The 110,029-nt window shown below is 43.5% G+C and overlaps 2 protein-coding genes and 1 long non-coding RNA gene across 6 annotated transcripts; 2 read left to right on the top strand and 1 right to left on the bottom strand.

Annotated features, from left to right (window-relative positions):
• The first annotated feature begins 4,616 nt into the window (after window positions 1–4,616).
• Window positions 4,617–69,309, top strand: LOC129814346 (guanine nucleotide-binding protein G(I)/G(S)/G(O) subunit gamma-12-like). Of its 3 annotated transcripts, none has more exons than XM_055867424.1 (4): window positions 4,617–4,966; window positions 67,616–67,663; window positions 67,774–67,882; window positions 68,120–69,253. In XM_055867424.1, exons 3-4 carry the CDS (start codon window positions 67,790–67,792, stop codon window positions 68,243–68,245), a joined length of 219 nt encoding a protein of 72 aa, XP_055723399.1. In that variant the 5' UTR covers window positions 4,617–4,966; window positions 67,616–67,663; window positions 67,774–67,789; the 3' UTR covers window positions 68,246–69,253. The 3 variants fall into 3 exon arrangements, with proteins under 3 accessions (XP_055723399.1, XP_055723401.1, XP_055723400.1); XM_055867426.1 differs by lacking the exon at window positions 4,617–4,966 and adding an exon at window positions 66,562–66,844 and having other exon boundaries at window positions 68,120–69,309; XM_055867425.1 differs by lacking the exon at window positions 4,617–4,966 and adding an exon at window positions 66,562–66,850 and having other exon boundaries at window positions 68,120–69,309.
• Window positions 69,310–77,049: 7,740 nt separating this feature from the next.
• On the bottom strand, window positions 77,050–80,371 carry LOC129814344 (growth arrest and DNA damage-inducible protein GADD45 alpha-like). Of its 2 annotated transcripts, none has more exons than XM_055867422.1 (4): window positions 80,273–80,371; window positions 78,656–78,757; window positions 78,300–78,513; window positions 77,050–77,939 (listed from the first exon to the last, which is right to left on the bottom strand). In XM_055867422.1, exons 1-4 carry the CDS (start codon window positions 80,302–80,304, stop codon window positions 77,826–77,828), a joined length of 462 nt encoding a protein of 153 aa, XP_055723397.1. In that variant the 5' UTR covers window positions 80,305–80,371; the 3' UTR covers window positions 77,050–77,825. The 2 variants fall into 2 exon arrangements, with proteins under 2 accessions (XP_055723397.1, XP_055723396.1); XM_055867421.1 differs by lacking the exon at window positions 80,273–80,371 and adding an exon at window positions 79,489–79,716.
• Window positions 79,920–95,546, top strand: LOC129814345 (uncharacterized). The gene is made up of 3 exons (XR_008753248.1): window positions 79,920–80,420; window positions 94,333–94,498; window positions 94,566–95,546. It is a non-coding gene; the product is annotated as an uncharacterized LOC129814345 (long non-coding RNA).
• Window positions 95,547–110,029: the final 14,483 nt, after the last annotated feature.

Here is a 110,029-nt window from a genome sequence, read left to right as displayed (position 1 = left end):
GACCCCAAAGTCAAAGCAGAAGTGGCCCCAGATGATCCAGAACGTTACTTTTGTGTACAACTGTACTGCTCATGAGAGCACTGGCTTCGTACCCTTTTACTTGATGTTTGGTCGAGTACCCAGGTTACCTGTTGACTTGATGTTCAAGAAAGTCTTCCAGGACGAGACTGTCTGTGGCTACGGTGTCTATGTGAAGTCCCTGGTGAGCGACCACCAGTCTGCCATATACCAAGGTCAGAAGAGCTCTGCAGTGTAACAGAAACACCAGTCTGAACCGTACTACAAGAAAGTTGAGGGCCAGCCTTTCTCCATTGGCGACCAAGTTCTCGTGGCTAACAAGGGATGCAGAGGAAAATGCAAGCTTGCCGACATGTGGGAACCAGACATCTACACTGCCATGGCTTCAAAGCCTGTACTCCACATCTACAAGATCCAGGATGATTCTGGAAATGAGAGGGTGGTGCACAGAAACCTTTTGCTCCAAGTCAACTTCCTCCACTTGGATGAGACATAGGATGCATCTGACCCCAGCTTCCAGAGCAACAATGTTATGGCAAGTGACACCTAAGTGACATGTTCCTGAGACTGAAGCTTCTGGATTGGAGTTCAACAGTGCAGCAGCTGAACCTTCCATGGAGGATGCTCTCTCCTGGCAAGATGGATGTGCTGAGAATCGCACTACTTCCTGGGTCCAAGAACAGTCTTCGTCTAAAGACGCTGATGAAGACACTGGCAGCCTCAACCCAAGTAACCCACAGATGAACATTGACTCAGATGAGTTTCCTGTGGCTGGTGCCCCTTCATCTCCCTCCCTTACCTTGCCCCTAAATGCCATCCTGCCCCAGAAAAATCTAGGTAGAGCCCCCATGAAGGCAATCACCCCACTTCTAGGTTTGAAAATGTGTAGACTGGAAGTGTATTAAAGACTGATAGACTCTATGGTACAACAAATTGTAAACACCAAAGGACATTGATTGGACAGAGTCCCCTGTTATTGATAAGGGAATCAACCTAGATGTTGAGAAGTTTTAGTTATTTTCATACTATCCACACTTCCTTCTGCATTCCCCCTCATAAACATCCCTTGCCCCCTTACCTCTTCCCTGTCTACTGTATCCATGTGGAAGAGCTAGGTTACAAACAAATTGTCCCATGAAAATCATATTCAATCCTATATGTTAATACACAGATATTGAGTTTATATTGTCACTGACATTGTAATATAATGGTCTTCTACCAGTATATTGTGATATTTATGCATTTCATGAATTTGTTAACTTTTCATCTGTTGATTTGTGAACGCTGTACATGCTGGCTAGCTATTGTACTTTCTACTGTATGCTACATGTTGTCATTGGGCTAGCATGGCTATTCATGTCCCCTGTTGTTCATTTGTACTTTACAAAGGAGTTGATGCACAAGGGCAGCACAACATTTCATTTATGGATGTTTGTTTCTTTATCAGGGTTGTCATGTGTTTTTGTTTATGATATTTTGACAATATTTTACTGTTAGTTTGCAAGTGCACGTCATGTACTAATTGTACGTAATGCCTGGCTGTCATTTATGAAAGTTGGCTAGCCAAGGCCCATAGGTTATACTGTACATTGCACTATATTGTATCATTATCTAACTAGACGATTGTTATTCTTATTTGCGGACCTGTCTACTGTATCTATGTGGAAGAGAGGAGTTGGTGCATAAGGGCAGCACAATATTTCATTTATGGGTGTTTAAAAAAAAACACACCATCTTTTGGTCATACAGTGCATTCAGAAAGTATTCAGACCCCTTGACTTTTTCAACGTTTTGTTACGTTAGTCTTATTCTAAAATGGATTTATATAGTTTAGTATTTCCCTCACCAATCTACACACAATACCCCATAATGCCAAAGCAAAAACAGTGTCGTGGAAATTCTTACACGGGGACACTGAAAGTCAATCTTAAATGAATCATTGTTTATTATCAGCGCGCTGGAGAGGTTCCAACCAACTCAATGCACCATAGTACACATGTCAATCAGGAGCTCTGCTGGGGCAGTCCCAGCAGTTGTCTTATATATGGCTATACACAGACAAGTTATATTTGCATGATTTAGCATAATTAATAAATAATTACAGTCTTGTTTCATTCATGTAACCGACTTATACTGGTTCATAACACCTCATGAGGCTTCTTTCTCTCTAAGCTGAGACCTTGAAACTGAGATATTGTTCATTCTCAAAACAAGGTCTGGGCGTACTGCCAAATTGCAGATACTGATAGTGAGGATTTGTACATTCAGCCACTTGCATGAACACAGAAATTGGTTTATATAACAGCACATGAATAGGACACAGACATTAGTTATAAGAAAAGCACAAACATTGAAATTCCATTACAAGAGGTTTTTAAAAATGGTGCTAATTTATAAAAAATGGAAATACACCTTTAGCAGCGATTACAGCCTTCAGTCTTCTTGGGTATGAGGCTACAAGCTCGGCACACCTGGATTTTCTCCCATTCTTCTCTGCAGATCCTCTCAAGCTCTGTCAGTTTGGATGGGGTGCGTTGCTGCACAGCTATTTTCAGGTCTTTCCAGAGATGTTTGATCGGGTTCAAATCCGGGCTCTCGCTGGGTCACCCAAGGACATTCAGAGACTTGTCCCGAAGCCACTCCTGCATTGTCTTGGCTGTGTGCTTAGGGTTGTTGTCCTGTTGGAAGGTGAACCTTCGCCCCAGTCTGAGGACCTGAGCGCTCTGGAACAGGTTTTCATCAAGGAACTCTCTGGACTTTGCTCCATTCATCTTTCCCTCGATCCTGACTAGTTTCCCAGTCCCTGCCGCTGAAAAACATCCCCACAGCATAATGCTGCCAAACCATGCTTCACCATAGGGATGATGCCAGGTTTCCTCCAGATGTGAAGCTTGGTATTCAGGCCAAAGAGTTCGATCTTGGTTTCATCAGACCAGAGAATCTTGTTTCTCATGGTCTGAGAGTCTTTTAGGTGCCTTTTGGCAAACTCTAAGCGGGCTGTCATGTGACTTTTACTGAGCAGTTGCTTCAGTCTGGCCACTCTACCTTAAAGGCCTGATTGGTGGAGTGCTGTAGAGATGTTTGTTCTTCTGGAAGGTTCTCCCATCTCCACAGAGGAACTCTGGAGCTCTGTCAGAGTGACCATCGGGTTCTTGGTCACCTCCCTGACCAAGACTTTTCTCCCAGGCGGACAGCTCTAGGAAGAGTCTAGGTGGTTCCAAACGTCTTCCATTTAAGAATGATGGAAGCCACTGTGTTCTTGGGGACCTTCAAGGCTGCAGATATTTTTTGGTACGCTTCCCCAGATTGGTGCCTCGACACAATCCTGTCTTGGATTTCTACGGACAATTCTTCATGGCTTGGTTTTTGCTCTGATATGCACTGTCATCTGTGGGACCTTAAATAGACAGGTGTGTGCCTTTCCAAATCATGTCCAATCAATTAAGTTGACCACAGGTGGACTCCAATCAAGTTGTACAAACATCTCAAGGATGATCAATGGAAAAAGGATGCACCTGAGCTCAATTTCGAGTCTCATAGCAAAGGGTCTGAATACTTATGTAAATAAGGTATTTCTGTTTTGTATTTGTAATATATTTGCAAAGATTTTGAAAAACTGTTCTCACTTTGTCATTACGGGGTATTGTGTGTAGATTGATGAGGAAAAACATTTATTTAATCAATTTTAGAATTGTTATGTGACTTTTCCCACATAACAAAATGTGGAAAAAGTCAAGGGGTCTGAATACGTTCGCAGAGGGAATCTACACCGGTCACACCAACATCCCCGTGGAAAGTTCCCGACACCTTGTAGAATGCCCCGAATAGTCCAGGCTGTTCTGGAGGCAAAGGCGGTTCTGACCTGATGCTAAATGGGTGTACCTAATAAACTGTCCGTTGAGTAGTTGAAATGTATTTATGTTGAATTTCATATTTGATTAGACATGTTATTTGACCTTGTTTCAATGTTAAGAGTAAAATGGTATGTTTGAATAAATGTCATGCGATCAACCTGAATAGAGGTATATTGAAATAAAATGTGGAGCCACAGTTCAATGATTCCTGCCTGAACAGTGACTCCTTCTGGTATATGAGGGGTAATGCACTTCTGTGAGAACAAGTTGACCATCCAGTAGTCTAACTCTTATGTACCCTGCTTAGCCTTGGAAACAAATTGTTTGATTCAGCTGAGCTATCATGTCAAACACATTTAGACATTGATCAGCTTCCATACTCATTTTCGTACACTACCTAAATAGCATTTAATATTTTAAAGTAACTCAACTTTTCTTACACAAGCTGTATGTGAAAGTAAATTAGCCAGGAGTAAGATTGGGTTTATGTAGGCTACATTGACATCTGATTTGCCCAAAGGACATAATTTTAACGTGAAGCTAGGTGTACTATCATTTGTCTATGGTTGATTGGATATTTGGACATGTAGATGTAGTTGCCATTAGCCCTATAAATAAGATTCCAACCAGCCATTGTGCTTAAAAAAGACGCTATTGCTCTCTAAAGCCTTAGTAAATACTGTTTGTGTAAGAAACGCTATTGCACAGACAGAGGGCGCCTAGGAGGCGGCAATAAATAAAGGAGCAGAGACCGCAAAACATAACATTCTCAGACATCCGCTATGTTCCTTCCCACTATTCTGTGAATCTCCATTTCTCCACCCGTCTCGGTTCGTTTGTTTTCCTCGCGACGCGGAGGAGAGCGTAGTCCTACGCGCAAGTAGGTGGAGAAAATGAAAAGTTAACGATATTGACTATAAGCGACAGCCAACACAGTGTGAAAGTGAAAGTGGCACCAGTTGGCATTCCCAAAGACCGTCGTTTGATCTGCTTTTCATAGCTGTCCCAATAGAGGGCTGTTACTGAGGGAGGTCTCCTCTTAGTTGGTGACGGTTACAGTAGGCGACACGGAGCCTGTACATTGTCCTGGCCAGGTAAGTGTGTCGTGTCAGTCTACCTTGGAAGTCATACGGGTTTATTAATAGGCCTATAACATTCACAGTTTTACGCGCTACAAAACGTTCAGAAAGATAACTGTTGCCATTCAAATGTTAGTCTTCATTTGTACTCCTGCGTCACCCATATTGACAACATAAAATATTGACATTGTTGCCAATTATGCGTGCATTCAGACATATTGTGTCACATTTGTAGCGTGCGTAATATGCGCATAACAGTTATTGCCGTGAGAATGGCATGCTATGATTTTGGGTGTCGACAGTAATCGCACTTCTGACCAAGAACGAATTGCAATAGTCTAATTGTGTAATAGGAACCGCACAATGTACAGTGTATCTTTCCAATTCGTCTATCCGACAGACCATGCGGGTCGACTTGTTAGCGAAACATTGTTAATCATATGCATACAGTAGATCATCAGATCTCTTGTGAAAAGGCAATGCATAGCCTACTGTAGTAAACCAGTTAGCCGAGCAACCATTACATGGCATTAGTCGACTAAATTCAACTCCAAGAGTTACGATGGAATTGAGCAGCGGCTAGTCTGGGCGGACTGGAGCTCCGACATCACATACACTTTTTTTTATCGATTACTATGGATTTCAGCACCCAAAGAATAGCATGCAATATTGTCCAATTACAGTCCGCACACACTAGTTGCAGCTCAACAACATCATTAATCGTGGAGTTGAGTTTAGTCGGCTAACATGGCACATGACAGCTCTATGACGAATTCCACATTTTTAACCCATTAAAAAAGTGCACGATTGCATGTTCTTGGCTTCCTATGGTAAGTTTGACAGACCTGTGAGCTCAGTTCTGTCCAATGTGTATTTTCTCATCATCAACAACAGCACTGACTTTGCAGCCTGGTCTCATAGACTAGACGTAACATAGTATAGGTAATTGCGTGCAATAGTATGATATGTAAAAATTAGTATGATATGTTACATTTGGTATGGTTACATAAGACAGATGATTATTTATGGCAAAAAGGAAATAGGACGGCTGGTCGGGGTGGATGAGTGGGCGTATAACACAAACATGCAAGTTCAAATCTCATATGGACAACTTTAGCATTTTAGGTAATTAACAACTTTTCAGCTACTTTCTAATTTTTAGCTACTTTGCAACTACTTTCATTGTTAGCTCACCCTTCCCCGAACTTTAACCCTTTTAGATAACCCTAACCGGTTAACCTAACTCCTGAACTCAACTTTAAGCCTAAACCCTAGCCTAGCTAATGTTAGCCAATGTTAGGCAACGTTAGCCACCTAGCTAGAATTCTTAGCATACTGTATTTCAAATTCATAAAATATTATACGTTTGCAAATTCTTAACATATAATACGAATTGTAATTCGTAAGCTATCATACGAAATGGGTGATAGACATCCACAAATTAATACATACCATATCATACTAAATGGAGTGTCTCAGATTTACGTACAGAATAATACGAAATGCTCTGAGACCAGGTTGGACTCTGAGATAGATGATGCAGCTGAATTATGGCCAGCACTGGAGCTCATCTGCCAAGGCGTTTATACACAGACAATAACCCAGTATGTGTTCTCTCGCCCATCAAAGAGTGAACACAGGCACGGCATTGATCAGTGTTTAAGTTGAGGTTGTATAGCTATACACTATATCCTGTCACTCTGTGCCAGAAGACCAATGAGACCAACACATCAGTGTCATCTGTAATCACACCCGACAGATTCTCTCTCGAGGAGGACATGTGTAGAACAATGTGAAGAGTTTCATTCCAAAATGCTATTTATCCATTTTCAGAAATGTTAGTAAATTAGATTTTTTTCTTTAAAGAACTTATGAAAGAGGCTGGTTTGTTTTTTTCTCATCTACTCATGGCATGTGGTTGTTCAATGACAGACATGTACATTTGAAGTCAGAAGTTTACATACACCTTAGCCAAATACATTTAAACTCAGTTTTTCACAATTCTTGACATTTAATCTGAGTAAAAAGTCCCTGTCTTCGGTCAGTTAGGATCACCACTTTATTTTAAGAATATGAAATGTCAGAATAATAGTAGAGAAAATGATTTATTTCTGATTTTATTTCTTTCATCACATTCCCAGTTGGTCAGAAGTTTACATACACTCAATTAGTATTTGGTAGCATTGCCTTTCAATTGTTTAACTTGGGTCAAACGTTTCGGGTAGCCTTCCACAAGCTTCCCACAATATGTTGGGGGAATTTTGGTCCATTCCTCCTGACTGCTGGTGTAACTGAGTCAGGTTTGTCGGCCTCCTTGCTCGCACATGCTTTTTCAGTTCTGCCCACACATTTTCTATAGGATTGAGGTCAGGGCTCTGTGATGGCCACTCCAATACCTTGACTTTGTTGTCCGTAAGCCATTTTCCCAAATCTTTGGAAGTATGCTTGGGGTCATTGTCCATTTGGAAGACCCATTTGTGACTAAGCTTTAACTTCCTGACTGATGTCTTGAGATGTTGCTTCAATATATCCACATCATTTTAATTCCTCATGATGCCATCTATTTTGTGAAGTCCACCAGTCCCTAGTGCAGCAAAGCACCCCCACAACATGATGCTGCCACCCCTGTGCTTCACGGTTGGGATGGTGTTCTTCGGCTTGCAAGCCTCCCCCTTTTTCCTCCAAACATAACAATGGTCATTATGGCCAAACAGTTCTATTTTTGTTTCATCAGACCAGAGTACATTTCTCCAAAAAGTATGATCTTTGTCCCCATGTGCAGTTGCAAACCGTAGTCTGTCTTTTTTATGGGGGTTTTGGAGCAGTGGCTTCTTCCTTGCTGAGCGGCTTTTCAGGTTACGTCGATATAGGACTCGTTTTACTGTGGATATAGATACTTTTGTACCTGTTTCCTCCAGCATCTTCACAAGGTCCTTTGCTGTTGTTCTGGGATTGATTTGCACTTTTCGCACCAAAGTACGTTCATCTCTAGGAGACAGAACGCGTCTCCTTCCTGAGCGAGATGACGGCTGCGTGGTCCCATGGTGTTTATACTTGCGTACTATTGTTTGTACAGACGAACGTGGTACCTTCAGGCGTTTGGAAATTTCTCCCAAGGATGAACCAGACTTTTGGAGGTCTACAATTTCTTTTTTTTCTGAGGTCTTGGCTGATTTCTTTAGATTTTCCCATGATGTCAAGCAAAGAGGCACTGAGTTTGAAGGTAGGCCTTGAAATACATCCATAGGTACACCTCCAATTGACTCAAATGATGTCAATTAGCCTGTCAGAAGCTTCTAAAGCCATGACATCATTTTCTGGAATTTTCCAAGCTGTTTAAAGGCACAGTCAACTTAGTGTATGTCAACTTCTGACCCACTGGAATTGTGATACAGTGAATTATAAGTGAAATAATCTGTCTGTAAAAATTGTTTGTGGAGTGTGGAGTGGTTGAAAAACTAGTTTTAATGACTCCAACATAAGTGTTTGTAAACTTCCGACTTCAACTGTATATATTTTTTATTTAACCTTTATTTAACTAGACAAGTCAGTTAAGAACAAATTCTTATTTACAATGACGGCCTACACCGGCCAAACCTGGACGGCATTTGGCCAATTGTGGGACTCCCAATCACAGCCGGTTGTGATACAGCCTGGATTCAAACCAGGGTGTCTGTAGTGACACTTCAAGCACTGAGATGCAGTGCCTTAGACCGCTGCGCCACTCTGGAGCCTTGAGTAAGCCTTGAGGTGGGACCACCCAGCACATCTAGAAGGTAGTGTATTTCATACCGAACCCCACCCGTGAGATGACATAGAGGCACCTGATTTGAACCGCTAGGGGGAAATAGACAGATTTACTAAAAAAGACCAAAATATATAACTTTTGCAACGAACTCTCAAAATGAAGACCAGAATTTACGTTTCACTATAACATCTGGTTTTCGATGAAAATCCTGTATTTTTAAATATACAGGATAAGAACATTCCATTCCAGGTAAACAATGGATATATAGCATTTTGCATCAAAACACATTCATATTTTACACACACATAAAGTAACCATAAATATTAATTTCTGGAAAATTGGTGCATATAGTGTTTTTGAAATAAACTCTTATGTGCTCATCTGTGGCCAGAAAAAGACCCACAAGATTAGATGATCTTATCTTGACCCTCAATCAGGAACTGTAGCTGTTGGCATTGCTGCTGGCATAATTGTTTTTCTATGAATGAGGGCGCTCTTCAGGGAAGGCTGTCTAGTCAAACCATGTCTGGTCTGGTCATAAGGCTCCCCAGCCTGTTCTTGGAATATCGGTCCAGTTACTGCTAAAACAATTATTCTAAGAATGGTTCATTGTCATTCTAAGAATTTCCTGTAACTTCCAATTTTAGGTATTTATGACTACATACACATACATGAGCTTTCATTGTAGCTTTCATTTTAAAACTAGTAGTAATTTCATTTTAAAACTAGTAGTAGTAATTTCATTTTGAAACAGGTAGTAGTAATTTCATTTTGAAACAAGTAGTAGTAATTTCATTTTGAAACTAGTAGTAGTAATTTCATTTTTGAAACTAGTAGTAGTAATTTCATTTTGAAACTAGTAGTAGTAATTTCATTTTGAAACTAGTAGTAGTAATTTCATTTAGAAACTATTCTGTCTTCCTTCCTTCCCGTTTTGGGCTGAAACTCTCAGGTTTGTGTATGAGGAAGGCCGAGCTTAGAGAATGAAACATTGTTTAGGGTTAGGCTATGTTTCTTTATACTGCAATGGATGCCATGCGATCTTTGCTCGGTTGTTTGTGTGAGTTCTGCTTGCGAGGCCTCAAGTTCTTGTTGATACAGTTTAAGACTAACAGTCTTGCAAGTGATGCAAACGTGTGTGAACACACTCTCTCTAACTCACTTCCTCTCTTCCAGTTAGTCGACGCTTATGTGGGAGATTGATTAACCTTCTTAGTATTTAAATCTATCACGTATCTAGTATTAGTCAGAGGATGTGACTGCTTACTCCACAGCCTAATGCAATCCGTCAACTGTTGTCCCCAAGACAATATCATAATGCACTAATACAAATAAAACTTATTTGTGGACGTAATGTGGAACTAAGCCCTTTGTCATCACACACAAATCACATTGACAAAACAGTGAAACATCAATAGCACCTTTTCAGTTGAGTTTAAAGATTAAGTTTAAAAATGATCATTTCAATTCAATAAATCCAACAATAGATTATTCGCCTTTATTAGTGCTTGCGAATCCAGAGTCACATTTCGTCTCACCCAAAACGATAGATTTGCCTAAGGAAATCAGTCAATTCCAATACATTGAGTAGGGCCTTATCTATTGATTTCACATGACTGGGAATACAGATATGCATCTGTCGGTCACAGATACAGTATCAATGCCTAAGGAATCAATGCACCAACAGGGTAATATTTTACAGACAAAATTGTGTTATAACAACCTTTGTGCTCTGAGAGTTGTTTCTTTTTAGCCTCCCCCCTCCCTCGATTTTATAAAGAAGTACATATTACTTCACAGGAAATGACATGTAATAGATTAACACATCTTCCTCTCTGCAGGATGCAGGAAGTGTGTCTGAACTGATATTTTAATCTGATTTGAATGAGGACCAAACGTGTGCTGCACTAACTGAGGGGTTGTCGTAGCAACTATCTGAGATGGGTAGAAGCCATCATCTCCGGCGTTTTGCAACATGTTGTGTTTCGTCCTTATAAGCCCTGTGTGACACTGTCTAGTGTAATGTATTCTTCCTCCCTTCCTTTCTAACAATTTCTCTCGCTATTTCCATCAGCTACATGGGAAATACTCCGTTTTGGTCATGCAGTTTTGGTCATGCATTCTACACTGAACAAAAATATAAAAGCAACATGTAAAGTGTTGGTCCCATGTTTCATGAGCTGCAATAAAATGGCCCAGAAATGTTCCATATGCACAAAAAGCTTATTTCTCTCAAAGTTTGTGCACAAATTTGTGTACGTCCCTGTTTGTGAGTATTGCTAATTTGCCAAGATAATTCACCCACCTGACAGGTGTGGCTTATCAAGAAGCTGATTAAACAGCATGATCATTACACAGGTGCAACTTATGCTGGGGACAATAAAAGGCCACTCTAAAATGTGCAGTTGTGTCACACAACACAGTCTTGAAGAAGCGTCCACCAGAGCTGTTGCCAGAGAATTTAATGTCTCTACCATAAGCCGCCCAACGTCGTTTTAGAGAATTTGGCAGTACGTCCAACCGGCCTCACGATCGCAGACCACATGTAACCACGCCAGCCCAGGACCTCCACATCAGTCTGAGGGAGTGACGAGGAATATTTTTGTCTGTAATAAAGACCTTTTGTGGATAAAAACAAATTCTGATTGGCTGGTTCTGGTTCTGGTTCTGGCTGAGTTACAGTTCATATAAGAAAATCTGTTAAGCTTTTTGTGCGTATGTAAAATTCTGTGATCTTTTATTTCAGCTCAGGAAACATGGGACCAACACTTTACATGTTGCGTTTCTATTTTTGTTCAGTGTAAAATACCCTTCAAAAGTAATTCTAAGATGTCCGTTAGTAGGGGGGTGAGAGGATGGATGAGAAGACAACAAAGAACAGAGGGATATGAAAAGGGGTTATTTTTTGGATGCAGGCAGCATTGTGCCACGTGCCGTCGCCGTGACCACGTGAGTGGTTGCCATGTAGAAGCTGTCCTATGCAGAGACCTTTTCAGTGGACGAGCTTTGTCTTCCACCTGGTGCTCTCTCTCCCTCTCTTTCACGTACTGTACTTATGGTGAAGGAATGGTTCTCATTGAATTTACACATGCACTGACGCCACACACACACACAGCTGATATGAAACAATAGCATTTTCATTTAATTTAAGGCAGTCTATGGGAAGCTCAGATCAATCCCTGGGCACTCATAGCCTGGCCTTTTGAATGCATCCGAGTGAGGTGAGCAGCTGTGGATACTGAGGGTAGCGCCAATGATAACTGATTGCTTGTCCAAACCCAGGGAGGATGTCTTATTGATCATTATTAACTGGGTGGTTTGAGCCATGAATGCTTATTGGCTGAAAGCCGTGGTATATGGTCTGAAATACCATGGCTTTCAGCCAATCAGCATTCAGGGTATGACAAAACATTTATTTTTACTCTTAAGTACAGTTGAAGTCGGAAGTTTACATACAGTTATGTTGGAGTCATTAAAACTTGTTTTTCAACCACTCCACAAATTTCTTGTTAACAAACTATAGTTTTGACAAGTCGGTTAGGACATCTACTTTGTGCATGACAAGTAATTTTTGCAACAATTGTTAACAGACAGATTATTTCACTAATAATTCACTGTATCACAATCCCAGGGGGTCAGAAGTTTACATAGACAAAGTTGACTGTTTAAACAGCTTGGAAAATTCCAGAAAATTATGTCATGGCTTTAGAAGCCTCATAATTTGAGTCCATTGGAGATGTACCTGAGGATGCATTTCAAGGCCTACCTTCAAACTCAGTTCCTCTTTGCGTGACATCATGGGGAAATCAAAAGAAATCAGCCAAGACCTCAGAATATTGTAGTCTGGTTCATCCTTGGGAGCAATTTCCAAACGCCTGAAGGAACCACGTTCATCTGTACAAACAATAGTACGCAAGTATAAACACCATGGGACCACGCAGCCATCATACCCCTCAGGAAGGAGACACGTTCTGTCTCCTAGAGATGAACGTACTTTGGTGCGAAAAGTGCAAATCAATCCCAGAACAACAGCACAGGACCTTGTGAAGATGCTGCTGGAAACAGGTACAAAAGCATCTATATCCACAGTAAAATGAGTCCTATATCGACATAACCTGAAAGGCCGCTCAGCAAGGAAGAAGCCACTGCTCCTAAACCGCCAAAAAAAGCCAAACTACAGTTTGCAACTGCACATGGGGACAAAGATCATACTTTTTGGAGAAATGTCTTCTGGTCTAAGAAACAAAAATAGAACTGTTTGGCCATAATGACCATTGTTATATTTGGAGGAAAAAGGGGTAGGCTTGCAAGCCGAAGAACACCATCCCAACCGTGAAGCACAGGGGTGGCAGCATCATGTTGTGGGGGTGCTTTGCTGCACTAGGGACTGGTGGAATTCACAAAATAGATGGCGTCATGAGAAGGAAAATGATGTGGATATATTGAAGCAACGTCTCAAGACATCAGTCAGAAAGTTAAAGCTTGGTCGCAAATGGGTCTTCCAAATGGACAATGACCCCAAGCATACTTCCAAAGTTGTGGCAAAATGGCTTAAGGACAACAAAGTCAAGGTATTGGAGTGGCCATCAAAAATTCCTGACCTCAATCCTATAGAAAATTTGTGGACAGAACTGAAAAGCGTGTGCGAGCAAGGAGAACTAAAAATCTGACTCAATTACACCAGCTCTGTCAGGAGGAATGAGCCAAAATTCACCCAACTTATTGTGGGAAGCTTGTGGAAGGCTACCCGAAACGTTTGACCCAAGTTAAACAATTGAAAGGTAGTGCTACCAAATACTAATTAAGTGTATGTAAACTTCTGACCCACTGGGAATGTGATGAAAGAAATAAAAGCTGAAATAAATCATTCTCTCTACTATTATTCTGACATTTCATATTCTTAAAATAAAGTGGTGATCCTAACTGACCTAATACAGGGAATTTTTACTCAGATTAAATGACAGGAATTGTGAAAAAGTTTAAATGTATTTGGCAAAGGTGTATGTAATCTTCCGACTTCAACTGTACGTTGGTAACCAACTTAAATTAGCAATAAGGCACCTCTGGGGTTTGTGGTATATTGCCAATATACCACATGTTGCGTCGTGCTGAAGAACAGCCCTTAGTCATGGTATATTGGCCATCTACCATACCCCCTCGGGCCTTTTTGCTTAAATATAATATCATACTATTGATCACATAGTTAGCCCATAGGTTGCTGTTATTCAATTCAAAGATACAGGTACAGTAAGCAGTGAAAACTCAGCCAAGATGGTCTATCCACTTCGACAATATGGTTTATAAGGACTTATAAATTGGGTGGTTTGAGCCCTAGCTATTTCAGTGGATGTTACACACAGTTCTACCAGCAAATGTGTTAAATTATAGCCATGGTATGAAAGGGATAATTAACAAGGGGCTATGCATTCTATGCAAAATTTTCCATAGGATGCATAGCCCCTCCATAGAACGCATAGCCCCTCGTTGATTATCCCTTCTCTGACACCATTTTGTGGGATTGTGAGAAGACTAGTACTAGCTGAGAGAGTGAAGGGTGGCTGTTTGACATAGCCTGCAGTCCATTTCCTTAATGTGCTATCTGGCAGTGTTTGTATAGTGATTTAGAACCACTGAGGTTGATACAGTGGATCCAATCCAAACCAAGGATCTCAGGAAGTGTGATGTTCATTCCCTAAAGGCAGACATGTTGAACCAGTCTGAGGGGGATACAATATTGCTTCTTAATTTGTGGCTCCTGTCATAACAGTTGAGTCTCTCGTCCGGTGAGCGGCTCAGGCTAATGTCAAGCTAACGTCAACATACTTCTGTGGTTGATATGGAGCTCTGGGCTCAGACCACGACAAGGGTTTTCGTCACTGTTCTAATGCTTCTTCTTCATCATGTTGGAAGACTAGGGCTAGGATTCAATATAAGGCACGTTATAGAGCAACGCATTGCTCTTGACTTTGAAAGGTAATTTACGCTTGAGCTGAAATAAATGCGCAGCGTTTACCATGAATGCGATTTCTGAACCTCCTTGCTGTGAATCCTAGAAGTAGTGTTAACGCCACAAGTTGCCAGGATAGGGCAGAGCCAATGTAGACTTGAACTGGGTACAAAGTTAAATAAGTATAGCACAGCTGTCACGTTCCTGACCTATTTATGTTAGTTTTTGTGTGTTAGTTGGTCAGGACGTGAGGTTGGGTGGGCATTCTATGTTATCTGTTTCTATGTTGGTTTTGGTTTGCCTGGTATGGCTCTTGATTAGAGGCAGGTGGTTTGCGTTTGCCTCTAATTAAGAGTCATATTTAGGTAGGGCATTCTCACTGTTTGTTTGTGGGTGATTGTCTCCTGTGTCCGTATGTTATGTTCGTACCACATAGGACTGTAGCGTTTGTTTGTTTCGTTTTCGTTTCGATGTCGTCTGTTACCTGTACGTAAGTTTATGTTTAGTTATGTAAGTTTATGTTCAGGTCTCGTCAACGTCGTTTTGTTATTTTGTAGTTTTGCAAGTGTTTGTTTCGTTTCGTGTTTCCATCTTTATCGTTGTTTAATAAAGATGGCTTATTTCCCTGAAGCTGCGTTTTGGTCTGAGGATCCTTCTCTCCTCACCTCGTCCGAGGATGAGGAGAGCGTCACCCGTTACAGAATCACCCACCAACACGCTAAGACCAAGCGGCAAGGGAAAACGAAACGGAGTAAGGGACAGGAGAGAAAGGAGCAATGGACATGGGACGAGGTTTTGGATGGAAAGGGTTGCTACACTTGGGAGGAGATCCTAGCTGGTAGAGATCGCCTCCCATGGGAACAGCTGGAGGCACTGAGGAGAGCGGAGGCTACCGGAGAGAGGAACCGGAGCTATGAGGGAACGCGTCTGGCACGGAAGCCAAAAAAGCCCGTGAGTAATTCCCAAAAATTTCTTGGGGGGGGGCTAGGAGATAGTGGGCCAAGGGCAGGTAGGAGACCTGCGCCCACTTCCCAGGCTTACCGTGGAGAGCGGGAGTACGGGCAGGCGCCGTGTTACGCAGTAGAGCGCACGGTGTCTCCTGTACGAGTGCATAGCCCAGTGCGGGTTATTCCACCTCCCCGCACTGGGAGGGCTAGATTGGGTATTGAGCCAGGTGTCATGAGGCCGGCTCAACGCGTCTGGTCTCCAGTGCGTCTCCTCGGGCCGGCATACATGGCACCTGCCTTACGCATGGTTTCCCCGGTTCGCCTACATAGGCCGGTGCGGGTTATTCCACCTCCCCGCACTGGTCGGGCAACCGGGAGCATTCAACCAGGTAAGGTTGGGCAGGTTCAATGCTCAAGAGTGCCAGTACGCCTCCACGGTCCGGTATTTCCGGCACCACCTCCCCGCCCCAGCCTAGTACTTACAGTGTATACACTACGCACTAGGCTACCAGTGCGTATCCTGAGCCCTGTTCCTCCTCCACGCACTCTCCCTGTAGTGCGTGTATCTAGCCCGGTGCCTCCAGTTCCGGCCCCACGCACTAAGCTACCAGTGCGTCTCCAGAGCCCTGTACACACTGTATATTCTCCCCCTACTAATCCTGATGTGCTTGTCCTCAGCCCGGCGTCACCAGTGCCGGTACCACGCATCAGGGGTAGAGTAGGCTTTGAGGATACAGTGTGCCCTGTCCCTGCTCCCCGCACTAGTAGGAAGGTGCTTATCATTAGCACGGTGCCTCCAGTTCCGGCACCACGCACCAGGTCTACAGTGCGCCGTATCCGGCCTGAGCCATCCGTCTCCCCAGCGCCATCTGAGCCATCCGTCTCCCCAGCGCCATCTGAGCCATCCGTCTCCCCAGCGCCATCTGAGCCATCCGTCTCCCCAGCGCCGTCTGAGCCATCCGTCTGCCAGGAGCCTGCAAAGCCGCCCGTCTGCCATGAGCCTGCAAAGCCGCCCGTCTGCCATGAGCCTACAGAGCCGTCAGCCAGACAGGAGCCGCTAGAGCCATCAGCCAGACAGGAGCCGCTAGAGCCGTCAGCCAGACAGGATCTGCCAGAGCCGCCAACCAGACAGGATCTGCCAGAGCCGCCAACCAGACAGGATCTGCCAGAGCCGCCAACCAGACAGGATCTGCCAGAGCCGCCAACCAGACAGGATCTGCCAGAGCCGCCAACCAGACAGGATCTGCCAGAGCCGCCAACCAGACAGGATCTGCCAGAGCCGCCAGCGAGCCATGAGCAGCCAGAGCCGTCAGAGCGCCATGAGCAGCCAGAGCCGTCAGAGCGCCATGAGCAGCCAGAGCCGTCAGAGCGCCATGAGCAGCCAGAGCCGTCAGAGCGCCATGAGCAGCCAGAGCCGTCAGAGCGCCATGAGCAGCCAGAGCCGTCAGAGCGCCATGAGCAGCCAGAGCCGTCAGCCTGCCATGAGCGTCGAGAGCCGTCAGCCTGCCATGAGCGTCGAGAGCCGTCAGCCTGCCATGAGCGTCGAGAGCCGTCAGCCTGCCATGAGCGTCGAGAGCCGTCAGCCTGCCATGAGCGTCGAGAGCCGTCAGCCTGCCATGAGCGTTGAGAGCCGTCAGCCAGCCATGAGCATCGAGATTCGTCAGTCAGCCATGAGCTGTCTTTCAGCCTGAAAAGGCTGGATACCCAGAACTGCCCATCAGTCCAGAGCTGTCTCTCTGTCCGGAGCTGCCTTTCAGTCCGGAGTTGCCCCTCTATCCTAATCTCCCTCTCTATCTTCATCTATCTCTATATTCTTATCTATCCCTCTTTCTTGATTTATCTCTCTGTCCCGGTGTTGTCCCTATTAGATATGTTGTTAAGGGAATTTTGTGGGGGTCAAAAGAGGGTGGACATTCTTGGAGGGAGGAAGTTAGGATGGATTATGGTGGGGTGGGAACCGCGCCCCGAGCCTGAACCACCACCGTGGTTAGATGCCCACCCAGACCCTCCCCTAGACTTTGTGCTGGTGCGTCCGGAGTTCGCACCTTGTGGGGGGGGTATTGTCACGTTCCTGACCTATTTATGTTAGTTTTTGTGTGTTAGTTGGTCAGGACGTGAGGTTGGGTGGGCATTCTATGTTATCTGTTTCTATGTTGGTTTTGGTTTGCCTGGTATGGCTCTTGATTAGAGGCAGGTGGTTTGCGTTTGCCTCTAATTAAGAGTCATATTTAGGTAGGGCATTCTCACTGTTTGTTTGTGGGTGATTGTCTCCTGTGTCCGTATGTTATGTTCGTACCACATAGGACTGTAGCGTTTGTTTGTTTCGTTTTCGTTTCGATGTCGTCTGTTACCTGTACGTAAGTTTATGTTTAATTATGTAAGTTTATGTTCAGGTCTCGTCAACGTCGTTTTGTTATTTTGTAGTTTTGCAAGTGTTTGTTTCGTTTCGTGTTTCCATCTTTATCGTTGTTTAATAAAGATGGCTTATTTCCCTGAAGCTGCGTTTTGGTCTGAGGATCCTTCTCTCCTCACCTCGTCCGAGGATGAGGAGAGCGTCACCCGTTACAACAGCACATGGTAGATTTCTTGTGAATACACAGCATTCCGGTTAGGTTCAGTGGATACACAGCAAACTAGCACAGCAAACATGAGGATGCCACACAAAAGTTAAAGTTAATCACCATTTATTAAAAATTTTTTTTTAACTAGGCAAGTCAGTTAAGAATAAATTCTTACAATGACGGTCTACACCGGCCAAATCCGGACGACGCTGGGCTAATTGTGCACCGCCCTATGGGTCTTCCAATCACAGCCAGTTGGGATACAGCCTGGATTCAAACCAGGTTGTCTGTAGTATCGCCTCTAGCACTGAGATGCAGTGCCCTAAACCGCTGCACCACTCAGGAGCCATAAGTACAACTGCAGTCGTGGCCAGAAGTTTTGAGAATGACACAACTATTAATTTCCACAAAGTTTGCTGCTTCAGTGTCTAGATATTTTTGTCAGATGTTGCTATGGAATACTGAAGTATAATTACAAGCATTTCATAAGTGTCAAAGGCTTTTATTGACAATTACATGAAGTTGATGCAAACAGTCAATATTTGCAGTGTTGACCCTTCTTTTTCAAGACCTCAGCAATCCGCCCTGGCATGCTGTCAATTAAATTCTGGGCCACATCCTGACTGATGGCAGCCCATTCTTGCATAATCAATGCTTGGAGTTTGTCAGAATATGTGGGTTTTTGTTTCTCCACCCGCCTCTTGAGGATTGACCACAAGTTCTCAATGGGATTAAGGTCTGGGGAGTTTCCTGGCCATGGACCCAAAATATCTATGTTTTGTTCCCCGAGCCACTTAGTTATCACTTTTGCCTTATGGCAAGGTGCTCCATCATGCTGGAAAAGGCATTGTTCGTCACCAAACTGTTCCTGGATGGTTGGGAGAAGTTTCTCTCGGAGGATGTGTTGGTACCATTCTTTATTCATGGCTGTGATCGTAGGCAGAATTGTGAGTGAGCCCACTCCTTTGGCTGAGAAGCAACCCCACACATGAATGGTCTCAGAATGCTTTACTGTTGGCATGACACAGGACTGATGGTAGCGCTCAACTTGTCTTCTCCGGACAAGCTTTTTTTCCGGATGCCCAAAACAATCGGAAAGGGGATTCATCAGAGAAAATTACTTTACCCCAGTCCTCAGCAGTCCAATCCCTGTACCTTTTGCAGAATATCAGTCTGTCTCTGATGTTTTTCCTGGAGAGAAGTGGCTTCTTTGCTGCCCTTCTTGACACCAGGCCATCCTCCAAAAGTCTTTGACTCACTGTGCGTGCAGATGCACTCACACCTGCCTGCTGCCATTCCTATTTGTGTCATTCTCAAAACGTTTGGCCATGACTGTACTAAATATTAAGGCTCTAAATGTAGAATATTCACAGCATGAAATGTAATAAAAACTGTGCGCTTTACCTCAATTTAACAATGAAGCTCAATAAGTACACTAAAAATCGCCCTTGCTTGAGAGCGGCATGGCAGCTTGGATCCCAACCGCTGGCTTCGTCTCCCTATCTTGGCTTCTGAGCCCCCGGAGCATACCATGTGTTCCTCTTTTAAAGGGAGCTCAATTACGGTGCATTCGTAAAGTATTCAGACCCCTTGACTTTTTCCATATTTTGTTACTTTATAACCTTGTTCTAAAATTGATTAAATAATACATTTTCCTCATACATCTACACACAAACCCCATAATGACAAAGCGGAAACAGGTATTTAGAAATGTTTGCAAATGTATTACTAATAAAAAAACAGAAATTCCTTATTTACATAAGAAAAAAAATAAATGGATTTCACCTTTATTTAACCAGGTAGGCCAGTTGAGAACAAGTTCTCATTTACAACTGCGACCTGGCCAAGATAAAGCAAAGCAGTGCGACACAAACAACAACACAGAGTTACACATGGAATAAACAAACGCACAGTCAATAACGCAATACAAAAAAGTCTATATACAGTGTGTGCAAAAGAGGTAAGATTAGGGAGGTAAGGCAATAAATAGGCCGTAGTGGCGAAGTAATTACAATTTAGCATTAACACTGGAGTGATAGATGTGCAGAAGATGAATGTGCAAGGAGAGATACTGGGGTGCAAAGGAGCAAAAATATCTAAATAACAATATGGGGATGAGGTAGTTGGATGGGCTATTTACAGATGCGTACATGTGCAATGATCTGTAAGCTGCTCTGACAGCTGATGCTTAAAGTTAGTGAGGGAAATATGAGTCTCCAGCTTCAGTGATTTTTGCAATTCGTTCCAGTCATTGGCAGCAGAGAACTGGAAGGAAAGGCGGCCAAAGAGGAATTGGCTTCGGGGGTGACCAGTGAAATATACCTGCTGAAGCGCGTGCTACGGGTGGGTGCTGCTATGTTGACCAGTGATGGTGGTGACAGTGTTTCCTAGCCTCAGTGCAGTGGGCAGCTGGGAGGAGGTGCTCTTATTCTCCATGGACTTTACAGTGTCCCATAACTTTTTGGAGTTTGTGCTAGAAGGATGCAAATTTCTGTTTGAAAAAGCTAGTCTTTGCTTTCCTATGCCTGAGTATATTGGTTCCTAACTTCCCTGAAAAGTTGCATATCACGGGGGCTATTCGATGCTAATGCAGTACGCCACAGGATGTTTTTGTGCTGATCAAGGGCAGTCAGGTCTGGAGTGAACCAAGGGCTATATCTGTTCCTGGTTCTCCATTTTTTGAATGGGACGTGCTTATTTAAGATGGTGAGGAAAGCACTTTTAAAGAACAACCAGACATCCTGTACTGACGGAATGAGGTCAATATCCTTCCAGGATACCCGGGCCAGGTCAATTAGAAAGGCCTGCTCTCTGAAGTGTTTTAGGAAGTGTTTGACAGTGATGAGAGTTGTTAATTTGACCCCAGACCCATTACGGACGCAGGCGATGAGGCAGTGATCGCTGACATCCTGGTTGAAGACAGCAGAGGTGTATTTAGAGGGCAGATTAGTCAGGATGATATCTATGAAGGTGTCCATGTTTACGGATTTGGTGTTGTACCTGGTAGGTTCATTGATAATTTGTGTGAGATTGAGGGCATCTAGCTTAGATTGTAGGACGGCCGGGGTGTTAAGCATGTCCCAGTTTATGTCACCTAACAGTACGAGCTCTGAAAATAGATGGGGGGCAATCAATTCACATATGGTGTCCAGGGCACAGCTGGGGGCTGAAGGTTGTCTATAACAAGTGGCAACGGTGAGAGACTTTTTCTGGAAAGGTGCATTTTTTAAATTAGAAGCTCGAATTGTTTGGGCACAGACCTGGATAGTATGACAGAACTCTGCAGGCTCTCTCTGCAGTAGATTGCAACTCCGCCTCCTTTGGCAGTTATATCTTGTCGGGAAATGTTATAGTTAGGGATGGAAATTTCAGGATTTTTGGTGGCCTTCCTAAGACAGAATTCAGACACGGCTAGGACATCCGGGTTGGCAGAGTGTGCTAAAGCAGTGATTAAAGCAAACTTAGGGAGGAGGCTTCTAATGTTAACATGCATGAAACCAAGGCTTTTACGGTTACAGAAGTCAACAAATGAGAGAGCCTGGGGAATGGGAGTGGCGCTAGATGCTGCAGGGCCTGGATTGACCTCTACAGGGTATGGCTAAAGGCTATAAGAACTGGTCATTTAGTGCATTCGGAACAGAGAGTAAAATTAGCAGGTTTCTGGGTGTGGAAGAATAGATTCAAGGCATAATGTACAGACAATGGTATGGTAGCATGTGAATACAGTGGAGGTAAACCTAGACATTGAGTGACAATGAGAGAGGTTTTGTCTCTAGAGACACCATTTAAACCAGGTGAGGTCACCACATGTGTGGGAGTTGGAACAAAAGGGCTAGCTAAGGCATATTAGGCAGGGCTGGAGGCTCTGCAGTGAAATAAGACAATAATCACTGACCAAAACAGCCACGGACAAGGCATATTGACATTAGGGAGAGGCATGCGTAGCCGAGTGATCATAGGGTCCAGAGAGTAGCTAGGCGAGCTGGAGACACGGTGATTCAGACCGCTAGCAGGCCGGGGCTAGTATTCAGACCTTTTGCTATGAGACTACAAATTTAGCTCAGGTGCATCCGGTTTCCATTGACCATCCTTGAGATGTTTCTACAACTTGGAGTCTACCTGTGGTAAATTAAATTATTTGGACATTATTTGGAAAGGGCAACTGTCTATATAAGATCCCACAATTGAATGTGCATGTCAGAGCAGAAACCAAGCCATGAGGTTGAAGGAATTCCAAGACAGGATTGTGTCGAGGCACAGATCTGGGGAAGGGTACCAAAACATTTCTGCAGCATTGAAGGTCCCCAAGAACACAGTGGCCTCCATCATTCTTAAATGGAAGAAGTTTTGGAACCACCAAGACTCTTCCTAGAGCTTGACGCCCGGCCAAACTGAGCAATCGGGGCAGAAGGGCCTTGGTCAGGGAGGTGAACAAGAACTCGATGGTCACTCTGACAGAGCTATAGAGTTTCTCTGTGGAGATGGGAGAACCTTCCAGAAGGACAACCATCTCTGCAGCACTCCACCAATCAGACCTTTATGGTAGAGTGGCCAGACGGAAGCCGCTCCTCAGTAAAAGGCACTCAGGACGATGATGGCGCTGACAGAGGGCTACCTCTCTTCTAGTTCTTAGGAAACTTTGCAGTATTTCATTTTTTTATGTATTATTTCTTAGATTGTTAGCCCAGAAAATCTTAAGTGTTATTACATACAGCTGGGAAGAACTATTGGATATCCAAGCGACGTCAACTTACCAGCACTACGACCAGGAATATGACTTTCCCGAAGCGGATCCTTTGTCTGCAGTACCCAGGCCGACCCAAAACTACGCCGCAAGATAAGAGGAAGACATATTATCTCCCAAGAGAATTCTCTTCTGTTATCATATCCCCCCTCAAGCCGATACCACGATGGCCCTCAAGGAACTTCACTGGACTTTATGCAAACTGGAAACCATATATCCTGAGGCTGCATTTATTGTAGCTGGGGACTTTAACAAAGCTAATTTGAGAACAAGGCAACCTAAATTCTATCAGCATATTGATTGTAGCACTCGTGAAGGCAATACACTGGATCACTGCTGCTCTAACTTCCGCGATGCATACAAGGCCCTCCCCCGCCCTCCTTTCTGCAAATCTGACCACAACTCCATTTTGCTCCTCCTTTCCTATAGGCAGAAACTCAAACAGGAAGTACCCATGCTAAGGACTATTCAATGCTGGTCTGACCAATCGGAATCCACGCTTCAAGATTGTTTTGATCACGTGTACTGGGATATGTTCTGGGTAGCCTCAGAGAATAATGTAGACGTATACGCTGATTCGGTGAGTGAGTTTATAAGGAAGTGTATAGGAGATGTTGTACTATTAAAACCTACCCTAACCAGAAACCGTGGATAGATGGCGGCATGCAGGCGAAAATTGAAAGCGTGAACCACCACATTTAACCATGGAAAGGCAACTGGGAATATGGCCAAATACAAACAGTGTAGTTATTTCCTCCACAAGGCAATCAAACAAGCAAAATGTGAGAATAGAGAGACAAAGTGGAGTCGCAATTCAATGGCTCAGACAAGAGACGTATGTGGCAGGGTCTACAGATTCTCACGGCCTACAAAAGGAAAACTAGCCACGTCACAGACACCGGTGTCTTGCTTCCAGAGAAATTAACACCTTCTTTGCCCGCTTTGAGGATAACACAGTGCAATCGACGCAGCCCGCTACCAAGGACTGTGAGCTCTCCTTCTCCCTGGCCGACGTGAGTAAGACATTTTATACGTGTTAACCCTCGCAAGGATGCTGGGCCAGACGGCATTCCTAGCCGCGTCCTCAGAGTATGTGCAGACCAGCTGGCTGGTGTGTTTACGGACATATATTCAACTCTCACTATCCCAGTCTGTTGTCCCCACATGCTTCAAGATTGTCACCATTGTTCCTGTACCCAAGAATGCAAAGGTAACTGAACTAAATGACTATCGCCCCGTAGCGCTCACTTCTGTCATCATGAAGTGCTTTGAGAGGCTAGTTAAGGATCATATCACCTCCGCCTTATCTGTCACCTTAGACCCACTTCAATTTGCTTACCGCCCCAATAGGTCCATAGACGATGCAGTCACAATCATACTCCACACTGCCCTATCCTATCTGGACAAGAGGAATACGTTTGTAAGAATGCAGTTCATTGACTACAGCTCAGCATTCAACACCATTGTACCCTCCAAGCTCATCATTAAGCTTGAGGCCCTGGGTCTCAACCCCGCCCTATGCAATTGGGTCCTGGACTTCCTGACGGGCCGCCCCCCAGGTCGTGAAGGTAGGAAACAACATCTCCACTTCGCTGATCCTCAACACTGGGGCCCCATAAGGGTGCATGCTCAGCCCCCTCCTGTACTCCCTGTTCGCTCATGACTGTGTGGCCATGCACGCCTCCAACTCAATCGTCAAGTTTACAGACGACACAACATTAGTGGGCTTGATCACCAACAACGAGACAGCCTACAGGGAGGAGGGGAAGGTTCTCGAAGTGTGGTGTCAGGAAAACAACCTCTCACTCAACGCCAACAAAACAAAGGAGATGATCGTGGACTTCAGGAAACAGCAGAGGGAGCACCCCCCTATCCACATCGACGGGACAGCAGTGAAGGTGGAAAGTTTTAAGTTCCTCTGCGTACACATCACGGACAAACTGAAATGGTCCACCCACACAGACAGTGTGGTGAAGAAGGCTGGGGCGAAGGTTCACCTTCCAACAGGACACCCACTCTAAGAACACAGCCAAGACAACTCAGGATTTGCTTCGGGAGAAGTCTCTGAGTGTCCTTGAGTGGCCCAGCCAGAGCCCAGACTTGAACCCGATCGAACATCTCTAGAGAGACCTGACAGAGCTTGAGAGGATCTGCAGAGAAGAATTGGAGAAACTCCCCAAATACAGGTGTGCCAAGAAGACTTGAGGTTGTAATCGCTGCCAAAGGTGGGTCTGAAATACTTATGTAAACATAATATTTGCACACAGAAAAAACTAGACTGTTGTTGCTTCGTCATTATGGGGTATTTTGTGTAGATTGATGGGGGAGAAAAACAATTTAATCCATTTGAGAATAAAGGTGTAACATAACAAAATGTGTAAAAAGTCAAGGGGTCTGAATACTTTCCCAATGCACTGTACCTGTAAAATCTGTAAGCAGGAAGACCAACATAGTCAATCACAGAGCACATTCAAAACAAATGCTAAACTGTATGTGTATTTAGCTAAGTATGCAAAAATGTGTTAGTCATTGTATTAAATGATGTAATTAATATGCTGTGGTGCTGTCTAGAAATAATTCCTTGCCCTGGTCAAAGGCACTTGTGTAGATCTGAAAAGATGGGATAGGTATAATTAATATGGCAGAAGTTCTATTGGTCTATTGGAGGGGAAAATGTAGCTTTTACCATTATTGCTTCAAACCCATCAACACGATTGTCGGGGTTAGCTAGGGGTGGCTTCTGACTCTGTGCTCCTCATGGAAAAAAGTGATCATTTTACTGTGGAACTTTGTTGCTGAAACTTGTTTTATATTATAGCGTCTCAGATTATGAAAGGATGTTTGGTTGCCATTGTTTTGTCAGTGACATTTCATCCCTGTATACAGCTCTCGAAAGGGCCACTTTCTCAAAGGTATCATTTCTTTAAAACATTGTCCTAACATTACATTTACTTGACAGAAACATAGGTAATAATGAAATGAACACTTTATTTTCTTGAAGGTCCATTGCAGCCATTTATATCTCGATATCAAATCATTTCTGGGTAAAAATTAAGTACCTTACTGGGATTGTTTTAAATTAAAAAGGTTAAAAAAAAGACACAGAAATAGCATCTTAGCAAAGAGTAATTCTCAAGCAAGAATTTAGCTTCGACTGTCTGGGAGTGGGGAGGGGAACATTTGTGATGTCACCGGGCAGGCCAAAACTCCATCCCACCAAAACAGGCAGAGATTTCAGACAGTGTTTTCAAACAGCTCTTACACTAAAATGGCATTATCACCATTTTCACAATTCCACTGTATTATTCCAACCTCAGTGTGGAAATATATATAAAACATACAAATATCATGTTTTTGACTGCACTGGGCCTTTACAATCAGCCGGAATTTGCATGTTTTAGGTTAGGGTTGGCATGGCTCATATGTGGCAATTCCTCTTTATGGCCACTTAGTGGCGCAGTAGACCACATCAGACAGTATGAAACTTTCCTGCTGCAGTGCATTGTACCTTGCTTATAGTGAGATATCCAAATATTATAATACATACATCACTCTGATATTGTGCGTATGTGAGGATTTGCTGCCTTAAAAGATAAGTGTCTCGTGTGCGTAAATGTGGATTAAAGAATGTAAATACACTAAACTCACAACCATAGACTGAATAAATACCAGAGATGGGACCAAGACCCGAATATTCGACAAGATCACAATATTCGACAAGACCACAAGGTCCGACAATCAAATCGAGTCCCAATTAGAATTGGGTCGAGTCTCAAGTCAAGGCCAAGTCGAACTCGACCAAAACAATGGAATTGCCATGGAAATGCATGGAGGAAAGGGCTGTCCAAAGTCTCCTCATTGCCCTTAGCAAAATTAGCATACATTTAGGCTATTGTTTATATGTGAATTTCACACTATGTTGAGGTAAAAATCTGAGTATAACGCTTGTAAGGAGGTCGACCCCAATACATGTTCAAGTCATCATCACCAATCAACTGCATTATTGTTAATAACAACTTTAACGTCCACCACCGATTTATGTATGCTAGCTATGCTAACCAGTTTATATGAACGTGAGTTAGCATTTAGCAGTCACTTCTAGACCTGAAAAGAGACAACTTCTTCATGTTATGCAGCAAAAACAGCCAAATAAACTCAGCAAAAAAATAAACGTCCCTTTTTCAGGACCCTGTCTTTCAAAGATAATTCGTAAAAATCGAATTAACTTCACAGATCTTCATTGTAAAGGGTTTAAACACTGTGTCCCATGCTTGCTCAATGAACCATAAACAATTAATGAACATGCACCTGTGGAACGGTCGTCAAGACACTAACAATTTAGAGACGGTAGGCAATTAAGGTCACAGTTATGAAAACTTAGGACACTAAAGAGGTCTTTCTACTGACTCTGAAAATCACCAAAAGAAAGATGCCCAGGGTCCCTGCTCGTCTGTGTGAACATGCCTTAGGTATGCTGCAAGGAGGCATGAGGACTGCAGATGTGGCCAGGGCAATAAATTGCAATGTCCGCCTAAGACAGCGCTACAGGGAGACAGGACGGACAGCTGATCGTCCTCGCAGTGGCAGACCACGTGTAACAACACCTCCACAGGATCGGTACATCAGAACATCACACCTGCGGGACAGGTACAGAATGGCAACAACTGCCCGAGTTACACCAGGAACGCACAATCCCTGCATCAGTGCTCAGACTGTCCGCAATAGGCTGAGAGAGGCTGGACTGAGGGCTTGCAGGCCTGTTGCAAGGCAGGTCCTCACAAGACATCACCGGCAACAACATCGCCTATGGGCACAAACACACCGTCGCTGGACCAGACAGGACTGGCAAAAAGTTCTCTTCACTGACGAGTCGCAGATTTGTCTCACCAGGGGTTATGGTCGGTTTTTGCGTTTATCGTCGAAGGCATGAGCATTACACCGAGGCCTGTACTCTGGACCGGGATTGATTTGGAGGTGGAGGGTCCGTCATGGTCTGGCGTGGTGTGTCACAGCATCATCGGACTGAACGTGTTGTCATTGCAGGCAATCTCAACGCTGTGTGTTACAGGGAAGACATCCTCCTCCCTCATGTGGTACCCTTCCTGCAGTCTCATCCTGACATGACCCTCCAGCATGACAATGCCACCAGCCATACTGCTCGTTCTGTGCGTGATTTCCTGCCAGACAGGAATGTCAGTGTTCTGGCAAGGCCAGCGAAAAGGCCGGATCTCAATCCCATTGAGCACGTCTGGGACCTGTTGGATCGGAGGGTGAGGGCTAAGGCCATTCCCCACAGAAATGTCAGGGAACTTGCAGGTGCCTTGGTGGAAGAGTGGGGTAACATCTCACAGCAAGAACTGGCAAATCTGGTGCAGTCCATGAGGAGGAGATGCACTGCAGTACTTAATGCAGCTGGTGGCCACACCAGATACTGACTGTTACTTCTGATTTTGACCCCCCCTATTCCATTTCTGTTAGTCACATGTCTGTGGAACTTGTTCAGTTTATGTTTCAGTTTTTGAATCTTGTTATGTTCATACAAATATTTACACATGTTAAGTTTGCTGAAAATAAACTCAGTTGACAGTGAGAGGACGTTTCTTAATTTTGCTGAATTTATATCCAAATCGGACTTAGTAACCACATTCATGACGGATTTGACAAATATTCACTTTGATAGATCAGATTTGTTGAATGTGAGCCAATATGGTCAATGGAATGTCTGCTTTCTATTTACTCCTTTACCACATCTATAGGACACATGCCGCGTTCAAAACTCGGTAATCTCTGATTCAGTGCATTCAAGACAACTGGGAACACGTGAAAACATGAGCTTTGACTGGGAAAATTGCGCCACTCTGGAGCAATATGAACAAAAGTTCTACCTCGAGTCTTGAGAATATTCATGTGAACAATAATCATCGCGCCCACTGAGGGTAAGAAATTGTAAATGAAATTGTATCATAGAAAACATGAAACAGAAATGTCTAAGTGTTGCGATCAATGGTACGGGAATGATGAAATGCTAGCAATTATTGTAAGATTAGATGGAATATAGATTTACCACATATGCATTTAAACGTGTGAAAGCAACAGCAAGCATTTCAACAAGAGAACAGCGTGGTCTCCACAGGGGAGAGTTTCGAGAGCATAAATGGAGACGCGTTTACGGCAAGCTTCATAAGTAAATGATCAATTGCAGTAGGCCTAAGGTAGTAATTATTGGTTGATGCCCCAATGCTAGTGAGCTTGTAAAGTAAACAGTTAATATTCTGGATCACCAACATTCTTTGGAGCTGCATATTTATTTATGGCAATCCTCTCTCCCTACACTTTGACATTTGCGCTGCACCCAATCCGTTAGCTGTACAGCACATCAGTAATCTGTTTGCTAACTCACCCGACCTGTGTGGCTTGACTGGTCCAATCAGAGGGCCGAGTGTGCTTTTCACTAGCCAATCTGTTGCACGTCTTTTTTGCAAGGGCGATGCTGCAGCTACTGTCTTGGCTGCGTGGAGAATAATCCAGAGAGAATTTGTGCCACAAAATGAGTAACAAAACGTTACAAAACCTTGCCAGATAATTTGAAGTCGTCAAATACGAGTCCTGAAGCTTCAAGTCTCTCAAGTTATTTTATTTTCTGTCAAGTCTGTGACTCAAATCTATGTCATGTAATTCGAGTCCACAATTTTGCAAAATTTCTTGAAACGAGGCTGCTTTGTTTGGTAGAGGACAACGTTATGTTAATGTAAGTTAAGTTCAGTGCACTTAGTCAGTGGGGTAATAGGGTCCTCATTTGCAGGTGCATAGTTCCCTGTTAGTTAATGATGCAGTCAGGATGGGAAGGATGGGTTATGCATTGTGGATTTCTTTAACCCCACGTCACGTGTTACTATGGAAACAGGGACGAGGGGCTTTACTACAAGGTCCAGGTGTCCTGACAATCCTCCTCTCCCTCCCTCCTCCTTCTGCCAACTTGGCATTGCCAGGTGGGCTAACTTCAACCTTTACTGAGTATACTCATCCACTGCCCTTTCATATTGTTTTCTCTCCTATCCTCTCTCAAACGCACACACGGTAGAGTAGTGTGTGTCTGTGTGTTATACAAACGACAGTTGGGTCACTCAGGTAAAGTTTACGCTGTCTGGATATCCGGGCGACCTGGCGCCATTGAAGCAGCCTCTAGCAGCCCTGTGAAGTGTGTATTTTTATCCCCCACGCTCCTAGAGATATCTGTCTCTCGTTTATTGATCCCACTATGCTGTCACCAGCTCTGATAACACAGTGGGTTGCTGGTGGATCAAACGGTGTTTCGTTTACTCTAAGAAAACATGTGTACACTGTATAGCAGGCCTATTGCTTCGTGGTTTGCTTGAGAAAACACTGGCAGGTGTTATTTTCTATTCTGGAACTCAGACTGCCAATGATAACTTTCTCATGAAATGGGTTAGGCTACTGTCATTTTCCATTTTCTGTTGGTGATTTGAGATGTTTTGCGGGTGTTAAATTTAGCAGACCCAATTGCATTTACCTGCGATTACCACTAGCACATTTCCTGTCAGTTTGCAATTTGCCCTTTTTTGGATCCATATATTTTGATGGTTCATAGGTCTCCTTTGTGTAGGCTGTGTCAGAGTTGCATAAAAGGCTTCCTGTGAGTGTATCTTTGGGCCAAGAGTTATGTAGACTCCTGTCAGGGCGACACAGGAAGACACACCTTTCATAAAGACACCAACTCTCTCTAACATGCACAAATATTAGTACTGACACTGGCCTGTACACTACAGTATTTCTTAACCCGGTTGTCCTTATATGGGCATTTCCCCTAAGAGGCGGAGCCTTTAGTAGCCACATCAACTTCCTGCCAGAAAGGTAAATGTCATAGAGTAGATATGTCTTCATCTGGGATGGGCCGATAAGGAGGAAGTGGTATAAATAATGATTCTTTTTATTGATGACATTCAAATACAGGAAGTTCAAGGGTACATAGGGTGGCAGGTAGCCTAGCAGTTAAGAGTGTTTGGCCAGTAACCAAAAGGTTGCTGTTTTGAATTCCTGATCCCACTAGGTGAAAAATCTGTTTTTGTGCCCTTGAGATAGGCATTTAACCCTAATTGCTCTGGATAAGAGGGTCTGCTGAAGTGACTCAAATGCACATGACTGGCAGTCAAGTTGATAAAAGCATGGGCAATGAAAGTGATACAATAATGTGCTGAAATTGAAGTGTTTCTTGTGTTGCCAATCAGCAGCGTCATCTTCTGTAAACTATTCTCTTTGTGGAGCTCAAGCTTCAGATTGCTCAGAATTGATATCAGTTTGATGAATTATTTAATTTCTTCAGAGTCTTCAAGGAAGTTGACTGGCAACCCAAACAAATGGAAGGATTGTGGGTAATTTGTGGGTCCTTCTTCAGGCCTATTCAGTGGCCTTGTGGTTATGGCACCTGCCCCGAGTTTGGAAGGTTGTGAGTTCAATCCCTGGCAGAGTCATACTAAAGACTGTAAAAAATGGGCCAAAAAATCGGTCTTTGCTCGACATTGAGCAATAAGGAGATGGATTGGGGCTAAGGCCCTGTGCTGTACTAGCATACTGTCCAGAGAGTGTACTTGTACACCAACTTACTGCAGACAGGCTCCTGCCCTTATGAGCTGTTTCTGCTTGTGCAAGGCTACTTATGTTTAGGCCTGGGATGGTTTTCAGCGTTCTGTGTTTAAGGTAAGAACTGAAATGGACTCCTGTGGAGGTTTGTGTGAGAGAAATGATGCTAACCTTTATGCTCATTGTGCCCCAAAGTTGTCTCTTGTTCTGTGTTTGAGGCACACAGGTGTCAGAGATGCAGACACTGATGTCCATCTCATCCTACACAAGTCAGGCTCTGCATTGACATTCAGCCGCATTCAAAGTGTACAAAACTTTATTTGCAACTCATTAACAGCCTAATAGAGTCCACTCTGCTGCATTGAGTTTGCTTGTACACTAGCACCTAAATTGGCCCAGTGTTAGTAAGTAGACACTCACTTTCTGTGAAGGTCACCATCTTCAAACAAAACTAGCTACATCTTTATGGTAGTGTGAAAGGTGCAGCCTTTACCACAGCCTCATGTAGTGGTGCAGAGAAAAGAAAAGAGCAAAGGGTTAGGGGATGTAAAGGGCATTATTGTGACAGATATCAGGGTGGTCTCTCCAGGAAGTGACCTCAGTTTGACCCCATGTTGTCCACCCCCACTCCCTTGGATCCCTGACATCACCGCAGGAGGAGAGAGGGGGGGGGGGGGGGTTAGGAGTTGGGTTTGTAAGGCCTTTAGGTTGGATAGGAAGGATGTGGTGGTCTGGAAGGGCGATACAGAAGGGAAACATTAGGTACACATAAACAAAACGATGCATGAAATCCTAGTAGTGCCAGGTGTATATGGGCTTAACATTAACTATAAACTGAGGACTACCAACATAATTAGAACAAAGGAGCCATCGCATTTAGCGTTAATAGCAAACTGAGGGCATGGCTATAATGTAGGGCAACAAGTACACTGAACAAAAATATAAACGCAACAATTTCAAAGATTTTACTGTGTTCATATGAGGAAATTAGTCAATGGAAATAAATTAAATTAGGCCCATTTCACATGACTGGGAATACAGATATGCATCTGAGCACAATATTTCTGTGCATTCAAATAGCCATTGCTAAAATGCAATGGTGTTCGTTGCCCGTAGCTTATGCCTGCCCATGCCATAACCCCACCACAGGGCAGTTTTCACAACGCTGACATCAAACCGCTCATACACGTGGTCTACGGTTGTGAGGCAAGTTGGACGTACTGCCAAACTCCCTAAAATGACATTGTAGGTGGCTTATGGTAGACATGAACATTAAATTCTCTGGCAACAGCTCTGGTAGACAGTCCTGCAGTCAGCATGCCAAATGCACACTCCCTCAAAACGAGACATGGCATTGTGTTGCATGACTAAACTGCACATTTTACAGTGGCCTTTCAGTGTCCCCAGCACAAGGGGCACCTGTGTTAAATCAGCCTCTTGATTTGCCATACCTGTCATGTGGATGGATTATCTTTGCAGAGGAGAAATGCGCACTAACAGGAATGTAAACAAATGTGTGCACAATTTTAGAGAAAAGCTTTTTGTGCGTATGGAACATTTCTGGGACATTTTATTTAATCTCATGAAACTAACACTTTACATGTTGCATTCATATTTTTGTCCAGTGTATATATTATTTAGGACTTCTCCAAACAGTATAATAACAAAGAGCACTTACTTCATCTCTCTCTCCACACACACACACACACACACACACACACACACACACACACACACACACACACACACACACACACACACACACACACACACACACACACACACACACACACACACACACACACACACACACACGCTGTCCATATGATCAAATATGCTATTAGAAGTGTGCATTATCACCTGTAGCTCAACTGAAACATGGGGTTGCCTATCTGCATTTATCCTATTGGGCTAATCACTAGCTAGACCCAAATGTGATCTTTTAAATAGTTAGCATCCTATTGATGAATTTTATGTCGCATAAATTATTGCATAAACACAGTGAATATACAGTATTACCTGTTAGGCCAGGGTTTCCCAAACTCGGTCCTTGGGACCCCAAGTGGAGCACGTTTTGTTTTTTGCCCTAGCACTACACAGCTGATTCAAATAATCTTCAAATAATCAACAAATCATCAAGCTTTGATCATTTGAATTAGCTGTGTAGTGTTAGGGCACAAACCAAAACGTGCACCCCTTGGAGACCCCAGGGCAGTTTGGGAAACACTGTGTCAGTGTAATTTGGAGTAACCCGACACTGGAGTAACTCACCCCCTGCCTGTACCTTTCACAGAAACCCCTTCATGTCACCATTTTTTCCCCCAACACTTTGCCTGATTACCACTACTCTTGCTCAACTAAAAATGTAATCTGTCTCATCATAATATTTTAAGTATTTCCCCTAAAAAGATAGAGGTATGTTTTACCCAAAGTTACCCATGTTTAATTTAGCCCCAATCTCCCCTATGCACTCACAACTAATTGCAGAGGGGTAACATGCTTAACCATGGCGTTGCTAAAAACTCTGGGTTTAAAAATATGCAGTTTGTGCATATGTAGGAGTTGATAAATAAATAAAGTAGGAATGGAAAGCTGGCATCCCCCTCTTTTTAACAAAGGCCATCAAAACAGCTCTTTTCCCTGCAATTGCAAGATGGCACTCAACTCGAATGTGCCTGGAGAGGAATTTTTCATCTTGCATAGAACACATAACAGATTTTTCGATTCATTACTCGTTTTGTTTGCAGAGGAAAAGTAAATGTTGACTGTTCTAGCATCTTCAAAGTGCGCCTTGGTAGAAATATTTTTTTCATGTTCCATATTTTTGGGGCATGGCAGCAGTGATTTTGCCATGGTGCAATGCCACATATACATTTCTGTCTCTGTCTTGCTTGCGGGCTGGCTTGCTGCTAACCTGGCTGTGTGTCCGTGTCTGGTTGTCTTTCTGTTTGTGTTTGGTTGGAAGTTGACTGGCTGTGGCTGGCTGTACACTGATGGATCTACAGCTGAACCAGGGGTCAAAAGGCTCAAGGATTTCCCGCTGATGCAAGATAGAGAAAGCATGGTGTATTCTCCCCCTGTCCCCCTGTCCCTCTTTCATTATCTTGCTCTTGCTTTTTGTCTCTCTCTTTCTCTCCCCCTCGCTCATGTCTGAAAAGCAAATCCAAAAGGGTTGTTGTAGCCTTCAACTTCCTTCCTCTGTGTCTCTTGTCCTCCATCTCAATGTCTGAAAAGCAAAAGCAAACGCTTGTTTTCTATAATTCTCTAATATCTGTGTGATTTTTGAGCAGGTGATACATTGTTGGAAACTTCATGTGAAATCCACTTGAAAATGTCTTGAAGTCTTGGCACATTGGTTGGCATTCCTAGGTCTACATTCTTGTTCTGGTACATTCTTCTCCTTTCACTCTCTGTTTTCCCTTAGTCAGATGTTATTGGGTTGAACTCTCATGACCTGACCCTGCCCATTCCCGCTCTTAGATGCAAACAGTCCCTGACCTTTCCTTGAACATGTCATAAAATCATAAAATCTGGAACATGCCTTTAGCGTAGCAGCTGTGTAGTATCATATGAATACAAATGCAATGACAACATGATATTGCAGCAAATGCAATAGGGCTGCTCTTAAATTACATTTCTACCTTTTCCTCAGTGTGTTGACTTTGTCAGTGTTTCGCCTAGACATTTGCATAGAGGCAAAGGCCCCTGAAGCAACTTTCATGGCTGCCATGCCAATACCCCAAACTTTCAGTTGAAGCCAATTGTATTTTTTAATAGGTATTTTTTTAATTACTGCAACTGTAATGGTAGGGGAAACACTTCTCAGTGACACTTTTTTTCCCCCTGTTACACTAATTACTGGGGATTTACATGGATAGGTCACATCAATACATGTACACGCATGTCCTACAGTAACTCTTGAGTTATGACTGACTCTTTCCTTTCATGGGATCCTCCTTGAACATTCCCCATGCTAGTTAGAGCATGGCGCTGCAATGTATAGCTGCTGTGTTACGGGCTCCTGGCCTGTTTTTTTGCGCTGATCTTCATGATGCACTATGCAGAAATCGCGCCGCCATTTCCTGGTTGCAACAATTCTAATAATTTGCCTAATTTCAGTTTGTGTGACAACTAGCAAGTCTAGTGTAGAGAATCATTGTATCATTTTAACCGTTGTGAAATATCTTTTCCATAACCAAAAATATTGTATTTTCAACTGTTTGAAGCTGGTGTACAAAACCGAATGTAAAAGACGCACAAAATAAAACTTAAGAACAGGAAGCATAGAAATAGAGCACATAGAACAGATCTGCCGCTTCTTAGACTTAAGTCACATTTCTATGTGAATTTGGTCGGGTCGCCCAATAAGTTACAGCTAGCTAACTTTTTTTGTACATAATGTTTCCGCCATCGTTTCCTATGACTAAAAGAACAGCGATCACTTACCTTGATTTGGATGAAGATTTCTACTTCATTGAGTTGGAGGCTCAGGACATACTGCTCACCCTGGATAAGGCCCTAATCCCAAAGACTCGAAAAAGGCGGCGCAATAGAGGCCGACGTGAGGGCACCCTGACGAAACTACGTTGGCGATTACATAAACCGCCTCTACCCTCCGCTCTATTGGAAAAAGTACAATCACTGAAGAACATACTGGACGAGCTCCGTTCGAGCCTATCCTATCGACGGGACCCGAAGAAGTGTAATATCCTATGTTTCTCGGAGTCATCGCTGACCCAGGACATGGATAATATACAGTACATCTAGCTGGTTTTTCTATGCACCAGCAGGACAGATTGATAGTCTCGGGTAAGCTCAAGGGAGGAGGTTTGTGTCTCTTTGTTAACAACAGCTGCTGCATGATCTTGAATATTAAGGAAAGCTCGAGGTTTTGCTCGCTTGAGTTAGAATACCTCATTATAAACTGAAGACCATACTATTTACCAAGAGAGTTTAAATCTATATTTTTCGTAGCTGTCTATTTACCACCACAAACCGATGCTGGCACAAAGACCACACTCAACGAGCTGTATAGGGCCATAAACAAACAAGAAAAATATCCAGAAGCGGCATTCCTAGTGGCCGGTGATTTTAATACAGGAAAAACAAAATCCATTTGACCTCATTTCTACCAGCATGTCATCTGTGCAACTAGAGGCAAGCGGTACCGATGCACGAAGTCTGTAACCAACCGAACCCTGAAAAGCTTCTACCCCCAAGCCATAAGACTGCTAAATAATTCAATAGCTACTCAGACTGTCTGCATTGAACCTTTTTGCACCAACGTTTTTGACTCATCACATACACTGTTACTACTTTTTAATCATCTGTCACTTTATTCCTAGTTATATGTATACTGAACAAAATATAAACGCTACATGTAAATTGTTGGTCTCATGTTTCATAAGCTGAAATAACAGGTCCCCAACATTTTTCCATGTGCACAAAAAGCTTATTTCTCTCAAATCTTTTGCACAAATGTGTTTACATCCCTGTTAGTGAGCATTTCTCCTTTGCCAAGATAATCCATCCACCGAAGAGGTATGGCATATCATGAAGCTGATTGAACAGCATGATTATTACACAGGTGCACCTTGTACTGGGGACAATAAAAGGCCAAAATAAAAAAAAATCTAAAATTTACAGCTTTGTCACAACATAATGCCGCAGATGTCTCAAGTTTTGAGGGAGCATGAAATTAGCATGCTGACTGCAGGAATGTCCACCGGAGCTGTTGCTAGAGAATTGAATGTTAGTTTCTCAACCATAAACTGCTGCCAACGTCATTTCAGAATTTGGCAGTATATCCAACCGGCGTCACAACTGCAGATCACGTGTAACCACGCCAGACCATGACCTCCACATCTGGCTTCTTCACCTGCGGAATCGTCTGAGACAAGCCCCCTGGACAGATGCACAACCCAAGAATTTCTGCACAAACTGTCAGAAACCATCTCAGGGAAGCTCATCCGCGGGCTCGTCGCCCTCATTAGGGTCTTGATCTGACTGCAGTTCGGTGTCGTAACCGACTTCAGTAGGCAAATGCTCACCTTTGATGGCCACTGGTACGCTGGAGAAGTGGGGTCTTTACGGGTGAATCCCAGTTTCAACTATACCGAGCAGATGGCGTCATGTTGGCGATCGGTTTGCTGACTTCAACATTGTGAACAGGTGGTGGTGTGTATCTGTGACCAAAGTATTCCCAGTCATGTGAAATCCATAGATTAGGGCCTAATACATTTATTTGAGTTGACTGATTTCCTTATATGAACTGTAACTCAATAAAATCTTTAAAGTTGTTGCATGTTCCATTTATATTTTTATATACAAAAGTATACAAAGGTATGTGGACACCCCTTCAAATTTGTGGAATTGGCTGTTTCAACCGCACACGTTTCTGACAGGTGTATATAATCGAGCACACAGGCATGCAATCTCCATAGACAAACATTGGCAGTAGAATGGCCTTACTGAAGAGCTCAGTGACTTTCAACACTGGTCATAGGAGTTTGTCAAATTTCTGCCCTGCTAGAGCTGCCCTGGTCAACTGTTAGTGCTGTTATTGTGAAGTGAATACATCTAGGAGCAACAATGACTAAGCCACGAAGTGGTAGGCCACACAATCTCACAGAACGGGACCGCCGAGTGCTGGAGCACGTAGCGCGTAAATATCGTCTGTGCTCAGTTGTAACACTCACTACCGAGTTCCAAACTGTTTCTGGAAGCAACGTCAGCACAAGAACTGTTCGTCGGGAGCTTCATGAAACGGGTTTCCATGGACGAGCAGCCGCACACAAACCTAAGAGCACAATGCGCAATGTCAAGCGTCAGCTGGAGTGGTGTAAATCTTGCCGACATTGGACTCTGGAGCAATGGAAACGCGTTCTCTGGAGTGATAAATCACACGTCACCATCTGGAAATCCGATGGCCGAATCTGGGTATAGCGAATGCCATGAGACCGCTACCTGTCCGAATGCATAGTGCTAACTGTAAAGTTTGGTGGAGGAATAATAATGGTATGGGGCTGTTTTTTATGGTTCAGGCTAGGCTCCTTAGTTCCAGTGAAGGGAAATCTTAACGCTACAGCATACAATGACATTCTAGACGATTCTGCGCTTCCAACTTCCTCCTGGCGCCAGAGGGCGGCAGAGACGGCCCAAGAGACTATTATTACACTCAGGTGTTTTCTATTTCCTTATTATGATTTTCACTAGCCTATCCAAGAATCAGAAGGCAGACACCCTGTCCCGCCAACACGATGTATCTAACAAGGAGAGGGACCCCGAGCCCATCATCCCCAGCTCACGCATTGTGGCCCTTGTGATATGGAGTATTGAGACCACGGTCCGATAAGCCCAGACCTGAGAACCTGACCCCGGTGGGGGACCCACTAACAGACTTTACGTTCCGGAAACAGCCCGTTCCCGAGTACTACAATGGGGACACTCCTCTAAATTAACTGGTCATCCAAGGGTTAATCGGACACTGGAGTTCCTGAGGCGGAAATTCTGGTGGCCCAACATGTTTGAGGATGTGAGGTTCTTTGTTGCGGCCTGTTCCACCTGTGCTCAAAGAAAATCCTCACAACCGTGACGGGCTGGGTTGCTTTGACCTCTGCCCATCCCCAGCTGGCCCTGGTCCCACCTGTCCATAGACTTCATCACAGGGTTACCTCCATCCCAAGGGCTTACCACTATCCTGGTGGTCGTTGATCGGTTCTCCAAGGCAGCCCATTTCATTGCCTTACCCAAGTTGCCCTCAGCAAAGGAGACTGCTGATCTCATGATTACCAATGTCTTTTGACTACACGGACTTCCCCAGGACATTGTCTCGGATCGTGGTCCTCAGTTCGTTGCACGGTATTGGAAAGCCTTCTGCTCCCTGTTGGGGGCGTCGGTGAGTCTCTACTCGGGGTTCCACCCACAGTCGAATGGGCAAACTGAGCGAGCCAACCAGAAGCTGGAGAAGTTCCTCCGTTGTTTCATCTCCACCTAGGCCAGTAACTGGAGCAAGTTCCTCGTTTTGGGCGGAGTATGCTCATAACACACTGCCGAACTCGTCCACTGGATTGTCGCCGTTCGAGTGTCAGTTCGGGTTCACCCCCCGTTTCCCGAACAAGAGGCCGAAGCGGGGGTGCCATCAGCCGATGCGTTCATTAGGCGATGACGCCACACCTGGATCAGAGCACGATCCTCCTTGCTCCGCTCCTCTGCCCGACACCAACACCAGGCAAACTGACACTGAAGGCCTCTTTGACTCCTCCGAACGGGTCAACACGTGTGGCTGTCCACCCGTGATCTTCCCCTAAAGGTGGACTCGCGGAAGCTCGCTCCGCGCTACATAGGACCATTCAAGATCCGGAGTTGCCTCAACCCGGTCACCTATCGTCTCCAGCTTCCCAGATCTATGAGGGTCTGTCCATCCTTCCATGTCTCCCGTCTCAAGCTGGTAAGGACCAGTCCATTCTCTCCCCCCACACCTGCTCCTCCACCCCCTCAACTTGTGGATGGCTGCCCAGCCTTCACGGTCTGGTGCCTGTTGGAGGCTCATCGGGTCCGAGGGACCCTGCTGTACCTGGTGGACTGGGAGGGCTACGGTCCAGAGGAGTGGGCGTGGGTGCATGCACGGGACATCCTGGATCCGGGTCTGGTTCGAGACTTTGAACAACAACATGGGGGTCGTCTTGGCTCCTTGGGGGGGTCATGATTCCTCCTGGCAGAGACGCCCCTAGAGACTATTATTACACTCAGCTGTTTTCTATTTCCTCATTGTGATTTCCTCCTTTAAAAGAGGTGTGTTTTCTGTTCTCTTTGCAGAAGCTTGATTTCGGTTGCCCTGTGTGGTCATCCCCTGAGTGTCTAGTCCTAGTGTTTGTTGTTTTCGCTTGTGTTACTGTGATCCTTATGTTATCTTTTCTCAGTAAAGTAAATCCTTAATCATTGATTCCTTGCCTGGTCCATTCCCTGTACATTCTCTGTACCGGGGTTCAACTTCACCATGTCACAAAGCAAGGTTCATACAGAAGGGGTTTGTTGAGATTGTGTGGATGAACTTGACTGGCCCTAACTTCAACTCCATCGAAACACCTTTGGGATGAATTGGTACGCCGACTGCGAGCCAGGCCTAATCGCCCAACATCAGTGCCCGACCTCACGAGCCAGTCCCTGCAGCAATGTTCCAACATCTAGTAGAAAGCCTTCCTAGAAGAGTTAAGGCTGTTATAGCAGCAAAGGGGGGGGATCAACTCCATATTAATGCCCATGATTTTGGAATGAGATGTTTGACTTGCAGGTGTCCACATACTTTTTGTCATGTAGCGCATCTGCCTCAATTACCTTGTACCTCTGCACATCGACTCGGTACTGGTACCCTGTGTATATAGTCAAATTATCATTACTCATTGTGTATTTAATATGACTTTTATTACGTTTTACTTTTCTATTATTTCTCTGTTTTCTTTCTCTCTGCATTGTTGGGAAGGGCCTGTAAGCATTTCACTGTTAGTCCACACCTGTTGTTTACAAAGCATGTGACGAATCACATTTGATTTAAAAGATTTGATGTGTGGAGGAAGGCTAGCTGACTCATTCAGAAACCTCCTCGCCTCCCATCACTTGTGTAACTCTTTCCAGCGTACGCATGGCTGTTGTTTTTGTTCAGGCCCGCTTGGATATGTCGAAGCTGACAGATAATGGCGGATGATTCAGTCCTTTTCGATCTTCAGTGCTTGAGTACGCACAGAGAGCCAAACCCTGTCTGACTATTGTCAACACACATTGAAATTGTCGCCTTTCTTCTTGCCTTTTTTGTTGTTGTCATTCCTTGAGTTTGTTGTAAAAGTGTATGAGATACTTTCCTTGTTTTTAAGAAGCGTTGAAAGCATCCCCTTTACTCCACACCTTTAAAGATAGAACTAGGAGGAAGATTTACCCACAGAACCCAACAGTCTAACTTTCTACCAGTGTTCTAGTGGTGTCTGTTCGTTGAGTGTCTCTTCTCCTTTGATCCTTGCCACTTCCAGCGGTTTCAGAACATGACAGGTGGCAGAAAACAGATATCCAGTCTAGTCTGTCGAAAGAGTTCAACTCTGAGCTGCAGGGCCAAAGGTCAACATACTATTGACACTTGACCGAGTTGATACAGATGTAGTATGTGCATGTTCTCAAACGTTCCTTCATTCAACTATGCCATTAACTCATGGTGGCAGTGCTGTAGTTTGAGGCATAACACACGTGCACTCTCGCACACATGCATACTGCTCACATGCACACACGTTACTCGTATGAACATACACATGCTCATATGCACGCACGCACATACATACACAGCACACACACGTTCTGCTCATTTGTAAATAGGTTCATTTGCTTCTTGCAGAGGAAATGGTGCCAACATGGAAATGTGTGCTTTTTTTGTTTTTGACCACCATTTGCCCTTTCATAGAGTGATGTTTGTTACTTTATCACTTTTCATTGTGAGTTTAGTGGCCCAGTGGTGTGCTTAGTGCATGTCTATTGATCTTTTAATGATTGTTCTTGGCAGAGGCTGCAGCTGATGTTGTCTCATAAAAGGTGATGTGGACAGGCTACACTCTCTCTCTTTCTTTCGTGTCCATCTGTAATGAATGGTTAAGATGTTCCTTTATAAACATGTGCTAAAATGATCATTCGCAAGAGGCTGTGGTATATCATGAATTTGGCTGGGGTTATGTTGTCAGGCAGAATGTTGTCACTAATTGAATGTTCTTGGCCAATCAGCAAGCAGGAGCGAAATATCAAAGACCCATATGGTGTGCTGATGTGCATTAAAGTCCTTTGTTGGCTAGCTCCTACTGTATTCCTGTCTGTCTTCTCCTCCCCTCTCAAACCTGTTCCAACTTTCTATTGAGCCAACTTCCTGTCAACATGGAAAATAAACCCGATTTTATGACGCTCCCTTTGTTGTCCTCTGCTTGGTATGACGTGCATATGCCATTATTCCTGTCCCTGCTCCCTCGCTCTCTCACCCCTAAACCTGCCCCGGATGGAGGGAGGAGGAGGGAGAGGGCGGAATGCAGGGTGCACCGTGGACCTTTAGCCTTATAAATGCCACCTACTTTCTTTGGAAACAGTAATGTAGTATTGCACATGAAGCTGCACTAGCTCTGGGAGTGGACAGAAAGAATACTTTGTTTATTGTTCCATACAGTCAGGGCTCTCTTGGGGCGAGAGATGGAGATTGGTGTTGAATTGTAAAGTATCACTCCGCCTGCATCATGAATAGCAGTATTCAGTAGAGGAGAGGCGAGAGCAAGAGGACACAATAGCTTTAAGTTTTATGGTGCTACTGTTGCTGGAGCAGATTTTGGCACGGAGCCTTTGGCATCACACATACAGCTGCAGTGCTTGCTTTCCCCATCTGAACTCTATCTCTCTTTCTGCTCACTCTGTTTCGAACTCTCCCTCGCTCTTTCTCTGCTTCTCTCTTTGTCTTCACACTTGTTCTAATTTTCACAGTCTCTCTACTTTGTTCTCTTCCACCTCACACTTTCCTTTCCCTCCCCTCTTTCTATCACTCCATCTCCTCTTCTCTCAAATTCCTCAGTCGTTATTTCTCCAGTCCTCACAACTTTCCCTGTTTTCACAACAAAAAGAAGACATACACTATATTATGATCATTTCCAGCTCAACTATTTGCTATGTGGCCCTGGTTTATATGCCCAGTTCTGTATATGCCTAGTTTTCGAAACAATGCCATTTGTTTTCCGAAGGGCTGTCAGGCATTGCCTTTGCCACTTGGCCACCGTGGCTCCTGCATGTCACCCTCTTGCGTCTGCGGTGACGTCTTAGGGACATTATCTCCCATAAGCCTCTGTTTGTTTTGGCTGCCTGGGACCTGATAATGGCCCCATTACTGGAGAATTAGGGCTCCTGTGCACTTCGCTGGAAGAACCACTGTCTGCATTCTGGATCCTACCCAGCTGGCAACTCCTCCTGTTCCCTGCTTACTCCACGGTCGCTAGCCAGTGGCTACTGGCCAGGCTATTTTTAGGACTGCTGCATGAGGCTATTGGTGCTTATGTTGTCATCGCATTGGCTGGGTTCCCTTTCAGTCAGTCAACTTCGGTACAACATACTATGGGGAGTCACACTGTCGCAACTTCGGTTGAAGGATCTACAATCACGCTTGACAAGACCAATGAAAACCGCGCCTCGTTGGTAGCCCCGCCTTTCACAGGTGATAAGTGTGAGGCTCGGATTCATTCGTTCAGTTATTTCACCTCAGTGTGAATAGGAATGATTCACGCTACTAAAACAAACAATTGGAGAACTAGACGGTCTTATGTTGCGCCAATTAACTATTCCATAGTGGTAGAGCGTGCTCACCCCCTGGATGTTGTGTGATGAAGTTTGTATTTGTTTCCTTATTAAGAACAATTCGTTATTCTTCAATTTGCTGGAAGAATGACTAAGAAAACAACCGAGATGGCGATGGCTAAGCCGGGTTAGGTGTCGAGATCATGCCCCCAGTTATGCTGTTATACTAGTTATCTGAAAGATATTCACGATTTGTGTATAGTTTCTCTTACCTTGGAACACGCTTAGGCGGCCCTCACTCTAACCAGTCCGTGGACGCATTGCCATGTACTGCGTGCAAACTCCCTGAAATGACTAGCATTGTTGACGAAGCTTGGAGTTACCAATAGTGACTTTCCTTTTTCCGGATGTCTGTGCCTTGGCTGGGACCGAGGTGCAGGAAGCGGTGAGGGACTTGGGGCAATGGTCAGAACAGGTGGAAATAGCATCCCAGCAGAACACGGCTAGTTAAATACAGGGCCCAGGTTCGGAAGACGACTTGGTGTCTCTGGACAGCTCTGGGGGTTTCTCGGGTGATGAAGAGCTTAGTTCCGGGGCAGCCTCCTCTTCACGCTACAGGATATTGAGGGGGCAGGGCTGGTGCACACGCCTCCGGTGTATGGCAAGCTATCTTGTTACCTAGCCCTGTACCTAGCCCGTGGCTAATGCCTATCCTATGCTCCCTAACAAGCACTGTCACTTTTTGGCTCCTCAGCTGGATAAGGTGTATCGTGCAGAGGGGGTGGCTGCCCGATTACTGTCATCTGTCACTGTGCTGCAGGTTTACCAGACAGAATTGCTTGAGGAGCTGGGCACGGCTTTGGCCACATGTAAGCCCCACACAGAGCTCCTGGATGAGATCCATGTTGCGGCCGACTTCATTCTGCGCATGTCCTGGTGCACTGCTCTGGCGCTCGGGAAGAGCATGGGCGCTACTGAGGTGGCACAGCATCATTATTGGCTGACACTTTCGGAGGTGCCATCGAGGGACAGACAGATGTAGCACGATTAGCCGATTGCTCCCATTGGGTTGTTCGGCCCTGGAGGCTATGCAAGCCAAAAATAAGCAGTTAGAGGCGCTGCACGCTTTTCTCCCTCGGCGGTCCTTTGGATGCCGGGGAGGGGCACCTTCCAGAAGGCCGACAGGCGGAGCTCCGCCGGCTCTGCGGACTACACCAGGGTCTGGGCCCAGCACCAGGTCGACCGGCCTGATTCCCAGTCGCAACACCAGTCTGCCTAGCACAAGCGCCACCCCCCTTCCAGGGGCAAGGTGAGAGATGGTCCTGCCGCGGCACAGGAAAATAAACATTTTAGGCCCACCTAGCTCGGGGATGGCACGGGATCGGGCCCTCACTTGCCAGCTGCACCAAACACCAGTTATGATAACAGAATCCCCAAGTGACACGGCCAATCGGGATACGTCACGGATGTTCGAAGCCCCTGAACCCAGAGTGGATGAGGCTTCAGGCGAACGTTTACACCTAAATACATTGTTTCAACCCAATTGTTTTCGGCTTCAACATGTGAGTTAAATAAAACATTTCCCCAGACACAAGGTTATAGAGAATGGTGCCGATTTTTAAATACAAATACATTTAAATGATTTCTCACAGTCCACGAGAGGGCGTCATGCCCCCTCAGATGTCACTTTATGGGAGACTCACTGCCTGCTCCGACCAATGGCGCGCATGTGCAGTGTCGCCCTGGGTAATGCAAACAATTACGTCAGGTTGCAGTCTACAATTCAGGATGGCTGGTACAGTCTGTATTGCGTGCCCCGAACAAGCATCTCAGAGTTTGTAAGTTTAAAATGCTCACAAACCGGGGGCTGTTACGGTCCATGTGTTCCGGCGATTGGTTCACCACCTTCGACCTAAAGGATGCGTACGTTCCTGTGCCCATGTACCCCAATCACATAAAGTTCCTGAGGTTCCATTACAAAGTGATAGCATGTCCCTATCGCCTCGTGTCTTTTCAAAGGTGGTGGAGGCAGCTCTGGCACCCATGAAGGGCCAGGGGCTGAGTGTGTCTGGACAATTTGCTGAAAGCAGGCTGGTGTTCCATGTTCAGTCTCTAGGTATTATTGTAAACCAGAAAAAGAGCTGTCTAACCCCATTGCAGCGCATTCCATTCCTGGGTCTCAAGTTAGACAGTGTGTCCGGTTTCCAGCTCTGCTTGGCCCAATTTTGGTTGGGGCGCACAGTAAGTTTTTGCCAGTTCCTGCTTCTACTGGGGATGATGGCTTCTATGATAGTGGTCATTCCCCTGTGACTGTTATTGATGTGGCTGTTCCAGTGTTGGGGTGTTAACAACATGCTTGGATGCATCTCACCACCTAAACCGGTTGATTTCAGGTGTCCCCGACATGCCTTCGGTAATGGCCTAGTGGAGGGATCCCTGGCTACTGTCTCAAGGGGTTCTCATTGGCCAGGTGTTGTCCTGCAAGGTGGTCATGACAGATGTGTCCCCCTAAGGCTGGGGCATGCTGTGCGAGGGTTACACAATTCGGGGAGTATAGACGTACCATCAACAGGCAGGAGGGGACTCGGTCCCTCCCCCTTCTCACCTTGGCTCACTTCCCATTGCTGTTGCTGTGGAGCAGTGTGCATTTCCTCTCAATTCGAGCAATGCATGTTCCTGGTTGCCTCTACTTAGGTATGGATCTGCTATCTGGGGGGGGGGGGTTGGTAACTTTCTCAGCAGTGGAGACTGCACCCCTGAGTAGATGCCCAGATATGGAGAAGGTTCGGCAGGGCCGACATAGATCTTTACGCATAGCGAGAAGACATGCAGTGTCGTCTATTTTCCTCAATGAAGGACCCAAGTGCTCGGTTGGGAAAGTACACTCTGGCGCACCAGTGGCCTCAGACCCTCTACTCATTTCTGCCAGTGTTTCTTATTCAGCCCACGTTGTAAAGGGTGCACCGGGAGGGCTTGTCATTGATTCTTGCAGCTTCCTGTTCACAGAGATCATTTGCATTTTAGATGGGGACCCGTGGCAACTTCAATTGCGCAGGGACCTTTTGCCCCAGGCGCACTGGCAGGTTTGGCACGCAAGGCCAGAGATTTGGTTCCTATGGGCCCTGAGAGGGCCAATCTGATGGCTAGAAGTTTACCTCACAATGTTACTGCTACCATTCAGTCTGCAAAGACACCCTCCAGAAGAGGGGTGTCTCCAAATAAGTGGCAAGCGTTTGAACTCACGTGACAAGATAAAGGATTTGAACCTTGAGTTCAGTGCTCTGTGAGGGGCATCCTATGTTCCTATAGGAGCTTTTTGAGCAGTAGCGGGAATTCTCCACACTAAAAGTGTACATGGCCTCTATCTCAGCCTTTCAAGTGGGAGTTGACAGAGCCTCACCGGGGGCTCACACCCTGGTTGTGTGATTCCCGAAAGGTGTACAACGTTTCAGACCGGTCTTTAAACCTATTGCGCCCACATGTGACTTGACACTGGTTTTGGAGGCACTGTGTGCAGGTCCCTTTGAGCCTCTGGAGTTGGTTGGATCTGACGATCGATCCTCCCCTACAAAACCTCCATGCTCATGGCTTTGGCCTCGGCTAAATGTGTTGCGGACATCCACGCGTTTTCCGTACACCCTTCCTGTACTCATTTCGCCCCGGGCCACTCTAAGGTGATGTTGCGTCCAAATGTGGCCTTCGCACCAAAAGTCATGGCTTTGTCCTACAGGTCCTTCGTTTTTGAGCTATTTCCCTTTTCACCTCCTCCTTTTGCTTCGGAAGAGCAACAAAGGTTACATGCCTTGTGTCCGGTGTGAGCCTTACGCACGTACATTGAACAGACACAGGATATCCGGTTATGTGACCAGCCTTTTGTCTGTTTTGCTAATCCAGCTTGCGGAGGCTGCTCTCTAAGCAGCATCTCCCCCACTGGATTGTGGCCGCTTGCTGCTATCTCCCTGGCATATAGCAGCAAGCGGCAAGTGTTACCTAGTGGTGTACCTACCCACTCCACCAGGGGTCTGGGACACTCATTTTTTCACTTTAAAATGTATGCCAAGCAAAAACCATTGAATGCAAAATTTAACAAATCATACACCTATATCAAATCAAATTGTATTTGTCACATACACATGGTTAGCAGATGTTAATGCGAGTGTAGCGAAATGCTTGTGCTTCTAGTTCCGACAATGCAGTAATAACCAACAAGTAATCTAACCTAACAATTCCACAACTACTACCTTATACACACAAGTGTAAAGGGATAAAGAATATGTACATAAAGATATATGAATGAGTGATGGTACAGAACGGCATAGGCAAGATGCAGTAGATTGTATAGTGTACAGTCTATACATATGAGATGAGTAATGTAGGGTATGTAAACATAAAGTGGCATAGTTTAAAGTGGCTAGTGATACATGTATTACATAAAGATGGCAAGATGCAGTAGATGATATAGAGTACAGTATATACATATACATATGAGATGAGTAATGTAGGGTATGTAAACATTATATTAAGTGGCATTGTTTAAAGTGGCTAGTGATACATTTTTAGATAATTTCCATCAATTCCCATTATTAAAGTGGTTGGAGTTGAGTCAGTATGTTGGCAGCGGCCACTAAATGTTAGTGGTGGCTGTTTAACAGTCTGATGGCCTTGAGATAGAAGCTGTTTTTCAGTCTCTCGGTTCCTGCTTTGATGCACCTGTACTGACCTCGCCTTCTGGATGATAGCGGGGTGAACAGGCAGTGGCTCGGGTGGTTGTTGTCCTTGATGACCTTTATGGCCTTCCTGTGACATCGGGTGGTGTAGGTGTCCTGGAGGGCAGGTAGTTTGCCCCTGGTGATGCGTTGTGCAGACCTCACTACCCTCTGGAGAGCCTTACGGTTGTGGGCGGAGCAGTTGCCGTACCAGGCGGTGATACAGCCCGACAGGATGCTCTCAATTGTGCATCTGTAAAGGTTTGAGTGCTTTTGGTGACAAGCCGAATTTCTTCAGCCTCCTGAGGTTGAAGAGGCGCTGCTGCGCCTTCTTCACAACGCTGTCTGTGTGGGTGGACCAATTCAGTTTGTCCGTGATGTGTACACCGAGGAACTTAAAACTTTCCACCTTCTCCACTACTGTTCCGTCGATGTGGATAGGGGGGTGCTCCCTCTGCTGTTTCCTAAAGTCCACAATCATCTCCTTTGTTTTGTTGACGTTGAGTGTGAGGTTATTTTCCTGACACCACACTCCGAGGGCCCTCACCTCCTCCCTGTAGGCCGTCTCGTCGTTGTTGGTAATCAAGCCTACCACTGTAGTGTCGTCCGCAAACTTGATGATTGAGTTGGAGGCGTGCATGGCCACGCAGTCGTGGGTGAACAGGGAGTACAGGAGAGGGCTCAGAACGCACCCTTGTGGGGCCCCAGTGTTGAGGATCAGCGGGGTGGAGATGTTGTTACCTACCCTCACCACCTGGGGGCGGCCCGTCAGGAAGTCCAGGACCCAGTTGCACAGGGCGGGGTCAAGACCCAGGGTCTCGAGCTTGATGACGAGTTTGGAGGGTACTATGGTGTTAAATGCTGAGCTGTAGTCGATGAACAGCATTCTCACATAGGAGGAGGTGTTGTGGCCGCTTGCTGAGGTATTCCTCTTGTCCAGATGGGTTAGGGCAGTGTGCAGTGTGGTTGCGGTTGCGTCGTCTGTGGACCTATTGGGTCGGTAAGCAAATTGGAGTGGGTCTAGAGTGTCAGGTAGGGTGGAGGTGATATTGTCCTTGACTAGTCTCTCAAAGCACTTCATGATGACAGAAGTGAGTGCTACGGGGCGGTAGTCGTTTAGCTCAGTTACCTTAGCTTTCTTGGGAACAGGAACAATAGTGGCCCTCTTGAAGCATGAGGGAACAGCAGACTGGGATAAGGATTGATTGAATATGTCCTTAAACACACCAGCCAGCTGGTCTGCGCATGCTCTGAGGACGCAGCTGGGAATGCCGTCTGGGCCTGCAGCCTTGCGAGGGTTAACACGTTTAAATGTTTTACTCACCTCGGCTGCAGTGAAGGAGAGCCCGCAGGTTTTGGTAGCGGGCCGTGTCAGTGGCACTGTATTGTCCTCAAAGCGAGCAAAAAAATTATTTAGTCTGTCTGGGAGCAAGACATCCTGGTCCGCGACGGGGCTGGTTTTCTTTTTGTAATCCGTGATTGACTGTAAACCCTGCCACATACCTCTTGTGTCTGAGCTGTTGAATTGCGACTCTACTTTGTCTCTATACTGGGACTTAGCTTGTTTGATTGCCTTGCGGAGGGAATAGCTACACTGTTTGTATTCGGTCATGTTTCCGGTCACCTCGCCCTGGTTAAAAGCAGTGGTTCGCGCTTTCAGTTTCACGCGAATGCTGCCATCAATCCACGGTTTCTGGTTTGGGAATGTTTTAATTGTTGCTGTGGGTACGACTTCATCAATGCACTTTCTAATGAACTCGCTCACCGAATCCGCGTATTCGTCAATGTTGTTGTTGGACGCAATGCGGAACATATCCCAATCCACGTGATCGAAGCAGTCTTGAAGCGTGGAATCAGATTGGTCGGACCAGCGTTGAACAGACCTGAGCGCGGGAGCTTGCTGTTTTAGTTTCTGTTTGTTGGCTGGAAGCAACAAAATGGAGTCGTGGTCAGCTTTTCCGAAAGGAGTGCGGGGGAGGGCCTTATATGCGTCGCGGAAGTTAGTATAACAATGATCCAAGGTTTTACCAGCCCTGGTAGCACAATCGATATGCTGATAGAATTTAGGGAGTTTTGTTTTCAGATTAGCCTTGTTAAAATCCCCAGCTACGATGAATGCAGCCTCAGGGTGTGTGGTTTCCAGTTTACAAAGAGTCAGATAAAGTTCGTTCAGGGCCATCGATGTGTCTGCTTGGGGGGGAATATATACGGCTGTGATTATAATCGAAGAGAATTCCTTTGGTAGATAATGCGGTCGACATTTGATTGTGAGGAATTCTAAATCAGGTGAACAGAATGACTTGAGTTCCTGTATGTTGTTATGATCACACCACGTCTCGTTAATCATAAGGCATACACCCCCGCCCCTCTTCTTACCAGAAAGATGTTTGTTTCTGTCGGCGCGATGCGTGAAGAAACCAGCTGGCTGCACCGACTCCGTTAGCGTCTCTCGAGTGAGCCATGTTTCCGTGAAGCAAAGAACGTTACAATCTCTGATGTCTCTCTGGAATGTTACCCTTGCTCGGATTTCATCAACCTTATTGTCAAGAGACTGGACATTGGCGAGTAGTATGCTAGGGAGTGGAGCGCGATGTGCCCGTCTCCGAAGCCTGACCAGGAGACCGCTTCGCTTGCCCCTTTTACGGCGTCGTTGTTTGGGGTCGCCGGCTGGGATCAGATCCATTGTATTGGGTGGAAGGCAAAAAACAGGATCCGCTTCGGGAGAGTCGTATTCCTGCTTGTAACGATGGTGAGTTGACGTTGAACTCTTATAATCATTAGTTCCTCCCGACTGTATGTAATGTAACCTAAGATTACCTGGCGTACCAATGTAAGGAATAACACATAAAAAAACAAAATACTGCATATTTTCCTAGGAACGCGAAGCGAGGCGGCCATCTCGGTCGGCGCCGGAAGTAGCCTATATGTAGACTTCTATATGCAGAAGTCTACTTTCAACAATTGCAGTTAAGTACAGTGAAATGCCTTCCTTGCAAGCTCTAAACCAAACACTGCAGTAATAATAACAATATAATATTAAAAATACCATAAGGTAGAACAAAAACACAGAAAAAATAGAAATAAGAAGAACACAAGAAAGTATGTAAGCATACCACAGTGCATTCGAAAGTATTCAGACCCCTTCACTTTTTCCAAATGTTACTTATTCTAAAATGTATTAAATTGTTTTTATTCCTCATCAATCTACACACAATACCTCATAATGACAAAGCAAAAACAGGTTGTTAGAAAGGTTTGCAAAAACTCAAATGGAAATATGACATTTACATAAGTATTCAGACCCTTTACTTAGTACTTTGTTGAAGCACCTTTAGCAGCGATTACAGCCTGGAGTCTTCTTGGGTATGACGCTACAAGCTTGGCATACCTGTATTCGTGGAGTTTCTCTCATTGTTCTCTGCAGATTCTCTCAAGCTTTGTCAGGTTGGATGGGGAGCGTCGCTGCACAGCTATTTTCAGGTCTCTCCAGAGATGTTCGATCAGGTTCATGTCCGGGCTCTGCCTGGGCCACTCAAGGACATTCAGAGACTTGTCCTGAAGCTACTCCTGCATTGTCTTGGCTGTGGGCTTAGGGTCGTTGTCCTGTTGGAGGTGAACCTTTGCTCCAGTCTGAGGTCCTGATCACTCTGGAGCAGTTTTCATCAAGGATCTCTCTGGACTTTGCTCCGTTCATCTTATCGATCCTGACTAGTCTGCCAGTCCCTGCAGCTGAAAAAATCACCACAGCATGATGCTACCACCACCATGCTTCACCGTAGGGATGGTATTGGCCAGGTGTCAGGTTTCCTCCAGATGTGACGTTTGGCATTCAGGCCAAAGAGTTCAATCTTGGTTTCATCAGACCAGATTATCTTGTTTCTCGTGGTCTGAGAGTCCTTTAGGTGCCGTTTGGCAAACTCCAAGCAGGCTGTCATGTGCCTTTTACCAAGGAATGGCTTCCATCTGGCCACTCTACTATAAAGGCCTTATTGGTGTATTGCTACAGAGATGGTTGTCCTTCTGGAAGGTTCTCCCATCTCAACAGAGGAACACGGGAGCTCTGTAAGAGTGACCATCGGGTTCTTGTCACCTCCCTGACCAAGGCCCTTCTCCCCTGATTGCTCAGTTTGGTCTGGTGGCCACTTCTAGGAAGAGTCTTGGTGGTTCCAAACTTCTTCCATTTAAGAATGATGGCGGCCACTGTGTTCTTGGGGACCTTCAATGCTGCAGAAATGTTTTGGTACCGTTCCCCAGATCTGTGCCTCAACACAATCCTGTCCCGGAGCTCTATGGACAATTCCTTCGACCTCGTGGCTTGGTTTTTGCTCTGACATGCACTGTCAACTGTGGGACCTTATATAGATAGGTATGTGCCTTGTCAAATCATTTCTAACCAATTGAATTTACCACAGGTGGACTCCAATCAAGTTGTAGAAACAGCTCTTGGATGATTACTGGAAACACAGACAAGGGTCTGTATACTTATGTGCATAAGGTATTTTTTTAATTTAAATTTGCAAACATTTCTAACAACCTGTTTTCGCTTCATCATTATGTGGTATTGTGTGTAGATTGATGATTTTTTTTTTTTTTTTAAATACATTTGAGAATAAGGCTGTAATGTAACAAAATGTGGGAAAGTGAAGGGGTCTGAATACTTTCCGAATGCAGGGTCAGTCAGTTCCAGTACCATATTTACAATGTGCAGGGATACTGGAGTGATGGAGGTATAGGGGTAAGGTGAATAGGCATCAGGATATATAATAAACATTCTGTCCTTTCCTTGTGATTATGGTCTTGTGATGTGGGGCAGGTGCCTGCATTCCCCTTCACTGAGGTCATGGAGAAGAAACTGTCAGTTGACACAAGCTATTTATAACTCAATTCCGTGCATGGTTCAATGGGGAAATTCCATTATGTTTACCCCCAACACTGAAGCAGAATTCTAGTGCAATGATTCACTGGCCGTAAAGACCACTTCTCCACACTCTGGGGAAAAATGATTCTGCACATTAAATGTAGTTCTTGTGGAAAACCATGACAACACTGTGTGTAAGGTCTCTAGTGCCCTGTTAAAATATTAAACAATGCACTTCCTTTCTTGAAGAAATCACTGGCTGGAATGATGAAAGGTCGGAACAGTTTGCATTTATAAGATGCTTAGGCCTACATCAAGTAAAGGGTGAACAAGGATAAATTTTTTACAAGTGGGTAGTGCTGAGCAATTCACCGGTATGTGAGTTATTTTTTGTTTTTTAGACAACAAATTGAATTCCATTTCGTTCCGTTTTTTTCTGTGAGCTCAATGCGCACATGCTGCAGTTTATCCTGAGATAAATCAGATCATGCCCGTACTGTGCGATGTAGTAGGGAGATGTAGTTTCCAACAGTGTTCTACATAGTTTAGCTTTGTTAATGTTCTACATAGTGTTCCATTGCGCGGTTACTTGCCCGTCTGTGTTTCTTTTACGCCCGCTACATAAGAGACAGAAGATTGCTTGATCAAGATGGGATTCATCGAGAGCAGTTGCTTCGCGGTGTATTGGTATTAAACAGCCATAAAAGTACGATAAGTTGGCGATTCCACGATTCCAATATTTTTGGTATCTCAGATTGTTCTGGCAATTCTCACATAGGAACTTCATTGGGTGGAAGGACATTTAAAATGCTGAAATTGCTGAAATTGGAAAATGTAGCCCCCTTTTAGAACTACAGTTGAAGTCGGAAGTTTACATACACCTTAGCCAAATACATTTAAAATCAGTTTTTCACAATTCCTGACATTTAACCCTAGTAAAAATTCCCTGTCTTAGGTCAGTTTGGATCACCACTTTATTTTAAGAATGTGAAATGTCAGAATAATAGTAGAGAGAATGATTTATTTCAGCTTTTATTTATTTCATCACATTCCCAGTGGGTCAGAAGTTTACATACACTCAATTAGTATTTGGTAGCATTGCCTTTAAATTGTTTAACTTGGGTCAAACGTTTCGGTTAGCCTTCCACAAGCGTCCCACAATAAGTTGGGTGAATTTTGGCCCATTCCTCCTGACAGAGCTGGTGTAATTGAGTCAGAATTGTAGTTCTCCTTGCTCGCACACGCTTTTTCAGTTCTGTCCACAAATTTTCTATAGGATTGAGGTCAGGAATTTGTGATGGCCACTCCAATACCTTGACTTTGTTGTCCTTAAGCCATTTTGCCACAACTTTGGAAGTATGCTTTGGGTCATTGTCCATTTGGAAGACCCATTTGCGACCAAGCTTTAACTTTCTGACTGATGTCTTGAGATGTTGCTTCAAAATATCCACATAATTTTCCTTCCTCTTGATGCCATCTATTTTGTGAAGTGCACCAGTCCCTCCTGCAGCAAAGCACATCCACAACATGATGCTGCCACCCCTGTGCTTGACGGTTGGGATGGTGTTCTTCGGCTTGCAAGCCTCCCCCTTTTTCTCCAAACATAACGATGGTCATTATGGCCAAACAGTTCTATTTTTGTTTCATCAGACCAGTGGACATTTCTCCAAAAAGTACGATCTTTGTCCCCATGTGCAGTTGCAAACCGTAGTCTGGCTTTTTTATGGGGGTTTTGGAGTAGTGTCTTCTTCCTTGCTGAGTGGCCTTTCAGGTTATGGAGATATAGGACTCGTTTTACTGTGGATATAGATACTTTTGTACCTGTTTCCTCCAGCATCTTCACAAGGTCCTTTGCTGTTGTTCTGGGATTGATTTGCACTTTTTGCACCAAAGTACATTCATCTCTAGGAGACAGAACACGTCTCCTTCCTGAGCGAGATGACGGCTGCGTGATCCGATGGTGTTTATACTTGCATACTATTGTTTGTACAGACAAACGTGGTACTTTCAGGCGTTTGGAAATTGCACCCAAGGATGAACCAGACTTGTGGAGGTCTACAATTTTTTTTCTGAGGTCTTGGCTGATTTCTTTTGATTTTCCCATGATGTCAAGCAAAGAAGCATTGAGTTTGAAGGTAGGCCTGGAAATACATCCACAGGTATACCTCCAATTGACTCAAATTATGTCAATTAGCCTGTCAGAAGCTTCTAAAGCCATGACATCATTTTCTGTAATTTTCCAAGCTGTTTAAAGGCACAGTCAACTTAGTGTATGTGAACTTCTGACCCACTGGAATTGTGATATAGTGAATTATAAGTGAAATAATCTGTTTGTAATTGTTGGGAAAATTACTTGTGTCATGCACAAAGTAGATATCCTAAAAGACTTGCTAAAACTATAGTTTGTTCACAAGACATTTGTGGAGTGGTTGAAAAACAAGTTTTAATGACTCCAACCTAAGTGTATGTAAACTTCCGACTTCAACTGTATACTGTACACGTCTCCTGTAAGACCATGTGATCTGTGAACCGTACATGATGCAGATAACATCTTGGTTATAATCGTTATAGTTTTCTCTCAAGTATGAAGTATGATTCTAGATTCTGAAGAGAAAAAAAACACGTTCATTTATTCAACATACAAAATATAAATATCTCAAAAGTACCCTTTTTGATTATGCTCATTTTAGACATATTATTTGTAGAATATACTCTTCAAACACCTCAAATGTCCAGAGTGGGCTCTCAATCATGGGTTGTTGGTATCATTGCATATGAGAACATTATAGTTTCTCAAATGCGTATATTTTTTGGAACAATGTTGTAGATTTTCTAAACAGAGTTCACAAGACACAAAACTCTGTGGCCGTTTGCAAACAGTAAATGTGTTTTTTAATTGTAGTTGCCTTCCCAAAACATTAATACATTCATCACAATTATATTTTACAGTCAAAATTGCAAATAGATTTGTCAAAAGAACACGACTGCCTGCCAAAAGATTAATGCAACCATACTTTTCTCTTGAGTCTAAGCAGACAAAACAAAAAGTAAGTCTGGCTTTTAATAATCCCAGTAGATGAATACATTTTCTTTGCAGTCAGTAGATCATGCTGATCAAACTTGAAATTACAAACAATTTCATACACATCAAATGAAATATTTTTTTTAAAGGACATTGTGTGCAGGATTATTTCCCTCAGTATCATAACAATCCAATGACATGCATTCAATACAAAGGCTGGTTTGCTCGTTGTTTTGAAGACTTTCAAATGGTGCACAGAAACACAATCCACAATAGAAATAAGGGAAGGTGAATACAATGGAGAAAAACAACTGATATGAATGTATAGGCCTCAATCTACACCAAAACAAAGCTCTATAATGGCTAGGTTTCCATCCAATTGGTGACATATTTTCCTGCAAATATTCTTAAATCTGCGTAAAGAAAATAAATGATGCACATTTTCTCACCAGTGGTGTGTTTCCACCAAACGGACTTGTTGCAAATAAAAATCAGTGCCTGATGACGTAGTGCACACAAAATGTTGTTTTTCGTGTTAGTTTTAATGTACCGAATAAAAATCTAAAGTCTCAATCATGGGTTGTTGGTATCATTGCATATGAGAACATTATAGTTTCTCAAACATGTACATTTTTGGGGAACAATGTTTTAGATTTTCTAAACAGAGTTCACAAGATCCCGCCATGTAGAGTTTCCATCACATTTTCAACTCTACTGTTTTGTCACAAAAGCTGTTGTGTTATTAGTAAATGTGCCCACTCTGGTCTTGACACCTGCGCTCTAGCCAACAGCTCACAGATACAGTACAGAAAGGCTGTGTGGGTAGGCTAGTCTACATGATGAGATTATTATAGATAATATGTTTATTTATCAAACGACAGTCAAGCATCGATCATTATGTCACCCGAATCAGACTCTCAATATTTATTGGAAAGGAGCATCAAGATCACCGTTCACTTTTTGAAGTTCATCGTCAGTTATTTAATTGTAGCCTAATAAACTGCATGATTTCCTGAGTCGTAGTGGGAGGACCACACACCATATCATCGCGTGAGATATCAATATTTGCGCTGCTTCTTAACACACTGCTCGCTTAACCTGAAAGCTAGCCCGCACCAATGTGTCGGAGGAAACAAAGTTCGACTAACGACCGAAGTCAGCTTGTCGGCATTTGTAAAATTGTACAGAAGCTTCCTGTTTCCGTCATAGCTATTATTGTTTTGTCGGTATGACTTAACTGGCATAAAACTGTGGATGAAAACGTGGTTAGTATCGAGGATGATGTCTTATGAGTTACCTAAAGTTACTTAAAAGTACTGATTGTCGGAAACAGTGAACACAATTGCACACATTTCTCTTCTGAGGGAAACAACGTATTCAATTCTGTGAACAAAACACTTAGCAGTGAATTTTGTATTCACTGATGACATTTGTATTTAAAGTTTTGCAAAAGTTGTTTTAAGATATGCAAGTTCTGTAAATGTATTTAAGCATTTGATCATCGCGGTCCTGTTTTAACACAGATAGAAAAATTGCTTGTACTACACGTTTTGTATTCAGCACATGTGAAAAAGAAAATTTGATTTGATTTATTCGCCTACGAGACATTTTGATGCCAAACATTCTACGACAATGATGTTGAATGCAGAAATAGTCCAGCTAACAGGATAACATTTCTTCCCAAAGGCGTGCATTCTATCTCTAGAGGACACTTTTATGGCTGCTCTGTCAGTAAAGACTCAACATGGGTTGAAGAGTGCATGGGGCAGAAATGAGCCTAAAGTAATTACATGGGAATTTGGGATTTGTGGATTCTTCTGAAATGAGTTCAGTCTAGAGTCAGCTGTCTAGACAGAGCTGTGTTGTGCTGCTGGACCAGAGCTTACTGAGCATTGGGTGAAACCTCTAAAAGCAACAGGACCGTTTTCAATAAAGAGCGCCTGTGTGCATGTATGTCTGGAGGTATGTGTGGACAAGGAAATTACTGTATGAGTACAGTACTGGACAAGTGTCTTTTATGTGTGAAACAGAAATATATCAAGTTATCTTCCATAGTCGGTGGAGGTAGTTCACTGGCATTAGCTATGCATGACGAGCAACCTGGTCTGAGACCTGAATACTTGTGGTGTTACTGTAGCTTCCAGAGATAATATCAAGACTTAAGGTCAGCAGGCTAACACGGTCTTGGGGTGGTTATACCAATAACACAGGCCCCTTACTTAATGATTACTTTCGACTCTCATTTGCCACCAATGCTAATACCAGACTGGGTGGGGTCACCCAAGCTAAGTTATCTCTGGAACCATGCCCTCTTCTTTGGGTGGTGCACTTTTTCCTCATCTTTTACCCCAGAACTGACGTCCCCTATGTCTCACCCCTGCAGCTTTTTTTCTGTGAACCTACTAATGGTACAGCTCAAATAACCACTAGGTTTATAAAGTGACTGAACTCTCACTGCACTACATTCTTCCAAACACTGAAACCTTGTGAGTTGTCTGCATGATCTAATCTTTCTATTTTTAACATCCACAGACTACTGTTCGAGTTTTCCAAGCTATTCGATTGGCCTAGGTTACAAAAGGTATCCAACAGAAAGACTGGACCAGTGCAGTCCCAACCAGTGTGCATGACAACAGTTGCTTGGCAAGCTAAAGGCCGAACAACTCTGAGCAGTTTTTCTGGTGGGAATGGAATGATGTCATCTTCTCTAGCTCCTCAGTGCCTCAATGTTTCTCACACTTCAACAAACACAAGCCCCTACCATCAGCAGCTTTTCTGTTTCTCTCTCATCGACTCGTCAAACTATCCTACTTTACTCAGCAAAACCAATGGTCTTTTATGGCGTTCGATAAACTGGGTAACGAAGTGAACACAACGAAGTGTTTACTGTAAACGAGTGATTGCCAGCGTGGCTGATCTTCTATTAGCCACAATGATGGTGTTGTAGGAGAAAACGATTTTATTTTATTCACAGACTCAGCTGGAAAATGCTCATACTGGCGAAAGAGCACGGCTCGAATGGTGTGAACAGCTACTTTTAGCTTTTCGCCTGCAGACAAGGGAACTCCTGCAGCAAACATACAGCTGTAGGATCTTAATTTGAGACAAACTTGCTACAGCAGGAAAAAAATACTGCAGCAACAGGAAATGTGAATTATTATGTGGATTAGCATTAATTACAATTTTTGTAGGGGTTGATACATTTTTAGTAAGGGAAAATCAAGTTTGAAATTTCAAATAGGAAATTATAAACTTCAGAAGCCTTTTTAAATCTCAAGTACAGTACCTGTTTTAAATGTCCTGCATTGCAGGAAAGTTCTCCTGCAACAGGGGGATCAAATTCAGATCTTACATCTGTAGAGTGAAACTGAAGGTGTTTCTCACCCTTTTCCTTGATGACAGCTTTGCACACTCTTGGCATTCTCTCAAGTGTGCTTTGTTAAAAGTACATTTTTGGATTTTTTTCTTAATGCGTTTGAGCCAATCATTTGTGTTGTGACAAGGTAGGGGTGGTATACAGAAGATAGTCCTATTTGGTAAAAGACCAAGTCCATATTATGGCAAGAACAGCTCAAATAAGCAAAGAGAAACAACAGTCCATTATTACTTTAAGACATGATGGTCAGTCAATACGGACAATGTCAAGAACTTTGAAAGTGCTATCGCAAAAACCATCAAGAGCTATGATGAAACTTGCTCTCATGAGGACCGCCACAGGAAAGGAAGACCCAGAGTTACCTCTACTGTAGAGGATAAGTTCATTAGTTACCAGCCTCAGAAATCAGTAATTAACTGCACCTCAGATTGCTCCTCGCAGAGTTCAAGTAACAGACATCTCAAAATCAACTGTTCAGAAGAGACTGTGTGAATCAGGCCTTCATGGTTGAATTGCTGGAAAGAAAACACTACTAATGGACACCAATAAGAAGAGGAAACTTGCTTGGGCCAAGAAACACGATCAATGGACATTAGACCGGTGGAAATCTGTCCTTAAGTCTGATGAGTCCAAATTTGAGATGTTTGGTTCTTTTGTCTTTGTGAGACGCAGAGTAGGTGAACGGATGATCTCTGCATGTGTGGTTCCCACCATGAAGCTTGGAGGAGGTGGTGTGATGGTGTGCGGGTGCTTTGCTGGTGACACTGTCTGTGATTTATTTAGAATTCAAGGCACACTTAACCAACATGGCTACCACAGCATTCTGCAGCGATAAGCCATCCCATCTGGTTTACGCTTAGTGGGTCTATTGTTTGTTTTTCAAGAGGACAATGACCCAAAACACACCTCCAAGCTGTGTAAGGGCTATTTGACAAAGAAGGAGAGTGATGGAGTGCTGCATCAGATGACCTGGCCTCCACAATCACCTGACCTCAACCCAATTGACATGGTTTGGGATGAGTTGGACCAAAGAGTGAAGGAAAAGCAGCCAGCAAGTGCTCAGCATATGTAGGAACTCTTTCAAGACAGCATTCCTCATGAAGCTGGTTGAGAGAATGCCAAGAGTGTGCAAAGCTGTCATCAAGGCAAATGCTTGCTACTTCGAAGAATCTAAAAACACTTTTTTGGTTACTACATGATTCCATACGTGATATTTCATAGTTTTGATGTCTTCACTATTATTCTACAGTGTAGGAAATAGTAAAAAAATAAAGAAAAACCCTTGAATTTGTGTGTCCAAACTTTGACTGGTACTGTATATAATTTCTTATATGCAAAGAAGATTAAATCAAGAATAGTCTGATGGGTGACAATATTAGCTTATCACTTGTGAATGATATATTATCACTTGTGAATGATGCCCAGTTTAAGGCAAGAAAGAGTACATGCCTTTTTTCTGCGATAAAAAAATAAATCATAGTCGCACACCTCATGTAGCCTAGCCCATAGGTTTGTATTACAACTAAAATGGCCAAATAACTTCGCAAAATTAAGCACATTAATCCGCAACAGTGAGTTTCAAGTTTGGGGAAGATAATTTTCATAAAAATAAAAAATAAACATTAAAATGCACCTTCATAATAAAAGCATTACATGCATAATCGCATTTGAGGTCACTTTTGAGAATGGTGTTTTCTTGCTAATGGAACATTTGCGCTTATACCCACAACTGTCCCAGACTATGCTTGGAATATTTATTTCTTGCACAGAATAGAGTAGGTCAACTTTTGTACAATGGGGGATAGTAGATTGACATAGGCTAGTGCTTTTGCTGTTTGTTAGGCCCACTCATCTTGTTGGCTGACGAAAAGTAAATGTGGACAGTTCTTCCAATATCTTCATGCGCCTTGGAATTGGATAAGGAAGCTTGCAGTTGCATCCTCGATGTGTCTCTTCACTTGCAGCCTGTGAGAAAGACCTGATCACATGATGGATAGTCATGTGAGTGAGAGGTGCTTCGTAGCACGCAGCTTGAGAAGGGAATTCTAATTATTATATTCAGCCCAAGGGCACAACGGCCGCTGGCCGCAAAAGGCATGGATTTATTTAGGGGGCGTTACGGCCACACAAAGGGGATGCTGCTGGGAAATTCGATGCATTATCAAGTGCTTGTCAAATTGTGAATGAGAGACTGATGAATTGTGTACAGCCTGCACCAAAAAAACAAAGCAGAGATCATGCCGTTCATGCAACTTTTTTCAAATCATCATTAGAGTCGCATCATGCAGCCTTAGAATGTATAACAAATATAAACATATAGCCCAATGTTTGTATCACAACTAAAGTTACATAAATATCTCTAAATTCAGCATATAGGAGTACATGTTTCTTTGTTAACCCCTCAACACAGAGTAGCTGCACGCAGCACTCCCTCAAATAATTTGGAGAAAATATAATTCATATTTTACTCAGCTATGTTCATTTTACTCAGCTATGTTCAATTGAATTCTGCATACTATAAAATAATATGAAATAATGCCAAATCTTGTCTGCTAAATGAACTAGTGTAGCCCACAGCCATATGGCATAGCTTGATCAGGGCCTAACATAAGGACAACTCAGAGTATGCTATTCTGTTCTTCTGAAATAGACTACATATCATGTACCTTTAGACCTGTCTAAAATAAATAATGGATGTATTGTGATGGTGTAGGCTATATTACATGGACTTTTTAAAATGCAGTTATTCCAGGTTTGCATCACTGGCTTGTAGGCTATGCGTGGAGATGCTAAATGTGTTTATGTTAATTAATGGTCAATTACCGTCAATTAACAGTTATTTGCTTGACAATCACAGAGATTTCATGACCGCCACAGCCCTATCTACTGCCAATATTTGTCTATGTCGATTGCATGGCTGTGTGCTCAATGTTTATACACCTGTCAGCAACGGGTGTAGCTGAAATAGCCGAATCCACTAATTTGAAGGGGTGTCCACATACTTTTGCCATGTGTAGATAGTCCTCTAAGAAAATGAATGGTCCATACCTCATGTCTCTATCATAATCTGTTCAAAAGTGATTGGAGTTTTACCCTTGTATGATGGCCAAAATTTGTGTGACTAAATCAATGGAGGCCAGAGAAAAAAAGTGGCAAAAAATAAGAAAAAATTGCACAGCATCGCATCAGCTAGGCTGGATGCTGTGCGAGAATTAACTACCTAACAGGCTCATATTCCCGTTGAACTCGTCATCCTTCTTCTCAAAGACTTCTCACAAAAACAAGCTTGTCTCTGTGAAATGTCAACGGAGCATTGACATTCTTTTTTATCTTCAAAGCTTTTTAGATTTAATTCAGCTCATCATGCAAATGTTGCTTTTTGCGACCTGCGGGAATAACTTTGAAGACGACCCCCCTGACTTTGCTGATACCTACTTTATTGAGGAAATTTGTACTTACTATGACTGTGATATGTGGTTGTCCCACTTAGCTATCTTAAGATGAATGCACTAGGTCGCTCTGGATAAGAGCGTCTGCTAAATTACAAAAATGTAAATGTATTTGTTTCCAAAATCCGACTTTTTGGAGTATATGTTAATGTTAGAGAAAGACCCCACTGAACTATTCAGATCATGAATAATCATATTTGTCTTGGTAAAATGTATTTTATAATGTAAGTAAGTGATATTTCATCACCAACGACAACCTACTATATGTGAATCGTAATAATCTAGCTAGCCAACAGCAAAAAAATCACCTTAAAATAATGTTATCAAGGTAGGTGACTAACTGTCAATTCTTCATGGCTTGCTTGCTAGCCAGTTAGCCCTACTGACTTACTATGAGCTTGTGATCTATGCACAAGCCCATAGTAAGGGAATTGTAGGGAGGTAAACATGCCAAAATTAACACAGTATATATTTATTAACGTATCAAATGTTGTAGTAAGGCAACATATGAGCTGTGAGTTTATTTTATTGAGCTTGAGCAAAAATAATGGGTTTTGACTAGATGGGATACAGCTTTTGTCAGATTTGACTTTTCGTAGCAGTTTAGGAGAATTTACGTAGCAGGTTAGGTGCTCCGTTTCGCATAGTTTGATTTGGACTCATACTCCGACCCTCCTGTGCTCCAATGTGCGTGTTCGGAGCACGGTAATATGCATATTGAAAAACTCCCTGTGTGTGTGAGGGAGAGACCGATTTTGGCTCGCAGCCCAGGGCTTTGAACTCACAAAAGTTCAAAGAGACAGACTTCTGTCTAGACTCCAAATATCGCGCCTTTACACTGTTTCCATGCAAAAGAGGAAACTTTGGCGTCACCACTTTTTTGGCAGACGCCCATAGCCTCACACGATGTCTATAGACAACTTAAATTAACACATTTCAATAAGCCATAGCCTTCTATAGATATAATCATGATGACGTTAAATGATTAAAAAAACTCCTGCAAAAATGTTTGTTTATAAGTCCTGGCTTCAGGCAAAGCTGTACAGCTGCACACATATTGTCAGAGGTGTCAAGTAATATACTGAATATAATATAAGTAATTTAGCAGATGCTTTTATCCAAAGTGACTTAGTCATGCATGCTACATAAGGTTGTTCCCGGGAATCAAACCCACTATTGTGGGGTTGCAAGCGCCATGCTCTATCAACTGAGCTACAGATCCTATTCAGAGCCAACTCTATTCTTTCTAGTGACTCACAAGGACTCCCAAGCATTGTGCTTGGAATGTAATGTTAATTAATAGCATGTGTGTGGGTGAGTATGTGTAAGGTACAGTAGAGTAGTGGCCCTGCTCTATTCCGTGCTGTTGGTGGTCCTGTTGAGGTTTACATATGAGGGCTAGAGGGTGGTGTTGAGGGGACGATGGGGTGGGCTATGTTATGGGGTGGTCCTCTCTCTGATCCTAGGTGATAGAACTACTGTATGATGAAGCCTGTGTGGCCCCATGCCTTGGAGTTACTGCAGGGGGATGGGGGTGCCCTCCCAAAGTCAATTAGGATGGTGGTGGTGTTGGTTGGCGTCAGATTAGAGGCTTGCCAACCTGACTCACTTGGGCAGGTCTGAAAACTCCCTTTCACTACAGGCTGGTTGAACTGGTCTTTCGAAGCCACAGAAGAGTTTCTATGGTTCGGGGGCGACAGTTAATTCAGGTACCATCGCAGTATCCAAGACCAGCTTACCTCTGCTACACACAGTCATTTGGTAAGCTGGTCCTGTATACCATATTATGTTCTTTGTAAGCATGCACTGTGAACTTCTACGAGTTTCAGGTTGAATTTAAATATTGCCAAGTGACAGCCAACATCAACTGACTGCAGCTCTATCAGAATCAGCAGAACCCTGTTCGACCTAGGTAATGCAAGCACTGTCTTCCTTTAGGAACAGCAGAACACAATTAGCTAAACTGCTCTGGCCTACATTTCCTTCTTTCAAAGAACAGGAAATAAATATCTGGTCGCTGTTTACTGCTTCCAGGAGGGGTCTTTACTTTCGCCAGTGATACCCTAACGGTGTTCTTTAACTTGTTGACTGTGAACAAGTTGCTCTTTTCATTGTGGCAGTATTTGCCCTGCTCTGAATATTACACAATGAATCTCTCATCATGGTTTCTAAGGGGACCAAGGATGCTGGAGTCATTGATTTTTACAAGGAAGAGCTAGTCATTTATTACCAGAATATGTAAAAATATGTTATCACACTTTTGTCCAAGGAGGATGTAACATACTTTTTTCCTCAGGTCATTGAGTGTTCAGCTCTGTTAGCTTGTGTCGTTATGTCAGTTAAACACCAGGAAATGACCCACCAAAAACATTAGGTGGGAAAAGGGAGTTTTTACCCTTCACAACTTTCGGGCAGAAGAGTCTCCGGAAGAGTTAATAAGAAACAAAACGGCATTGTTTTTTTGTTGTTTGAGATTGATTTAGCTTCACTGGCATGCAGGGTTGGCAGAGATTGAACTTGTGGCACTGACTTTTACATTAGTTGTATTGTACACGGAAAGCTAAATCAAGAAAGTAATTGAAAGTATCTGACATATTAATTGCAGCAACAAAGCTTTGAAGCTCTATCATTATTGTCTCCCGCTTTTTCCAATGAGCTATTTTTCCTCTGGAGCGTCATGCTTTAATCAGTCAGGCCAGGAAACAAGAGACCTCCCTCCTTCCTGGACACTAAGAGAGATACAGTGGACTCCTGTTGTAGCATCAAAGCCTTCAGAAGGGACCACATCCTGTTGGGCACAGGGGTCAAACAGAACTACCCAATCACTCTAACCAATGGAGGAACAGGAGAGCTTGACTCCCAGCTCTGGCCCTGTGCACACTTTTGTATTTTGATTGTTAAGTTGTGTGTATTTGCATTCAAATCCTTTACTTATTCTAAGCATTTCTTTACAAACTCTCCTATGACATTCTGAAGACTGCACTGATTGCAGACATTAGTTCTTACATTTCAGTCTGCAGTAATTCCTCGACTGTGTTTGGAATATGAACATACTGTAGGACTGTTAACATTGGATGCGGATTGGCTTGGTTGAGGATTTGAGTAACACCAATGGTCTCAGCTTATAGGGCATTTGGAATGAGGCAGACCTTTTTTTTAATGGAAGTAGCGGTCCATTTATGCGGGCTTCTTTATTGCACATGTGATGTTTCGGTTTATTACACAATATATTCTGACGAAAGGTTTCCTGTCTCTGGCAGTAAAAGATAAAGTGTGGTGTGTGTGTGGGAGGGAGGGAGGGAGGGAGGGAGGGAGGGAGGGAGGGAGGGAGGGAGTGAAAAAGACACCGAAACCAGAGATCCCAGGAAACCGAGTAGAGGATGTGTCCAGGCATGTTCCCATCGTCCCTGTAAATGATTATCAGGAAGTGGAATTATAGCTCAGAGAGAATGTCTCCTCCAACCAACTGTGAACTTCACCCCACTGTTCACGACCACTCAGGACTATACTCTCTACTTTAGACCCGCTGCTCTACTTTGGTTCACTTAAACTACCTTCTCTTATGTAAAGGGTTATCTTTTTGCTCAGTTTGGCAGTTTCCACCACCTTACTTTGGGGCAGCTGCTCAAGGCTCGGATGTGTGCGTGTATGTTTGTCTTAACTGTTTGTACTACCGACTCTGGCGTCGTGTGTCTCTGTGCACTATGAGGAAGCCCTTGTGATGTTATTTATGGGGAAAAGCCTAAGACGAGAAAGTGTGTGAGCAGAAGCCATTAACCCTCATGTTTAGCCTTGTTGCATACAGCTGCAGTGCCTCTTTAATGTCTCTCCTACCACTAAAAACATGGTTATATCATGCAAAGACATAATGGAGAACTGATTGACATCACGCTTTGTTGACACAACAGTAACCGTCCTCTACAAAAGCCACCATCTCACTGTGCTCTTTCGTTCTATTATTTGTTTACTGTTATGGTCCCTTCTTTGACATATGATTGCTTTGTTATGACATGCTCTACCGTACGGTGATTTTTCAAGCGGTTGACAAAGTGTCATAACTGCTTCTCATGTGTCAAAGATGTGTTGGGTCTTTACCGTCAGATAGTAGGATGCATGTCTGGGGCAAGATGTAGGGGGGGAATATTCTGTCCCAATGCTTGCTTTAAAGAGAGTGGTCATGCTTTTAATGAAATGATTGCAGGTTGATTTAGGGCCCTATTCAATCCATATTGCAGAGGTCCAGCACTAAAGCCCAATTGAAATTTAAAGGCAATGTTCCCGTGTTCAGGGTAAACGCTGCATACGTCGATTCAAGCGGAAATTACCTTTACATTCCTATCGTGCAATCTGTCATGCTTCAGCCATACAGATTGAAAAGAGCCCTTAATCTGTTTGTTTGTTTTTTTTGCAGGTTTTTCTCCCAAGATTCAATAAGGTTCGATTTCAAGTCTTTGACTAGGTAAGTGTCGTCCAATTTGTCTATATATTTGCTGTACTTTTGCCATATTTGTGTTCTTTCATTAAACAATCTATTCCATGAGGCACTTTTGTTATACTTAATGCATATAGTGGTGTGGAGGCCAAGATGTCATCGACGATGCCAAGCTCTAACAACATAGCCCAAGCCAGAAGGACAGTACAACAGCTGATGATAGAGGCCAGTATTGAGAGGATAAAGGTATGGTATGCTGAAAGTTAGACTGAGTAGAAAGCAGTGTTGAGTAACAATTAAGTACGTTTTCTGGTCCTTACCTAAATGTCTCCCTAAATGGACACCAACTTGCAGCTAAGGATGATCTGTTGTCAGTGAGTGTCTGCGCGTGCTTCTGGGATGGGTGTGCATGTGTGTATGAGTGAGACTCCTGTGTCAGCAGAAACCCTCCCATTCACACTCTCATGTCTCTCTGTCCTGTAGGTATCCAAGGCCTCGGCGGACCTCATGCACTACTGTGGCGAACACGCCAAGTACGACCCTCTGCTCATGGGCATCCCTGCCTCAGAGAACCCCTTCAAGGACAAAAAGCCCTGCGCTATATTGTAGTGAAGGCCTTTTTATTTATCTGTTTGCTTCTTAATGTTGCCTGTATTTTATTATCCGGGGAGAATTGTGATCTAAAACCACTACTCATCCATCGACCTTGCCTTAAAGCCTGTAACGTTACCCTTTAATGAAAATGCTGTATTTTATCACTCAATTTGAACTTGCCATAGTTACCTACATAACATACAGTAAACGGTTAGAATATACACTACCATTCAAAAATTTGGGGTCACTTAGAAATAGTCCATTAAAATAACATCAAATTGATCTGAAATACAGTGGAGACATTGTTAATGTTGTAAATGACCATTGTAGCTGGAAACGGCAGATTTTTTATGGAATATCTACATAGGCGTACAGAGGCCCATTATCAGCAACCATCACTCCTGTGTTCCAATGGCACGTTGTGTTAGCTAATCCAAGTGTATCATTTTAAAAGGCTAATTGATCATTAGAAAACCCTTTTGCAATTATGTTAGCACAGCTGAAAACTCTTGTTTTGATTAAAGAAGCAAATAATCTGGACTTCTTTAGACTAGTTGAGTATCTGGAGCATCAGCATTTGTGGGTTTGATTATAGGCTCAAAATGGCCAGAAACAAAGAACGTTCATCTGAAACTCGTCAGTCTATTCTTGTTCTGAGAAATGAAGGCTATTACATGCGAGAAATTGCCAAGAAACTGAAGATCTTGTACAACGCTGTGTACTACTCCCTTCACAGAACAGAGCAAACTGGCTCTAACCAGAATAGAAAGAGGAGTGGGAGGCCCCGGTGCACAGCATGGTGTTTATACTTGCGTACTATTGTTTGTACAGATGAACGTGGTACCTTCAGGCGATTTGGAAATTGCTCCCAAGGATGAACCTGACTTGTGGAGGTCTACAATTTTTTGTGGAGGTCTTGGCTGATTTCTTTAAATTTTCCCATGATGCCAAGCAAAGAGGCACTGATTTTGAAGGTAGGCCTTGAAATACACTGTCACGCCCTGGCCTTATTATTCTTTGTTTTCTTTATTATTTTAGTTAGGTCAGGGTGTGACATGGGGAATGTTTATGTTTTGTTGGTTTTGGGTGTTTATTTGGTAAAGGGGTTATGGGGTGTAGTATATGGTTTTGTGTTGAGTGTAGATGTCTAGCGTTGTCTATGTTGGTTAGTTATCTAGGAGAGTCTATGGTTACCTGAATGAGTTCCCAATTAGAGACAGCTGATTTCGGTTGTCTCTGATTGGGAGCCTTATTTAGGGTAGCCATAGGCTCTCATTGGTTGTGGGTAATTGTCTATGTAAGAACGTTTGTAGCCTGTTTGTATGTGCACAACGTTTGTAGCTTCACGGTCGTTTTGTTATTTTGTTAGTTTGTAAAGTGTTTTTGTGTCGTGTTCATCTTCGTGTTAAAATAAAAGAAGATGGCATATTTTCCAACTGCTGCATTTTGGTCCGTTAATCCGCCACACGATCGTGACAGAATTACCCACCATAGGACCAAGCGGCATGGAAGGCGGCAACAGGACATACCTACACAGGATCTCTGGAGTTGGGAGGAGGAATTGGAAGAAGATCCATGGGCACAACCTGGAGAATATCGCCTCCCTCGTGAAGAGATGGAGGCAGCGAAAGCCGAGAGGAGGCGATATGAGGAGGCAGCACGGAGACAAGGCTGGAGACCCGTGAGTACACCCCAAAAATTTCTTGGGGGGGGCCTTAAAGGGAGGGTGGCGAAGTCAGGTAGGAAACCTGCGCCTACTCCCTGTACTTACCGTGGAGAGCGAGAGTACGGGCAGACACCGTGTTACGCAGTAGAGCGCACGGTGTCTCCTGTACGCGTGCATAGCCCGGTTCGGTACATTGCAGCTCCACGTATCGGCCGGGCTAGACTGAGCGTTGAGCCATATGTCATGAAGCCGGCCCAACGCATCTGGTCACCAGTGCGTCTCCTCGGGCCGGCGTACATGGCACCAGCCTTACGCATGGTGTCCCCGGTTCGCCTACATAGGCCGGTGCGGGTTATTCCACCTCCCCGCACTGGTCAGGCGACGGGGAGCAGAGAACCAGGTAAGGTTGGGCAGGCTCGGCGTTCAAGGGAGCCAGTACGCCTGCACGGTCCGGTATTTCCGGCGCCACCTCCCCGCCCCAACCCAGTACCACCAGTGCCTCCTCCACGCACTAGCTATATGGTGCGTGTCTCCAGCCCTTTACCACCAGTGTCTAAACCACGCACCAAGCCTCCTGTGTGTCCCCAGAGTCCTGTGCGTCCTGTTGCTGCTCCCCGCACTAGCCCTGAGATGCGTGTCCCCAGCCCGGTGCCACCAGTCCCGGCACCACGCACCAGGCCTACAGTGCGCCTCAGCCGGCAGAAGTCTGCCGTCTGCACAGCATTGACTGAACTGCTCGTCTCCCCAGCGCCATCTGAGCCATCCGTCTCCCCAGCGCCATCTGAGCCATCCGTCTCCCCAGCGCCATCTGAGCCATCCGTCTCCCCAGCGCCATCTGAGCCATCCGTCTGCAATGAGCCTGCAAAGCCGCCCGTCTGCCATGAGCCTGCAAAGCCGCCCGTCTGCCATGAGCCTGCAAAGCCGCCCGTCTGCCATGAGCCCACTGAGCCGTCCGCCAGACAGGAGCCGCTAGAGTCGCCAGCCAGACAGGAGCCACTAGAGCCGTCCGTCAGACAGGATCTGCCAGAGCCGCCAACCAGACAGGATCTGCCAGAGCCGCCAACCAGACAGGATCTGCCAGAGCCGCCAACCAGACAGGATCTGCCAGAGCCGCCAACCAGACAGGATCTGCCAGAGCCGCCAGCCAGCCATGAGCAGCCAGATCCGTCAGCCAGCCATGAGCAGCCAGATCCGTCAGCCAGCCATGAGCAGCCAGATCCGTCAGCTAGCCATGAGCAGCCAGATCCGTCAGCTAGCCATGAGCAGCCAGATCCGTCAGCTAGTCATGAGCAGCCAGATCCGTCAGCTAGCCATGAGCAGCCAGATCCGTCAGCTAGCCATGAGCAGCCAGATCCGTCAGCTAGCCATGAGCAGCCAGATCCGTCAGCTAGCCATGAGCAGCCAGATCCGTCAGCTAGCCATGAGCAGCCAGATCCGTCAGCTAGCCATGAGCAGCCAGATCCGTCAGCTAGCCATGAGCAGCCAGATCCGTCAGCCAGCCATGAGCAGCCAGATCCGTCAGCCAGCCATGAGCAGCCAGATCCGTCAGCCAGCCATGAGCAGCCAGATCAGTTAGCCAGCCATGAGCAGCCAGATCCGTTAGCCAGCCATGAGCAGCCAGATCTGTCAGCCAGCCATGGGCCGTCCCTCAGTCCGGAGCTGCAGTCCCTCAGTCCGGAGCTGCAGTCCCTCAGTCCGGAGCTGCCCCTTACCCTGGAGCTGCCCCTTACCCTGGTGCTGCCCCTTACCCTGGTACTGCCCCTTATCCTGGTACTGCCCCTGACCCTGGTACTGCCACTTACCCTGGTACTGGTCCTTAGTCCGGAGCTGTCCCTTAGTCCGGAACTCCCCCTTAATGCAATGGGGTTAATGTGGAGGGGGGTCGTTTGGAGGAAGCCTAGGAGGTGGTTAGGTACTGTGGTGACGTGGGGACTACGACCAGAGCCGGAGCCGCCACCGTGGAGGGGAGCCCACCCAGACCCTCCCCTAGACTGTGTATGGTGCGCCCGGAGTTCGCGCCTCAAGGGGGGGGGTTATGTCACGCCCTGGCCTTATTATTCTTTGTTTTCTTTATTATTTTAGTTAGGTCAGGGTGTGACATGGGGAATGTTTATGTTTTGTTGGTTTTGGGTGTTTATTTGGTAAAGGGGTTATGGGGTGTAGTATATGGTTTTGTGTTGAGTGTAGATGTCTAGCGTTGTCTATGTTGGTTAGTTATCTAGGAGAGTCTATGGTTACCTGAATGAGTTCCCAATTAGAGACAGCTGATTTCGGTTGTCTCTGATTGGGAGCCTTATTTAGGGTAGCCATAGGCTCTCATTGGTTGTGGGTAATTGTCTATGTAAGAACGTTTGTAGCCTGTTTGTATGTGCACAACGTTTGTAGCTTCACGGTCGTTTTGTTATTTTGTTAGTTTGTAAAGTGTTTTTGTGTCGTGTTCATCTTCGTGTTAAAATAAAAGAAGATGGCATATTTTCCAACTGCTGCATTTTGGTCCGTTAATCCGCCACACGATCGTGACATACACCCATAGGTACACCTCCAATTGACTCAAATTATGTCAATTTGCCTGTCAGAAGCTTCTAAAGCCATGACATAATTTTATGGATTTTTCCAAGCTGTTTAAAGGCACAGTCAACTTAGTGTATGTAAACTTCTGACCCACTGGAATTGTGATACAGTGAATTATAAGTGAAATAATCTGTTGGTAAACAATTGTTGGAAAAAATGTCTTGTGTCATGCACAAAGTAGATGTCCTAACCAACTTGCCAAAACTATAGTTTGTTAACAAGAAATTTGTGGAGTGGTTGAAAAACGAGTTTTAATGACTCCAACCTAAGTGTATGTAAACTTACGACTTCAACTGTAGATATTCCATTAAAAATCAGCCGTTTCCAGCCACAATAGTCATTTATAACATTAACAATGTCTACACTGTATTTCTGATCAATTTGATGTTATTGTAATGGACAAAAAAACTTTTGAATGGTAGTGTACGTTGGGACATTGACTGTTAGTGTCTGTCTGATTTAGCTCAGTGGATTTAGCCGTGGTTTCCATCCATCCCTTTAACAAGTCTGTAATTTGTCTTCAATCGTATCTGCTGTCATGTGTGTTACAATGACCGTATATAATGTATTTCAGGCTTTGGAGTCATGGTTGGGACATTTGACTTTATTATCTTCTCCCCATTGACTCATGCTGTTTATTAATAACTTCCTGGTTTAGCAGGGAGTCACCTGGGTTGTCAGTGACCAATGGAGGAAGTAGACATAATCAGAGCCTTCTATTAATGTAAAGAGCAGAAGTGTTTGGTTAGTGCAGAGCATATGTCAACTCAATGCCAATTGTCCGATAGGAAACTGCAATGTAATTCTGAGGCAGGTCATTCACCTAGACAACCTTAGTATACAGCACTCCTCCCAGCCATTTAAACCAGGTGTTACATAACCTAACACTGTGAGCCAAGTCGCCTTACGTATTATTTATGATAGAGATCATATAATTAATGTATAGTTTGGTATTTTAAAGAGGAGTTTCAGGTACAAGTATTCCGTTGGGAGAGACCATAGAAGATGCATCAGCTGGGCATGTGGGTTGTAATTAACAAGGTAACAAATGATTTTCACTCCAACCACGTGCACTATATCATGCATTCAAGGCTGACCCCAAAGTCCAGAGATAAGTGTCCTGTTGAACAGTAAAGAATAGAATGTGCTGTATGTCCTGTCGTTCAGCTGTTGGGAACATGTCCCCCGTGACAAATCTAGATGAAACGAACCAGCTGTATCTGTGTGGTTAGCACCTATGGGCTGGAAAGTACAATTATTTTTGGGAACGATGAATCTTTCTGTGCTGAATTGCAGTCATTTCTAACTGAATCGTGCCATCGTTATGTCTACACCTTGTCACTAGTAAAAGGGAAACGAAAACATGTCTGATTGTACTTACTTGGTGCTACTGTTTGTATTTTTGGTGTTAGCCTCCCTCCTCTAAAAGGTACCTCATTAAAGGTCTTGAAATCAGAGACAAGGAAACCCAGCAATCCATTAAGAATTCTTCAGCGATGACAAGTGTATCTCGACTAAGTTTCTCTCTAACAATGGGTTTTATTGCCATAAACTTAGTACGCTACCGTTAATTTGTGTGCCATCACCAGGTGAATGCACCAATTTGTAAGTCGCTCTGGATAAGAGCGTCTGCTAAATGACTTAAATGTAAATGTAATCACCAGATAATTCTGATTCAACCAGCATCCCAGAAATGGCCTTAATGTACATTTGGGAGACTCTTATGTGACCCTTGTGAATCTGGTGGATTAAAGACATCCGTATGTGGCTTTGTTCTCTCTCTGCCGTAGTACAGTCGTTCCTACTGTTATTAAACATGGTTTTATTATTGCACCTTGTTTTGTCTCCTCTGCTTCTTTTAAGTCGTCCTCTTTGTTACTTTCTCGCGTAACATGCTAGCTTCCCTCACGGAAGTATTTTTTCATTGTTAGTCTGATGATGTGTACTACCTCATGTGCAAGAGTACATTGTGCCCATCACGTTAAGATAATCTAACAATGAATCTCAGAAAGCATGATATTAAAATGTAGCATCCAATGTCACTGATCAGAAGGGAATAACGAACAAATTCAAAGGGGATGCAGACCAAGCTCGTCCATAGGACTCCCACCCACTCAGCAGTTTGGTTCAGCTCCAGCCATGTGCCCTAAAGAGAGCTACTGCACGTTATCTATGGTCTAGCCTTGCTTCCTCTCATTACGTGGGTTCTAGCGGACATGTATTTAGACCTCACCATGGAGAGAATAGAATAGGCCTTGGCCTATGGCCGTCTGGGCCCAGTGAACAGGAGAGAGCTAAACATAGAAGGTAACGAAACCCTTGTTTCCGCTCTCCGAGAGAGGAGGAGCTATTTTGGGGATTTGTCAGCATAGCCTGAAGCTTGTTGCCCTTGATTTTCTGTCCTTATCTTTGGGCAGCTGGTGGGTAAACATGTTTTTTTTTCACTATGAGGACAATTTTGGATCGTAACTGAAAGAGACATCTTAGCTAATGTTCCCTCTTGCAGCTGGGAAAGCAAGGCACAGTTTTACCATCTCACAGTGGAAGCCTTATAGCACAGTGTCCTGCACAAGCCTGGCTGCACAGTAGCAGTGTATTGATATCAGCTCTAAGCAGACGTATCAGCCATGAAGCACACAGTGTAATCCTGGTGAGCACAATATCATTGTGTTCCAGGGCGACCCTGGTGTGCACATTGCTACGGCCTGGCAGGCCGACTGACCGTGGGCCTCCCGCTGTGAAAGCTTGGCAGTTACAGTGTCAGTGTGTTGGAATGTGCTGATGAGGGGAGGGGCGGGGCAGTGTCGATCCAATCTCTGCACTGTTGGCAGTCCCCCCCCCGCACAGCCACCTCGGTTAGACCGAGCCACTCACTCACCTATTCAGCAGTGCAGTGGACCGTGCCAACCATGGCATCTAATCTACTGGCTACTACCAACCAGTGCACCCTCATGGTATTATAACACTGTTGTTACACAAGTTATTCAACTTTTGTGTTTGGTTTGTTATTTTCCTATAGAGGTCTACACTGTTATTATTGTATTAGTAGTGTTCTCTGTTGAGTAAGTGTAACACGTTGAGTGTCCTGTAGATGTAAAACATTGTCTCAAGATTCCTCCCCCTTCCCCCCAGATACATTGAGTGAAAAATATGAGTCTGATTATTATGAAATCTGTCATCACCCGAGTCTTTATTGCCTTATACAACCTTCTAAAATGTGTGTTGATTGTGATAACCTGAATGCACAGGGGTAGGAGCAGGTTGGGTAGATACTAAAGCCTGGGGATTGTCAAATCCCTTGCTTGAACACCTCCAGTACCAACATAACACTTACATCAACCCTACCCTAATTATATATAATAAAAAATAACCTTTCCCCCTACACCAACACAATACCACATGACATCAGTGTTAGAATTCTCCACCGGTCGGTCACACGCCTAAGTTACATCATGGTAACCTTCAACACAGTGCGGTCGGGAAGGTCTACCCAATCCAGTGTTATTACTATATAATATACAATATTATTAATAAAATATAATAGAATCCACTTAAAACAACTTATTTTTATTTTGTGCTACAAAAATATAACTATATAAAAAAAATACAAAATCAATGAGCTATGGATATATCTAGAGGTTTTACATTTTTTTAACAGTATTCCAAAAGGTTCTTAAAGCCATTTACAATGAACACACAACAACAGCAAAAGATCCTTCTCCTCATGTGGGAAGAAACTGGGTTTTGTTCTGCAAAGGTGACAAGCTCTTCTCGTGATCATAATGAAACGGGGGTAAGCCTGCCTTACATGAGCTCTGACATCATCCACACTCGACGCCAGCGTCACATGTGAGCATGTCACTCAATAGCAAGTGGAGGAAGGAGTGGGTGGTTTACACAATCTGCACCCACTGCATTCTCCCTTACAAAGCTTTACAAAGACTTCCAGTCATGTGTTCTCTAACACACCTTCCCTGTGAAAGACTAACCGGCTCAAAAAGCCTTACTTTTGCATGAGTTTACACTATTACCTACCCCAGCAGAGGTTTTGTAATATGTTGCATTTTATGTAATATGTCACAACTGGCCATACACTATTAGTTGAAGCCGTGTTCCTTTTTCCATTCTACCTTTATTCACCTGAGCACTCACTATTGTCTAGTTCAATAGCTAGTTTTGCATGCAAGTGAAAAATCAAAGCATGTGTACCGAGCAGAAACCCGGATTGTCAAATGTGCTGCAAATGTGCGTGCAGTACATTTCCAAATGAGGCGGCAGGCAGACGTAATGCATTCAAAGAGGTATGCAGAAAGGGCACTCAGCTCAATCATGGGCTGAACTCAGGACGGGTGAAAACCGTTCGGATGAATGAGCACGGCCTTGCTGACCCAAGCAGAACAAAGCGTGGAGTGGAGGGGGGCTATTGTCACCCAGGGATGAAGATGTCACTGAGTCCATAGAGGCCAGCGTGACCTCCATGATCCACACGTGATTCCCTATACAACTGTCAGAGGGGTCAAAGCTCAACTAGCTATGTTACATTTCCAGAAATGAAGAAAAAAAATGAATGAGGACCATCAAGTTCTGGCTCCAAAAATACTTTTTATTGACGACAATAATACACCTGTGTCTTTACAGACAATTGCAGAGAGATAATGGTAAAAAAATTGTAAACATAAATACATTTAAATATCATAAGAAATAACTTAACTGTAAAAAAAACTATTCACTTGTGTAAAAAACTGTTGGCAATGGAAACACTGACTGAATGCATAGTATATTCACTGTTCATTGGATATTTAGCCCTTCCCTTTTTAAATAATTATATAACAATAATAGTAAAGACAACATCAACATTGTGAATAAAAAAATACAACAAGTCCAGTGTTTCTACAAGTGCTCTGTTTCGGCAAAGAGATAGGCCTTGGTTGTCTTAACAACAGTGCCTACAAAAGAGCTCATCTTTTTGTTTCTCTCAATCTTTTAAGTCCCCACAAGATGAAGTGCTCTGCCATACATGATTTTATCCTTCTGTATAGTGTGTCCATCTTCCGTTAAAAAGCACAGACGTCGGTTTCGGTCTCGTGGCTGAACATAAAAAGTGCCTTGTCATCTCGCCCTGACTGCCATAGCTGAGAGTTCAACTCCACCAGTCCCAGTGGAAATCTACCCCCTTTTGTATCCCATCTAGATGGCTGGATCTGATCTTCTTTTTTTCTTCTCAAAATGCTTTATTTTGTGGTTGTTTGTCTTCTTTTTCCTCCATCAGGAATTTTCCCAGGGTAGTGTGTCCATCAGGGATCACTCTACTCGCGTACAGAGAGAGTCCTTTGCAGGTCTTGCTGTTAGGGGGACCCTTCATCGCTCAGGGAGGTTAATGATGGGTACCCACTGGTCCATGCACCGGCTCTCCCTGCAGAAGCGGTTCACTTTGCTCAGGGCTGGGTCTTTCCAGGAGGAGGAGTGTGGGCTCTGCAAAGACAAGATAAAAATAGAGAGTCAATAGTTGCATAAGTATCCTAATGCCTGATTTTATGGCCTGCAATAAAATAGATAGACACCTGGGAGTTTCAAGACGATGAGCAATTCAAGTTATTTCCCTCAATGAAAATTCCACAGAAGTCATTAGTGACAAGACTGAGTTGTTCGGTTACAGGACACAAGGAATGAGTAATTAGTGGGTGTGGGAATGTTCTGGCATGTCCAGAGAGAGTGTCTCATGTGCACCAGTAAAAGAAAATAACTTTTGAGCCATTTTTAGCACCTGTTCGTGTTTGAAAGTTATAATTTTTGAGTGAATATGAGGTGAATAAAGTGGAAATAGATACTTACAGTGACCAGGACACAGTGCAGATCCATGGGCTCTCCCCCCTGTGTCCCTCCGCCGAGGATCTCTGCCAGACGCCTGGTGTTGTTAACTCGCAGGATGCTGATGTCATTCTCACAGCAGAATGCCTGGATCAGGGTGAAGTGGATCTGAAGGGCCACGTCCTTTACATCCTCGTCATCTGTTGCCAGGATGCACAGAACCACATTATCTGGATCTCTAATGATGAAAGTAACAGATATGTGGTTAGTAACACAGTAACAGAACATGAAATGCAGACATTCTAAACAAGCATGCATAGACAAAAACTACATCATTGGAACTTTGAACTTTCATTGGTTTTAAAGTGTAGCCTACTTACACATTCAATGATTTTGCTGCTTCATAGACCCCTACTGTTATGCATCCTTGGGGTAATGCCAATGAGAGAACCTCTTCCAATGCTTTTGCCACTGTATCCATCCTAAAACAGAGAAAATAGTGTATTATTAAAACTAACATCAAACTCACATCAACTTTCACATATGCATGGGCAAAGCTCAAATTATTGAAAAGGAGGGTATGCCAGGGCTAGTCTATCTGACCTGGCAGACCAACGTTACTGCCAAGCGCAGGAGCTGGCTATCGTGTACTTACTAGGATTAACGTTAGCTAGCTAGCTAGCGTAGGTAGTTATGTACCTTGACCTAGCTGCGAGTCCAACTGACTGATTTGCAAGTTCAAACTCTGAAATCGCGTTTGTTTTTCGGTGCATGTCACTCCATAATTGACCAAACTCCTATTGTATGATGAGTACAAAGATAGTCAATTAACGTTACACTGAAGTTTTAAATTCAGGTCAAAAGTGTTTCCCTAAAATTACCTGACACCGGCGTTACAGTGTTAGGCTAACTGCAGATTGGCTGACCGGAACGCGTCTCGTGAGCTCAACAGAAAAGCTGGCGTTACATATTCGAATACTGCAAATACTTCAACCAAGCCAAGCTACCTAGCTAGTTAACTAACCAAGTCGTAGCATTGTTGTCAAATTACTTAGATAACGTTACAGAAGTTAAATATCTGAATAAAAATACACTGAAGTTTTCAGCATTATTTTTGAAATGTTAATGCATGCATTGCTTGCCAAGTTAAAGTGTAAAGAGAGTCATTTGCAAATTGCACTGGCATTGACAAAAGCGCTTTAAAGTAGTTTACCTTTCTGCAGAATAATCCCCACTTAGTTCCTCAAATGTCATTTTGCACATGAAATCAAAATCGAGACAATAATATTGCTTGCTGATATGTCACTGTTAGTGCTAGTGAAGTTGTGACACAGTAGCTACTCTGTTTATCGCTGTTGGAAATGAGACAACAACCGGTGTCCACAGATAATATCGCAAGAACAATGCAAGTGCATAGGATAACGTCAAATATTTGCATACTTAACATCATTGGCCACATGCTAATTTACCAAGATCCTTTCTGAGTGGGGAATGGCTGTAAAATGAGTGGCAACAGTAATGAGATAATCTGATTGGAAGACTATTTTAGAAAGGCGTGGTCTCTCTCCAGCTGTTGCAGCTACAGTATGTGAAGTGCTGTGCCTCGTTAGGAAACCGGTCAAAATGTGTTATTCAAGGCCAATTTAGTTATTCAAGATAAAATAAATATTTCAAAAGTTTGATAAAAATGCTTGACTGTATCGCTATCTGTCAGTGCATTTGTGCATTTTGAAACAAGCACACAACACACACATACACAAACGTATCCAAAGAGTCTAAAGAACGATGAAAAGTAAAGAGCGGTATCAAGTAGCAAGTGCTCCAAAGTTGCCCTGAACTACTAGGCTAAACATCATAGGATGAGATGCCATGTCTGTCAAGAAGTCAACTTCATAAACCAGAAAAGAAATACGTTTATCAATTGTATTACTGAAAATGGAAATGGTCTACATATACCTGATCACCTGTATTTTGCTAGGGAAATTATGCAACCTCACCTGTCATGAGAAAGAGCCGGGTATGGAGACATAGCAACGAGATGCTACCAGTTTCTGATTGGACAGTCGGCAGAGCGTGCAGAACCGCTGCTCCTGGAGGGGAAAGTACAAACGCATGGCGCGAGAAGGGTGACAAAGACTTTGTGAGGTAAGTAGGCTGGCCTATGCATGCACGAAGAAAAATATGGGTCAAGGAATATGATTGTTACATTTTTCGCTGATGAAATACAACCGATGAAATACCCTAATACACTTTAAGAATGGTAAAAAATCCTCTTCAAATAGGAAAGGTGATAAAAAGTATATTATTAGGCCTATTTTATATTTAACTAAGATGAGCTGGACATGATGGTTGTCAATATTAATATATCGGTAATCTTTGGTAAGATGACAATATAAATACAATTTACTTATAAGGATCAAATGCAGTGCTTCTTCTCATTGACTACTGTCTCCCTATGGGAGTGTTGGCTTACGGCCTCTGAAAATAGATGTTATGGCCTCTGACAAGAGGTCGGGCCTTGTGGGAGAGGTGACAGTGCACATGTTCCATTACTACATAGTTGCTGGTTCCCTCCTCAATCGCTATATAGGTGGCAACAGTGGGATAATGGCCTGTGCTCTCTCAGGCCTTTGTTTCTCAAGACATAGTGGAATAGTGTTGCTTCTATGTATGTGGGTGTCCAGTCTAGACATCTGCTTGTATGTTTGGACTGTTATGTCACAGGTGGTAGAATCCCGCTCTTTTCCTCTTCACATCATCTTTACACATTTGTATCTACATTTGGCATAACCAGTTTATTTTATGCTTTTGTGGGTGCATGCCTGGGAAAATTAGTTCAGGTGGTACCAAATGTAATTTCATTGCCCTCTGCTGAGTTTTCAGGGGTATTTCACCACATGTGGCGGCAGGTGGTTAGTGGTTAGAGCGTTGGATCGAATCCCCGAGCTGACAAGGTAAAAATCTGTCGTTCTGCCCCGTTCGGCCGTCATTGAAAATAAGAATTTGTATTTAATTAACTGATTTGCCTAGTTAAATAAAGATAAAATAAAATAAACATGGAGCCAAGGAAGCTCAGAGGGCTGAACAAAACCTGAAGGTGAGTTAAAACGCGACCTTAAAGGGGCAATCTGCAGTTGCTATATACAGTTTTTGACTTATTAATTAATTATATGTACCCGTTGATTCAATCTGAATCGCTGAATTTACAGATTGTGCGATAGAAATGTAAAGGTAATTTTAAATTGAGCCGACATATTCAGCGGTTACTGTGAATAGTCTCCACTAACGTGGGAACGTTGCCTCTACATTTCAATCACACTAGAACGCTGTATTTCTGAGTCCTTGCAGAATGTAACTTAGAAATGTCTCATGAATTCAGTTCAACTGTCGACTCGTACCGCATCAGAACCCAAAATATAAGATTGTTTGTAAACAAAATAAATGTAAACAATTATATCCTCAAAATATGGTTAAAACTTAAATTTTGATATCATGGATTGATGGTCAGTTTCTCCATCCATCGCTCTGTCTATGAATTTGAGAGTGGTTACAATTTCAGCCCCATTCCTCAGGTTCTTACCGAAACATGGCGGGGATTACGCTTTGACATTGTTTAAAGTGCTTTCATGGTTTTCTGTGGGACTTTAGGATCTTGGTCACTTGGTGTACAAAGCAATATGATGACAGTTTAGATTTTTTTATTTTAGAATTAAATGTATTTTCTTCTAGATCTACAAACGTATAGTCCTTGAACGTTGGATCATTTCATGTAATGTCCCTTTTTATACTCCAGAGGGAGATAGAGCTTCATTGATCATAGAGCAGCATGGAGCTCAGTTTTCGAAAACAACTTTGATTTTGGCCTTTTGATGCCATCAGTTTGTCTCAGAGAATATTCAGCACTATTGCTTCAAGCCTATCTATACTTTAATTTCAGTGGGCATTTGGTTACACACTTACACATTACTATTTTATCTACTATATCAAGATAAAAAATATATATGTTTAAAGTATTTTACCAAATCATGTTACCAGTAGACTGTGTAGGTTAATAGTATTATACATATAATAGTATTTTTTATAAATATGAATTATTATCCTTTTTTTTCTAATGCCGTCCCACTAGAAATGGAAAAACATTTGATATTTTCCAAAAATGAATACCCTAGAGTCGTGTATACAGTCAGTGTTTATTTTGTGACTGCCATTGTGGGATATTGAGCTGCCCTTATTTTACATGTGAAATGCATACAATCAAAATATGACAGTACATCATATTAATGTAATTACTGAAGGGAGCCCATGCAAGCTATATCAAACTTAAAGCTTTTATGAGTCTAATGAAAAAATAACCCCAGGGAGTGTTTTGTAATGGGCAAAAGCTCAAAGCTCCTCTCTAAGCAGGGAGCTGTAGTAGCCACAGTACCCTTGAGGAGCCAGCGGCCCCATTCTTACTTTAGTCTCTCCTCCAGCCCGCAGCCTGGAACAAGGGCAAGGTTAACGCTGTGGCCTGGAGCCTACACCAGTCTACACCAGAGAGAGGGAGCCTAATGTACTTCCATACAGGACCATCAGATGATAAATCACTATTGTACAGCACAACCGCTTCCACCTCAACTTGTGTTATATTAGTGGTAGGCTTAGGCTACTACTGAAATGGTGTTTTATGGGCTTCATAAAATTAGAGACAATCATTTAGCTAAATCAAATTAGAGAAACGTTAAAAACGATTACATCAACTAATTCAGCCGAGGAGTCACATACAAAGGCATGTAAAAGCAAATAAAAAAACACTAAACAAAATACAAACAACTATTTCTCCAATTAGAGCTGCGTGTACAAAACAAATGAAAGGTGACATGCTCAAGGTATACTGTATAAGCACATTATTAAACATACACACATCAAGAGAAACCAATAAAGATGGATTTAGGCCTCAATCAAGGAAAATATAAGATGAAACATTTATCTGTGAGTATGTGTCGAAAAATGACCTCAACATAATTTGATCAACTACGGCTTTAATAAAAATCCAATTCAAACATTGTAACTCCATTCGGCAGTATTACGCTTCCTTTTTCTTGCGTTAGGAAGATGATGCCGCACAGAGAAAATGGAGCGCGGCACGGAAGTTGAAGAGGATAGGTCTGGGTGACACCCATGATAAATGCATCAGGTGCTGACACCACTATCGAAAAGAAAGAATATACCTTTGTCTTGTCACAATAATCCTAATCTGTTTGGTGATAGGGGTACATTAAAACGATAAGCGAGAGGAGGGGGGGAAAACACATAAAAGAATGGGACCGCCAGTCGAGGATGATAAATGTGGTCTCGGCGATAGAGAAGCCGTGTACGACATTTCTTTCTAATGGCCTGATTGCTCAATTAATTCCATAGCTGGTTCTTTTGCAGCCCTCTTTAATGTGGAAACAGTCATATTTCCTCTCAGATTAGTATAGATACAGGCTGACAGTCTGCACTGCTCAAGGTATTTGGGAGGCATAATTCATTCATAATGCCACAATACGCCCCATCTATCATCTCAGGTTTTTCCTCCGCCGCCTCGCTCCCTCTTCTCATTCCCAGCTCCTGGCTCTTTGGTAAGGAGGGGCCCGGCCTGGGCCCCGTGTGTGTGAGGTTGAAAAGTGGGGTGTGTGATGTTAGAGTATGTGTGTGTGTGTGAGGTGGTGTGTGTGAGGTAAGAGTGTGTGGGCGGTGGTGCGTGTGCGTTTTGGGGGGGGGGGTGTAGAGAAGGTTGGGAGGTCGGCAGCTTCTCTCCCACTGATGTATTAGCTGGCATATGCAAGCGATGAATTACCAGGCGAAGGGAGTCAATTATCCACTGTAAAAAAACTAGTGACTGGTCGCACCGGTGGCCCCAGGGCCCCTTTTCCAATTCAGGGAATGATTTCCCAAAGAGTGGGAGAGGAGAGGAAGGAGCATGTAAGGGGGAGGAAGAGGAGGAAGAAGGAGGGAAAAGAAACGACCCGCGTCCCCTACTCCACTTTCTTCACCCTTCGTTCTCTCCACTCAAATCCAGAACACGGGAAGCTGTGTGAAAATGCTAAATGCTATTATCACCCCTTCGGAGTACATAAACCCTCACTTATGATGGATGTGTATGGGATTTGGAATGGATTTAGTCAAACAGCAGCCATTACCCCCTCTTACCTGGTTCTCTCTTCTTCGTTGTATTGAAATTGGGCCCCTAGTTGATCTGGCCTAGCTATTAAAGTAGAATATTTGAGTAGTCACACACACACTGTCCCTCGTCACCTTGCCATGTAATTTTTGGTTGGCTACTGATTTCTCTAACCTCTTTTTAGAGGCGAGAGGAATGGAGGGTAGGGAGCGGTATGGGGTACTCCATCCGGACCCTTTTTGGATGTACGCCAGTGCAAGCGTCCCTGCCGCTGACTGACACAGGTGACACTTAGGGAAATGAGGTCATTAGCTGGATTTACAGGGGGTTTTGATAGCTGGGTAATGGGTTTTAATGATAGAATTGAACATACAGAGCCACCTGGGACAGACAGCGTGTACAGGCAGACAGGTCGTTTAATAAAGTGAGAGAGGAACTGAGTGTGGAGGAGAGAGAGGGGAGAGAGATCAGGATAGAGAGAGAGAGAGAGACGGTGTTTGTGAGAGTATGCATAAGGAATGTGGAACAATCCTCGGCGCTGAGCTCTGTATCAGAAGAGGAAATGTGATCGACTTTCCAAGTCAGATAACTGCCTTCATTTTCAGATCCCCATCTGAAAAATAAATGGACTTTGTTACAGTATGTGTAATGGTCAAATGTGCACACCATCAGCAGTAGGCATATTCAAACACGCAACACAAACTGTGTGAAGTTTTATAAGTAGCATGAGCATCGCAATACAGTACAGAATATGCATTACTTTACAATACCGTTGAGGTACTCTTCACCAAAAGTAAACCACTTGTTGATAAGGATAGGTATGACTTCCTTTATCAATTGCCTTATGAACCGTAGGATATTCAAAGAAACTCAACTAATTTAAGAGAAAAGAACATAAGCCCAGAGTCTGCAAACGCAGCCAGGTCCTAGAGTTTTAAGTCTTAACGTTTAAGATTTTCAAATGGAAACGGATAATAACAAAAGATTCTTAAGTTATAAGAGAGGATGCAGCCATAAGCCTGACCAGAATTGCAAATGAGTTAAACAAACAAGTGGTAGATATAATACTAAAACAAAGGAGACTGGTATCCAGTATTTAAGCTGCGTAAAAGCTGCCAGTTGGGGTGGGTATTAGTGCTGTAACACTTTATTTGAACTACATTATGCGTACAAAAGACATAATACACAACCGTATAACTATCCATGAAAGTTAAAAACACATTTACTTTCAATGCCATGAAAGTTAATGTTTACTATCAAACAGAAAACTTTGGAACAAAGTTGTCCAAAATACATTTGTATTAGATTTGGAAAAGAGGTCATGTCATTTTCATTTACATTAGCGTATAAAAGAGACTATTTTAAACAGACCGCCGTTGGGATAAAAACAGTAGTTGAAGTGGAGGATCTACGTATACAACCTCTGACCTCTATCCCCTACAGAGGAGAGCCTTCTGATTGGCCAGACTGCCTCTCTCCTCAAAACCCAGGATTCAAATCAGAGCCGAACAATCCAAATCCCGTCTTGGAGACCGAGAGCCACATTCATGCAGCCCACCGACCGTCGAGCGCCCGCTCTCTCGCCACGAGGCGAGCGGAGAAGGACCCAAGAGGATAGGTGGAGAGAGATGAAGCCAGTTTGCCCTGGGCTGAGCTGCTACCAAAAGAGGTTTTCTTTGTAAGAAAGAGAACAAGGACCGACCCTAGTCCACAGTGGATCTTTTCCTAAATTGTATCATACGTATGTGTATCAGCCGTACCACTAATCGTGAGGAAGTAGTCAAAGGTTTTTGCAAGTGTTATCTGTTACAAGTCCAATTTAAGCGCTACGATTCTGTGACAGCAGAATGCTTGTATACCACCTACTGTATACAATAGGCTATTACCTGGCTTCCCCTAACTACCGCACCTGTGATATTTCTGTAAAGTAAATACCTGAGCTTTACAGATCTTGAGCAATCCAGCAACAACAGAAGCCATGCTGGTGCATTATCATATCCCTCTGTGCTCAGGTAGTAGGAGGTGCATTGACAATGGAGTTATGATTATTACTGAGGCTCTGGGAAATAGCTCTGCTACTAAAAGAATTATGTTTCTCAACATGTGTTCACTATTCACTCAGAGCCACATGGTAAGATGCTCTCTCACAATGCATTTACAGTATGTGTTTTTAAATGGAGCAATTTAGTAACACTTTATGTTGGGTTGATAAAGCAATGTGTTTTTTCTGCCTGTATCTGTACAAGCTTCTATTGGTATGCTGCTGGACTAGAACACACGCACGCACACGCACGTGAGCGCACACACACACACACACACACACACACACACACACACACACACACACACACACACACACACACACACACACACACACACACACACACACACACACACACACACACACACACACACACACACAGAGTGTTTTCCTACCAGACCAGCGGAGGCAGTAATGGCTTGTTGAGCCGCTATTAGGTCAGGCCCGGGGGCCAACAGGAGCCATATCTCAGAGAGTATTGACCAGCTCAGTGGCCCCTCCCCAGCCCTTCCTCCCCCTGTCCCTGATCCTGTAAAGTAATAACTGTACTCGTGTCAGGGAGGTAATTATCATTGATCTGCAGCAAAAGGTGACAAATTTCACTGTTGCTCCGCTCGGTGATTCATCCTCTGTTGTGGTTCGCTGCCCTGTTGTTACAGTGGATCTAGGGTCTGGGTCTTCTTACTATTGATGGGAAGTTTGGCTCTTTTTACTGATTTGTTCAGTCAAAAGAACAAATGTTTTCGACTCATTTAGTTCATTTGATTCAGTACTGCCCAGAGCATGAAGACGCAGGACCCCCTACTTATACTTCAGCGCCCCCTACCGGCAAACGACGAACTGAAAACTTGAAAGAGTCATGATTCTACGAGCCACACGTTCACATGTTGTTCACCATAGGGGGCCTATTGGAGCTGTAATTTGTGACTGAGACTTGTAAACGTGTACTTTAAACAATGTACATTTGATGATTGCTAGGCAAACAAATACGATTATTTCTTAATACATTTGAAACGAGGTCTAGGTGTGGCCACGAAAGGGACTAGATTGTGAACGACTCTTGGCGGAATGCTTTGCTTGACTGCCGTGAAGATGATAGGTCCAGTCGCTCGCGAACTGCAGCCCCCCCAAACGATTCGTTCTCGAGTTTGAGTTTGTTGAGCAGAGGCTGTGTCCCTCATAACATTCAATTATTAATTCATTGCGATCCATTATCAATTCTAACCATGTATTTTTCATCTCTATGCTCATGTTGTATTTTCCTGCGCGCATATGACACAATGGTCGGTGGTCGGAGCGTGTCTCTGGAGCTGCTGAGCCGTTGTTAATCCTGCTCAAGCACTTATTGCGGCCAGCAGTAGCAGGGCAAAGGAACGCGAGTTACTCAGAAAAACAAATCATGACTCTCGAGTTGGTATAAAGAGTTGTTCAAAAAGAACGAATCGTTCGCGAACTGCACATCACTACTTCTCACATCCTGCCCAGCTTTAACTTGACCTTTAACCCACGGGAGGAGAGGGAGGATTCTGATGGGCTTTTGGACTAGTTAGTCTACTCATACTAGACGAGTTGGTTGTTTAACAACAAAACAGACGCGTGCGCAACTATGAGGCAAAACAGACCGGGTTGGCTGAGATTGTTGACAACGTGGAAGCAATATTTCGTCTCCAATGTTTACTGAAAACATAAATACTTTTCCACAGTGAGCACTTGTTGTCTCTCAAATACATTGTTACAGTTGTTGGTTCGCTAGCTAACAAATTTTTGCCATTTTAGCATATACTTGACATCAGTCAAAACACCTCAAAACAAGACATGGTATCAATAATAATATACTACGAGCTGAAAAGAGCCACCTACGATTCCCCACATGGTAGCTTCTTGTCATTGTTGCTAGCTATCTGGCCATCCAGAATCACAACAACACACAGACTTCTGCCCCACTGAAGTGCGTGCATTGTTTTTCTGAAGTTGTCAGTTATGCCGTCAATACAGTGCCTTCAGAAAATATTCACACCCCTGGATTTATTCTGCTTTTCGTTTTGTCACAGACTGAATTTTAAATTAATTATATTGAGATTTTGTGTCACTGGCCGACACACACAAATTGTGTTTTTACACGTTTACAAATACAGTACATAAAAATGTAAAGCTGAAATGTCTTGAGTCAATAAGTCTTCCACCCCTTTGTTATGGCAAGCATAATTAAGTTCAGGGTTAAACATTTGCTTAACAAGTCAAAATACAAAGTTGCATGGACTCACTGTGTGCAATAATAGTGTGCAACATGATTTTTGAATGACTACCTCATCTCTGTACCCCACACATACAATGACTGTGAGGTCCCTCAGTCGAGCAGTGAATTTCAAACACAGATTCAACCAGGGAGGTTTTCCAATGCCTCGCAAAGAATTGGTAGATGGGTAAAAATATCACTTTGAGCATGGCGAAGCTATTAATTTACAATTTTGGATGGTGTATTAATACACCCAGTCACTACAAAGATACAGGCGTCCTTCCTAACTCAGTTGCTGGAGAGGAAGGAAACCGCTTAGGGATTTCACCATGAGGCCAATGGTGACTTAAAAACAGTTACAGAGTTTAAACAACCTTGGACCAATTTGGCTCCCGAGTTGCGCAGCAGTCTAAGGCACTGCATCTCAGTGCTTGAGGCATCACCACAAAAACCTTGGTTCAATTCCAGGCTGTATCACAACTGGCTGTGATTAATGGCTGTGATAGGAGAAAACTGAGGATGCATCAACAACATTGTAGTTACTCCACAATACTAACCTAAATGACAGAGTGAAAAGACAGAAGCATGTACAGAAAAAAATATTCCAAAACATGCATCCTGTTTGCAATAAGGCACTAAAGTAAAACTGCAAAAATTGTGGCAAATAAATTATATTTTTGTCCTGAATACAAATATTTCGGGCAAATCCAACACATCATTGAGTACGTCTTCGTATTTTTGAGCATGGTGGTGGCTGCATCATGTTATGGGTATGCTTGTAATCGGCAATGACTAGCGACATTTTTTAGGATAAAAATAAATGGAATAGAGCTAAGCATAGGCAAAATCCTAGAGGACAACCTGGTTCAGTCTGCTTTCCAACCAACACTGGGAGACAAATTCACCTTTCAGCAGGACAATAACCTAAAACACACTGCCAAATATACACTGGACATTGAATGTTCCTGAGTGGCCTAGCTACAGTTTTGACATAAATCGGCTTAAATCTATGGCAAGACTTGAAAATGGCTGTCTAGCAATGATCAACAACCAACTTGACAGAGCTTGAAGAATTTTTTTTATAATAATGTGCAAATATTGTACAATCCAGGTGTGCAAAGCTCTTAGAGACTTACCCAGAAAGACTCACAGCTGTAATCGCTGCCAAAAAGTGATTCTAACATTTACTGACTCAGGGGTGTGAGTACTTATGTAAATTAGATATTTCTGTATTTCATTTTCAATACATTTGCAAAACTTTCTAAAAACATGTTTTCAATTTGTCATTATGGGGTATTGTGTGTAGATGGGCGACAGAAAACAATCAATGCAATCCATTTTGAATTCAGGCTGTAACACAACAAAATATGGAATAAGTCAAGGGGTATGAATATTTTCTAAACGCATTATATGTCTCTTGGACAAAGGTCTTGGGTTTGCGGTCATATCCAAAGGACAAATGACAGAGAATATTCCCAGTATGTTCCCAATACACGGTCTGTAATTTACATTTGAACTCAAAACTATTGTGGACTTAAAACTGCAATTAAATCCTGTTGAGTATGTAGCCTACTAGCCTACTGCAAACCATAAATTGGACACCAGAACTAAACAAATCAAATCAAGGAAACATTTTGTCAGCCTCTTGGTCTTTTTGAAGTTCTCATCCCACTTAGCTGCTGGACCCTACTGGCAACAAGTCGACCAAGCCTCCACTGTGTCACATCATAACAAATTAGGCAGACAGTGCAACACGGTGGGAGATTGCTACATTCATCATGGGAGAAATGGATCATGTCATCAAAGTTGTGGAGCCCTCTCTGCCCCTGTGGGTCTATGGATGGAGCAGCTATATGGTAGCAAATTGAATACAGCTACAGGAAACTGCAGCAAGGTAAATTGTGTAGCAATATAGGAAACTAGAGATAACTGTTTGGCAAGGTCATTTTGTTGGGTTGTAAACAAGAAATGTTTTATTTTGATATACCAGAGTTACAGTGACTTCGGAAACTATTCAGACCCCTTGACTTTTTCCACATTTTGTTACGTTACAGCCTTATTCTAAAATTGATGAAAAAAAAAAAAATCATCAATCTACATACAATACCCCATAATGACAAAGCCAAAAAAGGTTTTTAGAAATTTTTGCAAATGTATTCAAAATAAAAAACAGATATCTTATTTAGTATTCATTAGTATTCAGACCCTTTATTATTAGTATTCAGACCCTTTGCTATGAGACTCAAAATTGAGCTCAGGTGCATTCTGTTTCCATTGATCATCCTTGAGATGTTTCTACAACTTGATTGAAGTCCACCTGTGGTAAATTCAATTGTTTGGACAAGATTTGGAAAGGCCCACACCTGTCTATATAAGATCCCACAGTTGACAGTGCATGTCAGAGAAAAACCAGGCCATGAGGTCGAAGGAATGGTCCGTAGAGCTCCGAGACAGTATTGTGTCAAGGCACAGATGTGGGGAAGGACACCAAAAAATGTCTGCAGCACTGAAGGTCCCCAAGAACACAGTGGCTTCCATCATTCTTAAATGGAAGAAGTTTGGAACCACCAAGACTCTTCCTAGAACTGGCCTGCCCGGCCAAATTGAGCAATTGGGGGATAAGGGCCTTGGTCAGGGAGGTCACCAATAACCTAAATGGTCACTCTGACAGAGGGAAAGATGAATGGAGCAAAGTACAGAGAGATCCTTGATGAAAACCTGTTCAAGAGCACTCAGGACCTTACCTGTCACCCAAGCCTCACTTCAATTTGCTTATCGCCCCAATAGGTCCACAGACGATGCAATCGCCATCACACTACACACTGCCCTATCCCATCTGGACAAGAAGAATACCTATGTAAGAATGCTGTTCATTGACTATAGCTCAACATTCAACACCGTAGTACCCTCCAAGCTCATCATTAAGCTTAAGGCCCTGGGTCTCAACCCCGCACTGTGCAACTGGGTCCTGGACTTCCTGACGGGCCGCACTAGGTGGTGAAGGTAGGAAACAACATCTCCACTTCGCTGATCCTCAACACTGGGGCCCCACAAGGGTGCGTGCTCAGCCCCATCCTGTACTCCCTTTTCACCCATGACTTCGTGGCCATGCACGCCTCCAACTCAATCATCAAGTTTTCAGACTACACAACAGTAGTAGGCTTGATTACCAACAACGACGAGACAGCCTACAGGGAGGAGGTGAGTTCTAGGAGTGTGGTGTCAGGAAAATAACCTTTCACTCAACGTCAACAATACAAAGGAGATGATCGTGGACTTCAGGAAACAGCAGAGGAAGCACCCCCTATTCCACATCGAAGGGACAGCAGTGCAGAAGGTGGAAAGGTTTAAGTTCCTCGACGTACATATCACTGACAAACTGAAATGGTCCACCCACAACGACAGTGTGGTGAAGAAGACGCAACAGCGCCTCTTCAACCTCAGGAGGCTGAAGAAATTTGGCTTGTCACCTAAAACCCTCACAAACTTTTACAGATGCACAATTGAGAACATCCTGGCGGGCTGTATTACCACCTGGTATGGCAACTGCACTGCCCACAACCGCAGGCCTCTCCAGAGGGTGGTGCGGTCTGCACAACGCATCACTTGGGAGCAAACTACCTGCCCTCCAGGACACCTACAGCACCCGATGTCACAGGAAGGCCAAAAATATCATAAAGGACAACAACCACCCGAGCCACTGCCTGTTCACCCCGCTACCATCCAGAAGTCGAGGTCAGTACAGGTGCATCAAAGCTGGAACCGATAGAAGCGTTTTTTCCATCTATCTCAAGGCAGAGAGGCTGCTGCCTACATACAGACTTGAAATCATTGGCCACTTTAATGAATGGAACACTAGTCACTTTAATAATGCCACTTTAATAATGTTTTTATACCTTGCATTACTCATCTCATATGTATATACTGTATTCTATACTAGCTATTGCATCTTAGCCTATGCCACTCTGACAATGCTCATCCATATATTTATATATTCTTATTCCATTCCTTTACTTACATTTGTGTGTATTAGGTATTTGTTCTGGAATTGTTAGATATTACTTGTTAGATATTTCTTCACTGTCAAAACTAGAATCACAAGCATTTCGCTACACTCGCAATAACATCTGCTAACCATGTGTATGTGACCAATAAAATTTGATTTGATTTGACCTCAGACTGGGGGCGAAGGTTCACCTTCCAACAGGACAATGACCCTAAGCTCACAGCCAAGACAACGCAGGAGTGGCTTCGGGACAAGCCTCTGACTGTCCTTGAGGGGCCCAGACGGAGCCCGGACTTGAACCCGATTGAACATCTCTGGAGAGACCTAATTATAGCTGTGCAGCAACGCTCCCCATCCAACCTGACAGAGCTTGAGAGGATCTGCAGAGAAGAATGGGAGAAACTCAACAAATACAGATGTGTCAAGCTTGTAGCATCATACCCAAGAAGACTCTGAGTACTGAGTAAAGGGTCTGAATACAAATGTAAATGTGATATTCCAGTTTTTTATATATCTTTGCAAAATAATCTAAAAAACAGTTTTTGCTTTGTCATTATGGGGTATTGTGTGTAGATTGATGAGGGATAAAACAATTTAATTAATAATAGAATAAGACTGTAATGTAACAAAATGTGGAAAAAGTCAAGGGGTCTGAATACTACTCCGATTGCACTGACTAGTCTCCCAGTCCCTGCCGCTGAAAATCATCCCCACAGCATGACGCTGCCACTACCATGCTTCACCGTAGGGATGGTGCCAGGTTTCCTCCAGACGTGGTTTTTGCTCTGACATGCACTGTCAACTGTGGACCTTATATAGACAGGTGTGTGCCTTTCCAAATCATGACCAATCAATTGAATTTACCACAGGTGGACTCCAATCAAGTTGTATAAACATCTCAAAGATGATCAATGGAAACAGGATGGACCTGAGCTCAACTTCCAGCCTCATAGCAAAGGGTCTGAAAACGTATGTAAATCAGGTATTTCTGTTGCTTATTTTTTTATAAATTTGCAAAAATTTTGAAAAACCTTTTTTCGCTTTGTCATTATGGGGTATTGTGTGTAGATTGACGGGGAATAGTTTAAAAAAAATCCATTTTAGAATAAGGCTATAACGTTAAAAAAATGTGGAAAAAGTGAAGGGGTCTGAATACTTTCCGAATGCACTGGATATTACCGGCGCAACGTTTTTTTTCTCTCGGATTGACAGGCTGCATTTTACACATAGCGTACCGGTAAACCACGTTGTGAACCATACTCGCGAGCCACTAAAGCCGATGCAAATGACCAGTGTTGTGTCGAGCTGCCTGCCAACCGAAGGTGCTGCCTGCCAACCGAAAGTGCTGCCTGCCAACCGAAGGTGCAGTGGGTAGTTGTTGCTTATCACAGTGTAGCCGGCGGTAGCTAGTAACATGGGTAATTTTTTTGTTCTTTCCCAAGATTATATTTGAAGTAGGAGGGCAGCCTACACAATAAAGAATTCATATTGGTAGCCATCTAGATGTCACCGTGACATAGTCTTAGTCAACAGGGAGACCATGAACTCCAACAACACCAACAACACCGGGACACGTAGCTGTATCTAGCTGTCTTAATTGTATTTGTTCATTGCCTACATTTATTTCAGGAACTATATTGGATATATGCTGTAGGTTCGAATCGACCCAAGATGATGAACCCTGAAGATGGGACAAAGGTGACAAGGTGGCCTTGGGGAAGCCAGGTGTTTTCAACCCATACATTGCCCCATTCTTCCAAGAGCTGACTGAGTTTGAATGAAGACCTCTAGTGAGGTAAGTACACACACACATCTCAGTCTCTTAGTCTATTCTTTATTGTTCTATGCTTGTCCTATTTAAGGGTGAGAAGAGCTAGCAAATCAGAACTGAGGAGGATTGTTACGGAGACCCATGAGGAACACTTACGGTAACGCTGCGCTGAGTTCTCTCTCCTGCCCAACTGTCCCGTTGTGTTTTTCCCCCTTACCCCGAATAGAGTTGCCCCTGATCATAGATCTAGGATTGTACACAATTTGACCTCCATCTCCCTCTCTCTCTTTGCCTCTGTCCCACACACACAATGACGTTTTTAGATTAGTGTTGTAATGATGCTCTCATTTGTTTACATGTGTGTTAACTGTTGTTACTTCTATTGTCAATTATGTTGTTAATTTGTTGTTACCAATTTGAATAACTGTATTTTACATACAAATATATTGTTTTTCCTTATTTAGATTTCAGGGAGAATTTACTGTAAATGCACAGCATTATCCTGGCACCAGAGTTGTCAGTTTAATACTGTAATTTTACTTTACATCAGAGATGCTGTAATATATTTCAATGTACTATTTTCTTTATTGGTAAACATTACAGCATCCCTGTACAATTACAGCAGGGATGCTGTAATATGTTTTTTTTACTGTAAGGAAAACATTACTGTAAAATATGACAACTTTTAACAGGGAAAAGTTTTACAATGTACAATGTCTCTCTACTCAGTAAGAGAGAGAGGTAGGGAGAAACAAAGAAAGAAAGAAACAGAAAGAATGAAAGAGAGAGGGACGAGAGGGTGAAAACGAGAGGGAGAGGGACAGGCAATCATTTCTCTCTTTGCGGGCGGCAGAGCGGGGAGGCGTGCAGATGAAACCCCATTTTCCTCTGATTAAGTCCTCCGAAAATATTCCATTTGTCAGTGCCATCGTCGTGGCGACAGGCCCGGCCCGCGCAGCCAGCCGACTGTGTCTGTTGACTATGTAGCGCCGCGATTTACATCGGTCACTGACAACATCATCTCTCCCGCTAATGTCCTCCTTCACTCCTGTCTGCTAGGCTACCCCCCTCACCTCCCCACCTACTCAAACCCCCCCCACCCCACCCAACCCCACCTCCCCCTCCACTCCCCCCATTTCATCCCGTCCGCGGCGCTCAGTACCCCCCAACAGCCTATTTCTGTGTGATCTGCCCTCATTGCAAGGTTGACTGCTACCAAAGAGAGGAGCGTAAAGGGACCTGTCTCCGTCATAGTCATTTTCAATGTCATAAATTTCAATTTCCAATCTCTCCTTTTTCTCTCTCTCTCCCCCTCTCCAACCTTAGCCACTCTCCCCTGCTCTCTCCTCCTACCCCATCAGGGAATTTGTCATTTCTCCCTCTCTCTGTATCTCTCTCTCACTCCCTCTCTTCTAGGCTACACACCTATTGCCCATTATCCAGTCTCGCTTTCCAAGGCTTTCGCCAAATAGAATGCAATTTCCCCCGGCCGCCTTTCTGATGATACCCAAATGAAATATCATTAATATTTTGTTTAAAAAAATTGAATTGCATCTCCTGATTTTTAATATTGTTTTTTTCTCCTTTCCTTGCTCGTCGCGAGGTGAAGTGTTCTATCACACCTTCTTGGCATGCGGCGGCCGCATATATGAAGTCCTGTTCAATAATGACAAGACCTGCCACCCCGCCCGCACCCCCCTAAACAACCAGATTGTAATACAAACAGGTAACTCTCTCTCCCTGTTCAGTCCTTTTAAAAGGTCTTTAAAGTCGAAATGGAGACAGTGGTTGAATGGGTCTCGCTCAATCTGTCTGACTGAACAAGAGATCGTAAGTCCCAACTCCCATAGACACTGTCTCTCATGGCAAACACTCTACTCTGGTTTAGGTAGGCCAAGACCACAGATAGGCACAGATAGGTAGATAGAATGGCTGAGATTCCAACACTTCGTAGCAAAGACTTGTTTTTTGTTACTAGCCCCTTATCATCAAACGAGAGCCTTTGCCCTTATTGGATTAAATACACAATTTCATTATGTGTGAGGATGTCAGGTGTGCAGACTGTCCATAAGTTCCCATAATGGGATGCAGTGGTGTAAAAATACTTTATAGTAATACTTAAGTTTTTGGGGGTATCTATACTATACTTTACTACTTATATTTTTAAGAACTTTTATTTTTACTTCACTACATTCCTAAAGAAAAGAATGTACTTTTTACTCCATACATTTTCCCTGACACCCAAAAGTACTTAGCAGGACAGGAAAATTGTCTGATGCAGGCACTTATCAAGAGAACATCACTGGTCATCCCTACTGCCTCTGATCTGGCGGAGTCACTAAACACGAATGCTTTGTTTGTAAATTATGTCTGAGTGTTGGAGTGTGCCCCTGGCTATCACCATTTTTTTTGTTTTAAACCACACAATTGTGCCGTATGGTTTGCTTGATATAAGGAATTTGAAATCATTTATACTTTGACTTTCACTATTGATACTTAAGTATATTTTAGCAATTCCATTTACTTTTGATACCATCAGTGCCAGCAATTGTCGTACTTGAGTAAAAGTAAAGATAACTTAATAGATAATGACTCAAGTAAAAGTGAGTCACCCAGTAAAATACTATTTGAGTTTTTAATATTTAAAACCAAATACTTTGACTTTGACTCAAGTAGTATTTTACTGGGTGAATCACTTTTACATTAGTAATTTTCTATTAAGGTATCTTTACTTTTACTCAAGTATGACAAATGGATACTTTTTCCAACACTGATGGGATGCCAGGTAATCCAACGTGGTCTCAAAGCATTTAATATTTCGTAGGTTAGGGCTAGGGGAAAGGTTAGCTAAAAGGGTTAATGTTAGTGTTAGCTAAAAAGTAGTAAGTTGTTGCTAATTAGCTAAAATGCTGAAGTTGTCCATGATGAGATTTGAACACACAACCTTTGGGTTATACGCCCACCAATACACCCTCCTTTCGTTTTTGCCTTAAGTAACCTTTTATCTTATGCAGCCATACCAAACATAACATATCATTTTGTGGCCTTAGCATACATTGGAGGGGGAAAAACACTTCAAACCCCCAATCTCAAACTTAATATTAATATTTTTAATGACCGGTATACACCCACACGATTCTGTTGTTGGGGTACGCCCACAACATTCCAAAACATAAAAGCTGCTTTTGAACATACTTCATTCGAATTTTTTGGAAGGAAAACTATTTCACTCACATTGTAATTAATTATAGGTCATATTTCATAGAAACCTGAAAACACTGGACAGTTACTTTAAACTTGTTTTCTAGTCTGAGCCAAAGTAAGAGTTAGTTAGTTAGTTCCTCTTATTTCTACTCTGCTCATTAATCCTGTGTCTACAGGAGTCATAAAGACAATAAAGTGCAAGTTAACGAGAAACAATAAAACAAAAACAAAGGATGGAAAAGAGAGCGAGAGAACGGGTGTGGAACGGTGAGAAAAGAACAGGAGCGAAGTTGTGAAATGTAATTTGGGAATCAATCAGCATCCATTAGGCTGCGGGGCCTTCTCTCGTCTGTTTCTTTCTCTCTCTCTCTCTCTCTCTCTCCATCTTTCTCTTTCTTTCTCTCTGTTGCTAAATGTTCCTTCTCTCAGCATGGCCGCGTGGGTACTCACTGCTCACCCAAGCAGCGCACGTTCGCCCGCTGTCTCGCCAGCCCGCTCCCTAACCAAACTTTACCCCCTGCCTGCCCCCCTCCCTCACCCTGCTCATTAGCATTCTATTAGCATGTAATTTGCATGCCTTCAATCTCTGCTCTGATTCTCACATCCTTTTCTGTTATTTTTCTGAGGAGAACTTCCCTCGTCTGCTTAAATTATGCCCTGGCACTCGAAGGAAAGGAGGGAAGATGTGCTACAGTCCATATGCATATGAGTGTGTGTGTGTTTGTGTGTTTGTATGTGCGTGTGTGTTTGTAACATGTGTATCACCATTTTTTCTGTGGTCATTTCCTCCTCGTTATAGTCCAGACACTAAAAAACAGGGGAAAAACAAGAGCAAAGTAAGTACAGTAATCTAATCTATAGGATTCTAGACCTCGACAACTAAAATCACAGCAAACCGATTGCCAGTCCTTTACCCTAATTCAAAATACTGAAGGAAAACTCCTGTACAAAGAGAGAATCATCATTTTATTTTTGTCAGTGTCTGTCCACTCACTATTCATGCCAATAAAGCTCCTGGAATTTGAATGGAAGTGAATTGCGAGCCCTAAAGACAGACTAATTAGCCAGGTGAATGGAGGGGGCGGGGTCACGGCCAGGCAATTAGAACAGTGACAGCCCATCCAGCACAGTGACAGCTAGGCCTCGGAGGCGAGAGAGGAGCAGTCATACTATCGGCTGGGTGGCCAACCTCTGGCTGCACAGCATGGGGGAGATACCTAACTGCCTGGTTAATGCAAGTACAACTGGAATATACGGCATCTCTCTTTCTCTTCACCCATTTCGTCATTCTCACTTTCCCTGTCTTTTTCTGTGTGTGTCCTTGCTCTGAAATTAGATTTCAAAAGCATAATTTAATGCTTAGCTTGAGTAATACAATGGCAAATTGCAGTGGTGTAAAGTACTTAAGTGAAAATACTTTAAAGTACTACTTAAGTCATTGTTGGGAGTATCTGTACTTTACTTTGCTATTTATATTTTTGACAACTTTTACTTCACTACATTCCTGAAGAAAATGATTTACTCTTTACTCCATACATTCTCCCTGACACCCAAAAGTACTCGTTACATTTTGAATGCTTAGCAGGACAAGAAAATTGTCCAATTCACGCACTTATCAAGAGAACATCACTGGTCATCCCCACTGCCTCTGATCTGGCTGACTCACTAAACATGAATGCTTTGTTTGTAAATTATCTGCCATCTGTAAATTTAACAAACAAGAAAAGATTGTGCCATCTGGTTTGCTTAATAAAATAAATTAAAATGATTTATACTTTTACTTGTGATACTTAAGTTGTATTTTAGCAAATACATTTACTTTTGAAACTTAAGTATATTTAAAACCAAATACTTTTAGACTTTTACTTAAGTTGTATTTTACTAGGTGAATTTCACTTTTACTTGAGTCCTTTTCAATTAAGGTATCTTTACTTTTACTCAAGTGTGACAATTGGGTACTTTTTCCACCACTGGCAAATTGAACAGAGAGGTAGATATGTACAAGAATGCAGGATAAAAGTTTTTAGAATATCATTAGTCAAAATCACAACATGTTTCATGCTTGCATGCCAAATCCCTTGTGTGTAAGAGAGAGAAAGAGGGAAGGTGAGAAAAGAGGTGAGTGAGAGAGGGAGCGAGACAGAGAGGCTTCAGAAGAGGGGAAGCAATCCATCTCTCTGACTGAGGGCTGAGCAGCATGAGTGATGACATCGCTGTGTTGATATGATATTTGTGTTCTTTTATCAATTCAAATCACCCCCTCATTCCACACACACACACACACACACACACACACACACACACACACACACACACACACACACACACACACACACACACACACACACACACACACACACACACACACACACACACACACACACACACACACACATACACACACACACATCCTCAGCCTCCACACATACACATATACCCCATAGAGTCATCTGTGTGACAGACAGACGAGCAGGCACGGGTGGGCTCACTCGATGGCTCGCCTCGATCACCTGTGACAGTTTTGATTTGATGTCACTCCTTGGGCGCGTTTGTGCGGCACCTGTCTGAGCGGTTAAGAGGTAATTGTATGACATTAGGAGAGGGGCGCTCTCGCTTTGTCTCGCCGCCGCCACCAATGCGCCAAACTGGGGGGGGGGGGGGGTGCAGGACGCAAGCGTCAGGCAGTTATAAATGGCCCCCATTTCCCCAACCTCTCCCTTCTCCATTGTGAAGCGTGTGTCGCCCCGGGGGGGGGGGGGGGGGGGGGGGGCGAGGAGGGGAGTGGGGCATTGTGGGGTAGAGGTATGGGGGGCAATGGGGGCCGTTAGTCCCAGAGGAAAGCTAGCTATGTGGTGCCATGGAGTGAAGACAAGGAGATGCACCTATAGATAGTCTGGTTACCCGTCCTATTCACCGTCAGGGAACCCTGTCCTCACCCATGTAATACTGTGTTTGGGGGGGGGGGGGGTTGTCTGCGCAGTTAGCGAGTGGTCGTACGACGTCGTTTCCTATGAGTGTGTCACTGCTTGTGGAGAACACGGTAGCGTTTATTTTGTACTGAAGTTGACACTTTTTAGTCGAAGAAGTTCAGCGGGCACTTCACAAGTCAGTTTGTGTTTCTGTTCATATACCTCGAAATGTGGGGTTGGAACCCACCATTACCTTTCTTCACCACTTACACAGACCAACTCCTCTTCTTCATGTTGTGGCCCCTCCATTAGTGTGCATAGCATATCTACATCTCGTCTCCCCACCACCATAGACCCTTATTCTAAATATTGATGACTGTCAATAAGCTGATGTCTCCTCTCTCCTCTCCCCTGAGGGCAGACTGGCTGGTGATCTAGGCCAGTCATTAAGCAAAACACGGCGTGTGAACAAACATCTCTAATCACAGCCTCTTAAAGACTCCTAATGAGTCTGAGCTAATTAGCCTGCCCAGAGTCAATCTTTTCTCTCCCCAATCTGTTTGCCTGCCTAATTTGGCTGGTATAGATTAGTGGATGAAGGGGGAAGCATGGCAGGAGGTGTTTTTGTGAAGGGGGTGTTTGGGTGTGTGTGTGTCACTGGTCATTTGTCTGGCATTGATCCGAATGGAAAACAAACAGCGCTTTCCTTATGCCACATGCCTTGAACCTGTGGTCTCTCTTTTTCAAACACATTCCAGAATCATCACCAACCATCTACTGTATCATCGCTCCAACTTTCTCTGGATAATGTTCAGTGCAAAGCTATGTATGTATCTATCCGCTGCCTCTGATAAATGGCATTCCGAGCCACGTGACGAAATATCCTTCTTTCGACCTGTCTAGTTGATTACAGGCCCTACTCAGCCTCTCCTAGCAACTGGCTAAAACCCATTTCAATAATCACTGAATTCCCCCACTGTCTCAAAGTTTACCACTGAGAGAGCTCAGGCTTGGGCTGTAATCCCCAAATCTGTGACTTAAATCTGCTGAGAGTCCCGGCGCTATTGTGAGGCGATTTTCCCCTCGGAAGTCCATCCATGATCCCACATTTTCCTGAGTCCTGAGTTGTATATTTCCCGACCGGTGTGGATTGCTGCAATAAACTCCAATCGTCCGTTGTTTTCAAAATTAATTTCAGCCTGCACTTCCTCCCCTGGCTAGCTGGTAGTGCTGCAGCAGTGCGGTGTTGAGGTACTTAGAGGCCAGCAATGCTGCATGAAAGACGAGTTGATCCATTTGTTTGTTATCTCAATCCGGGATTTGGAGAGATACAAAGCTGATTAGGCAACAAAAGCATATGGGGAAGAGAAAGAACACTTAGGTAATGGGTTTTGACAACCTATTTGGCATGGCAGAAAACGTATCCTCTTTCTCTCCCTTCTCTAAATGTGTTTGTTATTCTTTTTCCTCCACCAGTCACTTTTTTAAGAAGGGAGGGAAGGAAGGGTTAGGACCAGGAGGATGGAAGCATCTTTAAGGAGCGCAGTTCAGAAGTCTATAAAACAACTGTAATAAAAAGTGGCACATCTCTGCCTGACGAATGCCCGGTGGTTTTGTGCCTTCATTCAAACTTCTGCATTCCAGGGTGTGGGTATACTGCAGGCAAACACATTTTTGTGTTTGTTTTTTAACCTATATACAATTAATGTATAATAGCAGGTAGCCTATTTGTAATGAATGTAATGACAAAGCATTTGTCACGTCTTACCCAGGGGCGTAGTAGCCGGGCGGTTGTGCATCAGCAGTTTTTCTCTTGTTATGTCAGTCACTGACAGTCACTCACTCAATTAGCCATGTCAGCTAACATTTTTTAGATTGGTAAGTTAGTCTAGCCAGCTATCTAAACGTATTGTATTCATGGTCGAATTACCGACCGGGGGCCCCCATTTATTATGTTAGTCACTCTCAGATATCATATTAAAAACTGCAAACATTTCTCTTCACCCTATGGCAAAATGTGTAGAATTGCTGGAAATATGCTGTAAAACTGCTCACTTTTCTCTCCGCCCCATTGTAAAATGAGTAGAATTGCATGATATGAGTTATAAAATTGCTCAATCTTTCACCGCCCCCATGGCAAAATATATAGAATTGCAACAAACTTGATTTAAATCAAGCAACATGTTCTCTACACCCCCTGGAAAAATGTGTAGAATATACACACCCAGGAATAATATGATGTCTTTTTTTTCTTCTTTTTTTTCTTCTGACAAGCAAGCACTTTAGATATGGAAATTTTCTTGTTTTCATACTGTACTTTCATAGACTGTTTGGGAACGACGTAGAGTAAGGCATTTGTGAAAATTCTATTGAAATATAGAGTGGGAAATATAAATATAGAGTGTGGCCGTGCATTTGGATTAATAGACACTGCAGTAAATAAAACCTAATAAAAACATGTCTTTTCCAGGACCCAATTCTACACGCTATAGCCAATCAGAGCCTCTCAGCTTGTAGTTGGCCGTCAATATTGCACTGATAAACGATGGGGAATAGCAGACTGCTCACCCTTCTGCAGGTTGCCTGCCAATACATGCTTGTTGCAACCCGTGTTTTGACAACTCAATAGGAACTTGCCTGCCTGCCCGCCAATTTGATTGATGCAAAATACATTTGATTGACAACTAAGAGATATGCTAACTGTGGATAGCAGTCATTCAAGTTCAGCATAGCTACCTAGCAAAGTGATTCTTGTTAGGTAACCAAATGACACCTGCATCTCCAGCAGTAGAACCGAAAAAAGATATGAAGGGAAAAAGTCGTCCTCTCACCCACTTGTACAATGACTGGACATCCTCCCAGCAGCTAGCTAACATTAGGTGCCGTGTTTAGCTTGCTAAATAAATGACTACATAAATAGATAAGCTAGCCTATTAGCTCCATTTTGACTGACTTACGATCATTGCCCTTGCTAGTTTGATTGTATTGATATTCCCAGCCTTCGGTAACATTTGTCAGTTTTTATTGATTCATTGAAACTGAAACGGCATCCTGAATGGCTGGAGGCAGCAACGTACCAGATCAGCTGTGCTTTACAACCTTATAGCAATAGTTGTTAGACAACTAAGAAATGTATTGGTGAATTGTATTAAACTGCATATCCATCTATTCTGCCAACAATGCCTTACTCTAAGTCATGGAATTTTGAATCAAATAGAACCTATTTTTTAGAACCCTGTATAAAGTTCGTTTTGAAGCATAATTACTGCAGTTGGCCAAATCAGGGTCACACAGAGTGAATCTTGGTAGTACTAAACAAATCTACTTTGAAACAAAAGTATTGACCTCACACACGTAGTAATGGGCTTTAAAAAAAACAAGACACCTGTACCATGTCAGATGAAATGTTAAAATGTATTAAATAACACTTTATATACATTACAGAAGACTGAAAAATATTTGAAAAACGTTAGATTATAAAAAATTAAATAAAAAACTTCATGCAGGAGAGAGGCAGCCATGATGATATATATTTTTCATAATTTTGTAGAGTGGAGATTGATTGATTTCAGTTTGGCCAAAAACATTTCATTGACATCTTAAAGATCTGATTATTTTTTAAATATTTTTTTTATATCTAAGAGACATGTGGATAACTGTGGATAACAATCGTTCAGCATAGCTACCTTAAACAATTTTTAACTGTGTATGTTGGTGATTATTATTACAGTACAATAACTATATTATAAGTTGTAAATATTACATTAAGTTTCAAACCATACAGTATGTAGAGCAGCAGTAGTAATAATCAGACATAGGGGAAGTGAGAAAAATACTAGGGAATGAATCATTCAGTATATATTGTAATGTTTACTAATTCAAAAGTCTCTCAGCCTATCACACAATGTTATGCAAATTAGTTGCTGTATGTGAGGATACGGGAGGCATGCTGAGAGAGAGTTTTTGGGAAGGCGTTTTGTGCAGCGGGTCAGTGCTGGGGTGCACTGTCTGTTCATCCAAATAAAATACAACTTGATTGTTTCATGGGAAATCAGTGTCCTAGACTGTTTACACTAGTCAACAAACAACGTGCGAGTTGCAAATTGGTGACAGCTGTGGGATCAGCACGTCAACTAGCTAACAGCAACTCACGAGCTTGGCTAACTTTAGCTGGTTAGCTGTGTGGGGAAAATGGAGAGAGAAGTTGAACAACCCGGGAACAGCAATCAAAAACCACCGACCGACAGCCAGCCAGTGGTGGATCAGCCGGGTGCCGTGGACAGGCGGATTGACTGGCCGGTGTTCATGCAAGAATCTTTCGAAGGGAAAGAAGGCGAATGGACTGTTTGGATTGAACAATTTTAGTTAGCAGCGCAAGTGAATGGATGGCACGCAGCAGATCGTTTGAACTTTCTCATGCTGTTGCTGAGTGGAAATGCGCTGAGATTTTGGAGTACTTTACCTCAGGATACCAAGAGCGATAACAACAGTGTGATAGTTGTTTTGCAGAGGCATTTTGAGCCAGTGGAATTGTGCATCTTTTCAGGAAAGAAAACGTGAAGTGGGTGAATGCATTCGTGACTTTGGGCATGATTTAAGCAGGCTAGCTTCCAGGGGTTATCCAGATTATAGTGCGAGCACACGCGATTTGCTGGCACGAGACCATTTTAATACACACTTTGGGTGCAGTGAACTTCGTATGCACCGGCGCAAGGTAGTACCAAGAACGTTGGAAGAGGCAATTAGCATTGCTACAGAGCTTGATTGGCTAGATTTGCTGGAAAGCAAAGACACTGCACAATACAAAGTGAACGTGTGGGACAGACGAGGTTACTCTGCCTCCAGTTGGAGACAATGTCGGATTACCAAAAGAGATGTTCGAGTCATTGTGTGAGAGCGTTGCACAGTTACGGACCGAGGTGCAGTATCTGGCAGCAAGGTAGCCACATCAGAGGAAGACATACCAAAGCAGCAGAGCATTTCCAGGGTCTTTTACAGTGTCAATGACGGACACCACGGAAGGATACAGACCGGACCAGGGGAGAAGGAGATCTAGGTTCCCCCGGAGCGACAGAGGACGACCTACGTCGACCAATAGCAGGGCCTGCTGGCACTGTGGTTGCACATTGCACATGAAAAGAAACTGTCCTTACATGCAAAAGGACAGCGCAGCATGGACTTCAACTACATGCACAGCTGACCAGTCCACAGCAAGGATTACTTCAGGTGTTGTGGGGAATGGGGTTTACATGGAGTGCAAAATTGCTGACTTTTGTCACGACTTCCGCCGAAGTCGGCTCCTCTCCTTGTTCGGGCGGCATTCGGCGTCACCGGCTTTCTAGCCATCGCTGCTCCATTTCTCATATATCCATTTGTTTTGTCTTGTTCCATACACACCTGGTTTTCATTCCCCAATCAATCTACATGTATTTAGTCCTCTGTTCCCCATCATGTCTCTGTGTGTAATTGTTTATTGTTACGTGATTATTTTGTCAGGCGCTGCACTTTTGTTATAGACCGTGTTTGTGGCACAAGTATGTATTATGTGCTGTCGTTGTTGACCGGTATTAAAGTGCTCCTTTTTAATATACTCGGCTCTTCTGCACTTGACATCGCCTACCATATACACGCCTAACAACTTCGAGTGTGAGGTCATGGTGGACTCAGGGGCCCAGGTTTCCATGGTACACGGACAGGTATGGAAAAATGCTACTGGAGGTAAGAGTGGTACACTGCAACCATACCACAGCACAATTAAAGTAGCAAACGTACAGTTTCTCTCAGTCCTGGGGAGCTGATCCACAGCCATGAACATTGACGGTTTGAATCTGACTTGCGATATTGTAGTTGCTGGCTGTGTGCACCAGTGTGCAGACTTCCTGGTAAAATACCGGTCTGTACTTGATTTGAGAAAGAAAACATGTTGTGTTTTGGTGAAGCAGATTTAATTGATTTTCAGGGGAGAGGTGAAATGTTTATAACTGGTAAAATTGAGGGTGTAGTAAACAATAACAAAACTGATTATTGACCCCTGCCTGCCTGCCGTTCTAGACCTTTTGCACCCTTTCTGGATTACTGACCTCTGCCTGCCCTTGACCTGTCGTTTGCCTGCCCCTGTACTAGAAATAAACTTTTGTTACTTCGACACTGTCTACATCTGCGTCATACCTGAAACCTGATACGTTGCTAGCCTACAGGATTCTAACCATCCGCCATACTCTCCCACCACAGCAAGTGGGACGTAGAACAGTTAATGCAAGAGCTGGCCATAGATTGCAGCCAGCTCACTGAGGTGCAGCTGAGAACTGTAAAGGAAATGGTGGGAAGGTATGTGGGAGTGTTTAGCACTGGTGATTTTGACTTGGGCTGCACAAAACTAGTCAAGCATATGATTGACATAGGGGACACAGGCCTATCAAACAAGCGTTGAGGCGGTTGCCTGTTCATCTGCAAGCAGAGTTTGACAAGCATTTGCAGGACATGTTAGAAAGGGGAATAGTTAGCAGTCCATGCGCAGCGCCAGTGGTGTTAGTAAGAAAGAAGGACGGCTCAATCAGGTTCTGTGCGGATTACAGGAGGTTAAATGAGAACACTGTTCAATATGCTTATCCACTACCTAGGATCGACGAGACCTTGGAGTCGCTTGCTTGTGCTCAGTGGTTTCCCACTTTAGACTTAGCCAGCGGGTACTGGCAAGTCGAGATGCACACCGAGGATCGTTGCAAAACTGCTTTTGTGACAAAGAGGGAGCTTTTCGAATTCCAGGTCATGGGGTTTGGGTTGACAAAAGCAGCTTCCAGCATCACATGGACCTGGTTTTGGCTGATTTACAGTGGACAACATGTTTGGTGTACTTAGACGACATCATAGTGTTTGGTCTTACATTCCAAGAGCATGTGAAGTGTTTAGACAAGCTTTTCAGCAGATTGGAGGAGGCCATCTAAGTGCCATTTGTTCAGGTCGCAGGTGAGCTACCTGGGACACATCATCTCGGCTGCGGGAGTGTCCACTGACCTCATGGAAACAGAGACAGTCAGGTCATGGCCTAGCCCCTAGTCACTGACAGAGGCAGGAAGCTTTTTAGGCCTGGCATCATACTACAGGAGGTTCAGACCAGATTTTTGCAGCTACGGCGGAGCCTTTGTGCAGATTGACAGATAATGGGAAAATGTTTGAGTGGGACGCAACGTGTGAAGTGGCCTTTCATGAATTCAATTCCAAGCTTACCACATCCCCCATACTTGCTTTCCCAGACCCAAATCTAGATTTCATAATGGATACTGACGCATGTGACACAGGTATAGGGGCAGTCCTCTCCCAGAAACACGAGGGTAGAGAGAGAGTAATAGCATATGCCAGTCGGGCACTGGGAAAAAAGGAGAGGAAGTTTACAACTACCAAGACACTTTATTCTGGGGAGGACATTTCTACTGAGAACTGATCACAGCTCACTGAGGTGGCTGAGTAACTTCAAACAACCTGAGGGACAGTTGGCTAGATGGTCAGAGAAACTGGATCAGTTTGACTATGATAATGTCCACAGGCCAGGGAGACTGCACAGTAATGCAGATGGTGTGTCACGTCGACACACACAGACAGAGAGTGTAGACACAGCCATCTCACACTCAATCTGAGAGCCATCGTAAACAAGCCTCAGGATGTCACTACTGAGCCTGAAGTTAGAGCTCAAACAAGCCAGGCAGTACCCAAAAATGCAGCTTTCCTTTTGGAAGCACAGGATAGAGACAAGGTAGTCTCCCAGTTAAATAAATGGAAAAAAGAGGGTAGAGCAGAGCTCCCTGTGGCGTTGCAATCGAAGCCAAAGTTTAGGCCTTTCAAACAAGTGTGAAGAATGGGGTGTTATGTCTTGAGAGTCAAAACTATGAGACAGATGACACCATCTGAAGAGGGGTTGTATCAGATGAGCTCAAACATGAGATACTTACCTTTATCCACAATGACAGAACAGGAGGCCCTTTAGGAGTTGAAAAACTCACCAGTAAAATCAGAGGAAGATTTTATTGGCCAGGCTGGCAGAGAGCCATAAAGCAGTGGTGTAAGGGCTGTGTGCGCTGCATACAAGTTACAGGGTCCAGCCCCCAGAGGACTCATATCCATAGCGACCACGGGCAAAATGTTGAATCTACCCTTTTTAGAGAGATCTAAAAAGGGTATGGGAGCTCTTTTACAAATGAACAAAACACAAACCACTCCGTACAACCCACAATCAAATGGTGTAGTGGAAAGAATGAACAAAACTCTGATCAATATGCTGTCACTTTTTGTTGATGACAATCAAAGAAATTGGGATGAGATACTCCCATATGTGATGATGGCATACAGGAGTAGTGTTCAATCTTCCACGGGGTTCGGTACTGAAATGACTTTACTGGTTGATGTGGTTATGGGAAGCACAGCAAAATGGAGGGAAACAGTATGTTTCTCAGTATGTACAAAAGGTGCAAGGGTATTTAAGCACTGTAAGGGAAGCTGTAAAGAGAAATCACCTAAAAGCCACAGGTAAACAAAAGCAATACTATGATCTAAGGGTGACACTCCAGAGGTATGGGGAAAATGAATATATGTGGTTTAGAGACTACCAGAGGAAAAAAGGGTTGTCACCCAAACTGAGAAAGAAATTCAAGGGTCCTTTCAAAATTGCAAAGAAACTGTCAGAGGTGCTGTATGAAGTACTGCAGTGTAATGGACTGTAATCATGCTGTGGTACACTACAACCAGCTCAAATCTTACTTTGGGGTTGTCTCAGAGCATGAGGTCACTGGCACGGGACAAGAGACTGTGTTGAGTACTGACTCGTTTCTGCCTAGTCATACCTTCTACCCTTCAAGGAAACCCGGTGCTCTGAGGAAAAAGCAATCAATGTGTTCAGTTTAAGAAGTGGGTATTGTAATGTTTACATGTTCAAAAATCTCTCATCCTATCACACAATGTTATGCAAATGAGTTGCTGTATGTGAGGATGCGGGAGGCATGTTGAGAGAGAGTTTTTGGGAAGGTGTTTTGTGCTGTGGGTCAGTGCTGGGGTGCACTGTCTGTTCATCCAAATAAAATACAACTTGATTATTTCATGGGATTTCAGTGTCCTAGACTATTTATGCTAGTTAACAAATAAACGTGCGAGTTTTGGTAGCCTTTCCACATTATCATTCACAGTGGTATTCTGTACAGTAGTAATAGTCATGGCCCTAACACTGATTGGACTGTACCTATGGAACGCCGTTTGGGTCTTTGTGTGTTGAAAAAGATGCACGTCAAATAACACTACTTGACACGTCAAATAAGCTTGTTGACCAATTAGGACCTGAATATTACTGCACATCACATCATAATTTAACACGTTCTTACATTTTCTATATAGGTATTACACATTGATTACACTATGACTTGTATTTCATATATCTCAGCGATTCACCGATACGTAT

Source organism: Salvelinus fontinalis, chromosome 17 (assembly GCF_029448725.1).
Source record: "Salvelinus fontinalis isolate EN_2023a chromosome 17, ASM2944872v1, whole genome shotgun sequence".
In the NCBI taxonomy this organism is placed as follows: domain Eukaryota; kingdom Metazoa; phylum Chordata; class Actinopteri; order Salmoniformes; family Salmonidae; genus Salvelinus; species Salvelinus fontinalis.
This window is presented reverse-complemented; position numbering and strand designations above follow the sequence as displayed.

Excerpts from the sequence above, each read along its gene's own strand:
- LOC129814346 (XM_055867426.1), top strand. The coding sequence starts at position 67,790 with ATGTCATCGACGATGCCAAGCTCTAACAACATAGCCCAAGCCAGAAGG. Across the intron at positions 67,883-68,119 it reads CCAGTATTGAGAGGATAAAG|GTATCCAAGGCCTCGGCGGA; the intron begins GTATGGTATGCT and ends TCTGTCCTGTAG.
- LOC129814344 (XM_055867421.1), bottom strand. The coding sequence starts at position 79,538 with ATGTGCAAAATGACATTTGAGGAACTAAGTGGGGATTATTCTGCAGAA. Across the intron at positions 78,758-79,488 it reads GGGGATTATTCTGCAGAAAG|GATGGATACAGTGGCAAAAG; the intron begins GTAAACTACTTT and ends TCTCTGTTTTAG. Across the intron at positions 78,514-78,655 it reads GCAGCAAAATCATTGAATGT|AGATCCAGATAATGTGGTTC; the intron begins GTAAGTAGGCTA and ends TTTCATCATTAG.